Here is a 144,179-nt window from a genome sequence, read left to right as displayed (position 1 = left end):
ACAACATCCATGACAACTATTTGAGCACTTTCCGCACTTCAGATGCTTTGCTGGACATTCTCTCCCCTGGAGAAGCCAATGTCCCCAACTACGGCTGTGGATGGAAGGAGAACCTTCTGGCTCTTCTTGATGGAGCTACCAGGGAGATCTCCATCCAGATGTCAACATTAGGAGGCATCTACAAAGTCCCACAGGTTTGTGTGTGTTTTTCTCCATCTGGTAAAGTGAGGGGTGGGTGGTGGTGGGTGAGCAATAGATGCAATCATGTCTTTTCCATGATTGAAGCTGGCAATAGTAGCATTTTATCTATCTAAAAAGTGGAATAAAAAGGACTCTAGCAATTATAGGCGAAATAGACTAGCAGATATTGTGGCTGAAATGTATGCCTGGATCCTCTTAGTTAAACTTGAGAAAAATGCATTCATTGCAGAAGAAACAGAAGGTTTTAGGTATTTATTTTATTTATTATTAATCTAATTTATATGCCGCACCCTCTCCACCAAGGGACTCGGGGCGGCAGGTAGTGAATAGCTTTATAGATTTTATAAGAAATATTGCATGTCAATAATTTAATATTGGTAACAAATTTGTCTTGAAATATCTAATCTATATCAGCAAAGTAAAACACGGTTTTGCTGGCTTTCTAGATGTAAGTGCATTTGTCATAATTTACAGAGAAATATTATATAGGAAATTGATTGCCCTCAAAATGGAGCTCTACCTGTTGGCCCTGATCCAGGCTCTTTCTCCAGGTCCTTGTTTGAGAGAGAGGTTGGGGCTCAATGGAGCAATGAGAAGAAGGATTGATACTTACCAAGGAGGAAGGGAAGGATGCATATTTGAACCCTTGTTATTCTCTCTTCATATTGACAATTTACTTCAACTAATGAAGGATCCAAAAACACATCATAAATAAATGTCATTTCTTTCTTTGCCAAAAATTACTAAATTAGTGGACCAGTGAAATGCAGTGCACATAGTTTCCAGTATTTGGATTTTAGAAAGGCTTTGACAAAGTAAACCACCATCTACTTCTTGGTAAGCTAAAAATATGTGGGATAGACAGCATCACCTCCAGATGGACTCAGCCTGTGGTCCTCAGTGGAACTACATCTACATGAGGAAAACAAGCAGTGGGGGACCCCAAGGTTCCATTTTAGGCTTTTCTTGATGGAGCTGCCAAGGACATCTCCGTCCAGGCGTCAATGTTAGGAGGCACCTACAAAGTCCCACAGGTTTGTGTGTGTTTTTCTCCATCTGGAAAAGTGAGTGGTGGGTGATGGTGGGTGGTCCTCAATGGAACTACATCTACATGGAGGGAAACAAGCAGTGGGGGACCCCAAGGTTCTATTTTAGGCCCAGTACTCTTCAATATCTTCATCAATGGTTTGGATGAGGGATAGATGGGGAACTCATCAAATTTACAGATGACACTAAACTGACTGGAAGAGCCAACAGCCCAGAAGATAGGCTCAAGATCCAGATGGATCTAGATGGACTTGAACCCTGCCCTACCTAACAAAAGGAAATTCAGTATAGAGATTTGATTTGATTTGATTTGATTAAATTTATAAACTGCTCCCTCTCCCCGAAGGGACTCGGGGCGGTGTACAATCAAAAGTTAAATACCGTATACATATACATAGACATAGAGGAGGCATCCAAACCCATAAAAACGACTTACATAAAATCTGTACAATAATGATGAAATTAAAACAACATTAAAATCAACCCCAGAAATTTAAAATAACTGCCAGGAGGATTAAAGAATAAAACTACAATTGGGCCAGGCCCGCTAATTGGAACACGTGGGTCTTAAGTTTCTTGCGAAAGGAGCGGAGATCAGTGGTGGTTCTAATATCGGCGGGGAGGTCATTCCAGAGAGTTGGGCCCATCACAGAGAAGGCCCTACTCCTGGGCGCCGCCCGCTGGCATTGCTTAGTGGATGGCACCCAGAGGAGTCCCTCTCTGTGGGAGCGAATTGGTCGCAGGGATGTATGAGGTAGGATGCGATCCCGCAGGTAACTAAGTCCTGTGCCATGGAGCGCTTTGAAGATGGTAATCAACACCTTGAAATGCACCCGAAAAACCACAGGCAGCCAGTGCAGCTCGCGCAGGAGAGGTGTTATATGGGAGTACCTAGTTCTCCCCGTGATTGCCCACGCGGCCGCATTCTGGACCAGCTGTAGTCTTCGGGTGCATCTCAAGGGGAGCCCCATGTAAAGAGCGTTGCAGTAGTCCAGATGGGACGTCACCAGCGCATGAGTGACTGTGCGAAGGGCGTCCCGGTCCAATAGGGGATAAAATTGGCGCACCAGGCGAACCTGGTGGAACGCCCCCCTCGCCACGGCTGCCACATGGTCATCCATCGACAGCCGGGCATCTAGGAGGACGGCCAAGTTGCGCGCCCGCTCCACGGGGGCTAGTTGCTCGCCTCCAATGGCCAGCGATGGAGTCCACTGGTTGAACCGGGGCGGCGGTAGCCACAGCCACTCTTTCTTGGAGGGGTTGAGCTTGAGTCTGTTGCCTCCCATCCAGACCCGTACGGCTTCCAAGCACCGGGACATCACTTCGACGGCCTCGTTGGGGTGGTTCGGGGTGGAGATGTACAGCTGCGTATCATCAGCGTACAGATGGTAAAGTAAAGTAATACAATACTTTATTGGAAGGGACCTTGGAGGTCTTCTAGTCCAACTCCCTGCCTAGGCAGGAAACCCTATACCCATGATGGCGAACCTATGGCAAGCGTGCCACAAGTGGCACGCGGAGCCATTTGTCAGGGCACGTGAGGCGCTGCCCTGTCAGCTGGAGTTCACCTTTTCAAAAGCTCTATTTTGCATTCCCCTTCCCCAGGAGCCTGGGGAGGGCGAAAAGAGCCTCCCCGCCCCCCCGCGGAGGCTTCAGGGACCGTCCGGAGGCTTCCCTGACGCCTTTGGAGCACTTAAAACGACCCTCCGAGCAAACCTCTGGGTTGCTCAGAAGGTCGTTTTAAGCGTTCCGAAGGCTTCAGGGACCGTCCGGACGGCGGAGGGAGGTGGGACTCTATAGCCTTCCTGCCATGCGTCCCGCACAGGAATCCATCCCCTCGGGGCTTTGTGCGGGCGTCGCAAGGGTTAAGCCGAAAGGGAGGGGAAGGCGGAGGGGAAAAGCGAAGGGGGCTCTGTTGTCAAGGCGATGGCTCGGAGTGTTTCGGATCGTATCATTGCGCAGGCGGCGCGGGGGGTGGGTGGCGCAGACCAACCAAGCCCAGCCCAGCCTCCTCCTCCTTCTCCTCCTTTCCCCCTCCGGATCGAACGCGGCGCCGGTGCCCAGCAGGCAGTGAACGAGTCGGAACCTGCCGACCGGAGGAAGAAGGCGAGAGGCGGGTCCTGTGAACGATGGCGGCAGCGGCGGCGGCGGCGGCAATAGTCGCAACTCGGCAGCGGGCCACCCTGGCTGGGAGTCTAAGGAGGGAAAAGGCGGCAGGCAGCCGAACTCCAAGGACAAAGCTGCCCGCAGGGCTGAGCACGATGCGGCGCGGGGCCGCCCGAGGCCGGGATCGAGGTGGCTGTGCGGCCTGCCTGGCGTGGCACGGCTAGAGGAGGAGGAGGAGGCGGCGGCGAGGGTGGCGCGGCCGAGGCCCGACGGACTTTCCTTCGGCCAAGCCCGTCCTGGCGGCGGCGACGGCAGCGATGTGAAGGCCGGGCACTGGCAAGCGCGCCGAGGCTGGGTGGAGCAGCGTAAGGATGCGCGTTGCATTATGGGTGTGGCACACCCGCACACGACCCCCCCACGCTCCCCCCACTTGTGGCACGCGAGCCAAAAAAGGTTCGCCATCGCTGCCCTATACCGTTTCAGACAAATGGCTATCCAACATCATCTTAAAGATTTCCACAACTTCTGGAGGTAAGCTGTTCCACTGATTAATTGTTCTAACTGTCAGGAAATTTCTCCTTTGTTCTAAGTCTTAGAGGACAATCTCTTAAATGTGAGCCAACAATGGGCAGCAGCCAAAAAAAAGCCACTGCAATCCTAGGCTTTGGATTCTAGAAGGATAGAATCCAAATCACGAGAAGTATTGGTTCCACTTTATAATGCCTTGATAAAACCACCCTTGGAATAGTGCATGGATGGCGAACCCTTTTGGCACCAAGTGCTCTTATCAGGGATGCAATCTGGAAGAGGAGTTGACCAGTGTGCATGTTGGTCCATTCATGCGCATCAGGCAGCTCCTCTTCCAGTTCCTGGCACTGCCGCGCATGTAAAGGCCAGCTGATCGTTGTGCTCACATGCACACAAGAAACCCGGAAGAGCAACGAGCAAGGCCACGCGTGCCAGTCGACATGGCTTTGCATTTCACTTAGCCCAAGCTAAGAATCTGAAGCAGAGGGCACCATTTCCCTTCCTGGGGCCTCCATGCCTCCCATTTTTGGCCTCCCCAGCCCCCAGAAGCACTCTGCCGGCCAAAAGCTTTGGTCTTACTTTGCAGTTTCAGTTCGTGGGGCTTGCGAAGGGAAGGCCTGCACTCAGCCGGTGGGTGGGGACTGGCAAGTGGGTGGGGTGATTTGGGCAGGGCAGCCTCATGGTCCCATGTGGGCTGGATTAATGGCTTCAGTGGCCTGTATCCGGCCCGTGGGACATAGTTTGAGGACCCCTGGTCATCAGCAGAACCAACCCAATCACAGCCTCTGAGGAGTATCTTGGGGTGGACAAAAGGACTCCAGCTGCTGCCCCTCAGAGCTGGTTTGAGAATTTACACAATTTGTATTTTGTCTAAAATCAGAAAATATGGGTATTGGCATAAAATTTAATCTAGGCTACGGATTATCAGCTTTTATTTCTGCAGAAAGCAAAAGACTGGATGACCTTTTTGTCTCCCACCTTAACAGAGCAGGCAGAGAGAGAAAAACAGGCATGTGCCAAAACTTTTCCAAACATCTTATAGCTTGCACAGAACGTCATTGCTATAGAAACATAATTTGATATCATGCAAATTTCATGATTTTTGTCAGCGCTCTGAAAACCATAGAATGTAGAAGGGAAAAGAAATTCATTTTTTGGAGTATAACTCAGAGCTTTGTTAGGGAATACTGAACACACATTTTAAGGTACAAGAAAGGCTACTTGGCAGATTCCACATTTTACTTTTCACAAGACATTACTTTGCTAGGCTAAGCTTGAGAATTCGCCTAGAGGTTTTATCTATGTAGTTGGCATGTTAGGTTATAATGGAGCTTCTCTCAACATCAATTTAACAAAAGCTGAATTAGGTTACACTCTGTGTATGCTCTAATGCAGTGATGGCAAACCTTTTAGAGACTGAATGCCCAAACTGCAACCCAAAACCCACTTATTTATCTCGGAGTGCCAACATGGCAATTTAACCTGAATAATGAGGTTTTAGTTTAGAAAAACAACAACCCCAATAACAGCGCTTTCAATGATACAAACACCTTTTTATTGAAAGGTAAACATTTGCCTTTGGCATGCTTTTGATTAATGTGACTTTTGCTGTTGAATGCAAGCTGATAATTTTTCTAACCTTGACTCATACGTTGTAAGTTTGAGAACAACACGTGCAGCACTCAGGTCATCTGTTAGTCCAGGGGTGTCAAACTCAATTTCAATGAGGGTCGCATTGTGGTTGACTTCAGAGGACATGGTGGGCATGGCCAGCTCCCACTGCTGCTGTGCTCACTCTCCTTGGTTGCCCATGGTGTGTGCAGGAGGTCAAAGTATTGGATCACAGGGAGGCCCACTCCCTCTCCTTATGAGACCTAGCTTTGTAACCAAAGCATCCTCAATGATAGGATGGGAGACCACCCGGAGAGGTCAGGAGGATGGGACAAGGAGATGGTAAAAGGAAACAGGGCTGTTGGTGATCAAGTGCTAAGGCAGGATTTACTCACACCCTCACCCTCTCTCATTATAATCTCCTTCCTTCCCTTCTTTTTCCTTCCCTCTTCATTCTTTCCTCCCCTCTTTCCTTCTTTTTGCTTCCTTGCTCTCTTCTCCCCTTTCCGTCTTTTACTTGGTCTTTCCTGTCCCTTCTTGGATGTTCCAATGCAAAAGGGGAAACATTCCTTGCCTTGTGATCAAATGGCACTTTTGCTAGCAGTTTGTGGCCACTGAAAAGACTGAGGACAAACCAGGCTCAGTTTATTCCATGCTTGCATTTCATGGGGACAGACTACAGGACAGCAAAACTTTCAAAATGATGGCTCTGGTAGTTGATCAGAGCTCCTCTGTTTTTTATGTGCAACAGCTTTGGCATTTAAGAGCAGAGCTAAGTTAGTTGCTTTTCTATGAATACATAATGATCCTTGAATTATCTCTTCTGTAGGGCCCCTGCCATGGTCTAATTCAGACTGGAAATATAGCAAAGGAAACTATTTCCCCAATTGCTTTGTCCTTTTTCCCCCACTGGAAACAGCTGTTTGCAACCCACAAGGAAGGGATACTTTCCTAAGAGCTTAGAATTCAAGGATACCAATGTGCCCATGACTACCACCAGATGGATTCGTAACTGGCTGACCAACCCAACTCAATGTGTAGTCCTCAATGGAACTGCATCTACATGGAGGGAGGTATGCAGTGGAGTACCCCAAGGCTCTGTTTTGGGCCCAGTACTCTTCAACCTCTTCATCAATGATTTGGATGAGGGAATAAATGGGGAACTCATCAAATTTGCAGATGACACCAAGCTGGCAGGAATAGCCAACACTCCAGAAGATAGGCTAAAGATACAGAAGGATCTTGACAAACTTGAACATTGGGCACTATCTAATAAAATGAAATTCAATGGTGAAAAGAATAAGGTTCTACATTTAGGCAACAAAAACGAAATGCACAGGTACAGTATAGGTGGTACCTTGCTCAACAGTAGTAACTGTGAAAGGGATCTTGGAGTCCTAGTGGAGAACCATTTAAATATGAGCCAGTTGTGTGCAGCAGCTGCCAAAAAAGCCAACACAATTCTAGGCTGCATCAGCAGAGGGATAGAATCAAGATCACATGAAGTGTTAATACCACTTTATAATCCCTTGGTAAGGCCACACTTGGAATACTACATTCAGTTTTGGTCACCACGATGTAGAAAAGATGTGGAGACTCTAGAAAGAGTGCAGAGAAGAGCAACAAAGATGATTAGGGGACTGGAGACTAAAACATTTGAAGAACGGTTGCAGGAACTGGGTATGTCTAGTTTAATAGAAAAGGACTAGGGGTGACCTGATAGCAGTGTTCCAATATCTCAGGGGTTGCCACAAAAAAGAGGGAGACAAACTATTTTCCAAGGCACCTGAGGGTAGAACAAGAAGCAATGGGTGGAAACTAATCAAGGAGAGAAGCAACTTAGAACTGAGGAGAAACTTCCTGACAGTTAGAACAATTAATCAGTGGAACAGCTTGCCTCCAGAAGTTGTGAATGCCCCAACACTGGAAGTCTTTAAGAAGATGTTGGATAGCCATTTGTCTGAAATGGTATAGGGTTTCCTGCCTGGGCAGGGGGTTGGACTAGAAGACCTCCAAGGTCCCTTCCAACTCTGCTATTGTATAGTGATAGAAGAGACCCTCAAGGCCTCCCCAACCCACGAAGAAACCTCCTGCTTCTCCCTCCCTTCCTGCAACAAGGGCTCACTTACTTTCCAAACCTCTGTCTCCTCTCTTGTTTCTCGGCTTCTTTGCCTTTGAAGAAGGGAGAGGAGAGTTGGCTGGGAAATGCTTTTTGTGCCGAGAATGGACGCTCCTGGATGCTATAATATTGTGCAGATTCAGGCACCCATCTTCTTTTGCAGAGTCAGGGATCCATAAACTTTCATTCTCGGGGGTGGGTGGGTGGTTTAAAGTGGTTACCTGCAGGTCCCCTGCTCCTCCCCTCCCCACAACTACTTTCCACTTAGCTACTTAATGAGGCTTCTTTGTCTCAAGGAGCAGCAAATGGGGCCAGACAGAGACAGGCAATCCAAGTGTGTTTGGCAGAGAAAGCATACTTCAGCCAAGGCAGCCAAACTGCTGCCAATGGTGTGGGCGACAGCTGAGCATGCAAATGGGGCCAGACAGAGACAGGGAGGGTAAGAGAGTAATCTAAGTGTGTGTGTGTGTGTGTGTGTGTGTGTGTGTGTGTGTGTGTGTGTGTCAGAGAAAGCGTGCTTCAGCCAGGGCACCCAAACTGGTGTGGCCGACACCTGAGCAGGGAGGCAGGGTTTGTGTGTACTTTCATCCCCATTCAAGCAGGGCCTCTTATTTCCTCCCCAGCACAGTTGGGGCATGCAGGCTGCTGCCACCTAAGCACCATAATTGCCCCCTCCCTAGCCAGCCAGCCAGCCCCACCTGACCTGCTCCCTGCCGGCTCCTGCAAAGCCTCGCCATTCTCCTCCTCCTCTTCTTCTTCGTGGGGTCGTCCTCCTCCGTCCAAGTGGCAGTGGGCTCCACAGGACAGGTTTTTATTTCTGCCCTGGGACAGAAAACTCTGGTGGGCTGGAAGTGAGTGCGAATGGCCTGGCTCTCCAGTGCTTCCTGGGTCAGTTGGAGGCTTCCTTCAGCCTTCAAACAGTTGCAGGGCTTGTTTGGGGTTTTTTGCTTCCAGGTTGGTGCAGGAGGCTTTCCAGGGCCAAAATGGAAAGAAAAAAAAACCTGTGCTTTCTGCACCCCATTTTGGCCCTGGAAAGCCTCCTGCACCAACCTGGAAGCAAAAAATAAAAAATAAAACCCCTGCAACTGTTTGAAGGCTGAAGGAAGCCTCCAACTGAGTGAGAAAGCACTGGAGGCCCAAACCATTCACTTCCAGCCCAGAGGACTTTCCTGCACAATGTGAGCACACACGCACACGCACACACACTGTATACTCATGCATCCCTCGCCCTGGCCCTTGGCAATTGTAAAACCCACCTCTGTTAGCAACCCACATGGAGGGGATAATTTCCTAAGAGCTCACAATTCGGGAATAACGCGGGGGGGGGGGGGAACCCTGCGCTTTCCACGCCCCATTTTGGCCCTGGAAAGCCTCCTGCACCAACCTGGAAGCAACCTCCCCCCCCCCTCAAAAAAAAAAACCCTGCAACTGTGTAAAGGCTGAAGGAAGCCTCCAACTGAGCCAGGAGGGGGGGGGGTGGAGGCCATTCACACTAATTTCCAGCCCGCCAGAGTTTCCTGCACAATGTGAGCCCCCCCCCCCCCCACTGCATACTCACCCGTCCCCCACCCTGGCCCTCCACAAAGGCCCGAAAACCAGATGGCCGGCAGGAGATGAGCCTGCATGTGGATGCTAGTGGAGCTGGGCTGGGGTGGCTGGAGTGCCAAGAGAGAGGGCTCTGCAGGCCACAAGTTCCCCATCACGGCTCTAATCCTTTCAATTCCTTTTTCAGATCAGTTTTGCAAGAGCTTCAGAGGCTCTGAGTGATAAAAGTCAATTCCCCTTTTTCCACCACATTCTCCCCAAAGAAGGATTCCACTACCCAGCAATTGTCCAGCTGCTCCTCCACTTCAGATGGACCCTGATTGGCCTCTTTGCTTCAGACACACAGAATGGAGAGAATTTCATGAGGATTTTTATTCCTCTGCTTGTCAGGAATGGAATTTGTGTGGTTATATCACAACTGTTCTCAACAACTGGATATACTGCATACCTCAGGGATTCCCTCTCTAAGTGGAGACAAGTCAACGTCTTTGTTCACTTCATGGAATATGATTCCCTTTGGGACAGAATTCTTCCTTTCCATTTAACACTTATGCGTCTCCCAGGACCCATTGAGGGGAAAGTCTGGATCCTCACAAATTTTGCAGTATATCAAATAAACAAGCGCAGACTTCTCAAATACATCCATAGTATTTGGACCTTTGGTTATCTGGGAAAAGGAAGGCCAAAAGATTCTGCCTTTAAACCCTATTTCTCTGTGGAAGTAAAGTTTCAAGATCATTATTTTCATTGTTCGCTTTCAAAGAATGTCTTTTCTGTCAAAGGCCGCAGAAGATGCACCCAGAAAGCCCCACTGGAGACCCAGGAGAAAAGGGACAGAAAAAGGGTCCAAAATAGCTACAATCATTACAGTCTCATGAAGACTCTGGCCCAGGCCTTGAATGCTGCCTATTCCTCCAGATCGAGGAGGGGAAGGAAGGAGGGAGAGAAGATCTTGGGGTCTCCAAAGCTGCAGCCATGGCAGGTATGGGTGTCCCGATATGGATCCATTAATCTTAGATCCTTTGGAGGAGGAATCCAGAGGAGAAGGAGGGGAACCATCTCAACAGATCTGGCCAATTTAATTACTCAGGGAATTAATGCTTCCAAACAGTAGATACCATGGCATTTTTATATTTAGCACTGCTAATTGGAAAATGCTGTATTCTTTTTTAAATAATTTCCCCCATTTGTGGGTTTGTGATTAGCCTGGTGGAATTCCACCATTCTTCCGTCCCCATTGCACGTGGGTCTGTGTGCAGCTGGACAGGCAGCTAAGCCCCCCTATTCTCCTCCAATGAAAGGGAGCCTGGCGTGGATCTGGATGCTTTATTGGGAGAAGAGGGCAGGTGAAACTGAGGAGAGGCAAAGAGTGGGAATCAAATAGAAAGACGAGATAGGCAGCATTAACTAACAGCCAGCAAAGAAGCAGCTGGAACCTCTCCAGTGATGCTCCGTGTGAGGGATGGAGGCCGTCTCCAGATGACCAGGGGTCTCGGTCACAACAGCTGCTTCCGTCTTCTCCAAAGGCTGACAGAAAAGGGAGTCTGGTTTCAGACCTTATAGTGAGGCTTATCTGCCCCCGGCCCAGTGGCGTAGCGTGGGTTGTCAGCACCCGGGGCAACGCAAGTAATTTGCGCCACCTAAAGCGAGGGCGGTCCGACTGCAGCTGCCCCTGGGTCGGCATCAGTCAAGTGAGGCTCTCCATGCTGGCCTCCTGCCTTCCTCCCGAGGAGGAGCTCGAAGGGCAGCGGGAAAAGGCTCGACTGAAGGGAAGCAGGTGCCGCGGGGGTGGGAGGCGCACCGGGGGCTTCGGGAAGGCGCCGGCTTCCCGGGGCGCTCCAGGCGGAGCGGGAGGACGCGGTGGCATTGCAGCGGCGGGCAGACGGAGCGCAGCGCCGCTCTCCTTCTGCTCCCGCGGGGGCGGCGCAGCGGGTCCGTTGGGAGGTAGGCGGTGCGCAGGAGGGGCCTGGGCGGGCCGGGGCCGGGGAGCTTAGTTCGCGGGCCGAGCCAGGCGTGGAAAGAGACGGCCACAGTCCGGCAAAGGGCGGCGCAGGGCGAGTCAGGGCGCCCCCCCAGATGTTGTGCCCGGTGCGGCCGGCCCCCCCTGCACCCCCCACGCTAGGCCACTGCCCCGGCCACTAGGTGGGTCTAGAGCAACAACAGCACAACAGTTACTGTATTTTTCGGAATATAGGACGCACCTTTTTCCCTCAAAAAGAGGTTGAAAATCTGGGTGAGTCTTATAAATCGAATACAGCATTTTTTACCTCTCGAAGCCCCGCCCCCTTCACCAAAATGGCCGTGCATACCCTTATGGAGGCTTTCAGAGAGCTCCTGGGGGCTGGGGAGGGCAGTAATCAGCAAAAAATTGATGATTTTGCCCCCCCACCAATCCCCAGCACCATTCTATAAGCTTCCATAAGGCTATGCATGCAATATTTTTGGAAAAAAACAGTTGTTTTTTTTTTGAGAAAAACCTGGCATTTTTTGCTCATTTTTGCCCCCCCCCCCCAGCACTCTGCAAGCCCCCCCCCCCCAAGGCTATTCATGACTTTTTAAACGGGGGGGCATTTTTACAAAAACGGGCTGTTTTGGGGAGGTTTGCAGAGTGTAAAAACTTTTTTTCCCCCTCTTGGAAAGCTCTTTAACTGGTTGATGAGAATTACATTGATCAAGTGCTGTGCCAGCAGAAACAAAGTCTTAGGTGCTGCAGATTGTCAGCGATTTCCTTCTCCAACACATGGATAAATACACCTGGAAACATCTACCTACCTACCTACTCTCTCTTTCTCTCTACCTCCCTACTGTATTTCTCTCTCTATCTCTTTTTATTTCTCTCTATCCCTCTACCAACCTACACACTCTCTCTCTATCCCTACCTACCTACTGTATTTCTCTATCTCTATATCTCTCTCTATTTCTCTCTCTCTTTATCCCTTTATCTACCTCCCTACCTAACTACTCTCTCTCTCTCCCTCCCTACCTACCTACTGTATTTCTCCCTCTTTCTCTCCCTCTACCTACGTACCTACTTTTTAAAAAAGAAATTGCCTCTTCAAAACCTTGGTGGGTCTTATACTCTGCTGCATCTTATACTCCGAAAAATACGGTACATGTTGTGGCATGACAACCTTTATAAATTAGGAGGAGACCCTGAGACCATCTAGCCCAACCCCTTCTCTCTGCAGGAATCCCAATTCAAGCTTCTCTGACTGATGGCTGCTCAGTCTTTGCTCTCAGATGATCCATGAAGAGGAGACTGAACTTCTCTGCTTTACTGGCTCAGCTCTAAAACAGCTCATCCTTTTATCATATTTTTTCTCTCATTCAGTTAAAATCTCCCCTCTTGTAACTGAATTCACTTTTTCCATGTCTGACACTCTGGAATAAGAGTGAGCGGATCTTACACTCGTGTGTAACAGAAGTCAGTTATTGGAAGAGGGTTGTATCCAGTGTTGGGATTCAAATCTTTTTACTACTGGTTCTGTGGGCATGGCTTGGTGGTCTTGTGACTGGGTGGGCATGGCTTGGTGGTCATGTGATTGGGTGGGCGTGGCCAACTTGACATCACTCACGTCAAGGGATACCTTGCCTGGCCTCTCCTTGCGTCTACAAGATACAATTTCCCTGTCTATTTATTTACTACTAATGAACATCCAAAATATACAATTTAATCCTATGTATATATGCCATATGTGTACATACATATTACAAGGTATAGTGTGTGTATAGGCACACAAAAAGATACATTATCTACTTTGTACACTGCATGTGTATGTACACACAAAGAAACACACATACAGCTCTTCTAAAACTATACACATTCAACCTCACTTATTGCGCTTGGAAAAACACACCCAGAGTCCACTTTCTGCCACACATTTAACTATCACTTCTGCACATTAGAACATTACACGGGCCTTCAGATGTTCTTCCCTAGCCTGCACATGACTGTTAGAGCCAGGAGATGTCATGGATTGAGTAAAATGTGGCAAACCTCACTTAACAATGCTCTTGCTTAGCAACCAAAATGTTGGGCTCAATTGTCATAAGTCAAGGACTGTCTCTTCCTTCCTCTGCATGGCAGCCTTGTCCTAGTAAACTCCTTCCCTTTTCTGGCAATTTTCCTCTCTGTTTTAGGCACCAAAATAATCCAGAGGATATAAGGTCTCCAGCTGGAGCAGGGGGTTGGACTAGATGGCTTCCAAGGTCCCTTCTGACCCTACTAGAGCAGGGCTTGGACTAGAAAATGACCTCCAAGATCCCTTCCAGCCCTTTCAAAGATTGTTGTGCTGTTTGAAAGAGTCTCCTGAAGCCATGGTTTGTGTCCTTCCTTCCTCTCATTTTCTCTCTTTCCCTCCCTCCCTCCCTCCCTCCCTCCATGTATCTATTGACCCATCCATCCAACTATATCTCATTCACTTCCTCCTCCCTCCCTCTCTTTCTTTCCCTTCCTTCCATAACTCCCTGTTTGTTTCTCTCTCTCCTTTCCTTTCTTTTCCTTTTATTTCTTTTTCCTTTTCTTTCGTCTCTCTCTTTCTCTCTCTTTCTACCCCTTCCTTTCCTCCTTCCAAAGCTAGGAGATCCACCTGAAAAAAAAACTCCTTTGGATGAAACCGCCCATTTTACACACACACACATGCACACACACACACACACACACACACACACACACACTCTTTCAACCAGCTCTGTGCCTCGCCTCATTGTTTGATTTTAGTGGTGGGCCGGTGGCCGAAGTCCTTTCCAAGCGCCCGGCAGCATCGCTCACATCCCAGGGAAGCCCGGCTGATTAACTTACTGGGACGCGCTTCGATCGTTGCCTCTTTTGCGCAGGCAAGCTTCTCTCTCTGGAGCAGGCAGAGAAGGGGGACTTGCAGGGATAAGAGTGTGCGTGTGAGTGTGTGTGTGTGAGAGAGGGGGGGGAGAAAAAAGAAAAAGAGAGTGAGAGTGAGGAATCAGAAGCTTTTCAACCTTGTGAGCCGCCTGGGAGGAGGCGGAAATGGGGTGAGGGCCTGTCCCAGTTTCCTCTGGAACTTCCTCCCTCTTCCCCAAGTTTTTCTTTCCTCCCATCCATTCTCTTCCCCTCTCCTGAGAGCGAGGTGGCGGTGCTTTGCTTGGGAGTTTTCTGGGCTCTGGAAGGGGGAGCGGGGGGGGGGGGGTTGGGTTCCCCAGAACTTCTTTGGGAGAAGCGTCATTCTGAACTCTGCGTTGGGGGCATCTACGTGGGGTGTCCACTGAGGGGCTTTTAGCCAGAGGCGCCTCTGGCCAGGGGGGAAATTCGAGTGGCTCGGGTGAGCCAGGAGGGACGATTGAAATCTGTTGGCTGAGCTGGTCAATCCCCCCCCCCTGTTGGACCTGGCCGAACTTTCCAAGCAGCAACTGAGACTGTGCAGGGGGGGGAGGGGGGCAGGAGAAGAAGATCTGAAAGATCCCAATTCAGCAGCAAGAGGAGTTTCTGCAATGGGGTGGGGGAGGGGGTAGCCCCAGCTTCCAGAGGCCTTTTAGCCATAATTGCCATCAGAGCAGATGTTGGGGAGGGGGTCAAGGAGGAAAGGGGTCCCCTGACTCTCCCTCAGACCCCCAGGAAGGAAGGAAGGAAGGAAGGAAGGAAGGAAGGAAGGAAGGAAGGAAGGAAGGAAGGAAGGAAGGAAGGAAGGAAAGGGAAGGGGAGGGAAAGGAAATGGGAAAGAAGGAAAGGATGAAAAATGGAGGGAATGGGAAGGGAAGGAAAAAGGAAAAGAGAAAGGAAAGAGGGAAAAGGTGAAGAATGGCCGCTGCTGGAGTGTTTGGGAGCAGCCTGAGGAGGGCATTCAGGAGCAGGCCAAGACGAGCAGGAGACCTCGGCAAAGGCAGGCAAACAGGCTGGGCTGCGTGGCCACGTGGTTGAGGCAAGGGAGCCAAAGAGCAGCTGCAGCAATGACTCTAAGGCACCAGCCAAGGCCTGTGAGGCAAGTAGCGGTGGGGAGAGACGTGGCCAAGCAGAATTTTTACTACCAGTTCACCCAAACTGTGCCAAACCATCTGAATCCCACCACTGGCTGTATCTTCCCTTCTCCAACCAAGAGATTGTGTCAGTTGGAAAAGGGGCTCCCAGACTCCTCCTGATCTTCAGCTCTTCTCCTTGTGGTCTTTCCTCAAGGCTAAGAGCAGCTCCTTTGATCTCTTCCTTGGCTTCCTTGTCCTTCCCTGAAGTTCACGTAGATTGTGTGCAAATTCTCCTCCACGTGTGATGCTTGCAAGGGGACCTGGTCCTTGAGTTGGGCTCTCCCCAAACCAGCACGTTCACTTCCTGAGATTCTTATGGCTGCATTTGCCTTTTTTCCATGAACATCTCCTGGCTGACTCAGATTCTGTTTCCAGTTAACTACGATTTTGAGATCATTTTCACAAACATACATATCAAGTTTGGTATCCCTCATCTTTCTTCTAGTCCATCATTCATCTTCTTATATGAGACTCTATTGTTAGTCAAGTCCTAGTAGCTAAAAAGCAGATATTTTCCTACTGTGTGCTAATCATAAATATTGTTTTGGGAAACTTGATATTCCTTAATAAAATTTTATTTTATTCCAAAAGGTAAAATACAAGTTTTGGAAAACTTTTTAAATGAAGTTTCAAATAAGGCTCCTAAGTTGAAAGACTTTATATTCTTTAAATCACATCAAATTGGTTACTTTAAGATAGTACTAATGACCATATTAATGACAACATAGAAAAATTTATGACCAATGGCAAATTGTTATCCATCACATTCAGGTTTTATGGAAAGATTAAAAAGGGTTAAACATTATTTGAGTTTCATTTTGAAGACAGTTTTTATCCACTTTCATACCAACCCTCAGGTTTCCAATCACATCACAAAAAATGTTTCTGAGTCCTTTACTGAAATCCAGTTCTATCACCAGAGTTCCCATAATCTACGTAGGAAGTGTGATGATATGTGAGAATGACTTTTGGGATGAGGAGAAGAGAGGCTGCCTAGGGAAGGATCAGACAAGAGGGGAGAATCCTGCAGCTGCATAAAGGGAGAGAAAGAAACTCAGAAAGGATCCTCACTAACTTTTCAAGCTGAGAAAAGAGTTGGTGGGAGATTTGTTCTTTCAGATCTGCAAAATTTTGTTAATGTCACATCACAATTAATTAGAATTAGCACATCTGGAGATGTTTTCCATCAGGATGACCAGGGAGAAGATTAGCCTGACAGATTTCTTCTTGATCAACCCATGCTTTCTGGGAATCAACCTGTTGTTTTCAAAAGGTTTATGGATCATCTTTTTTTCTCTGTTCATTTTATTTGTCATCTGCTCTAGAATGTTCCCTATAATTGACCAACTGTGTCAATTATATTTTCTCTATATTTTGTCAGTATATGATTGGCATTTTTTTCTCAAACTTTTTCAAACTAATTAAGATAATGGCAGTATTTGCATCCTATTTAACCATATTTGGAGATTAGGCAATTGTAGAAGAAAGATTCAATGTGGGATAAGAAACAAAGTTTTCTGTTTTTCAAATTCCTGGATGTTCCCATTCTAGTTTCATCCCTTTCTGGAGAAGAATGAATTTTGGAATATTACTCACATTAAACTGTACTTGGACCAAAATGGAGAAATAACAGCAGATCTGTGCATTAGCAGCTTCTTGGTTCTTGGTGCCAAGAGAAAGACTTTGGCGTATTTTGAAAGACAGAAACTTTCTATCGAACAAGATGCTCTTTCAGAGCTAAAGTTGCTCAATAAGGTGGGAGAAATGTTGGTGTCCTTTCTCTGTTTCCCAAAGCCTGAGGTCCCATTTCAAGTGGGCAAAGCCTATAGTCTCCAGGGTGGTTGGCCTCCCATGCCAGTTGGTGTCATCTAATGGAAGTTCTACAACAGGCGGGACCTAAGTGGAGGGGCTTTGCCATGTTTTATGGAAATCTTTCAAGATCTTACTGGTCAGAGGTTTCTTTCTTCATCATATTAATTTCATAATAAAAATCTAATGGAATAAATGTTTCCTAAATCTTTTACAATAAATTTTATTCTCAGTTTTAATATGAATATATCATTATATGAATATCTTTTTTCAGTTCCATCTCTCCTGACTTTATTAGACTTTATTAGTAGAAAAGTACTTTATTGTAATGTTAAACGCCAAAAGCAAAAGGGAGGAACTACGTGAAGAATCTGCCAGTAGTTAGTTATACCTCCTGCATCTTCTTAGAAGAAGTCAAATATTTCATATTTACTTACATGAAGACCAGAGGCTATTTGGCTAATGTCAGTATCTATCTCTATTTTCATGAATGTTGACTACTAACACATTTTCTTTGGCATTCTTCATTTTTCTGCTCAGTCCCTGCCTCAATCCAACTGTGCGGAAAATTGTCATCCTGGATTTGTCAAGAGGACTCGAGAAGGAGAGCCAGTTTGCTGCTATGACTGCGTTCCTTGTCCGGAGGGGACCTTCTCCACTCAGGAAGGTGGGTCACACTGAGGAAAATGGGAGGCTTTGTGGAACTGGATCCATCTAAACATTTTCATGAAAGTGCAAGTTAAAAGACAGATTGAAGTTCACCAGTTTTTTTTTATTTTTAACCTGCACAATTTCTTATCTAAAAGGAAGTAAATCAAAAAGACTTTGAAGGAGGGGCTGGGAGGAGATGGGAGGAGGGGTTGGCAGACTGGACAAGCTTTACTAGCAACAGAGGAAACATCTCCCCTGCTGATGGATTCAGAGTCCAGACATCACAGGGTTCATTCCAAGTTCTCTGTCTGCCTCTTGCAGAGTTTATTCCTTTTATACAGTTTTCACAAGCAAAGCAAAGAGCTTATAGCAACAGCATCTTATTGGTGCATTCTCCTTGTCAATCTCTAAGAACATCCCAGCCAGGAAAGAGTCTTACATATCTAGATGATGTCTGGCACTGCTAATTAGGTGAGCTCATAGGAATCTGAGGTAACCAGCTACTGAGATCATGCCAGTGTGCTGCGCATGTCTCTACGTAACCTTTCCTCCCTTCCTACACCCTGCTTTTTAGTCTGGATATGTGCTGCTAAGTTCACCTTTCTAGGAAGATCTGAATTCTTTGAAACTTGGTGAATTGTTTTAGGTCCACCTTCTGAAAGACCTTGCAATTCACTGTATATTGGATTCTCCCCTTGAGGATCACTGAGAAGGTGTCACTGGTCCATAATGTGGTGTTGTGGATAGTTATGGGAGGGGGACTCATTACACAAATATTCTGCCTGTCATGTAGATCAATCAATCAGTAGAGAGCTGGAAGGGACCTTGGAGGTTTTCTAGTCATATCTCCTGCTCAAGCAGGAGACCCGATACCATTTCAGACAAGTGACTGTCCAGTCTCTCCTTAAAAACCTCCAATGTTGAAACACCCACAACCTCTGGAGGCCAGCTGTTCCACTGGTTAATTGTCCTCACTGTTAGGAAATTTCTCCTGAATTCCAGCTTACTTCCAGATGTTACAAGATACTGTAGATTTCTTCTAAGTCCAGTATATTAACTGCCATGTGGCAGGACACAAGATGTTTGCCTAAAAAGATTATATGATTCATTATTAACCTCTAATAATGTAGCTTCCTATGAGTTACATTACACATTACACCAGAAATAATTAACACTCTAGGACTTTCCTCACCTTCATATACCTAGCTACTTTTTAAAAAGATTACATCCTTCTTATGCTAGTTTTAACGAAAAATAAAAGGACAGGATTTTAAAGAAAATTGATTTTTGGTTTCTCAGATGCAAAAAAATGTACCAAGTGTCCAGATGATAAATATCCAAATGTGGACAGAGTCCAATGTATCCCCAAAGTTGTAACCTTCCTGACTTATGAAGAACATCTGGGCATCATCCTGGTCTCTTTTGCCCTATTCTTGTTCCTAACCACAGGCCTTGTTTTAATCATCTTCATTAAACACCGAGAAACGGCCATTGTCAAAGCCAACAACCGGGACCTCTCCTACATCCTCCTGGTCTCCCTCCTGCTTTGCTTCTTGTCTCCTTTTCTCTTCATTGGTCAACCAAGGAAAGCCACCTGCCTTCTCCGACAAACGGTTTTCAGCATCATCTTCTCAGTTGCTGTTTCTTCTCTCTTGGCCAAAACCATCACGGTGGTGCTGGCTTTCCTGGCCACAAAACCAGGAAACCAAGTGAAGAGATGGTTGGGAAAGAGCTTGGCCAACTCCATCATCCTTTCTTGTTCTGCTGTCCAAATTATCATCTGCTCCATCTGGCTGGGAGTTTCTCCCCCCTTCCCTGACTCTGACCTCCACTCCCAGCCTGGAGAGATCATCCTGCAATGCAACGAAGGGGCTGTTGTCATGTTCTACGTCACCCTCAGCTATATGGGCTTCCTGGCTGCCATCTGCTTCACGGTGGCTTTCCTGGCCAGGAATCTGCCTGGGGCCTTCAACGAAGCCAAGCTGATCACCTTCAGCATGCTGGTCTTCTGCAGTGTCTGGGTGACTTTTGTGCCCACCTACCTGAGCACCAAAGGGAAATACATGGTGGCTGTTCAGGTCTTCTCCATCCTGGCCTCCAGTGCTGGTCTGCTGGTCTGCATCTTCATCCCCAAGTGCTACATTATCCTTCTGAGGCCAGAGCTGAACACAAAGGAGCATCTCACAGCCAGAACAAATGTGTAAATGTGAGACTGAGGAATTTCAACTTTTAACATGTTCCACAGTCTAATCCAGTAATTCTCAATCTTTTTTTTGGCCATGCCCCACCTAAGCATCTTTAAAATCCTGACGCCCCTCCCCCGGTAACATATAATTCTTACTTTATTCAAAAAGTGAACCATACACATGCGGAGGAAGCCTAAAAGGTCATTAAATTGGTTTAAACAAGGTTCAAATTGCCCCCATTAAAAATCAAATTGCCCCCATGTGGAACATGGGCCCCACATTGGGAACCACTGGTCTGAACATAGACAATGGCCCAAACTGTTCTGCATGCATGAGTGGGTCAACTCTTTTTCTTGAAATAAATCAAGGGTGTGTTGAAGATTATGAGGAGACAATTTTTTGGGAGAAATGGGGGCATGTTGGCAAGATAGAAATATTGAAGGAATGTAAGGAGCAACGTTGATGCCCTCATTTCTCAGTACATTTTGCCCAAACTGCTTTAATTTACACAATAACTCTTTCTTGATGGTAGCAACAATACAATGGTAGGAAGGTAATTTGAACTCTCACTAATTATGAATATTCATGCTTACATCTATTAAATAAACTATGCACCTGTATGATTGTCATTTTCTCCTCCTTTCCTGGAACGTACAATTTGTGTGCATGCTTTTGTCTGTAAGGTTTCCTCTCACTATTTTATGGAGGGAAATTCCTCCAGTGGAGACTGAATAAATAAATCCACTGAGCTTGGATTATTGGGTTTTGGGGTCCTGCGTTTGATTCCACAGAAACTGGTGTCAGCAGTGGGATTCACAGTCTTAGATCTGCCACCAGGGACAGCAGATGGGAAACGCCTATAGGGGGTCTGTTGTGAGATTGATCCCATATCGCTTCCCCCTGCCCCATAAAGGCCCCATTGAGGAGCTTCTGGGAGGCCAAAGTCTGTGTCTCAGAGTCCATTGTGGCTGGGGAGGCTTGAAGAGGGTTTGTGGTCCCTTCCATCCCAATTCGCAGCCACTCTGGCCCTGCTGCGACCTCAGCTGAGCAACGGCTGGAAGTCTCCAGGAACCGAGGGGGGATTTGGCTTTGGGGACAGGATCAGTGTGACCTTTCCATGTGGAAGAACGGAGACTCACCCAGAGACTCTGCCCAAACCCCCCTTTATCCTATTGTCTGAAGGGAGGAATTCAGCTGATCCTAGGCAGGGAGGGCAGTGGATGATGGGGCTCAGGAAGACTCTGCTTGGGGAAGGAGCCTTTCCCAAAGAAACAGAGAAACCGGCTGTGTTCCAGGGCTGGGAGGGGGTCTGGGGTCCTCACTGGTGCCTCCACATGAAGTGAAAAAAGGGAGGGGTAAAATTGGAAGGGATGATTAAAAAAGACCCTCTACCTCCCTGGTGAGAAGAGAAATTCCTGGATCTGCACACGGCCAGGACAGATTCCATGCAAACAGAAGCAGGAAAGTTCATTTTTATTTTTGTTAGATTTTTCCTCACTGTTTTATTATTTTTTCAACTAACTAAAGGAGGTGAACATATCCAACTCTTCCTCTTCCTCCTCTTTTCCCCCACAACAATCACCCTGTGAGGTGGGCTTCTCTGAAAGAGAGGGTCTGTCCTGAGGTCAGCAAACAGGCTTTCAGGGCTAAGGCAGGACTTGAACACAGGTTCTCCTGCTTCCTAGCCTGATGCCTTATCTGTTGTGTACCAAGCTGTCCCAAGTGCCTCTGATTGGCCCAAACACGCCTGCCAGCCGGCGAGATAAATACTGTTCTTCTATTGGTCCCCCGTCTGACAGCTATCCGTATAAATAGCTGTCAGACGGGATTTGCGTTGCTCTGTCCTGTCAGAAATTATTTTTCAATAAACAGTTAACAGTTCGGCTGCCTCCTCATTTATTGTTGCCGCAGAACTTAAAACTGGCGACGAGGACGGGCGAAACTGACCCACAACTACTAAATCCTATGGCTACCGCTACGCTGTTTTCTCCATTTCGCACTGAGGCTGAATCATGGGAGGCGTTCATCGAACGTTTTGAATGCTTTCTTTTAGCCCATGATCTGACTAGCCTCTGGCTTGACAGGAAGAGGGGCATATTCCTCAACTACTGCGGCCCAGAGATGTTTGCCCCAGCACGGGCACTCTCTGCCCCTACTCCAGTCCACACTATGCCTTGGGACCTTCTGATGACAAAGCTCAAGACCCATTATGAGCCTGCTCCCTCACAGTTTGCACGGCGCCAATTTTTCCGCCGCTGTGTCCAAGCTGAGGGCCAGTCCATCAGTCACTATGTGGCTGCGCTCAGGGCTGCTGCTATCCCCTGCGAATTTGCTGACCTCAACGAGGCTCTCCTCGAACAATTTATTTATGGCCTCAGAGATGTCCATCTCCACCGGCGCATATTATCCCGCTCTGAGCTGACCCTAAAGATAGCTGTGGACGAAGCCCGTGCCTCTGAAATGGCGGACCAGTCCATGCCTGACTTCCGTCAGTTCCCTCAGCCTACAGCCCTGGGGGTTCCTACCTCTTCGGTCCACCACCAGCATGCCTCTGACTCTTTCAAATCAGAGTTGGACCTGGCCATCGACCGACTACAAACTCTGTCGCACAAGGACGGCCGAACCTGCCTCAGCTGCGGGGGTCGCCACCTGCGCTCCTCCTGCCGTTTCCGTTCCACTGTTTGCCGCAAATGCGGCAAAAAAGGGCACTTGGCATCCATCTGCCGTTCCAACTACACTGACCCCCGGCCGTCTACCCTGCCTCCTGCCTATTGACAGCCACCGGCGCCTCTACCTTCTCGGCGGCAAAATGGTCTTTCTCTGGGGGACGTCGATGAGTCCTGCCCTGAATGGGTCATCGACTCTGCATCTTCATCTATGGGGGGTCGTGGTAAGCTACACTTCTCCATCCTCCTTGAAGGCCGTCCCTGCTCTATGGACACCGGATCAGCGCGATCCATCATGTCCTGGGACACCTTGTCAGCTATTCTGCCCCACTTCCGCCTACATCAGCTGGCTCCCACCAACTGCCGCCTCAGGGACTATCAGGGAAACCCTATTCCTTTGCTGGGCTGCGCCACAGTCAATGTTACTTATGGCTCCTTCCAAGGGCGCCTGCCCCTTCTAGTTGTACAAAATCCCCATGCCTCTTTACTGGGCCTAGACAGGTGCCGGGCTCTGGGTCTCTCTATCTCAGGCATCTACTCCACCCACTGTTCCTCCTACCCCGGGGATGACCTATCCGGCCTCCTTTCCAAGTTCAAAGACCCTGTTCTCCCCCTCTCTAGGCTGTTACACAAGGACGCCAATCTCCTTAAATCTCAACCCTACAGTCGCCCCCATTCGCCTCAAGGCTAGACGTTTGCCTTTTGCCCTAAAGGCAAAGCTCCTTGCTCAGGGGGTTCTGCAGCCAGTAGATTTCTCCCCTTGGGAAACCCCTATCATGGTCCCTGTAAAGTCCGACGGATCCATTAGTATCTGCACGGACTTTAAATCGACCGTAAACAAGGCGCTGCAAGCCCACCCTTACCCGGTTCCCTTAGTACAACATGTCCTACACACCCTGGGCCATGGCAAGATTTTCGCCAAGTTAGACCTCGTGCAGGCGTACCAACAACTCCCTGTCGACAACTCCACCGCGGCTGCGCAGACCATTGTCACACACCACAGGGCTTTTAAATGCCGCAGGCTGCAATTTGGCATCAGTGTGGCCCCCAGAATTTTCCAAGGCCTAATGGAGCGGTTGCTCCATGGCATTCCTGGGGTCACCCCATATTTTTTTTAAAAATTTTATTTTATTTTTTCTTTGGAAAAGACAAAACAACACAAACAGAACAAGAGCAAGGAGGGGGGAAAAGAAAAAAAAAACACAATTTCATCAAGCATGTCGTTTGGTTACAAGTTTTTGTGCAACGGTTTTTACAATTAGGAATAAAGTCACTGATTATCCATTAAACATAGTTAAATATTTCATTGAGCATTGTGTGTTCAAGTTACCATTAATATTCTTTCATTTGTGACAACCGTTATTTCTTTACCTCCATAATTATCTACTAGGTAACAATAAGTCTTTATAAAATTATATCATCAATCTCAAAAAAATAAGGATAGAGATTAAGTCAAAAGAAAAATTTTCATTAATTCATATAAGACATTTCTACTTTCCATTAACCATAACATTTCCAATCATCCACAACTCCGAATGTACTTTTCCATTATTGTTTGTCAATCCATGTGGTCATTAAGTATTTCAGTCTCTATTTATATCCATTATTCATTACATCATCATTATTCCATTTTATATTATAAAATAGTCACCAGCTACAATCATACTTAACAATTTAAATCATCTCACTCTTATGTATTAAATACATTATTATTCTTATATTGTATAAGTAAGTAGTCTGTTTCATAGTAAAAGCTTAAGACATATAAAAAGAGAAAAAAGAAAGGAATCTTTTTTTTTCACAACATTAAGCATAGCTTTCTGTTATTATTACATATAAGATAAGATAGAGGGGAAAAAAGAAAATTCATTTCCAGGTTTTTTTATCCAACCATTGATAAAACAAATCCCATACATACTTTATAGAATTGCTCATCCTCTAGTTCTCTAATTTCAAATGTAAGTTTACTCATTTCAGCACAGTCCATTATTTTCCGAACAATTTCTTCCTCTGTTGGTACTTTCTCATTTTTCCAATTTTTAGCAAATACAATTCTAGCTGCTGTTAACACATTTATGATCAGATATTTCAAGTCCTTATTGTATATTTCTGGTATTATTCCCAATAAAAAAAAGTTCTGGTTTCAAGTCTATATGTTTATGTATCATTTTCTCCAACCACATGTGTATTTTAGTCCAGTATCTTTTAGCTTCAGGACAAGTCCACCACATGTGGTAGAATGTGCCCGGCGTATGTTGACATTTCCAGCATTTTTCAGACTTATTCTTCGACATTCTTGCTATTCTCGATGGGGATAAGTGCCACCTATAAAACATCTTATACAAATTCTCTTTATATGCAGTTGATATTGTCGTTTTATAATTTTGAGTCCACAGTTTTTGCCATTTTTCTAAGTCAATCCCATGTCCAAAGTTTTTTCCCCATGTTAACATAGTTCCTTTCACTTGTTCTTCATATAATTTCACCTCTAATAGATAATCATAAAAAATTTTAATTACTTTTTCATCATTACCTGTTAAGATTTTATCTAATTCAGTCATTTTATCATAAAAGCCCTCATTTTTTCGATCTTCATTGTACCTAGAATGTATTTGCACATATGAATACCAATTGAGTTCAATACCTTCTTCTTTCAATTCTTGTATAGATTTGAGTTCACCCTCTGTATTCAATAATTCAGCATATCTAACTGTTTCTTCCCTTTTATATACTATTGGATATGAAAAAGCTTCAATAGTTGATATCCAGACTGGAATTTTCAAGTAGTGCAACCTCTTGACCTTCTCCCAATTTGATAACAGAGCCTCTCTTATAAAATGCCTTCTGAAATAACCATGCGTTTTAGTTCCCTTATACCATAAATATGCGTGCCATCCCAACAACAGGTCATGACCCTCTAGATTCAAAAGCCTAGCATTTCTTAGCATTATCCATTCCTTAATCCACATCAAACTAGCTGCCTGGTAGTATAACTCCCAATCGGGTAGGCCCCACCCTCCCCTTGATTTGGCATCTTGTAACAATTTACGTTTTATTCTTGCTTTTTTCCCTTGCCATATGAATTTCAACACCATTTTATTTAATTCTTCAAAATAGCCTTTCCCCAACTTAATTGGAATAGTCTGGAACAAATATAACAGTCTAGGTAGGATATTCATTTTGATTGGTGCGATTCTACCAATCATTGATAATTGAAGATTCTCCCATTTCGCCAAATCTATTGCAATTTGTTGCTTTAATTTAAGATAATTATCTTCTTTGAGAGTGCTGCATTTGGCTGTTAGGTGAATCCCCAAATATTTAACTTTATTTGTAATTTGCATTTCCAAAATTTCCGCCAATTCTTCTTTTTGTTTTCGGGGTATATTTTTTGTCAAGATCTTTGTTTTGTCTTTATTTATTTTCAAACCTGCAACTTCTCCGTACGCCTCAATTTCTCCTATCAATTTAGGTGCAGATTGAAATGGCTCCTCAAGAATGAAGACTAAATCGTCAGCAAATGCTTGCAGCTTGTATTCTTCCTTTTTAATGGTCATTCCCTTTATTTCTTCCTCTTCTCTAATCTTTCTATTTAGTACTTGTTAAAACAAAAAGCAGTGGTGATAGTGGACAGCCTTGTCTCGTACCTCTTTTAATTTCGATTGGATCCGTCAGTTCTCCATTTATCATTATCTTGGCTGTTTGCTTGTGGTAAATCGTTTGTATGGCTTGAATAAAGTTCTTACCAAAGTTCATTTGTTCCATTTGTTGTATCATAAACATCCAATTCACATTATCGAAGGCTTTCTGCGCATCCAGAAACATCAAGGCCATTTGCTTCCCAGAGTGGACCTGATAATATTCCAAGGTATCCAGAATTGTCCTTATGTTGTCTCTAATTTGCCTCTTTGGTAAAAAGCCATTTTGGTCCGAGTGAATGAACCCATTGAAGTATTTTTTCAGTCTCTCCGCCAGTATAGAAGCAAATAGCTTATAATCTGAATTCAACAAAGAAATAGGTCTATAGTTCTTAATTTGCATATGGTCTGCCTCTTCTTTGGGTAGCAATGTAATATATGCCTCCAACCATGAATTAGGTATTTTGCTTTCAATCATTACTTCATTCATGACTTCTGGTAATGGAATGGCCAAAGATTTTTGTAGTGTTCTATAGAATTCCACAGGAAGGCCATCCGGTCCCGGGGCCTTCCCATTATTTTGTCTTTTAAGGGCCTCGGTTAATTCCATCATTGTTATTTTATCTTCTAGTATAGTTCTAGTATCACTTGGTATTTGGGGGAGTTTGGCATTTTGTAGATATTGTTTCACTTCTTCCTCTTTTATGTTCTCTTGTTCATACAACTTGGCATAGTAATCTTGTATAATTTTCTTTTTTTCCATATTTCCATAGTGCAATTGTCCTTGTTCATCTCTTAGTTGTAATATTTTCTTGGTCTCTCTTTCTTTTCTCAGTTTATATGCCAGCCATCTGCCTGGTTTATTTGCATTTTCAAAATAGTTCTGTTTAGCGCCTCTGATTTTTTGAGCCAAGTCCTCCTTTTCCAGTAGGTCCATTTTGTGTTTTATTGTGTCCATCTTTATTTTAATCTCTTTCTTTTGTGGAAATTTCTGTAGTTCTTTTTCCAGTGTGCTGTAATCTTTTTCTAGATCCTTAGACACTTGTCTTTTCTTTAAATTTCTCTTTCTTGCATAGTCTATTATCAAACCTCTAGAAAAGGCCTTCATTGTATGCCAGAGATTCTGTAAGGACGTGTCTTCTTTTTTGTTTTCTTTAAAGAAGAAAGTCAATTCTTTTTCCATTTTCCTTACAAATTATTTCTCTTTCAATATCATGTTATTTGGTGTCCATCTAGATCTTATTCTTTGTTGTCTCCAACCTATTGTCATTGGATTGTGATCCGCCCAGGTGTTTGACTCAATCTCCACGTCTAGTGCGCTGCTGGATATGTCCGTTGAGACCCAAATCATGTCAATTCTAGAGAGCGATGAGTGTCTATTTGAATAGAAGGTGTATTGTTTTTTAGTGGGGTTCCTTTTTCTCCAAACGACTTTTTGGTTTATTTCATCCATCATCCTGAAGAAGGACTTTGGGAGTGTTTTTCTATTTAGTTTTGTTGTTTTGTGGGTTTTATAGTCCAAGTTCTGGTCTACAATACCATTGAAGTCTCCCATCATACAAATATCAACCCATATTTTGACGACGTCCTGATCGCTGCCCAGGACCGATCAGGTCTCGCCAAAATGCTCCGAGCTGTCTTGCTGCGTTTCCGCGCAGCTGGCCTCTGCTTAAAGCCCTCCAAATGCCAACTGGGTGTTCCTGCCGTAGATTTCCTCGGCTACCTCATTGACCAACACGGCGTTCACCCTTCCCCCTCTAAGATGGACGTTATTTTCTCCGCTCCAACACCTACAAATAAAGTTGAGTTGCAGGCCTTCTTAGGCCTCCTCAACTTTTATTCCTCTTTTATACCGCATAAGGCCTCCCTCGCTGAGCCTCTCCATAGGCTGCTGGACAGCTCTGCTACTTGGGCCTGGACGAGCCGTGAAGCGCATGCGCTCGTGGCTGTCAAACACGCCTTGACAGTTCCCCCTGTCTTGGCTCAATATGATGAGAGCCTTCCCTTACTCCTAGCCTGTGACACCTCCCCTTTCGGCGTCGGGGCTGTCCTTAGCCATTCCTACCCTGACAGCTCGGAGGCCCCTATTGCCTTTTACTCCCACACCTTATCCAAGCCTGAGCGCAATTACAGCCAGCTGGATAAGGAGGTGCTGGCCGCCGTTGCGGGAGTAAAACGCTTCCACCACTACTTGTTCGGCCGTCCCTTCTCTCTTGTGACAGATCACAAGCCCCTCTTGGGAATCCTAGCTGGGGACCGCCCTACCCCTCCTATCCTATCGCCAAGGATGTCCAGATGGGCTGAGTTCCTGGCTGCCTATGCTTATTCCCTCATTCATAAGCCTTGGCACCATATAGGCCATGCAGATGCCTTGAGCCACTGCCCCCTGCCCATTCCTATTTCTGACCCCACCCCCACCGAATCTATCTGTCTCCTTGAGGACCTCTATCTGCCCATGTCCACTTTGGACATTGCTCGGTCCTCTCTCACCGACCTTATTCTCTCTTCTGTCCTGAACTATGTCCGCAAGGGCTGGCCCTCTTCCTCCTGGGAGCCTCACTTTCTCCCCTTCTACCGCCACTGCACAGAACTGTCTGCCCTGCAGGGCTGCCTTCTGTGGGGCCACCGGGTGGTCATCCCTGATTCTTTGTGCCATGCAGTGCTTGCCCACCTCCATGAGGGGCACCCTGGCATTGTACGCATGAAAAGCCTGGGCTGTAGTTATGTCTGGTGGCCCTCCATGGATGCGGACATCACTGCCTGGGTGCTACGCTGCATGCCTTGCCAATAAGTACGAGCAGCGCCTCCCGCCACCCCTTCCCGGGCCTGGGAACAGCCCAGGGCCCCTTGGAGTCGCCTCCATGTCGACTTCATGGGTCCTCTGGCTGGTACCACCTTCCTAATTGTTGTCGATGCTGTTCTAAATGGGTCGAGCTTGTCCCCATGACCAGCACCACTTCTGGGGCCACTATTCGTGTGCTGGACTCCCTCTTTACCACCCACGGCCTTCTGGACATCCTTCTCTCGGACAATGGCCCCCAGTTCACCTCCCAGGAGTTCCAGCACTTCCTAGTGGGGTTAGGCATCCGCCATGCCCCTGTTGCCCCATTTCACCCTGCAGGGAACAGCCTGTGCGTTCTGCCAAGGAATTCCTCGCCCGCATGGCCTCCCTGCCCTTGTCCGCCAGGGTTACCACCTTCCTCCGCTCGCAACACACCACGCCTTGCCCGGTTAATGGGAAAAGCCCTGCTGAGCTGTTAATGGGCCGGAGGCTCCAGACCACCCTCGACCGATTACATCCCCTCTACACCTCTTCCTCCCTTCCTCTCTCTCAACCCCCTAGGGCTTTTCTTGTGGAGGAGGGGTTTTTTGCAAGGAACTTTGCGGGTGACCCAAAGTGGGTACCCGGTAACATTGTTGAGATAATGGGGCCCTGTTCCTACAGGCTCCTCCTCGGCGATGGAAGACATTGGTGGCGGCATATAGATCAGCTGCGGCAGTGCGACAACGAAAGGCCTTTGGACAGCCCAGGCACTCCGAGGAAACCAGGCCCTACCAACGCTGCCTGCCGGCCAGACAATCCAAACAATTCTACCTCCGAGTCCGCACCTCCCGCCACGTTCTCGTCAGTGGCCTTACCTTCAAAAGCTGGTGCCATGCTCGGGGTGGGGCCTCCAGAGCTGATCTGCCCGCATGGCAGACTGGACACTCCTCCGTCGACAATGGCCACTCCTTTAGTAAGAAGGTCTCTGCGCGTGCGCAGGTGGCCCGGATATCTCTGAGACTACGCCTGCGCAGTCCAGGGGAAAGGGGTGTTGTGTACCAAGAGCATCCACCAGCAGGTGGCGCTGTCCCAAGCACCTCTGATTGGCCCAAACGCACCTGCCAACCGGTGGGAGAAATACTGTTCTTCTATTGGTTCCCCGTCTAACAGCTATCTGTATAAATTGCTGTCAGACGGGATTTGCGTTGCTCTGTCCTGTCAGAAATTAGAGCTTGGCCAACTCCATCATCCTTTCTTCTTCTGCTGTCCAAATTATCATCTGCTCCATCTGGCTGGGAGTTTCTCCCCCCTTCCCTGACTCTGACCTCCACTCCCAGCCTGGAGAGATCATCCTGCAATGCAACGAAGGGGCTGTTGTCATGTTCTACGTCACCCTCAGCTACATGGGCTTCCTGGCTGCCATCTGCTTCACGGTGGCTTTCCTGGCCAGGAATCTGCCTGGGGCCTTCAATGAAGCCAAGCTGATCACCTTCAGCATGCTGGTCTTCTGCAGCGTCTGGGTGACTTTTGTGCCCACCTACCTGAGCACCAAAGGGAAATACATGGTGGCTGTTCAGGTCTTCTCCATCCTGGCCTCCAGTGCTGGTCTGCTGGGCTGCATCTTCATCCCCAAGTGCTACATTATCCTTCTGAGGCCAGTTCTGAACACAAAGGAGCATCTTACTGCCAGAAGAAATGTGGAAATGTGAGAAAGAGGAATTTCAACTCCAAGCTATTTTCTGTACATGATCGGGGGCAACAATTTTTATTCAAATCAATAAAGATTATCTGGAATATCTCTCTGTAGATTTCTTGGAGGAATGAGAATGTGTTAACAAGGTAGAAATGAAAACTTAATGCACGGGCAACCTTTATGCCTTCATTTCTCAATACATTTTACCCAAACTGCTGTGGAAATACGGTTTTTTTTTATTTAGGCAATGTCTCTTTCTTGAGATGGTAACAGAGGGTGGGCATGAAAGTACCTTGATGCGTGCTAATTATGTATATTCATGCTTATATCCTCTACTAGATATGCATCTTGAGGGTTATCATTTTGTCCTCCTTTCCAGAAATGTTTAAACATGAGTGCATCCTTTTGTCTGTGGGATTTCCTCCCACTATTTTACAGAGGGAAATTCCTTCAGTTGACAATGAATAAATAATAATTGCAGTAAACCTTGAGTATTGTTTTTTTGGGGTCATGTGGTTGTTTCCACAGAAAGTGGTGTCAGGAGTGGGATTCACAATCTTCGATCCCACATCCCTTCCCATTGCCACTTAAAGGCACCATTGAGGAATATCTGTGAGACCACAGTCTGTGTCTAAGAGTCTATTGTGGCTGGCATGGTTTGTTGAATGTGTGTGGTCCCTTCCTTCCCAACTCTCAGCTGTCCTGGCCCTGCTCTGAGCCCAGCTGAGCAAGGGCCGTTGGTGTCCAGGAATCCCGGGGGGAATTTGCCTTTGGAGGGCTCAGTTTGACCTTTCTGTGTCAAAGAAGGGAGGCTGACCTGGAAACTCTGTTCAAACTCCTTTGTTCCTATTGTCTTAATGGAGGGATTCCCAAAGCTGATCCTAGGCAGGGAGGGAAGTGGGTGATGGTGTTCTGACTGGGGAAGGAATCTTTCCCAAAGAAATAGATAAACCCTCTGTGGCCCAGGCACCTCATTTATGTACTACATGAAGACTGCAGGGGCCCCTTGTAGCCCAAAAGGCATAACTTTGAATTGGAAACTGCCAAGGGGGCAGTTAAATGTGGTCTTCCATTCATCTCCCTCCCTGATACATATGCAGTAATACACCTCTCTCAAGTCTAGTTTGGTGAACACCTTGCCTTTAGCCAAGTGGTTCAACATATCCTTCATGAGGGGGATGGGGTAGATGTTTTTTACGCATATGGCTTTTATCCCCCGCAGATCAATGCAGAGAGGAACCCTGCCATCTTTCTTCTCTTTGAAGAGCACTGGAGCCGCTATTTCTGACTTAGCTGGTTCAATAAAGCCCCGCTTCAAATTGATGTCAATGTACTTCCTTAATTCTACCATCTCTTTGGGAGTCATGGAGTACATTTTCAGCTTTGGTAGGGTAGCCCCAGGTATGAACTCTATTGCGCAATAGGTGGGCCGATGAGGGGGGAGATAGTTGCAATCTTCCTCACTGAAAACCCCTGCCAAGTCCCAGTACTCTTTCGGCACTTGCTGGATTCCTGTGGATTTTGTGTCTGCTGCAGGGGCTGCAGGCACTGGGCGGTCTGCTTTATTGGGCTTCATAGTCCCTGGGTGGCCCTCTGGCTTCATGGGTGGTAGTGGCCCAAAGCTTATGATCAATTTCCGAATGCCGTCCTCCCACTTTATGGTAGGTGTCCATTTGTCTAGCCATGCAAGCCCCAAGATAATTGATTCATACATCTTTGGAGCTATGATGAATCTGAGGAGTTCATAGTGGCATCCTATCTGCAACTTTACCAAGTCAGTAATTAGTTTGGCTGGGGCCCATCCAATTAGTGTCCCATCCACCTGCTCAAACCGAATGGGATGGTCTAGGGGTCTTGTGCATATGCCTAGCTGCTCCACAATAGACATGGTGATTAAGAATTGGATGCAGCCAATTCCACTTCCGGTTTCTGTGGATGACGGACATGTTGTCTGCTGCTCGCCATCCTGATGGGCTCCCCCTGACTCGGGGGGGCACAGGGTGCCATGTAGGGGTGTCCTGCCAAGGGGGCGGCTTGCTGGAGCCACCTGGAGTGGCGGCCGCCGCAGGGGAGCTGCCAGCTTTGCCCTAGGCACCGGGAGGCATTTGGGGGGGGTGCATGCCACACGCGCCTTCGTCCTGAGGAGATCGGAAGAAAATGCTCTACGTGAAGGCAACAGCAGAAATGCGGTGAGGGGGGAGTTCCCCTGGGGTCTTTTTCTTGCTTCTTGAACAACTAAGTAAATAAGGATTAGCAGTCTTTCTAAGACTCTTTGATCTTGGTAAAGTGTTAAGATTGGAGAGGGGGGTTTTTCTCCCCCCCCCCTCTCGGAAAAGCGGCTTTATACGATCTCACTCTCGGAGGAGAGAGAGAGAACTGGGGAAAAACCCTTTTGATATTCACTTCTTTCAAGCAATGGGATAATGACTTCTTTGAACAATTGCGAAAGAAAGAAAGTGAGCTGACCTAATAAACTATGAACAGAAACTTTTTGAATGGTTGCTCTCCGATCCCTTGAGAGGGCTGAGCCAAAATGGCGTTTCTTCCCTCGTTTTTACTGCCGTTACAAATGAACTGTCGTCTTTGAAAAATCTTATGGGTTGGAATTACAAAACCCCAGTGAACCCTAGAGGAATCTCTTTGTACAATCTTCCTTGGATTGGGAAAAATTGACTACAACTGGAGGGGAGCTGTATTGAAAGACTAATATCCCACATTGGACTTTGCCTGCCTGTGGATCCCCGCTGACGGCGCACTTCTGCAGACACCATTTTTTCTGTCTAGACTTATAACTTTTCTCTGACTTCTGCAATGCCTGCGAAAAAGCCCCCCCTTCCTAAACCAGCCTCGGCTCCATCTTCTTCTGTCTCAAGTCCTGTTCCCCAACAAACACAACTATCTTCCTTCTTACAACCTAAAGCCTCCAAGGGGGAACAGCATTCTCAAGAAATGTTCCATCAAATGTTCCAGGCACTCTTAAAGGGACAGGACAAAATAAAAAAGCAGTTGGCGGACCTAAAGGAACAACTCAGAGAAAATCAACAACAGACTTTACAAAATAGTCAGAAAATAAATGCCCTAGAGGAGGGTGCTGTGGTGGTGGGAGAAGAGGTGAAGGCTTTACAAAAAAAAATCTTGGGTTTGAGAACTTCATGGAAAAAATTGAATTTGAAAGGATGTCTTTCTTTCTTAGATTTCAAAATATGCCTGAAATAGAGGGTGAAGATTTAAGGGAGATTATGATAACAATGCCAGCAGATTATTTTAAAAGAGATAAACAACAGTTAGGGTGGGATATTGATCTGACATATAGAATCAACTCAGCATATGCTAGAACACACAATGTTCCAAGGGAAGTTCATGTTAAATTTTTTAGAAAGACTACAAGAGATGAGATTCTAGGGGCTCAAAGGGGGGAACCTTTAAGATATAAGGACAAAGAAATAACCATTTTGAAACAGATACCAAAAAGAATAAGAGATAAGAGGAAGAAGTTCTTCTTTCTAACTAAAAAATTGTATGAAAAAAATATCTGGTTCAGATGGGTTGTTCCAGAAGGCTTGCTGATTTTCTGGGAGGGTGGTAGAGTGAGAATTAATACAGTGGTGGAGGCAGAAGCCTTCATGGAAAAACACAAGAACCTTCTAGACGGAACAAGAGACAGTGCACAAGATATGAAAGAAGGAGGGGCCATGGCTCAGCCAACAGACAGGGGAGAGAAGGCAGCAATGAGGCTCAGGTCACAGAAATGAATTAAAAGTACATTGCAATTGTTAATACAATGAAATGGTTAGAAGTGATATAAAGTATGATTGAAGATGTTAAAGAATTTGAAGTAAACTTAAACTGCTAATATGTATGTAATAATGATATTTTGATATATATAAAATAAGAGAGAGATGTAAGTTCCCGGGGAAACACCACCTTCCATATGATGTAGCTGTCAAAATTTTTCTCCACACTTATGTACCCTTTTCCCAAAAATACTTGTAAAAACCAATAAAACTTTTTTTTTTAAAGAATTGGGTGCAGCCGTTGTCCACAATTGCCTCAACTTCCCCTTCTGCCCCCGTCTCGGGCACCATGAGCTTGGCTTTGATGGCAAAGGGGCGGATGGGTGCGCTTACCATTGGGTCGTCATCCTCACCGCTTCCTTCATCTGGGCTTGACAAGGGCCTTTCGGCTGGGCCTCCATTGATCCCTGGGGAAAAGGTTGTGTGGTTGAGGCTTGTGTGGCAAATTTAGCGGCTTTTCTTTTCCCAGGCAGCTTCATTTGCCTCTCTGCTGGCTGAGGTTCCTGGAGGAGCTGTCCTTTCAGCACTTTCCCCTGTCTTGCTATTGGCAGGGAATCATCTTTGGAAGGGGGAGCCCTTTCCCCTTCGAGCTTCCCAAGCTTTTCCCCCTGCTGCTTTGTGAAGGGGGGCAGAGCCCCCATCCCTGACACTGGTTTTGTGCCGGCATGGGTGGGGGTGAGGAAAAGGGCAGCTCAGCTTCTGTTCCCAGATCTTCAGCTGCTGTTCTTAGGTCTTCTGTTGCTCCCTGTTGGGGCATTGCAACTGATTGAGGGTTCAGTCCCTGGGGTTGCCCCGGGCTAGTTATCTGAAATTGTGCCATCTGCTGAGGAGGGGCAGGCTTCCATTGGTATTGCCCCCATTCATGGCCCGGGAAGAAAGCCCACCTCAGTGGTGCTTGATTTGCAGGCTGCAGCCCAAACATCGGTGGCTGGCTAGGGGGAGAAATCCCCCAACTCCCTTGCTGCTGGATGGATTGACTTCCCCATCCTGGTTGAGGGCCTATCTGCTCCCCAGGGAGGAGGGGCAGTGCAGTTGGTCTTACTCCGGGGGTCCGTGGGAGGCTCTTTTCGCTCTCCCCAGGCTCCTATAAAGCCTCTGGAGCCTGGGGAGGGCAAAAACAGCATGTAAAAATGGGGGGTCACGCCTGTTGTGCGCGCATGCACACTGGGGGGTCGCGCATTGCATTATGGGTGCGGCATGCCTGCACATGACCCCCCCTGCACTCCCCCCACTTGTGGCACGCAAGCCAAAAAAAGGTTCGCCATCGCTGACCTAGGTGAATTCTCCAACATGCAAAACTGGAAATCCAGATGGGGAAGAAATGTCCAGATGAGTCATGAATTCATGGGATCCCTGCTTAGTTTATTCTCACCTCTGCTGAGGGTTTTTAAAGGCAAAGTTTACTCAATTAGCACCCCTTTTAAATGCCTTCATTTCTCTCTAGCAAGGAGGATCCAGAGTTGGAGAAGCTCTGCTTGAGAGAGTTTTTTTCTCAGGTTTAACACAGTTTTTCCAAAGAATCAGTGAGGTCTGTCTGCTTTAGGAGGGTTGTTACAAAAAAGATTATTGAGTGGGTGAATTGTTGTAAAAGCCCCTTTGTCTGTCTGATTTATTTTATTTAAGAAAAATGGTTTCCGTTGAGGTTTGGTGGCATTGAGAAGTCTGAGTTCAAGAGTTCTTTGAGTCTTCCTCTTGACTTTGGACTGACTCATAACTGCCAGGGAAAGGGGTTAATTGGAGGGGGGGGGGACTAGACTGGGATTGCTTCCTCTGGTGGGATTCAGGCGGTTCTCCCTGGTTCGCTAGAACCATTTGTTAATTTTATGCGCAATTCTGAGAACCGCCTGAATTGCCTCGGCCAGGCCCCTGCCCCCTGAGGGTTCCCCCCTCCCTCTGAGAAAACGGCCTGTCTGAAGATCCCGTGGACCACTTTGGCTCAGGCAGTGGAATTCCCCGCTGGTTCCCTCTGTCCGCCAAGCAAAAGAATCACAGAAATTCTGCAGAACCTAGAATGGGACTTCCCCGAATTTAGGAAAAAGGAAAAGAGGTCGACCAATGGGAATTCTTCCTTCTGTAGCATCATCGGTCTCCAGGCAGAGTCTCTCATGACCTAACCCAGTGCAGGAGAGCGTTCCAAACCCCAAAGGACTCTGCCCGGAGACCGATGACGCTCAAGCAGGGAGAATTCTCATTGGTGCTGACACTCATTCTGACTCCAGGGCCGCCAAAAGGATTATTTAGTGCTGGAACAAGACTAATATTCCCCCCCCCCCCCAATATCTTTATAAAACCTTAGTAAGGCCACACCTGGAATTCTGCATCCAGTTTTGGTCACCACACTATAAAAAGGATGTTGGGACTTTGGAAAAAGTGCAGAGAAGAGCAGCTAAGAGAATTAAAGGCCTGGAGACTAAAACATATGAAGAACGGTTGCAGGAATTGGGTACAGCCGCTCTAGAGAAAAGAAGGACTAGGGGAGACATGATAGCAGTATTCCAATATTCGAGGGGCTGCCATAGAGAGGAGGGGCTCACCCTCTTCTCCAAAGCACCTGAGGGCAGGACCAGAAGCAATGGATGGAAACTAATCAAGGAGAGAAGCAACTTAGAACTAAGGAAAAAAAATTCCTGACAGTTAGAACAATTAATCAGTGGAACAGCTTGCCACCAGGGTCTTCCATTACTGGAGGCTTTTAAGAAGCTTGAGCAGGAGGATGGACTAGAAGACCTCCAAGGTCTTAATCTCGTAAATTGTGGTCACATGACTACAGGAATACGGTTCAAGTGCCGAACACCCAAAATGTGGTCATGTCAGAACTTTGGAACAGAGTTGTAAGTAGTGGATGATCTGTCGTAAATTTGAATGGTCACTTACCGGTTGTAAGTTGAGGACTACCTGTATATCTACAAAAGAATTTCATTTCCCTACTTTAGAGAAAGGTTAGGAGTTTTGTGGCCTTCAAGGGTTTTGTGATAACGCTTCACATTGCCAGAGGCTTCTCTTAATGAACAACACTTAAACAAATTTCTCATACGAGGCAAGAAGACTTTTATTAATCCAGAACTGGTTTTGGGGTAAAGTATTTACGTTTTATTCTTCAATGATTATAGGCTTTGGGTCACTCAGGGCTACTTTGGTTCTAAGCCCATTATGCCCACGAAACGCCATCTCTCCGACACCTCAATGACCTTGTGGTTTTCCTTGTTGCTGCTTGTTAGGCAGGTCCACCAGTTGGAGAAGGAGATCATCCAGCCCGGTCAAATTCCTTTCCAGAGACGTCCGTCCTCTCTCGCCATTCTACTCTATGCAGGAAGGATTGTGGAAGCAAACGTCTGTAAAGGGATGGGAAGGAGAAGAACCCGTTGAGTCAGTCCCAGACAGGTAGGGAAGACGGCCAAGGCTTTTCCTAGCTCTTGTTGGTGGGATTTTAGCAGCAACTCACTCTGGTGGGGTTAGGAGGGTCCACAACCCATGGAGTTGCCATGAAGGGGAGGGGGGCAATCTATTTTCCAAACACCAGGGGGCAGGACAAGAAACAATGGATGGAAACAAATTAAGGAGAGAAGCAACCAGGAATTAAGGAGAAATGCCCTAACAGTGAGGACAATTAACCAGTGGAACAGTTTGCCACTAGAAATTGTGGCTGCTCCATCACTGGAGGTTTTAAAGAAGAGTTTGGACAAACATTTGTCTGGAATGATATAAGGTCTCCTGCTTGAGCAGGGGGTTGGACTAGAAGACCTCCAAGGTCCCTTCCAGCTCTATTCTGATTGATTGGAAAATATTCCCCTCTGGATTTCTGCAAATTAAAGGTTTAGGAATCGGTCAGTGGTCCTCAGCCTTGACTACTTTAAGATGTGTGGACTTCAACTCCCAGAATTCCCAAGCCACAAATCTTTAAGTGGTCAAGGCTGAGGAACACTGAAGTTGGTAATGCTGTTTTTAATTCCTTGCCAAAGAAAACACCTCCCGTTTCTATCACAGGAAGTTTTTTTTTATTGGACTTTTATATGATTATGGGGAGCTGAGAAACCTGATCATGCAGTAGAAAAAATGCTGATACAGGTAGTCCTCATTTAGTGACTGCTGTTGGTTGCAACAACACAGTGATTAAACAAAATATATTTAATGTATTCAGAGAGAGAGTTGGGGGAGGAAGAGGGAGAGTCCGAAAGAGAAGGAGGCTGCAAAGATCACTGGATGTTGCCACCTCATTTAGATAATTTTCTCTGGTACAGCCCCGTATGTCCAACTGTTTCTTTTTCCTCCCTCACAAGACAGAAAGCTGCTTAAACAAGCTCTTTTTTCTGAGCTGCTCTCCTCCCTGGATTGTGCATCTTTAAAAAGTTCTAACTGCAAGTCAACAAGCTCAGTTTTGTCACCTTAGTTGATTAGAAGCCTCCCATCAGCTGGCAGCTGCTGCCTGAAACTGACTGGATCTTAATCAGAGTCACTCTGAAGACTTTTGTCCTTTTAAATGCCTGCCTTGCTTGGGAAATGAATTTTTAATCACCTCATCTTTGTGAACAGTCACCATCTGAGGCCATTGATAAACGAGGACTACCTTTATAGAAGAGGATGGTTTTTAAGTTGCTGAAATCTTTTCAGATGCCTCAAACTTTAACTCCCAGGGCTATCAGGAATTCTGGGAGTTGAAGTCCAACACATCTGGAGGGCATCTGGTTAGAGAATAGAATGCTTTAGGGCTTCAGCACTGCTCAACATTACATTTGGCTGAGGATGAGTGCAATGAGATTTTTTACATTGTGTCTGATATTTCTTTTTCTCTTCATTTCCCCTTCCCTGCCTCTGATTCCCCCCTCCTATAAATACCCCAATTGCAGCAAATGCCAGGGCTTCCGCATCGCCCATTCCCACTGCAGGGCGTTCTACTACCCTCGCAGGGAGAAGGGTTATCATTCTCCTCCGGGCAATGCTGACTCATCCAAGTCCCAGTAAAACAGCCCATTCCTTTTACACAACAAATGTTGGGCCCGAAGCAGGTCCCTCTGTTCTCAGGGCCGCAGGCCATACACTAAAAGAGAAATGAAAACAAGACAGTTGACATATGGAGGTATCTCCGAAAAAAGCACTTCTTCTCTCCCCTGGTTTAGCTGACAAAGCGAGGAGAGCCTGTGGCTTAGAGGTTAATACATCTATGCAATATGTAAGTAGTGCAGGTTCGAATATGGCTAGCTGACGTGAGCTAAATAGCTTGAATGGATCTATCCTAGTCTCCCTTTATTTCTTTGACCATAAATATAAATTCAACCCAAAAATAGTTTCTCGTGAAAGCGACCGCCTGCAAAGGCTCCTGGGGCTGAAAGGCAAAAGCAGAAGCAGGATGCTCCCTCCCATCTTTGCCCTGATAGACCAGCCTCACCTATCTGGAGGCATAGGTTCATGCTAAGCTGCCATAGCTCCTTCCGACTGCTAGATCCCAAAACATTAAGGTAGACTGCTGCTGGACTTGAAGGTTCCCTAAACGGCCCACCTCAGGAGACCCATCTCCTGTGCAATTTTTCATTGCAGCTGATTGGGAGAGCAATGCACCATTTGAAGGTTTGGTCTAGTAGGGGTTAAGGCACCAGGCTGGAAAGCAAGAGACGGTGAGTTCAAATCCTGCCTCAGCTATGAAACCCACTGGGTGACTTTGGACCAATCATCAGGACCTCCTACCCAATCTTTTTTGAATTGAACTCAGTTCCCAGAGATTATCTCTTGTTTTCTTGGCAACAATGGGGAAATCATGCCGTTTCCTTCTAGGATTTTTTTTTTAAAAAAAACTTTTCTCATGTGACATGATGGCCCTGGGATTTCCTTGTGGTCTCTCATCCAAGTCTTAACCAGGTTCAATCTTGGTCAACCCTAACCCTCACCCTCCCAGCCTTATGAAATTCTGTGCCTCCTGCTTGTCCCTCCCAACTCTGTTATTCTCAACCAAGAAGCTTCTTCAGCTCAGCTCTTTTTTTCCCCAAGAAAGTCAGTTGCAGAACTGAAGCAGCCGCTTCCTGGATGGGTTGGACTGGAAGACCTCTGAGGTCCCTTTCGACTCTATTATTCCTCTGTTGCCTTTGCACGGGGGGAGGGGTTTGCGTTTCAGGCCAGAGGGGTGGCTCATGGACAGAGCCTGCTGGGAGTCAAATATTTGGTGACATACAGAGAAGGAAAGGACAAGGAGAAGGAAAAGAAGGCTATGGAATTCTTCCTTAAGGAAGAAAACTAAAAGGGCAAATGCAAATAACCTGGGATTCTCTGACTTACCAGTCCGATTTCTGCATGGGGCCAGGACCTCTTTCCTCGTGGGAAACATCTGTAGTAGTAGCAGCCTACAGAAAAGGCAGGAGAGAAACACCAAAAGGATCCTGGAAGGCATCGTGGGGAGGCTGGCAAGCAGGCGTTCCTGCTGCTGCCTTCCCTTCCTGCTGTTTGCATCGGATTCCTGGCTGCATCCCCTGCATCAATTGTTCTCTGCATCAATTGTTTGGAGCCCTGTAATGCTGTGTCTCCCACATTGTTACAGGTGGGGGGCTCTGCTCCCTCCCTCCACAGACCTCCCACCCGAAAGCCAGCCTCCCACCGACACCCGTCATTGAGCCATTCGGTGCCATGAACAGTGCTAGTGGGGGAACATAGAAGGCAAGGGACCAACCAGAGAAACCGAGCGGAGCTAATGGGGGTCAGGGAAGAGAGGAGACTAGTAGCAAAGCTAATGGGGATCAGGGAAGGCAAGGGACTAACTAGTGAGGAGAAATTGTTGGCCCAATCTGGGTCTTGGCTCGTGTCCCGACAAACACGATTAAGCAATCTGGGACAAGCAGATCATTTCATGAGGATTTACTGGGAACGTTCCGGTTCAGAAAGATTCTGTCCTACAAATAGGAAACCTGGAAGTCAAAAGTTACAATCTTTTGAGGAGGAGGAGCTACGCGTCGCAGCGTTACCGTGGCTTTTCTGGTTACTCCGGATTAGCCGCTGAATTCCGATCGTTTGGACGGACCGATGGGACCCAAGCCATCCCGGAGAGATGGTGGGAGGTAAGGGGAAATTCCAGGGGATCCAGAGACACTCGCAAAGCAGGAGAGAAAGAAGCATGCCGCTTTTTGGTGAGACTATTTGAAAAAGTTTTTTTTTTCTTTTTTTGTTTAAATTATACAGAGGACACCCTAAAATTGGAAACTTAAGGAAAACAGAATATAACTAGAGACTTAGCAGTGGGTTTGAATAGAGTTAATTGAAACCATTTGGGTTTTTTTCCCCCTTTTATTTACCGGAAGCCAGACTGGACTCTTGTTACAGCTGTTACAATTGTTGTTGAAGCCTTCTCTTTACTTTTAATTTTCTTTTTTTAGAAGTGATTTGATTAGAGCTATTTTTTTTCCTTATTATTTCACTTTATTCTTTTCAATGCCTGAAAGATTTTTCTTTTACTTAGTCTAACTTTCCTTTCTAACTAAAGGCAGCGCTTTAAGGGGCTAGGGACTGGATACATTTTAACACTGCCATCTAGTGGACTTTGAAACATTGTTACTAATTCCTACTGCTGGGACTATTTTGAGAAAAAACCTCCTACTCAAGGTCAAGACCCAATAAGAGACAAGAAGTACAGCTGTTTACTGCAGGCTGTTTCTTGTGGAGCTTTAAGGTCTGGAAACCTATCTTGGAAGATGAATGAAAACTCATAAGAGAAAATTGGAGTGACTTTGGAAACTATATCAAGTGTTTATACTATTCTGTTGGGGATGTGATGATTTTTCTTTTTTTCTGTTGGTGCGTGTGCTGTTTGTTACACTCTTAACTTTTTTTTTTTTTTTTTTTTTGAAGTCCTGAAGCCTGGAAGTGCTGAACAATTTTTTTTTGGTCTTCCTTTTTTTTTTCCTCTCCTTTTTGAAATATTAGAGATACAATTTTTCTTCCTCTCCTTCCTTCCCCTTCACCCACCCTTATCTTTTTATATAGATTGCTTTTTTTTGCCCTTTTCTTTCTTTTACCTCTTTTCCGTATTTCTCATCATATTCTCTATATTCTTTTCTCTCTATTTTAATCTTGACCTCTCTGCTTACTATTTTTATCTAATTGCTATACACTTTTTCTTCTCCTTTCCTCCTCTCTTTCTTTTCCTTTTTTAATCTTTTTTTCTAGAGTTTATTGCAATTGGATTGAACTACAAAACGAAGAAGAAGAAGAAGAGAAAATAAATTAGCAAGATGAGTAGAAAGCCAACACCAGTGGGCTCCACAACAACAACCCCTGCCTCCTCACCGGCAGGAGGACAAAGATCAATACAATCTATGATTCAACAGGAAAAAGAGAAGACCATATCATTAGATTCAATTATGCAATCAATACAGAAACTACAAACAAGCTCTGATGTAAAATTTGATACACTTATAAAGAAATTGGACAATGTGGAAATGAAGATGGAGACAATGGACCAATGAATTGGCAACATAGAAAAAAACAGATAAAGCAGAGGGAAAAATAGAAGATATACAACAGTGGGTCAAAAAACAAGAAGAATATATGCAAAAAATTGCTGAAAGAGAGGAGCAAAGAGAAAAGAGGGATGAAGAATTTGATTCTAGATTGAGTGAAGTGGAAACAGAAAGCAGTGCAATAATCGGATGGGAGATGGAGCGCTCTGAATACTTTCTAAGATTTCAAAATATAGTAGAAGAAAAGGGAGAAAATTTGCCACAAAGAATATCTGAAATCCTCATAGAAATATTAGAGATACCCGAAGAGAAGATACTGGATGGCATAGATGAGACATTTCGAGTAAATACAAGATATGCAACGAGAAACTCCCTCCCAAGGGAAGTCCACGTAAGATTTTCTAAAAAGCACTAAAACTACAAATCTTGCAAAACATAAGAGATAGAAAACTGGAATATAAAGGCAAGGAGATTGTAATTCTAAAGCAAATACCAAGAAGGGTGAGAGAGAAGAGAAGAAAGTACCAATTCTTGACTACAGTTTTACTTAAAATAGGAGTTAACTATAGATGGCTGATTCCGGAAGGCCTAATATTCTTATGGAAAGGGCAGAGATACAGAATTGATACAATTGAGAAAGCAGAAGCCTTCTAGGCAGAACATTTGAGAGGAAAGGCAGCGAAGCCTGGAAACGAAGAACCACCAGTGCAACTGCTAGATATACCTATAATTGAAACTGAGAAGATAGAGGGTGCTGTAGGTGGAATTGACATGGAAGAAGGTGCTGTTGGGGGTGTAGAGATTAGAGCACAACGGGAACCAAGATCAACTAGAGCTATAAATCCTATATATAAAACATAAGGATGGAAGGAATAAAATTACTTTCAATTAATATAAATGGACTTAATTTGCCAAATAAAAGAAAGAAAATATTTCATAAATTAGAAAAATTAAAATTAGACATAATTTGCCTACAAGAAGTACATATCCAGCAAAGAAATGGCCACCTATTAGTGCAACCAAAACTGGGAAAAATTTTTACTTTGTTAGCGGATGGTAAGAAAAGAGGAGTGACCCTTTATATTAAAGATAAAATTCCTGCGAAACAAATTTATACAGATGAAGATGGAAGAATTTTAATGGTGGAAATAATAGACAATGTTAGGAAAATACTTCTAATTGGAATTTACGCACTTAATGAAAAACAAGATGAATTTTATAAAAAAATCCATAAGAAAATTTCTGACTTAGACTATGCTGATATTTGTATGATGGGAGACTTTAATGGCATTGTAGACCAGAATATGGACTATAAAACCCATAAAACAGCAAAATTAAATAGAAAAACACTCCCAAAGTCCTTCAGGATGATGGATGAAATAAACCTAAAAGATGTTTGGAGAGAAAGGAACCCTACTAAAAAACAATACACCTTCTACTCAAACAGACATTTATCATTCTCTAGAATTGATATGACTTGGGCTTCAACGGACCTATCTAGCAGTGCACAAGAAGTGGAAATTGAGTCGAATACTTGGGCGGACCACAACCCAATGACAATAGGATGGAGACAACAAAGAACAAGATCGAGATGGACACTAAATAATATGATATTGAAAGAGAAAGAATTTGTAAAGAAAATGGAAAAAGAATTGACTTTCTTTTTTAAAGAAAACAAAAAAGAAGATACGTCCTTACAGAATCTCTGGGATACACTGAAGGCCTTTTCTAGAGGTTTGATAATAGACTACGCAAGAAAGAGAAATTTAAAGAAAAGACAAGTGTCTAAGGACCTAGAAAAAGACTATAGTATACTAGAAAAAGAATTACAGAAATCTCCACAAAGGAAAGAGATTAAAATTAAAATGGACACAATAAAACACAAAATGGACCTACTGGAAAAGGAGGACTTGGCTCAAAAAATCAGAGGCGCTAAACAGAACTACTTTGAAAATGCAAATAAACCAGGAAGATGGCTGGCATATAAACTGAGAAAAGAAAGAGAGACCAAGAAAATACAACAACTAAGAGATGAACAAGGACAATTGCACTATGGAAATATGGAAAAGAAGAAAATTATACAAGATTACTACGCTAAGTTGTATGAACAAGAGAATATAAAAGAGGAAGAAGTGAAACAATATTTACAAAATGCCAAACTCCCCCAAATACCAAGTGATACTAGAACTATATTAGAAGATAAAATAACAATGATGGAGTTAACTGAAGCCCTTAAAAGACAAAATAATGGGAAAGCCCCGGGACCGGATGGCCTTCCTGTGGAATTCTATAGAACACTAGAGAAATCCTTGGCCATTCCACTACTAGAAGTTATGAATGAAGTAATGATTGAAAGCAAAATACCTAACTCATGGCTGGAGACATATATTACATTGCTACCCAAAGAGGAGGCAGACCATACGCAAATTAAGAATTATAAACCTATCTCTTTGTTGAATTCAGACTACAAGTTATTTGCTTCTATATTGGCGGAGAGACTGAAAAAATATTTAAATGGGTTTATTCATCCGGACCAAAATGGCTTTTTACCAAAGAGGCAAATTAGAGATAATATAAGAATAATTTTGGATACTTTGGAATATTATGAGGCCCACTCTGAGAAGCAAATGGCTTTGATGTTCTTGGATGCGCAGAAAGCCTTTGATAATGTGAATTGGATATTTATGATACAACAAATGGAACAAATGAACTTTGGTACTGTGTTTCCCTGAAAATACAACATGTCCCGAAACTAAACCCTTGCCACATTTTTCGCGTGGGCAAAAATATAAGCCCACCCCCGAAAATAAACCCCCCCTCCGGCCAGGCAGAGCACCGCTCACTGACCTAACGTTATTCCGAAAGTGCCAAGTCCAGGAGCCGGGGGGGGGGAGCGCTCACGTTGCTTGCCGCCTTCAGGATACCAGGGAGTGGCGTTCTGCCAGGCCGAAGGGGAGAGTTGCCGGGCGGCTGCTCCCTTGTGAACTGGCTCCCGAAGAGCCGGGCACAGCCTCAGGGGCGAAGCAGCCATGAGGTAGCCATGCCCACGAGCAGCCGCCCGGCAAATCCCCTCTCCAGCCGGGAAGAGCGCCATTTACAGAGAGCGCCATTTACAGAGAGCATCATTTACTGGACAGAGAGTCTTCCGGACAGAGTCTTCCAGCAGCCGGCCCACCATAGAGAGCACTCCTAGAGCGGCCGATGCTGGAAGACTCGGCCCCGACTTTTGGAGTTTGGAAGTTATGCGCGGAGCGGGGCGGCAGCGGGCGGCGGCGGGCAGCAGCAGCCAGCGGCGATGGCCTGGGAGAGCTGTGCAAGGGCTTGGTGAGGCTGCAGGCGGAACAGGCGCTTGCGCAACCCCCTTCTCCAGCCGGGCAGAGCTCCATGCACTGACCTAGGGGGTATCCTGAATGTGCCAAGCCGCAGGAGCTGGGGGGCGGGCAGAGCACCACATGGATTGGCACCTTAGGGATTACCCCCTAGGTCAGTGAATGGCGCTCTTCCCGACTGGAGAGGGGATTTGCCGGGCGGCTGCTCGTGGGCATGGTTACCTCATGGCTGCTTCGCCCCTGAGGCTGTGCCCGGCTCTTCGGGAGCCAGTTCACAAGGGAGCAGCCGCCCGGCAGCCCCAAAACAATAAGCCCTCCCTGACAATAAGCCCAAGGGCATATTTCGTGGGGCAAAAGAAAATAAGCCCCTGTCATATTTTTGGTGAAACATGGTAAGAACTTTATTCAAGCCATACAAACGATATACCACAAGCAAAGATAATGATAAATGGAGAACTGACGGATCCCATTGAAATAAAAAGAGGTACGAGACAAGGCTGTCCACTATCACCACTACTTTTTGTTTTAACATTAGAAGTACTAAACAGAAAGATTAGAGAAGAGGAAGAAATAAAGGGAATGACTATCAAAAAGGAAGAATATAAGCTGCAAGCATTTGCAGATGATCTAGTCTTTATTCTTGAGGAGCCACTTCAATCTGCACCCAAATTGATAGAAAAAATTGAGGCGTATGGAGAAGTTGCAGGTTTGAAAATAAATAAAGACAAAACAGAGATTTTGACAAAAAATATACCCTCAAAACAAAAAGAAGAATTGGCGGAAATTTTGGAAATGCAAATTAGAAATAAATTTAAATATTTGGGGATTTACCTAACAGCCAGATGCAGCACCCTTAAAGAAGATAATTATCTTAGATTGAAGCAACAAATTGCAATAGATCTGGCAAAATGGGAGAATCTTCAATTATCAATGATTGGGAGAATCTCAACAATCAAAATGAATATTCTACCTAGAATTCTATATTTGTTCCAGACTATTCCAATTAAGTTGGGGAAAGACTACTTTGAAGATGTAAATAAAATGATGTTGAAATTCATATGGCAGGGGGAAAAAGTAAGAATAAAATGTAAATTGTTACAAGATGCTAAATCAAGAGGAGAGTGGGGCCTACCTGACTGGGAGTTATATTACCAGGCAGCCAGCCTGATGTGGATCAAGGAATGGATAATGCTAAGAAATGCTAGGCTTTTGAATCTAGAGGGTCACGACCTGTTGTTGGGATGGCACGCATATTTATGGTATAAGGGAACTAAAACACATGGTTATTTTAGAAGGCATTTTATAAGAGAGGCTCTGTTATCAAATTGGGAGAAGGTTAAGAGGTTGCACTACTTGAAAATTCCAGTCTGGATATCAACCATTGAAGCTTTTTCATATTCAATAATATATAAAAGGGAAGAAACAGTTAGATATGCTGAATTATTGAATACTGAGGGTGAACTTAAATCTATACAAGAATTGAAAGAAGAAGGTATTGAAGTCAATTGGTATTCATATGTGCAAATACATTCTAGATACAATGAAGATCGAAAAAATGAGGGCTTTTATGATAAAATGACTGAATTAGATAAAATCTTAACAGGTAACGACGAAAAAGTAATTCAAAAATTTTATGCCTATTTATTAGAGGTGAAATTATATGAAGAACAATTAAAGTAACTATGTTAGCTTGGGGAAAAAACTTTGGGCATGGGATTGATTTAGAAAAATGGCAAAAACTGTGGACTCAAAACTATAAAATGACAATGTCAACTGCATATAAAAAGAATTTGTATAAGATGTTTTATAAGTGGCACTTATCCCCATCGAGAATAGCAAGAATGTCTAAGAATAAATCCGAAAAATGCTGGAAATGTCAACATATGCCGGGCACATTCTACCACATGTGGTGGACTTGTTCTGAAGCTAAAAGATACTGGACTAAAATACACATGTGGTTGGAGAAAATGATACATAAATATATAGACTTAAAACCAGAACTCTTTTTATTGGGAATAATACCAGAAATATACAATAAGGACCTGAAATATTTATTATAAATGTGTTAACAGCTGCTAAAATTGTATTTGCCAAAAACTGGAAAAATGAGAAATTACCAACAGAGGAAGAAACTATTCGGAAAATAATGGACTGTGCTGAAATGAGTAAACTTACATTTGAAATTAGAGAACTAGAGGATGAGCAATTTTATAAAGTATGGGATTTGTTTTACCAATGGCTGGATTAAAAAACCTGGAAATGAAACTGTTTTTTTTTTCTCTATTTTATCTTATATGTAATAATAGAAAGCTATATTTAATGTTGTGAATGCTTTTTTTTCTTTTTTATATGCTAATTTTTCACTATGAAATAGATTACTTACTTATACGATATATGAAGAATAATTATGTACTTAATGTATAAGAGTGGGATGATTTAAATCGTTAGGTATAATTGTAGGTAGTGACTATTTTATAATCTAAAATGGATTAATGATGATGTAATGAACAATGGATATATATATATATATATATATATATATATATATATATATATATATATATATATATATATATATATATATATATATATATATATATATATATATATATATATATAAATTGAAACACTTAATGACTACATGGATTGATAATTAATAATGGAAAATTATATTTGGAGTTGTGGATGATTGAAAATTTTACGGTTAACTGAATGTAGAAATGTGTAATATGAATTAATGGGAATTTTTTGATTTAATCCTTATTCTTATTTCTTAGAGATTGGTGATATTATAATTCTATAAAGACTTATTGTTACTTAATAGATAATTACGGATGTAAGGAAAGAAGGGCTGCCACAAATGAAAGAATACTAATGGCAATTTGAACACACAATGCTCAATGAAATATTTAGTTATGTCTAATGGATAACCAGTGACTTTATTCTTAATTGTAAAAACTGCTGCACAAAAACTTGTAACCAAACGACATGTTTGATGAAATTGTTTTTCCTATTTTTTCCTCCTTGCTCTTGTTCTGTATGTGTTGTTTTGTCCTTTTTAAAGAAAAATAAATTAAAAAATTAAAAAAAAGTTACAATCTTTTCTAGTTTAACTCGTCAAAGGAAAGTACAAAGGTCACAACCTCTTAAACCAACCACCCACAAAAAAACCTAGCCCAGGTTAAAACTAACCACGTTTGGTTGCTGTGTGAATGCAACTGCTTGTTCTTTGACTTAATTAGGCCTGGTTGGGTGCACAGCTTCCCTCCAGTTAAAACCCTGAGGATTGATTGTGGAATGCCACAAGAGTTAAGTGGAAAATTGGATACGAAACAGCTCCCATTAAACGTATTGCAAGATGTGTCATATTATATATACTTTCTAGTTAATGTGTCTTCCTAGTTGGTAGAAAGTGGGGAACAATATATTGGCTTACAAGGCCGCGTCTAAAGCGGAGCTCCTAGTGGCATAGAGATGCTTGGAGTGAATTTTGACTTTGAGTGACTTGTAGTCAAAAGAAGGACTGGGGGTGACATGACAGCCGCCTTCCAATATCTGAGGGTCTGCCACGGACAAAAGGAGGGGTCCACCTATTATCCACAGCACCTAAAGGCAGGACAAGAAGCAACAGATGGAAAGTAAACAAGGAGAAAAACAATCTAGAACTAAGGAGAAATTTCCCAACACGAAGAACAATTACTCAGTGGAACTACCTGCCACCAGAAGTTGTGGGGGCTCCATTACTGGAGGTTTTTAAGAAGAGATTGGACAACTATATGTCTGAAATGTTAGATGCTTTCCTGCCTGAGCAGGAGGTTGGACTAGAAGACCTCCAAGGTCCCTTCCAACTCTGTTATTCTGTTCTTTGGGGTCCCTTCGTTTGTGTCAGAAGAACCCAGGGGAGCTAATGGGATCGGGGAAGGCAGGGTACCAGCTAGGAGAAACTGAGCAGAGCTCATGGGGGGACATAGAAGGAGGGGTGGGATTCAGCCGGTTCAGACAGATTCAGGGGAACCTGATGTTAATTTTAATCTCCTTCACGGAACCAGCAATTGCAAGGACTGGCTGACCCCGCCCTCCCCTTCCAGGAGTCTCCACGCGGCCTGTTTTGGATGCAAAATAAGTATGGGGCACGGAGGCTCTGGGAGTGTGAAAAGTGGGCCTACCAGAAGTCCAGAAACAGGCCCATTTCCGGCCTCCAGAGGGCCTCTGGGGCCTGGGTGAGGTCTGGGGGAAGCCATTTTCACCTCCTGGAGGCCCGAGGAAAGCCTCCGGAGCCTAGGGAGGGTGAAAACACGCCCCCCCCTCTGGCCGTGGGGCAGGAAACCAAGTAGGCCACGCCCCGATGGCCACGCCCATCTAGCAACTGGGCAGCCAATTGGATGCTGAAATTTTTCAATCCCACCCCTGCATAGAAGGGACCAGCCAGAGAAGCTGAGAGGAGCTAATGGGGGTCAGGGAAGAGAGGGGGGTTGTAGCAAAGCTAATGGGGATCAGGGAAGGCAAGGGACTAACTAGTGAGGAGAAATTGTTGGCCCAATCTGGGTCTCGGCTCCTGCCCCGGCAAGCACGATTAAGCAATCTGGGACAAGCAGATCATTCCATGAGGATTTACTGGGAACGTTCTGGTTGAAAAGGATTCTGTCCTACAAAGAGGGAACCTGGAAGTCAAAAGTTACAATTTGTTGTAGTTTAACTCATCAAAGGAAAGTAGAAAGGAAAGTTTGCCTGGATAGGACAGAACATCCTGCCCCCTTTACACAGAAAGTCAGTTATATAAGCTAAACAGAATAACCGAATAGCAGAACAATAGCCTTGGAAGGGACCTTGGAGGTCGTCTAGTCCAACCCCCTGCTCAAGCAGAGAACCCTCCACCATTTCAGAATAGTGGCTCTCCAATCTCTTCTTAAAGACATCAACAACCTCTGGTGTCATTTCACTGCTTAATTCTTCTAACTGTCTGGAAATTCTTCCTTAGTTCTAGGTTGCTTCTCTCCTTGATTAGTTCCCACCCTTTGCTTCTTTTTCCTGCCTTCTGGTGCTTTGGAGAATAGGTGGACCCCCCTCTTCTTTGGGGCAGCCATCAAATGTTGGAAGACCGTTTATCAGACCCCCCCTTAGTCCTTCTTTTCACTGGACCAGACATACCCAATTCCTGCAACTGTTCTTAGTATGTCTCCATCCCCCTAATCCTCTTTGTTGCTCTTCTCTGCCCTCTTTCTAGAGTCTCAACATCTTTTTTTCTTTATGGCGACCAAAACTGGATGCAGGATTCCAAGTGGGTTCCTACCAAGGCCTTATAGAGCGGTATTAACACCTCTTGTGACCTTGAGCCTCTGTTAATGCAGCCTAGGACTGTGTGGGCTTTTTTGGCAGTTGCAGCACACGGTTGGCCCAAGTGTCATTTGTTGATTCAGGATTTAGGACGTGAATGAAAAAAAAGAAGAAGTCATAAGGTTACTTAAGAGTCCACAAAGAGAGAGACCACATGCTAACTAAGATGGAAGGAATTCTTTGCATAGAAGAGAAGAAACTATGGGCATCCCATTATCTAAGCATAGTCCTCCTTGGCAAGGAAAAACAGCTTATCTTACAGGTAGGGAATCTTATAATGTATCAATAGTACAGGTGGTCCCCGACTTACGACACTTCATTTAGTGACCAATCAAAGTTACAATGGCACTGAGGAAAAAGTGACTAATGACATGATCGAAATTCGGACACTTGGCAACTGATTCATATTTATGACGGTCACAGCGTCCCGGGCTAAGATGATCGATCCCCTTTTGCGACCTTCTGGCAAGCAAAGTCAATGTGGAAGCCAGATTCTCTTAACAACCATAGTATTCACTTAACAACTGCAATGATTCACTTAACAACTGCGGCAAGAAAGGTCGTAAATGGGGCAGAACCCGCTTAACAAACGTCTTGGTTAGTTACATAAATTTTGGGCTCAATTGTGGTTGTAAGTCCACAATTATTTACCTGAACACACCGTTGATTCTAAGGATATTTAGCCTGAAATGTGTGCAATTAAATTTTGTATATCTCGTCCGATCTTTCTTTGGCTCTTCGTCTCCCCATTCCCACTCCTGGTTTGTCCTCCCCAAATACCGTCATTGCATCATTGCAGTGTCACCTAGCAACAGAAATTTTGGGCTCAATTGCGATCGTTAGTGGAGGACTACAGGTTTTCCCTTATTTCTTTTAATCCCTTGTGGATTTTCTAATCAAAATGTGACTTGAGTCTGCCAAACAATAATCTAATAATCCCATTTCTGAGAGGAAAAGCTTTCTAGGTCCCAGCCTCAAAGTTATTGCCATCCTTTCAACATTGCCTTGGCAAGAGAGAAAAATAAGGCCAATCAAGACCCAAAGAAACCCTGGGCTACTTAGCAAGAGCAACAGGATCAGGACCCCCATGTGGTGGGCACTACAAAGCCCCCCGAATCCAAGAGAGCTGACGGAGGGGGCAGGAGGCCAGCCGAGGGGAATCGCCCACCCCTTGCTAGAGGCTCAGCTCCCCTGCAGCCATCCAGCAACCGCTCAGTTAGGGCATCCTAAGGGTGGGAGGTCTGTGTGGGGAGGAGGCCAGCCCCCCTGCCACACCTCTAGCAAGGACGGAGGGGAGGGTCACAGGGCTCTGCACCATTGACCCAAACAACACAAATAGGCAGGAATCAGGTGGGAAGAAGCGAGGAGGCAGGACGGCCGGAGCACCTGTTTTGCCAGACTTCCTAAGATGCCTGCCGGGATCCCTGCGGTGTCTCCCTTTTGTCTCCTCCCCTTGTCTTCATCTGCTCCATCCAGAATAGCCCCAAAGGAGGGAAAGGGGCCCTGCCAGAGCCACCTGTCAGAGGGGTAAGGCAGAGCATCCCAGGTGTTTCTATTTACCCTTCCAGTCTTCTTCCTTAAGGAAGAATTCCATAGCCTTCCCTTCCCTCTCCTTGTCCTTTCCTTGTCTCTGTGTTACCAAACCTTTCCTTCCCAGCAGGGTGGGAGCTCTGTCCATGAGGCACACCTGTGGCCTGAAAGGTAATCTTCCTCTCCCCAATGCAGAGGTGGAAGATCAGTAAGAGAGTTGGAAGGGACCTCAGAGGTCTTCTAGTCCAACCCCCTTGCTCAAACAGGAGACCCTGCATCATTTCAGACAGGTGGCTGTCCAATCTCCTCTTGAAAGCCTCCAGTGATGGAGCACCCTCAATTTCTGGTGGCAAGCTGTTCCACTGGTTAATTGTCCTCACTGTCAGGAAATTTCTCCTTAATTCTAGGTTGCTTCTCTCCTTGATTAGTTTCCACCCATTGCTTCTAGTCTTGCCTACTTTGGAAAGTAAGTTGACCCCCCTTTCTTTGTGACAGCCCCTCAAATACTGGAAGACCTCTATCATGTCACGCCAGGGCCTTCTCTAGACGAGCCATACCCAATCCCTGCAACCGTTCTTCACATGTTTTAGGCATATGTCATTTAGCCATTTGGCCACGTCATGCGTGCAAATTCATTGGAAAAGTCAGTGATGCTAGGAATGGTTAGTGGAAGAAGCTGAAGAGGGAGCAAAGAACAGGTTGGCTTGATAGCATCAATCTGACCCAACAGTCGGAGCTTCTCAGGGCACCATGGAAAGCAATGGCCTACAGGTGTTGGACACGACTGAACAGGAGTTCTCTGAACAAGAACTCAAAATAATCTCTCCTCCTGCAGATGTGATCAAAGTTGACACAGTGGGAGCACAGAATCCTTTAGCCACAATTTCCACCGGTGTAATTTCCTGGATGAAAGCTTTCTAGCTGTCAGACGGCTTCAAGGTGGAATTCAAAGGTTTCCAGAATAGAATAGAATAGAATAGAGCTGGAGGGGACCTTGGAGGTCTTCTAGTCCAACCCCCTGCTCAAGCAGGAGAACCTATACCATCTCAAGACAAGTGACTGTCCAGTCTCTTCTCAGAAACCTCCAGTGATGGAGCAGCCCCATCTTCCGGTGGCCAGCTGTTCCACTGGTTAATTGTCCTCACTGTCAGGAGGTTTCCATTTAATTCTAGGTTGTTTTTCCTCTTTGTTTAGTTTCCATCCGTTGTTTCTTGTCCTGCCCTCTGGTGCTTTGGAGAATAATTTGACCTCCCTCTTCTTTTGTGGCAGCCCCTCAAATACTGGAATACGGCTATCATGTCACCCAAATCCCTCCTTTCTTTAGACTAGCCAGGCCCAGAAAAGAGTATTTTTTAAAAAAGCATGTGTCAGTCTCTGTTTCGCTATTCGCTTTCGGCTGCCATTGAAACAGGGAGGGGGGGCATGGTATTTGGGAGGGGAATATTTGGTACAGGAGAGATTGTTAAAGAGGGAGTTTTTTTTTTATAACAAAGTTTTATTGGTCTTTTTTTGGTATTTTACAAAGGAAAAAGGTAGGGGAAAAGTTACAAATTTTGGCAACTGCAATGTGCGGTAGGTGCGCCCCCCTCCATACTCATAGTATACATTTGCACATAATTCATTATTAAGTAGTAACATATAGTCAGCATATAAATTCAGTTAATAATTTCTATCAGTTTATGTCAGGTGGATTTTCTTACTCATTTTTGTGATCTGAGCTTTCTCGGTATTGCCCCATCTCCCCCCGCCGACAGTGGTCCAGCCCCTCCCGTGTCTTGTGTATCTGATGAGGAGTCATCTGGTTTTTCTAGGAGTAGTTTGTTTTTTTCCATAAAGGCCTGCACCTCTATGGGTGTATTAATTCTAACTCTTGTCTCCTCCCAAAATATCAGCATACCTTCAGGCATCAACCATCTAAACCACACCCCTTCTGGTATAACTTATTTGCTAATTGCGAATAGCATTTTCTTTTTTCCCTCACTTTCTTGGGGATCTGTTTCAGAATGGTTATCTCCTTATCTTTGTATGTCAGGGCTTACCCCCTTTGTGCACTCAGAATTTCATCTCTTGTACTTTTTCTAAGGAGTTTAATGTGTACCTCCCTGGAAACGTTGTGTGTTCTAGCGTAGGCTGAGTTCACTCTATAAACCAGGTCAATTTCCCACCCCATCTGTTGTTTCTCTTTCTGGATGTATTCAGCCAAAATGTTTGTCATGATGTCCCTTATGTTTTCATCATCTGCCTCCATCACATTTTGAAATCTAAAATAAAAAGACATTCTCTCAAACTCTATTTTCATCTGCTGGGTGTCAAGTTAATAATAATAATAATAATAAATATTTATTTCTTAGCCGCACCCTCTCCCGAAGGACTCGGGGCGGCGTACAACAAAACATAGGAAATAAATATATCGACATACATATAACAAAACATATACTAAGACATATACACGACATATACAAGGAGGAGGTGAACTGATAGATAAAAACAAGTAAAAACACAATGTTTAAAAACCCCTAAATAAATTGAATGCAATTAAAATACCCCAAATAAAAAAAAACCCGTCAGGAGCGATATAGTTGGATCAAAGTTGAGCCAGGCCAGCAACTTGAAAAAGGTGGGTCTTGAGCTTTACACGAAAGGAGCGGAGGTCAGAGGTATTCCTAATATCCGGAGGGAGGTCATACCACAGGGCTGGGCCCGCCACAGAGAAGGCTCTACTCCTAGGCGCCGCCCCTCGACACTGTCTGGTGGACGGCACCTGGAGGAGGCCCTCTCTGTGCGAGCGGATTGGTCGCAGGGATGTATGGGGCAGAATACGATCCCGCAAGTAACTAGGTCCTGAGCCATGGAGCGCTTTAAAGATTGTTATCAAAACCTTGAAACGCACCCGATAGACCACAGGAAGCCAGTGCAGCTCGCGCAGGAACGGTGTCACATGGGAGTACCTAGTACTCCCCATAATTACCCGCGCGGCTGCGTTCTGGACCAACTGTAGCCTCCGGGTGCATTTCAAGGGAAGCCCCATGTAGAGAGCGTTACAGTAGTCCAAGCGAGACGTCACCAGCGCATGAGTGACTGTGCGTAAGGCGTCCCGGTCCAGTAGGGGGCGCAATTGGCGCACCAGGCGAACCTGGTGGAACGCCCCCCTTGCCACGGCTGTCACATGGTCATCCATGGACAGCCGGGCATCCAGGAGGACGCCCAAATTGCGCACCCGCTCCATGGGGGCAAGTTGAATGCCCCCGATGGCCAATGATGGAATTAATTGGCTGAACCGGGGAGCCGGTACCCACAGCCACTCCGTCTTGGAGGGGTTGAGTTTGAGTCGGTTGTCATCCATCCAGATCCGTACGGCTTCCACACACCGGGACATCACTTCGATGGCCTCGTTGGGGTGGTTCGGGGTGGAAAAGTACAGCTGAGTATCATCAGCGTACAGATGGTATCCCACCCCGAAACCACGGATGAGCTCACCCAGCGGCTTCATATATGTGTTGAACAGGAGTGGCGAGAGGACCGACCCCTGTGGCACCCCACAAGTAAGGGGGCGTAGGGTCGACCTCTCCTCCCCTGCCAATACACGCTGCGTCCGGCCAGAAAGGTAGGAGTCGAACCACTGCAAAACGGTGCCCCGGACCCCCAACCCCTCCAGCCGGCGCAGCAGGATACCATGGTCGATGGTATCAAAAGCCGCCGAGAGGTCTAATAGGACCAGGATAGAGGAACAACCTCTATCTCTGGCCCTCCAGAGATCATCCACCAACGCGACCAAGGCCGTCTCCGTGCTGTGACCGGGGCGGAAGCCGGACTGGCGCGGGTCTAGATAATCATTTTCCTCCAGATGCCGTGGAAACTGGTAGGCCACCACACTCTCTACAACCTTCGCCAAAAAGGGAAGGTTGGAGACAGGACGATAATTGGCCAGCTCCAAAGGATCCAGGGAAGGCTTCTTGAGCAAGGGTCTCACCACCGCCTCTTTCAAGGCGGCCGGGAGAGATCCCCCCGCTCAGCGAAGCGTTCACTAGGTCCAGGAGCCAGTCTCGTGTAACCTCCCAGGATGCCAGTACAAGCCAGGAGGGGCACGGGTCCAATAAACATGTGGTGGGTTGCAGTCGTCCACGCATTCTGTCCAAATCCTCGATGGCAACCAAGTCAAACTCCTCCCAGGTCGATTCCTCAAGACTCGCCACCTCCTGTAACCTTGTTCTTTGTTTCCCTTCTGCATGCCCTCCATCCCCTCCCTCATCTCAGCCGCCCCACCCTCCAAAAGGTCCAATCTCTGTGAGTTCTTATTAATTTTGGCCTGGTTCTCTTTAATTTCTTCTTTCATCTCCTTCAATTGTTTCTTTATTTCCTCTTGTCCCTGTAGAAGTTGCTGGAACATTTGTTGAAGCTCCATCTCCGTAGATTTAGGTTGCATCAAAGCTGTTATCGTTGATTGTGTACTAGGACTGGAGGTTGCAGATGTCGGGGCAGAGGCAGCAAAGCCAGGCTTTCCAGGAGGTGGTTTTTTAGGTGCCATTATTTGTAGAATAAAAAGTTCAGTCAGTATAAAGAATGGTCAGTCAGAAAGGCAGGACAGCCAGGAGAGTCCAGGAGACAGAAGGTCCAGGCAGAAGAGAATTTTTTCCATTGGCCCTGGCAGTAGAGCAAAATTTTTCACTCCAGGGAGTTCAAAAGACAGCAATCAACAAGAGATTTATCTGAGTAGCACGGAGACAAAGACCGGAAGCCTGAAGTTTTAAAGGTGGAGTCAGATTTCACATTTCATAAAGACAACGGAAGTGTGCCATCTTGCCCTGCCAGCTTCGGGTTTAGAGGCAACAAATAAAGTTTTCAAAGTTCAGAGTTCCCAAAGTTTCCAGATCATCATTGTTTTAAGGTTTAAATCCGAAAATTCACTTAGTAGGGGCGTGACATCATTGGTTGGCTCTCCCCCTCCTCCTTCCCCTGGGGCTAAGAGCGAAATCGTTTCCAGCCGCCTGTCCGAGGGAGGGGGGGAAATCCCCCTCCCTCCAGTCGCGCCTCTCCAAGTCAAGCCGAAAGTAAAATTTAAACAGCTGACTGATTCTTGTTAAAGTTGTTAAAGGGAATGGAGGAAGTTCACGCCTCACCGCACCGCAGCCGCATCCTTCTGTTCTCTTTTTCTCCGATCAGCCTCACAGCGAAGACGCCAGAGCGTCTCCCCTTCGTGCTCCCCAGTGCCTGGAGCGAGGCGGGAGGCCCCCCGCCAGCCGCCGGCGATCCAGGGATCCCCCGCAGGGATCCCCCGCAGGGATCCCCCGCCCCTCTAAGGGGCGTCCTGTGCCCCCCAAGGAGTGGGAAGCCCACCGGGGATGCGCGGGACGAGCAAGGCTTGCCCGTCGCTGTCAGCCGCCGGAACCGGATGTGTTAAAGAGGGAGTTTTGTTCTCACCATCTACTGTGCATGCTGATGCCTGGTGTTCAGAGTTGGTCAAGGCCAACTGTCCTGCATATCAATCTGATGATGCTTCTTGGAGATGCAACCCACATGACACCTGAGGGATTTGCAGATTGGGCAATGGGATGGGGGTTGTCGGGGGGAGGGGGTGGGACAAATATTGATATGTATGATTCTGCGCCCTTCTGCCTCAGACCTTGCCTTACTTTGCTGCTATCTTTCCATAACCAGTAAAAGTACTTTTAATTCTGAAAAATGGAGCTAAGTGTTTTCTTTCTTGGTTGCTTGACTCTTGGCAAGGCTGACAAGATGCGACCCAATCGGTGATGCCCTTGTCTAAGTTGGGCCACCAGGCATAACTGCGGGCAAGTGCCTTCATCCGCATGATGCCTGGCTGGCCTAGAGGAAGAGCTGCCAAAACTGGCCCCCAACAGCCTCTGGGGCACCACCACACGACTCCCCCAGAGTAGGCAGCCCCCTTGAGCGGACAACTCACGTTGCTGGGTGTGGAACGGAAGGGACTCTGTGCTGACTGGCCCCTTCGGCCACCCCCTCCACCCCCAATTGAGCTCTTGGGCGATGACATGGTCCTTGGCGGAGTGTGCAGAAATCTCCGATGCCAAAATAGGACCAGATGGCAGGGCTTCCATTAATAAAACAGATGATGCTGGAACCGGATCCCCCACAACCATCATCACAACCTGAAAAAGGTCCTCATAGTTACGGCCGTCGCAACATTCTCACAGTCCCATGATCAACCTTTGGGCCTTTGGCAGCCAGCGTGTATTTGCCAGGGTTGCCGTCTTTCGGTCGTGTGGCCTCCATTGGCCACTTTCCCAGCCGGCTCCCAGTCGATGGGAGAAGCCGGTTTCCCTTAAGGATCTCGGGGTTCCTTCCGCAACTGCAGTGGTTTCTTTACTATCTGGGGCACAAGAGGTCGGAAAAATTGGCTGTGACTCACTGAAGGACAGTCCTTTGGATGGAATGGTCTGGGGTCTCCTGCTTGAGCAGCGGATTGGGCTAGATGACCTCCAAGGTCCCTTCCAGCTCTATTCCAATTGAATCTTAAGGGCAGGAGCCTCATTGTCAAAAACTGCCCGGAGGACAACAGCTCATCCTCGACTTACAGTGATTTGTTTAGTGACTGAAGTTAGAACAACACTGAGAAAAATGACTCAGGACCAATTTTCACACCTACGACTGCTGCAGCACCTCCTGGTCACGTGATCAAAACGTAGGCACTTGGGAACTGGCATGTATTTATGACAGTTGCCGTACCTTAGGGCCATGGGATCACCATAAGATTTGCTTAACGATCGCTTGATTTACTTAACGACTGCACTCAATTGCTTAGCAACAGTGGCAGAAAGGTTGTAAAATGAGACAGAACTTACTTAGCAACAGAAATTGTGGTCATAAGTGGAGGACTACCTTTATTGCCTCATAGTCCATTCTAATTTATATTCAGAGACGTTCAGGATCTCATAATTAGAACTTCCCTTTTCTTCTACCTTCTGCTCGCTTCCTGGGAGCCGGGAGCAAAGTCCTTCTGAAGGGCTTATTTCTGGGGCTTCTGGGGCTGGAAGCAGCCTGAGACGACTGAGGGAAACCCACCAGATCAGGCCTCCAAGGGTTGCACTGCTGGGCTTCCCACATTGGAGAGAGAGAGAGAGACCCTCTTTCTTTCCTCTGATGGAGTTTGAGACACAGCCGATCTCCTGCTTGCAACTATTCACCTGGTGCAGCTACAAGGAGCCCCATCTCCTCAGGATGCGGTCTGACTCTCCTGTGGGGTTTCTCCACCCACATCTTCTGGACTCCATGTCAGGGGAAAAACACCCTGTTGGAGATCAATGGACCGTGGCTGATTCCCTTCCGCATATCTTTTGAGATATTTAGAAAAGAAATAGTCTTTAAGAAAATATTCTAATTAATAAACAAACTTTAATAATAAAATAATAAAAGTAAATGAAAACAGAAGTAACTAATTGGTTACATTTTGATAATGAAAGCTACGTTTGCCAAAGTTGGCTGCCGAACAAAGAAGAGAGGAATTTGGAATGTGTAACGCGTGCGCAATAAATCACTTTCAGATAAGAACCCTTTTTTGTTTTATGACCTGCGCAATAAAGCTTTCTTAGTTTAACTCTTGAGTGTCAGTTTAGGCAGTTCAGGCCTAGCAAACTTTTTAACATCGTGACACCCCTTCTTTTGCTAGTCTGGGCTGACATCATCAAATCATCAATTAAGGCACATCTTTCGCAGATACTCGTGTTGATTTGCGGCAAGTGGTTTGTTAAGCATGTCTGCGATCTGATCATGTGTAGAAACATATTGCAATTTAACAAAACCTTGCTTAACTAATTGCTTTGTGTTTTGATAACGAATGTCAATGTGTCTGGACCTAGAACCTGTAAAATGTGACTCAGAAATATAAACAACAGATACATTATCTTCCATCACGGTGATTGGTCGAATCGGACGTGTCCAGATATCTGTGATCAAAGCATCAAACCACGTTAAAGAATTACAAGCATCTGAAACACAAGCATATTCAGCTTCAGTAGATGAACATGAAACAAAACTCTGTTTTCTCACTTGCCAGTAAACAGGACAACCATTTAGGAACATCATGTAACCAGAAGTGCTTTTGCGTGACTTCTTGTCGCTCGCCCAGTCGGAATCGGCAAAACAAATCAACTTTGGTTGATCAGTGTGTGTTGGTTCTAGCAATAACTTCATGTGCTTAGTGTGTTTTAGGTATTTCAACAACTTCTTAATGCATGACCAATGAAATTGTGTTGCCTTACCTACGTGTCGTGATAAAAGATTAACACTAAGTGCGATGTCAGGTCTGGTCCAACTACTAATGTATAATAGTGAACCAATGACTGAACGATAAAGTGTTTGATCCTCGAACTCAGGACTTGGTTCATGTGTTAAGTTGTGAAAATCTGTTTGCATGGGTGTCTTTGTTGTGCTAGCATCTTTCATGTTGCAATGATGTAGAATGTGGTCAATTTTCTCCTCTTGTGAAAGACTAAACCCCTTCTGTGTCTTTTCAATTTGAACACCTAAATAAGTGCTAATGTGTCCTAAAGATTTTAGTGTGAAGTATCTCTGCAAACTTTTAGCAAAAATCTCACTCATTTTCTTATTTGGACCAATATAAACAATATCATCAACATAAACAAGAATTATCTCATATGCATTGTTAGATCTTTTTGTGAACACGCATTCATCAGTTTCGGACTTAATAAAGCCCATTGAATTTAGTTTGTCAGTAAGACATAAATACCACATTAAACCTGACTGTTTCAGACCATAAAGACTTTTGTTCAGGAACCAGGTATCCCCTTCTTGCTTTCGGAATCCTGGAGGGCTTCTCACGTAGATCTCTTCATCTAGGTCTGCATGTAGATAAGCTGTGTCCACATCAAATTGGAAAACTTCTAAACCAAGAATAGTTGCAGTGGTTAAAGCAATTTTTACACTTTCAGTTCTGACTGTTGGTGAGTAAGTGTTTGTGTAGTCCTCAGGATAACGTTGAGCGAAACCCTGAGCTACCAGTCTGGCTTTGTATAAAGACTCACCATTTGGTTTCTTCTTGATTCTGTAGACCCATCGGGTGCCAATGACTTTCTTGTTTGCTGGAGGTTTTGCAGGTGTGAATACATTAAGTTTCTTCAAACTGTCCATTTCATCCTGCATTGCATCATACCACTTGTCTTGTTCTGAATCAGGAAGCTGTTTGATTTGTGTGAATGTCTCTGGAGGAAGAGTAACGTTGCAAATCAAAGGTAATGGTGATTTTGTCAGTTGCCATGAATAACGTTGTGGAGGGATTCCTTTTGTGGCCCTCTTGGAGCGTCTAGGAACAACAGACCAGTCTTCTTCTTCTTCATCATCATCATCCTCGTCCTCACGTTCGTCGCTAGCATCAGCATCCGCGGCTTGAGAAGACGGAACATCAGGTTGTGAAGAACTGGTAGAAGGAATATCTGCCTGCGAATTGTCATCAGGCTGCGTGGCATCTGGAACACCATCTCTAGGAAAATAAACTTCAGGATCATTGGAATGAATCCTGGACCAGTCAATGTCTTCCTCAAAATTAGCAGATTGTGAAATGACAATCACATGTTTAGTATCAATGAATTTGTACCATTTTGAATTATCATCAATACCCATAAATCTTAGTCTCTTTGGTCCTTGAGTTATAGGAGTGTTCACCATAGCATATGAACCCAAAATATGGAGGTTCTTGAGATTAGGCTTGTAGCCATACAGCATGTAGAAAGGAGTTTGATTGATTACACTGCTCCAAGTACGGTTGACAATGTAATTTGCATATTTGATTGCTTCACCCCAGTATGCGTTACTGAGATTGGCATCTTCTAGAAGACAACGCATCATGGTTTGTAGAACCCCTTGTCTTCTTTCTACGACTCCGTTATGAGCCGGTGTATATGGAGCAGATGTCTGATGAAGAATTCCATTCTTACGCATCCAGTCCTGGAAACGCTGAGACATGAATTCTGCACCACGGTCACTCTGGATTCTGGCGATGCGAACTTGGTATTGTGTAGAAACAAACGCTGCAAAGTCTTTAAAGATCTGAAAGGTCTCAGATTTCTCTCTCATAGGATATACAAAACCATATCTAGAATGATTATCTACAATTGTTAAAAAATACTTTCTGCCACCAAGGGTTGGTGGGAAAGGACCCACTATGTCAGTGTGTACCAAATCAAAAATGCGTGTTGACCGGCGTGTAGCGTGTTTTGGAACTGGAGCCGCCTTGGATTTATCCTTTTTGCAAACGGCACAATCCAAAAACACCTTACACCCCTTTAGATCTAAACCTTTTGCGAACTCCGGCATCTTTCTAAGAACACGGAAACTGGCATGCCCCAATCTTCTGTGCCACTTGTGAATACACCTGGAATGCAAAGGTTTACCAGTTAGTGAATTCTCAACATTAACAGTTTCATGAGGACCCTCAGGCTTGCTCTGAGCAATCTGTTTCTGTTTTCTTTGTTTGTTGGCTTTAGGAGCCTTTGGCACAGTAACGCTTTCTCTCTCTGGGACAACTCTCTCTGGGTCTGCGTTGTGCCTTTTTGGAGTTTGCATACTTGCCTGTGCTTGCCCTTTAGGCTTTGGCTTTAAGTAATAAACACCACCAATCAGCATGGTTTCAGCAACAATATCACCATCTTTAACTAAGTAACTTGCTTTTTCGAGGTGGTGAACCTGGAACTTTAACTCTCTAGACAAGTGACTTTGACTAAGCAAATTACTGGTTGCTGAAGGTATGTAATAAACATCAGGGATGTGTGTATCGAGCTCTTCAATGTAAACAGTTCCTTTTCCCATAACCTTGCAAGTGTGGTTGGTGAAGGAATACAGTTCTCGATACTCGGGCTCTGGTTCGCCCATCTCTGTGAAAAGTTCCCTTCTGTGGGTAACGTGCACAGCTGCTCCACTATCTAAAGTCCACAAAAGACGTCTGTCGAACTTTGGATCAGGTTGTGGAACGTTGGTTATGGCCAGTGTTGCAAGCGGAGCTTGTGGATCACACCTTGGACCACGACGACCTTGTCTTCCGCCTCTATCTCTGCCTCTGGAATCTGTTCCTCTGGGTTGGTACGTGACGGGAGCTGGAACTCGTTGGGGACAATCCCGGGTGTCATGTCCCACACGGTTGCAGGTGTAGCATTTTGGCATCCTTGGAGCGTAGCCTCTTCCTCGGAAGGGACGTCTGGCTGGAGCCTTTGACGCTGGAGGTCGTTGCAGATGTGGGGTAGCTAACCTGATAGCTTCGTCTTCCACTAAAAGTCTGCAAACGTGGTTAACTGTGCGTTGAGCAATAGGCACGTAGTTAATCTTTGCAACAGCATCTTTCCATTCATAATTCAATGAGTTAATGATGATGCTAATCATTTGGATATCATCGATTACATGGCCATTTTGTCTCAATTCACTTCTCATTCTTTTCAGTTTGGTCAAATGTCCACCAATTCGTTCACCAGGTTTCAACTTCGAACCATGGAACTCAGACATGAGCAAACATGAAGATTCAATTGAAACGGGCCTGTAGCAATCTTCCAAAATAGCCCATATTTCTTGGGCAGTTGCATCAGGTGGAAAGATACCTTGGATCTCAATTTCCATTGACATGAGTAAAGTCGTGATTGCTCTGTTTTCGAGGTCTCTTATTGCAGGCGTCCACGGTGGAGGAGGAGGATTAAAAATCATGGAATGTGTGCCTTCTCTTCGAAGCAAGAGCGCAATTTCACTGACCCAGGCTTTATAATTCTCTCCTGACTCCTTTAATTTGGACTCACCAGTCAAGGGGGTGACTGTGAATACCTGCTGAGGAACAATTTGTTGCTCTGGTTGCAAAGCTGGTTGTTGAACCAGGGGATGCTGGGGTTGCATCATTGGCCTTTGCGTGGCAACATCAAATTGGCTTCCTCGAATTCGCCTTTGGCTTTGCCTTTTTCCATCTAGGGAGAATTCTGCACCGCCAGGGGGTGTTGAAGACTTAACCTTTGGAGACAAAGTTTTGGCTTCTAAAGGACTCATAGCTAATTCTTTAAAACTCATCACCTTTTGCTGTAATGATTTTTCTCCGCCAGCAGATGGCAGTGCAGCTTCACTTCTTGGCTGCAGCCCTCTATACATGGCCGGAAGTTCAATGGGCTCAAAGGGACCACGTGACCTCGGTGACGTGTACATGTCTCTTTGTTCTAATTGACCAGTGAACTCTGTGGGGTGTGTCTTAGGCTGTTGTTTTGAAGAAGACAAGATGGCGTCCTCAGACATTTTGGGAGTGGGGGAGCTTCTTCTACTTCGCCTTATCTCCTCAAAACACACTCTCGCCTCCCTAACATATCTTTCTAAACGTTCTATTTGATCAAGATAGCTTTGCATTTCTTGCTCATCTGGGGAGGTTTCATAAACTTTGCTTTCTGCGTGGGAGGATTTTTCCTCTGCCGGCAGTTGCCGTTTAGACTTTTGCCGTTCATTAATTGTATCTTGATAATGAGGGACATTTACTGACCTCAGTCCGTAGATCTTGCCTTCTGTAACTCCTTCCCCCATTTCTGGCTCGGCACCTTGTTGCTCCTGGAATACGTTTTGATCTTGCTTCTCTGTGTCCGAGGGAGCCTCTTTGTCAGAGGAAGCTGATTCATCTGTGTTCGCCCCATCTTTCTTTTTCTTTCTCTTCTTCGACATGGCTAATTAGGCTTAGTCGGTTATCTTAAGATAGCGCGAAGAGAAAATACAGCCATAAATTGTAGTCATCTCAGCTTGTATCATCAAAAGCCAAAAACTCTGCTACCAAGTTGTCAGGGGAAAAACACCCTGTTGGAGATCGATGGACCGTGGCTGATTCCCTTCCGCATATCTTTTGAGATATTTAGAAAAGAAATAGTCTTTAAGAAAATATTCTAATTTATAAACAAACTTTAATAATAAAATAATAAAAGTAAATGAAAACAGAAGTAACTAATTGGTTACATTTTGATAATGAAAGCTACGTTTGCCAAAGTTGGCTGCCGAACAAAGAAGAGAGGAATTTGGAATGTGTAACGCGTGCGCAATAAATCACTTTCAGATAAGAACCCTTTTTTGTTTTATGACCTGCGCAATAAAGCTTTCTTAGTTTAACTCTTGAGTGTCAGTTTAGGCAGTTCAGGCCTAGCAAACTTTTTAACATCGTGACACTCCAGTCTCAACCTGGCCTATGCATTGGGGAAAAGAACCAGATGTTTCTGCTGTCCTTATAACCCAAAAAACAGGATGGAGACAGGATGGTGGATCTCATGGAAAAGCCTCTTTCACAGGACAGGAGCAGCTATGGAAAAGGTGAGTTAAGTAGGCCTCCTTGGATGAGAACATCTAAGTAAGAGGACCTGGTGGCCCCCACCTTCTCTGGCTTGGTGGGATGGCCAATGGTTCTCATGGAGATTGTCAAATAACATGGTAGTTGGAGCTTGGCTCCCATAGAATCTATCTTACCACTTTTCCTATTCATTCTCTCACACATACACTTTTAGTGCTGTCCATAGGAATCATTTTTTTTTAAAAAAAACGTTTTTTTAAAAGGTGTCAAATTCATTGGCAGTTGGTGAACAACAAATTCCTCTGAATGACTTTCAGAGTTCTCTTTAGCAAGATTTATTGAGGTGAAAAGGAAGGCAGTTATAAGAATTAAAATGCTTCAACAATTTCCCATTTGGAAACATGTAAATATGTTATTTGACTCCTGCATACTATCTAAGTGGAAATAATTCAGGTATTCGTTCAAATAAATGGACATTATATCATTCTAAAATATCATGGTGTTTTTTCTCATGTTTTTACATTTGTTCTGGCTGTGAGATGCTCCTTTGTGTTCAGCTCTGGCCTCAGAAGGATAATGTAGCACTTGGGGATGAAGATGCAGCCCAGCAGACCAGCACTGGAGGCCAGGATGGAGAAGACCTGAACAGCCACCATGTATTTCCCTTTGGTGCTCAGGTAGGTGGGCACAAAAGTCACCCAGACACTGCAGAAGACCAGCATGCTGAAGGTGATCAGCTTGGCTTCGTTGAAGGCCCCAGGCAGATTCCTGGCCAGGAAAGCCATCGTGAAGCAGATGGCAGCCAGGAAGCCCATGTAGCTGAGGGTGATGTAGAACATGACAACAGCCCCTTCGTTGCATTGCAAGATGATCTCTCCAGGCTGGGAGTGGAGGTCAGAGTCAGGGAAAGGTGGAAAAACTCCCAGCCAGATGGAGCAGATGATAATTTGGACTGCAGAAGAAGAAAGGATGATGGAGTTGGCCAAACTCTTCCCCAACCATCTCTTCACTCGGTTTCCTGGTTTTGTGGCCAGGAAAGCCAGCACCACCGTGATGGTTTTGGCCAAGAGAGAAGAAACAGCAACTGAGAAGATGATGCTGAAAACCATTTGTCGGAGAAGGCAGGTGGCTTTCCTTGGTTGACCAATGAAGAGAGAAGAAGGCAAGAAGCAAAGCAGGAGGGAGACCAGGAGGATGTAGGAGAGGTCCCGGTTGTTGGCTTTGACAATGGGAGTTTCTCGGTATTTAGTGAAGATGATTAAAACAAGGCCTGTAGTTAGGAACAAGAGCAGGGCAAAAGAGACCAGGATGATGCCCAGATGTTCTTCATAAGACAGGAAAGTTATAACTTTGGGGATACATTGGATTCTGTCCTCATTTGGATATTTGTCATCCGGACACTTGGTACATTTTCCTGCATCTGAGAAAAAAAAACATATTCCCTTACAATTCCCTCCTTTTACCTTTCAGGAAATACCTTATTTGGACAACAAGTGATACCAGGAGATATTGTCTAGGACACATTTATTAGTACCACTAGTGAGAGACGGTAAGAAGTATAAGACTTTTTTAAAAAATCATTTTTTGTTTAATCGTCTATGAAAGTGAGAGAAGAATTAGGACCCAAATAATTTCCTGTGTGATGTTCAGAACCAAACTTCATTATTTGATGTATGTATTGAATCAGTTCCACTTCCTTTCCTCCAGTCTCACCCACCTTCCTGAGTGGAGAAGGTCCCCTCCGGACAAGGAACGCAGTCGTAGCAGCAAACTGGCTCTCCTTCTCGAGCCCTCTTGACAAATCCAGGATGACAACTTTCCACACATTTGGACTGAGGCAGAGACTGAGCAGAAAAACAAGGAATGCCAAAGAAAAGATGTTAGGACTCTTTGTCCATGGAAAATGGAGGTAGAAATGGATGGAGGCAAGTAGCCTCTGGTCTTCACTGAGGTAAATATGAAACCTCTGACTACTTCTAAACAGATGCAGGAGGTATAACAACTGGCAGATTCTTCATTTAGTTCCTTCCTTTTCCTTTTGGAATTTAACATTGCAATAAGGTACTTTTCTACTTAATAGTCTAGAGGGATGGAATTGATTTTTTTTAAGTATAATGATATATTCATATTAAAACTGAGAATAAAGTTTATTATAAACATTTTTGGAAACTTTTATTCCATTAGATTTTTTAAAGGTAGAATAAAACTGTAATGAAGAAAGAAACCTCTAAGCAGTACGATCTTGAAAGATTTCCATAAAACATGGCAAAGCCCCTCCACTTAGGTCCCATCTGTTGAAGAACTTCCATTAGATGATACCAACTGGCATGGAAGGCCAACCACCCTGGAGACTCTAGGCTTTGCCCACTCAAAATGGGACCTCAGGCTTTGGAAAACAGAGAAAAGACACCAAAATTTATCCCACCTTATTGAGCAACTTTAGCCGTGAAAGAGCATTTTGTCTGATAGAAAGTCTCTGTTTTCGAAAAAGCGCCAGTCTCTCTTCCTTGACATCCTCCTTGGGGAGAACCAAATAGCCCGAAATGCTCAGATCTGCTTTTATCTCTCCATTTTGGTCCAAGTACAGTTTCCAGTTAGAAATATTCCAAAATTCATTCTTCTCCAGAAAGGGATGAAACTAGAATGGGAACATCCAGGAATTTGAAAAGCAGAAAACTTTGTTTCTTATCGCACATTGAATCTTTCTTCTACAATTGTCTCATCTCCAAATATGGTTAAATAGGGTAAAAATACTGCCATAATCTTCATAAGTGAATGAAAAAGTTTGAGAAAAATTTATCAAACTATAGAGAAAATATAATAGACACAATTGGTCAATTATAGGGAACATTTTAGAGCAGATAACAAGATGGAAAAAAGATTATTCATAAACTCTTTGAAAACAACAGATTGATTCCCAGAAATCAAGGGTTGATCAAGAAGAAATCTGTCAGGCTAATCTTCTCCCTTGTAATCCTGATGGAAAACACCTCCAGATCAGAGGTGGGTTCCTACCTGTTTGGACCAGTTTGGCTGAAACGGTAGTAACCTGGTGGCCTGGGTGACTGGAACCAGCAGCAACCCAGGCTGGCCACACCCCTGAACCGGTTATCACGGCCATATTGTTTTTGGCTTCTGCGCATGCGCAGAGCAACCGGCAGTAGCGGTAGCCAGAACCCACCCCTGGCTCGATCCCACTTAGGAGCCTCAGTTTACTCGTGAGCCCCATTGGCCTTTGTCCCTGCCTCTCCTGGCCAATGTGGCTCACGAGTAAACTGCAGCTAGGATCTGCCACGTGTTGCATGCCCAAAAACGGCATGGAGGCATGGGCGAAAGCTGGGAAAGGGGTGCAACATACTGGGTGGGACCTCGCCAGCCCTGCTGTTGCAGTAGCTGCCTGGGTGAGCCACTCCCCGCCTCCCCAGACCAGGCCCTCAGCTCGTGCCAGACTGAGGCCGCAGCCGCCACCTGCTCCTTTGTCCATCCAGCCGGCGGGAGCCACAGCAGTGCCGGTCACGGCTGAGAGCTTTCTTTGCCAGCTGGCAGCCGAAAAGTTCTCCCTCTTAAAAGCCTCCAGTGATGGAGCATTAGGATCCAACAACACTTTAACCAACCAACCAACCAACCAACCAGGGCTTAGTTTGGAAACAGAAGAAGAAAGAACCGGTGAGTGTCTGTGCCCAGGCGTGGGGGGTGTTAGGGGGGAGGCTGGAGGGTGAGCCGGAAGGTAGGAGGTCTCTGAGCAAGTGCTGGACAAGAAGGCAGTGGATGACCTCGCTTTCCAGTCGCCGGTGAGTGGCTGCATCCAGCGGGGGGAATCAGAGGGTGCAGCTGAGCAAGCGCTGGGCAAGCAGGCAGGAGGGAGACCTCGGAGGCTCATTGTCAACCCAGCTTTGCGCCCAGTTGGCTCCGGTTGCATAACCATCGGTTGGCTTCACGGTCGGACACGGGGAGTTGGGGGAAGCCGCTTGGCAGGAGCGGTTTGGCTCAGTTGTTCACCGGGCGGCAAAGCGGACCGACTCACAAAGGATGAAGGGGATCTTCGGTGGAGCTGGTCAAGGGAGCAACCCCTGGCTTATTGAGTCTTATTGAGTTGATGGGCCTTGCCTTGGGGTGAGGGGTGGGCCCAAATTGCACCCCACTGCAGGTGTCTCTCAGCCGTTGTGTCCAGGGAAAAACCTTGCACAGTAAAGAAAACCTTCTCGTGAGGGTGAGGTAATTAACAATTTCTCGAACTCTTGGGAAGTTTTTCTTTACTGTGCAAGGTTTTTCCCTGCACACAATGGCTGAGAGACGCTCACAATGAGATACAATTTGGGGGTGGTGGGTGGGGGAGGGGATGGGCTGGGCCAGGCCACGAGATGCACATCTTACTGGAGACTGGCAGCTCCGGATCTTGTGGTTTGGGTTAGGGTTCATTGTTTGCTTTTAGCGGCAGGCCGATCGCCAAAGTCCTTTCCAAGGGTGCTGTGGGGATCCCCCCCAAAAAAATCACCAGGTTGCTTCTGGAGGGGGCAGGCAGATGGGCAGCATTCCCCCCTCCCTGGGCGCCTGCAGCCTCGGAGCCTGCAGCAACTCCCGGCCCTTGCACAGCAAAGGCAATTGACAACTTCTCACTCCCAGAAGATTTTCTTTAGTGTGAAAGGGCCCAGAGTTGCTCCAAGGCTGCAGGCACCCAGGGAGGGGGGGATGGGGGGGATGCTGTCCGTCTTCCCTCTCCCAAAACAACTCGGAGGTTTTCAGCTCCTCTGCAGAGGCATTTTTTTAAAGAACCCCCCCCCCCCCCCAAACCACAAGATCCGGAGCTGCCAGGTTACATCGCCGTCCTCCCTTACATCAAAGGCACCACAGATAAAATCAGCAAAATTCTCCACAAGCACAATATCAGGACAGCCTTCACCACTGACCAAAAAATAGCCAACATCTTAAGAAACCCCAAAGACAAAATCCAGCTAGAAAACCAAGGAGTCTACAAAATACCATGCAAAATCTGCCCAGCAATATACATAGGACAAACAAACAGGAGGATAAATGCACGCATCACAGAACACAAGAATGCAGTAAGAAAAAAAGAAAAAACTTCCTCCCTTTTCCAGCACCTTGAAGCTACAGGACATGAAATCAACTTTGAAGAAGCCAGGTTAATCTCCAAAACAGAACACCTCCACAAGAGAATAATTATGGAAGCCATCGAAATAGAGAAACACCCCCACAACATGAATAAATGTGATGATACCTCCCGCCTACCAAACATCTGGAAACCAGCCCTAGCCAACAAACGAACACCACCCACCACCCAAGCCGTTACAATACAAAACAACAATGCACACACAGCTTGCACCAATCAGCACCAATCTACCAATCATGATACAACCACACAACCAATCATTCCACTTACTGAAACAAAGCCAGCACCCCATCCCCTCCCACCAAGACTTACAGAAAGACGGCAGCTCCAATCACATTTTAAGCCCATGCTTGAAGATGGCAGGTGAGATACTGCCGAAACGTTGCAAAGACAATCTCAACCTTACACGGGAAAAGACCCGAAAACAACAAAACCAGCATATATATATAGTAATATATATAGTAATGCTAGTAATGTAGCTCTCTATGAAGATTCTACACATTACACAGGAAATAATTAACATCCTAGGACTTCCCTCAACTTCAAATATATATATATATATATATATATATATATATATATATATATATGTGTTTGTGTTACAACCCCTGGTATGACCTAATATGGGAGGGAGCTCACTCCTCCCTCTTTCTGTCCTTTCGGCTCATCACAGAAAACCATCCAGGCAGAAACCCATATTTTTATTTTTAATGTTGCCTTTTTATATTTGTGTTGTATTTGTGCTGATAAAATAAAGGGAGACTAGTATAGATCCATTTCGAGCTATTTAGCTCTCATCAGCTAGCCATACCCTTACCAGGTTCGAATCCCAGTAAGGGTATGGCTAGCTGATGAGAGCTAAATAGCTCGAAATGGATCTATACTAGTCTCCCTTTATTTTATCAGCACAAATACAACACATATATATATATATATATATATATATATATATATATATATATATGTATATGTATATGTATATGTATATGTATATGTATATGTATATGTATATGTATATGTATATGTATATGTATATGTATATGTATATGTATATGTATATGTATATGTATATGTATATGTATATGTATATGTATATGTATATGTATATGTATATGTATATGTATTTGAAGTTGAGGGAAGTCCTAGGATTTTAATTATTTCCTGTGTAATGTGTAGAATCTTCATAGAGAGCTACATTACTAGAAATTAGTAATGAATCATATAATCTTTTTAGGCAAACATCCTGAGTCCTGCCACATGGCAGTTAATATACTGGACTTGGAGGATACCTACAGTATCTTGTAACACTTAAAAACAAGCTTGAATTAAGGAGAAACTTCCTAATAGTAAGAAAAATTAACCAGTGGAACAGCTGGCCTCCAGAGGTTTTGGGTTCTTCAACACTGAATGTTTTAAAGAAGAGACTGGACAGTCACTTGTCTGAAATGGTATAGGTTCTCCTGCTTGAGCAGGGGTAGAAGATCTCCAAGGTCCCTTCCAGCTCTACTCTGATTGATTGATCTACATGACTGGCAGAATATTTGTGTAATGAGTCCCCCCCACAACTATCCACAGCACCACATTATGGACCACTGATTCAGAAGGTGGACTTAAAACAATTCATCAAGTTTCAAAGAACTCAGGTGTTCCTAGAAAGGTGAATTTAGCACACAAGTCCAAACTAAAAAGCAGAAGAGATATTTTCTTAAATAGTAGTATAGCTTGCTCAGTCTTCCACCTCTTCCCCCCAACTCTTCCCAGCCCCTCCTTCAAAAATATTTTTTGATTTACTTCTTTTTAAATAATAAATTGTGCAGGTTAAAAAAAAATGGTGAACTTCAATCTGTCTTTTAACTTGCACTTTCATGAAAATGTTCTGGATGGATCCACTTCCACAAAGCCTCCCATTTTCCTCAGTGTGACCCACCTTCCTGAGTGGAGAAGGTCCCTTCCGGACAAGGAACGCAGTCATAGCAGCAAACTGGCTCTCCTTCTCGAGCCCTCTTGACAAATCCAGGATGACAACTTTCCACACATTTGGACTGAGGCAGGGACTGAGCAGAAGAACAAGGAATGCCAAAGAAATGGTGCTAGGACTCTCCGTCCATGGAAAATGGAGGGAGAAATGGATGGAGACAAGTAGCCTCTGGTCTTCACTGAGGTAAATATGAAATCTCTGACTACTTCTAAACAGAGGCAGGAGGGATAACAAATGGAAAATTCTTCATTTACTTCCTCCCTTTTGCTTTTGCCATTTAACATTACAATAAAGGACTTTTCTACTTTAAACTTTATTAGCGGATTGAATTGGGGAAAAAATTAAGTATGATGATATATGTAAAAGATTTAGGAAACTTTTATTCCATTAGGTTTTTTAATACAAAATAAAACTGATGAAGAAAGAAACCTCTGACTAGTAAGATCTTGAAAGGTTTCCATAAAACATGGCAAAGCCTCTCCACTAAGGTCCCATCTGTTGAAGAACTTCCATTAGATGATACCAACTGGCATGGAAGGCCAACCACCCTGGAGACTATGGGCTTTGCCCACTTGAAATGGGACCCCAGGCTTTGGGAAACAGAGAAAAGACACCAAAATTTCTCTCACCTTATTGAGCAACTTTAGCTGTGAAAGAGCATTTTGTTTGATAGAAAGTCTCTGTCTTTTAAAATACGCCAGACTCTCTCTCCTGGGATGCTCGTTGGGGAGAACCAAGAAGCGGTGAATGCCAACATCTGCTGTTATCTCTCCATTTTGGTCCAAGTACATTTTTATATCAGAAATATTCCAAAATTCATTCTTCTCCAGAAAGGGATGAAACTAGAATGGGAACATCCAGGAATTTGAAAAGCAGAAAACTTTGTTTCTTATCCCACATTGAATCTTTCTTCTACAATTGTCCAATCTCCAAATACGGTTAAATAGGGTACAAATACTGCCAATATCTTCATAAGTGAATGAAAAAGTTTGAGAAAAATTTGTCAATCATTTAGTGACAAAATATAAAGAAAATATAATCCACACAGTTAGTCAATTATAGGGAACATTCAATAAAGAACAGAGAAAAAAAAGATGATCCATAAACTCTTTGAAAACAACAGGTTGATTCCCTGAAAGCATGGGTTGATCAAGAAGAAATCTTTCAGGCTAATCTTCTCCCCTGTAATCCTGATGGAAAACACCTCCAGATGTGCTAATTCTGCTTTATTGTAATGTGACTTTAACAAAAAATTTAAAATCTGAAAGAACAAATCTCCCACCAACACTTTTCTCAGCTTGAAAAGTTAGGGAGGATCCTTTCTGAGTTTCTTTCTCTCCCATTATGCAGCTGCAGGATTCTCCCCTCTTATCTGATCCTTCCCTAGGCAGCCTCTCTTCTCCTCATCCCAAAAGTCATTCTCACATATCATTACACTTTCTAAATGGATTATGGGAACTCTGGTGATAGAACTGGATTTCAATAAAGGACTCACAAAGAATTTTGTGAATTTTGTGGAAAGTTGAGGGGTGGTATGATAACTAAATGGATAAAAACTGTCTTCAAAATGTTACTCAAATAATTTTTAACAATTTTCAATTTTTCCTATGAAACCTGAAGGTGATGGATTATAATTTGCCATTGGTCATCAAGTTTTCTGTTATTAATATGGTAATTAATAGGATCTTAGACTAAGCTAATTTGATGTGATTTAAAGAATATAAAGTCTTTCAACTTAGAAGCTTTATTTGAAACTTTATTTTAAAGTTCATTTAAAAAGTTTGATAAAATAACAATGGTTTTAAATCAACTTAAAGGCAATAATCAGAAGCAAGCAACAATTGTTGAATAGGATGGATTGGATGGATGGACTGGAATTTAATTTGCTGCTGGCATCCCTGAAGGAGGAGTCTGGTTTGAAGGCAGGCTGCTTGGAGATGGCTGGAGAGGCCATGGACCCTGAAGACTCAAAGTGGACAGAACGGATGACTGATGAAATGGATTCTTTCAAGAAGATTGAGGGAGATTGGGGAATGAACTTGTCATATTTAACTGGAAAACAAGTCTTAACAGCCGTTGTTTTTCCATTTACAGGAGGTCCTATGACTTTGGGGAATGAAAAGCAGTTGTTGGGAAAGATCCTAATTAAAATTTTAAGGAAATGTATTATTATTAAGAATCAACCAAAGATGTTTAACCCTGGACAGATTCTGGATGGATCAGAGGTAATGATTGTGGTGGTCTGTAGTACATAAGAAGCCCCTATAAATATTCTGTGAGTTAAATACAACAGCAGATAACACAGAAGTTTGAAGTTTTGAAATTTAACTTTATTGTTGGATTGCCGGTAACTAGGTTTTTTATATACAGCAGATAGATGACAAGTCAAGTAGTTGCAAATAGATGTGTAATTTATAATGGTGGGCCTGTTTCGCAAGGGGGAGAAACTATTATAGCTGTATTGTGTTCAACTGGGGGGACAATATGCATGTTTTTTGTCTGTTTTTAATGCAAATTAAAAAAATGTGTTGTCTACTTTTGTATTGTCATTGTAATAGTTTTATTTTACCTTTTTGAATAGAAATTTTTATAAGAGGAATATCAAGTTTCGAGAAACAATATTTATGATTAGCACACAGAGAAGGGTGCATAAGAAAAAAGCAGTAGAAAAATATCTGATTTTTAGCAACTAGGACTTGACTAACAATAGAGTTTCATATAAGAACATGAATGATGGACTGGAAAAAAGATGAGGGATTCCAAACTTGATATGTATGTTTGTGAAAATGATCTCAAAATCGTAGTTAACTGGAAACAGAATCTGAGTCAGCCGGGAGATGTTCATGGGAAGAAGGCAAATGCAGCCATAAGAATCTCAGGAAGTGAATGTTCTGGTTAGGGGAGATTCCAACTCAAGGACCAGGTCCCCTTGCAGGCACCAAGCTTGGAGTAGAATTTGTACAAAATCTACGTGAACTTCACGGAAAGGTTGAAAAGCTTCTGATTCCTCACTCTCACTCTCTTTTTCTTTTTTCTTTCCCCGCCTCCCCCCTCTCTCACACACACATACACACACACACACACACACACACACACACTTATCCCTGCAAGTCCCCCTTCTCTGCCTGCTCCAGAGAGAGAAGCTTGCCTGCGCAGAAGAGGCACGGATCGAAGCGCGTCCCAGTAAGTTAATAAGCAGGGCTTTCCTGGGATGCGAGCAATGCTGCCGGGTGCTTGGAAAGGACTTCGGCCACCGGCCCACCACTAAAATCAAACAATGAGGCGAGGCGCAAAGCTGGTTGGAAGAGTGTGTGCGTGCGTGCGTGCGTGCATGTGTTTTTTTTTTGTGTGTGTGTGTAAAATGGGCGGTTTCATCCAAAGGAGTTTTTGTTTCAGGTGGATCTCCTAGGTTTGGAAGGAGGAAAGGAAGGGGTAGAAAGGGAGAGTAAGAGAGAGGCGAAAGAAAAGGAAAAAGAAAGGAAAGGAAAAGAAAGGAAAAGAGAGAGAGAGAGAAAGAGGGAGTTATGGAAAGAAGGGAAAGAAAGAAAGAGATGGAGGGAGGAGGAAGTGAATGAGATATAGTTGGATGGATGGGTCAATAGATACATGGAGGGAGGGAGGGAGGGAAAGAGAGAAAATGAGAGGATGGAAGGACACAAACCATGGCTTCAGAAGACTCTTTCAAACAGCACAATGTTTGAAAGGGCTGGAAGGGATCCTCGAGGTCATTTTCTAGTCCAACCCCTGCTCTAGTAGGGTCAGAAAGGACCTTGGAAGCCATCTAGTCCAACCCCTGCTCCAGCAGGAGACCTCATATCCTCTGGATTATTTTGGTGCCTCTAACAGAGAGGAAAATTGCCAGAAAAGGGAAGGAGTTTACTAGGACAAGGCTGCCATGCAGAGGAAGGCAGAGACAGTCCTTGACTTATGACAATTGAGCCCAACATTTTGGTTGCTAAGCAAGAGCATTGTTAAGTGAGTTTTGCCACATTTTACTCAATCCATGACATCTCCTGGCTCTAAGAGTCATGTGCAGGCTAGGGAAGAACATCTGAAGGCCTGTGTAATGTTCTAATGTGCAGAAGTGATAGTTAAATGTGTGCCAGAAAGTGAACTCTGGGTGTGTTTTTCCAAACGCAATAAGTGAGGTTGAATGTGTATAGTTTTAGAAGAGCTGTGTGTGTGTGTGTGTGTGTGTGTACATACACATACAGTGTATAAAGTAGATAATGTATCTTTTTGTGTGCCTATACACACACTATACCTAGTAATATGTATGTACATATATGGCATATATACAGTACATAGGATTAAATTGTGTATTTTGGATGTTCATTAGTACTAAATAAATAGACAGGGAAATTGTATCTCCTTGAAATTGTATCTGGTTGATGCAAGGAGAGGCCAGGCAAGGTACCCCTTAACGTGAGTGATGTCAAGTTGGCTACACCCACCCAATCACATGACCACCAAGCCACACCCACCCAGTCCCATGACCACCAAGCCATACCCACCCAGTCACAAGACCACCAAGCCATGCCCACAGAACCAGTAGTAAAAAGATTTGAATCCCACTACTGGATACAACCCTCTTCCACTAACTGACTCCTGTTACACACAAGTGTAAGATCCGCTCACTCTTATTCCAGAGTGTCAGACATGGAAAAAGTGAATTCAGTTACAAGAGAGAAGATTTTAACTGAATGAGAGAAAAAAAAATGTGATAAAAGGATGAGCTGATTTAGAGCTGAGCCAGTAAATCAGAGAAGTTCAGTCTCCTCTTCATCGTCTGAGAGCAAAGACTGAGCAGCCTTTAGTCAGAGAAGCTTGAACTGGGATTCCTGCAGAGAGGAAGGGATTGGGCTAGATGGTCTCAGGGTCTCCTCCTAATTTATAAAGGTTGTCATGCCACAACATGTACCGTATTTTTCGGAGTATAAGATGCACCGGAGTATAAGATGCACCAAGGTTTTGAAGAGGCATTTTTTAAAAAAAAGTAGGTAGGTAGGTAGAGGGAGAGAAAGAGGGAGAAATACAGTAGGTAGGTAGGGAGAGAGAGAGAGAGGTGGGGAGGTAGATAAAGGGATAGAGAGAGAGAGAAATAGAGAGAGATATAGAGTTAGAGAAATACAGTAGGTAGGTAGGGATAGAGAGATAGTAGGTAGGGAGGTAGAAAAAAGGGATAGAGAGAGAGAGAAATAGAGAGAGAGAAATACAGTAGGTAGGTAGGGAGAGAGAGAGTAGGGAGGTAGGGAGGTAGATAAAGGGATAGAGAGAGAGAAATAGAGAGAGATATAGAGATAGAGAAATACAGTAGGTAGGTAGGGATAGAGAGGGAGAAATAAAAAAAAAGAGAGAGAAATACGGTAAGTAGGTAGGGAGAGAGAGAGAGTAGGTAGGTAGGGAGGTAGATAAAGGGATATATAGAGAGAGAAATAGAGAGAGATATAGAGATAGAGAAATACAGTAGGTAGGTAAGGAGAGAGAAACTAGGGAGGTAGGGAGGTAGATAAAGGGATAGAGAGAGAGAGAAAAATGAAGAGAGATATAGAGATAGAGAAATACAGTAGGTAGGTAGGGATAGAGAGAGGGGGGGTAGGTAGATAGAGGAATAGAGAGAGAGAAGTAAAAAGAGATAGAGACATACAGTAGGTAGGTAGGGAGAGAGAGAGTAGGGAGGTAGGGAGGTAGATAAAGGGATAGAGAGAGAGAAATAGAGAGAGATATAGAGATAGAGAAATACAGTAGGTAGGTAGGGATAGAGAGGGAGAAATAAAAAAAGAGAGAGAGAAATACGGTAAGTAGGTAGGGAGAGAGAGAGAGTAGGTAGGTAGGGAGGTAGATAAAGGGATATATAGAGAGAGAAATAGAGAGAGATATAGAGATAGAGAAATACAGTAGGTAGGTAAGGAGAGAGAAACTAGGGAGGTAGGGAGGTAGATAAAGGGATAGAGAGAGAGAGAAAAATGAAGAGAGATATAGAGATAGAGAAATACAGTAGGTAGGTAGGGATAGAGAGAGGGGGGGTAGGTAGATAGAGGAATAGAGAGAGAGAAGTAAAAAGAGATAGAGACATACAGTAGGTAGGTAGGGAGAGAGAGAGTAGGGAGGTAGGGAGGTAGATAAAGGGATAGAGAGAGAGAAATAGAGAGAGATATAGAGATAGAGGAATACCGTAAGTAGGTAGAGGGATAGAGAGAGAGAAATAAAAAGAGAAAGAGAGAGAAATACAGTAGGGAGGGAGAGAGAGAGAGAGTAGGTAGGTAGGTAGGTAGGTAGATGTTTCCAGATGTATTTATCCATGTGCTGGAAAAGGAAATCGCTGACAATCTGCAGCACCTAAGACTTTGTTTCTGCTGGCACAGCACTTGATCAATCTAATTCTCATCAGTTAAAGAGCTTTCCAAAAGGGAGGAAAAAGGTTTTTGCATTCTGCAAACCTCCCCAAAACAGCCCGTTTTTGTGAAAACGCCCCCCCTCTTTAACAAAGTCATGAATAGCCTTGGGGGGGCTTGCAGAGTGCTCGGGGGGGGGCAAAATGAGTAATAAATGGTGCGTTTTTCGCAAAAAAGTTCTTTGTTTAAAAAAAATGCATGCATAGCCTTATGGAGGCTTATAGAGTGCTGCTGGGGGCTGTGGGGGGGCAAAGTGTCCATTTTTTGCTCATTACTGCCCTCCCCAGCCCCCAGGAGCTCTCTGAAAGCCTCCATAAGGGTATGCAAGGCCATTTTGGTGAAGGGGGCGGGGCTTCGGAAGGCAAGAAATGCTGTATTCGATGTATAAAACGCACCCAGATTTTCAGCCTCTTTTTTGAGGGAAAAAGGTGCGGCTTATATTCTGAAAAATACGGTAACTGTTGTGCTGTTGTTGCTCTAGCCCCACCTGGTGGCCGGGGGCAAATAAGCCTAACTATAAGGTCTGAAGCCAGACTCCATTTTCTGTCAGCCTTTGGAGAAGACGGAAGCAGCCATTGTGACCGAGACCCCTGGTCAACTGGAGACGGCCTCCCTCCCTCACACGGAGCATCGCTGGGGAGGTTCCAGCTGCTTCTTTGTTGGCTGTTAGTTAATGCTGCCTATCTTGTCTTTCTATTTGATTTCCACTCTTTGCATCTCCTCAGTTTCACCTGCCCTCTTCTCCCAATAAAGCATCCAGATCCACGCTAGGCTCCCTTTCATTGGAGGAGAATAGGGGGGCTTAGCTGCCTGTCCAGCTGCACACAGACCCACCTGCAATGGGGACGGAAGAAAGGTGGAATTCCACCAGGCTCATCACAAACCCACAAATACGGGAATTCATTTTGAAAAGAATACAGCATTTTCCAATTAGCAGTGCTAAATATCAAAATGCCATGGTATCTACTCTTTGGAACCATTAATTCCCTGAGAAATTAAATTGGCCAGATCTGTTAAGATGGTTCCCCTCCTTCTCCTCTGGATTCCTTCTCCAAAGAATCTAAGATTAATGGATCCATATCGGGACCCCCATACCTGCCATGGCTGCAGCCTTGGAGACCCCAAGATCTTTTCATCCTCCTTCCTTCCCCTCCTCGATCTGGAGGAATATGCAGCATTCAGGGCCTGGGCCAGAGTCTTCATGATACCGTAATAGTGGTAGTGATTTTGGATCCTTCCTCTGTCCCATTTCTCCTGGGTCTCCAGTGGGGCTTTCTGGGTGCATCTTCTACGGCCTTTGACAGAAAAGACATTTTTTGAAAGAGAACAATGAAAATAATGATCTTGAAACTTTTCTTCCACAAATAAAAAGGGTTTAAAGGCAGAATCATTTGGCCTTCCTTTTCCCAGATAACCAAAGTGCCAAAGACTATGGATGTATTTGAGAAGTCTGTGCTTGTATATTTTATATGCTTTAAAACTTGTGAGGATCCAGACTTTCCCCTCAATGGGTCCTGGGAGACGCATAAGTGTTAAATGGAAAGGAAGAATTCTGTCCCAAATGGAATCATATTCTATGAAGTGAACAAAGACGTTGACTTGTCTCCACTTAGAAAAGCCCAGTCTAACACAATACCAATGAAGAAGAAAAACAACAGCTCCCAAAAGAAACCAGCATGGCTGCATAAACAACTATCTGACAAACTGAAAGACAAAAAAAGTAAGTATAAAAAGTGGAAGGAGGGGGACATAACTAAGGCAGAATATCAGCAAATAGCCCGAGCCTGTAAAGATGAAGTGAGGAAAGCTAAGGCTCACAATGAAGAAAGGCTTGCCACAAAAGTAAAAATTAACAAAAAAAGCTTCTTCCAACATGTTAAAAACAAGAAAAAAGTTAAGGAAACAATTGGTCCATTGCTAGGAGAAAGTGGCAAGAAGGTGACAAGCAACAGGGAGAAAGCAGAACTATTTAACTCATGTTTTGCATCTGTCTTTACACAAAGGGATAAAACAGACCAACCTATCAAAAGCAGCACCACAAAATTAGGAACACAAATTGAAATAGGGAAGAAAATGGTAAGTGAGCACCTGTCTACCCTAGATGAGTTCAAATCACCAGGACCGGATGGATTACACCCCAGAGTTCTGAAGGAACTAGCAGACGAGATCTCAGAACCACTGAATTATATCTTTCAGAGATCCTGGAACACCGGGGAACTACCAGAGGACTGGAAAAGAGCTGATGTGGTTCCCATCTTCAAAAAAGGGAAAAAATTAGATCCAGGAAACTACAGACCTATCAGCCTAACCTCAATACCAGGAAAGATTCTGGAAAAAATAATCAAGCAACGAATTTGCGAACACCTAGAAGCAAACAAAGTAATAGCCAAAAGCCAACATGGATTTGTCAAAAACAGATCATGCCAGACTAATCTTATTGCATTCTTTGATAATGTGACAAAATTAGTGGACCAGAGGAATGCCGTTGATATAGTTTACTTGGACTTCAGTAAGGCTTTTGATAAGGTAGACCATAACCTACTACTAGATAAAGTAGAAGAATGTGGGTTAGACAGCCTCACCACCAGATGGATTGGTAACTGGCTGACCAACCGCACTCAACGTGTAGTTCTCAATGGAACTGCATCTACATGGAGGGAAGTATGCAGTGGAGTACCCCAAGGCTCTGTTTTAGGCCCAGTACTCTTCAACATCTTCATCAATGATTTGGATGAAGGGATAAATGGGGAACTCATCAAATTTGCAGATGATACCAAGCTGGCAGGAATAGCCAACACTCCAGAAGATAGGCTTAAGATACAGAAGGATCTTGACAAACTTGAACATTGGGCACTATCTAATAAAATGAAATTCAATGGTGAAAAGAGTAAGGTTCTACATTTAGGCAACAAAAACGGAATGCACAGGTACAGTATAGGTGATACCTTACTCAGTAGTAGTAACTGTGAAAGGGATCTTGGAGTCCTAGTGGACAACCATTTAAATATGAGCCAGCAGTGTGCAGCAGCTGCCAAAAAAGCCAACACAGTTCTAGGCTGCATCAACAGAGGGATAGAATCAAGATCACGTGAAGTGTTAATACCACTTTATAATGCCTTGGTAAGGCCACACTTGGAATACTGCATTCAGTTCTGGTCGCCACGATGTAAAAAAGATGTGGAGACTCTAGAAAGAGTGCAGAGAAGAGCAACAAAGATGATTAGGGGACTGGAGACTAAAACATATGAAGAACGGTTGCAGGAACTGGGTATGTTTAGCTTAAGAGAAAGAAGGACTAGGGGAGACATGATAGCATTATTCCAATATCTCAGAGGTTGCCACAAAGAAGAGGGAGTCAAACTATTCTCCAAAGCACCTGAGGGTAGAACAAGAAGCAATGGGTGGAAACTAATCAAGGAGAGAAGCAACTTAGAACTGAGGAGAAATTTCCTGACAGTGAGAACAATTAATCAGTGGAACAGCTTGCCTCCAGAAGTTGTGAATGCCCCAACACTGGAAGTCTTTAAGAAGATGATGGATAGCTATTTGTCTGAAACGGTATAGGGTTTCCTGCCTAGGCAGGGGGTTGGACTAGAAGACCTCCAAGGTCCCTTCCAACTCTACTATTGTATTGTATTGTATTGTATTGTATTGTAGAAAGGGAATCCCTGAGATATGCAGTATATCCAGTTGTTGAGAACAGTTGTGATATAACCACACAAATTCCATTCCTGACAAGCACAGGAGGGAAAATCCTCATGAAATTCTCTCCCTTTTCTGTGTCTGAAGCAAAGAGGCCAATCAGGGTCCATCTGAAGTGGAGGAGCAGCTGGACAATTGCTGGGTACTGAAATCCTTCTTTGGGGACCATCTGGTGGAAAAAGGGGAATCAACTTTTATCACTCAGAGCCTCTGGAGCTGTTAAATAATTGATCTGAAACAGGAATTGAAAGGTTTAGAGCCCTGATGGGGAACCTGTGGCATGCAGAGCATCGTCTCCCGGCATGCAAGCCGCCCCAGCCCAGCTCCACTAGCATCCACATGCAGGCGCTCTTCCTGCCGGCCAGCTGGTTTTCGGGCCTTTATGGAGGGTCAGGGCGGGGGACCCGTGAGTATGCAGGGGGGGGGCTCACATTGCGCAGCAAACTTCGGCGGGCTGGAAGGGAGTGTGGATGCTCCCCCCCAGTGCTTCCTGGCTCAGTTGGAGGCTTCCTTCAGTCTTCAAACAGTTTCAGGTTTTTTTTTTTGGGGGGGGGGGTTGCTTCCAGGTTGGTGCAGGAGGCTTTCCAGGGCCAAAATGGGGAGTGGAAAGCAGAGGGTTTTTTTCCCCCGTTGTTCCCGAATTGTGAGCTCTTAGGAAAGTAAGAGCCAGGAAAGTAAATTGCCAAGGGCCAGGGCCAGAGATGCATGAGTATGCAGTGTGTGTGTGTGTGCTCTCACGTTGTGCAGGAAACTCTGCTGGGCTGGAAGTGAATGGTCTGGGCCTCCAGTGCTTTCTCGCTCAGTTGGAGGCTTCCTTCAGCCTTCAAACAGTTGCAGGGGGTTTATTTTTTATTTTTTGCTCCCAGGTTGGTGCAGGAGGCTTTGCAGGGCCAAAATGGAGTGCAGAAAGCACAGGGTCTCCCCCCCCCTCCATTTTGGCCCTGGAAAGCCTCTGCACCAACCTGGAAGCAAAAAACCCCAAACAAGCCCTGCAATTATCTGAAGGCTGAAGGAAGCCTCCAACTTATCTGGTTGATTATCTGGAACCGCGCCAGTCCGGCTTCAGGCCGGGCCATAGCACGGAGATGGCTTTGGTCGCGTTGGTAGATGATCTCTGGAGGGCCAGAAATGGGGGTTGTTCCTCCATCTTGGTCCTATTAGACCTCTCGGCGGCTTTTGATACCATCGGCCATGGTATCCTATTGCATCGACTGGAGGGGTTGGGGGTGAGGGGCACCGTTCTGCGGTGGTTCTCCTCCTACCTCTCTGGCTGAGCGCAATTTGTGTTAGCAGGGGGGCAGAGGTCGACCTTGAGGCCACTCACTTGTGGGGTGCCGCAGGGGTCGGTCCTCTCGCCTCTCCTGTTCAACACATATATGAAGCCGCTGGGCGAGATCATTCGTGGGTTCGGGGTAGATTACCATCTGTACGCAGATGACACCCAGCTGTACATTTCTATCCCGAACCACCCCAACGATGCCATCGAAGTGATGTCCCGGTGTCTGGGAGCCGTACGGATCTGGATGGGAAGTAACAGACTCAAGCTCAACCCATCCAAGACGGAGTGGCTGTGGCTACCGGCATCCTGGTTCAACCAGTTCAACCAGTTGATCAAATCACTGGCTATTGGGGTCGAACATCTGGCCCCCGTGGATTGGGTGCGCAAGTTGGGCATCCTCCTAGATACCCGGCTGTCAATGGACGACCATGTGACAGCCGTGGCAAGGGGGGCGTTCCACCAGGTCCGCCTGGTGCGCCAACTGCGTCCCCTATTGGACCAGGCTGCCCTCCGCACAGTCACCCATGCGCTTTTGACATCCCGGCTGGACTACTGTAACGCTCTCTACATGGGGCTCCCCTTGAGATGTACCCGAAGGCTGCAGCTTGTCCAGAATGCGGCCGCGCGGGCAGTTCTGGGAGCCACTAGGTAATCCCATGTAACACCTCTCCTGCGCGGGCTGCATTGGCTTCCTGTGGCCTTCGGGGTGCGTTTCAAGGTGCTGATTATCATCTTTAAAGCGCTCCATGGCACAGGACCTAGGTATTTGCGGGATCGCATCCTGCCCCATACATCCCTTCGGCCGATTCGCTCACACAGAGAGGGACTTCTCCGGGTGCCGTCCACTAGGCTATGCCAGCGGGCGACGCCCAGGGGAAGGGCCTTCTCTGTGATGGGCCCGACCCTCTGGAATGACCTTCCCCCTGATATCAGAACAACTACAGATCTCCGCTCCTTCCGCAAGAAGCTAAAAACTCACCTGTTCAATTTAGCCGGCCTGGCCTAATTCCAACTTCCCACCCCATGCCTGTATTTTTAAATTCGAGGGGTTGGTTTTAGGTCGTGTTTTAATTTTTAAGTAACTTGTACAGGGCTCTAGGTTTAATCTGGTTTTAAGAGTATTTATTATGTATTTGGTTTTTAATGTGGTTCCTGTACACCACCCCGAGTCCCCTCGGGGAGAGGTGGCGGTCTATAAATCAAATAAACTTAAACTTAACTTAAACTCAACTGACCCAGGAAGCCCTGGAGAGCCAGGCCATTCACGCTCACTTTCAGCCCACCAGAGTTTTCTGCCCCAGGGTAGAAATGAAAACCTGTCCTGTGGAGCCCACTGCCACTTGGGCGGAGGAGGAGGACAACACGAAGAAGAAGAGGAGGAGGAGAATGGCGAGGCTTTGCAGGAGCTGGCAGGGAGCAGGTCAGGTGGGGCTGGCTGGCTGGCTGGGGAGGGGGCAATCATGGTGCTTAGGTGGCAGCAACCTTCATGCCCTGACTGTGCTGGGGAGGAAATAAGAGGCCCTGCTTGAATGGGGATGAAAGTACACACACACACACCCTGCCTCCCTGCTCAGGTGTCGGCCACACCAGATTGGGTGCCCTGGCTGAAGTATGCTTTCTCTGCCGAACACAGTTGGATTGCCTCTCTCTGTCTGGCCCCATTTGCTGCTCCTTGAGACAAAGAAGCCTCATTAAGTAGCTAAGTGGAAAGTAGTTGTGGGGAGGGGAGAAGCAGGAGACCTGCAGGTAACCACTTTTGCCTCTCCCCCCCACCCACCCAGAATGAAAGTTTCTGGATCCCTGACTCTGCAAAAGAAGATGGGTGCCTGAATCTGCACAATATTATAGCACCCAGGAGCATCCATTCTCGGCACAAAAAGCATTTCCCAGCCAACTCTCTTCTCCCTTCTTCAAAGGCAATGAAGCCGAGAAACAAGAGAGGAGACAGAGATTTGGAAAGTAAGTGAGTCCTTGTTGCAGGAAGGGAGGGAAAAGCAGGAGGCATCTTAGTGGGTTGGGGAGGCCTTGAGGGTCTCTTCTATCACTAGGACCCCCATGGCCTTCCCCACCCTGAGATACAATACAATAGCAGAGTTGGAAGGGACATTGGAGATCTTCTAGTCCAACCCCCTGCTCAGGCAGGAAACCCTATACCGTTTCAGACAAATGGCTATCCAACATCTTCTTAAAGACTTCCAGTGTTGGGGCATTCACAACTTCTGGAGGCAAGCTGTTCCACTGATTAATTGTTCTCACTGTCAGGAAGTTTCTCCTCAGTTCTAAGTTGCTTCTCTCCTTGATTAGTTTCCACCCATTGCTTCTTGTTCTACCCTCGGGTGCATTGGAAAATAGTTTGATTCCCTCTTCTTTGTGGCAACCCCTGAGGTATGGGAACACTGCTATCATGTCTCCCCTCGTCCTTCTTTCTATTAAACTAGACATACCCAGTTCCTGCAACCGTTCTTCATATGTTTTAGTCTCCAGTCCCCTAATCATCTTTGTTGCTCTTCTCTGCACTCTTTCTAGAGTCTCCACATCTTTTTTACATCATGGCGACCAAAACTGAATGCATTATTCCAAGTGTGGCCTTACCAAGGCATTATAAAGTGGTATTAACACTTCACGTGATCTTGATTCTATCCCTCTGTTGATGCAGCCTAGAACAGTGTTGGCTTTTTTGGCAGCTGCTGCACACTGCTGGCTCATATTTAAATGGTTGTCCACTAGGACTCCAAGATCCCTTTCACAGTTATTAGTTATTATTCAGAGAAAAGACGTTAATCATGTATGAGTTGTTTTTCTAAACTAAAACCTCATTACTCAGATTAGATTGCCGTGTTGGGACTCCGAGATAAATAAGTGGGTATTGGGTTGCAGTTTGGGCATTCGGTCTCTAAAAGGTTTGCCATCACTGCATTAGAGCATACACAGAGTGTAACCTAATTCAGCTTTTGTTAAATTGCTGTTGAGAGAAGCTCAATTATAACCTAACGTGCCAACTACATAGATAAAACGTCTAGGCAAATTGCCAAGCTTAGCCTAGCAAAGTAACATCTTGTGAAAAGTAAAATGTGGATTCTGCCACAGTAGCCTTGCTTGTACCTTAAAATGTGTGTTCAGCATTCCCTAACAAAGCTATGAGTTATACTCCCAAAAATGGATTTCTTTTCCCTTCTGCAGTCTATGGTTTTCAGAGCGCTGACAAAAATCATGAAATTTGCGTGATATCAAATGATGTTTCTATAGCAATGACGTTCTGTGCAAGGTATAAGATGTTTGGAAAAGTTTTTGGCGTGCACCTGTTTTTCTCTCTCTGCCTACTCTTTTAAGGTGTGAGACAAAAAGGTCATCCAGTCTTTTGCTTTCTGCAGAAATAAAAGGTGATAATCCATAGCTTCGTCTTCAGAGTTTCACTGGACTTATCAGATTCTGAGCTGCATTCAAAAACCTTACACAATGAGGAATGCTGTGTTATATTTGGGGTCAAATCAAGTCCAAACCATTATATTTTAATAAATGCAATCTTGTTCTCATGGAGGCATTAGAATAATTTGTTAATTAGACATTGTTTAAAATATTAAAGACAGAATATTAGCAAGATTGTATTATAAAAGTGGAAAATAATAAATAAATTAAAAAACTATAAACAATGTAAGTCATATTACTGTATCTCACCACTAAAATTTATTGCAATTAGATTAACATGTGCAAATGCCAACTGAAGTATTCTATTCCAATAAATGGCCTACTATAATTTTGAGGATTGCTGCATATTTTAATGCTTCTAAAGCCCAGATTCTTTGTGGAGGAATCTTTTTAGCTTCTTCTCCAGTTGTACAAGAAACAGGGAGACCTCAGTTCCTCATACAATTTGTCAGTAGTAGAATCCAAGATTGGTCTTTAATTGAAATTTTGTCTGTTCTAACAGCCACAATTTTCAGAGTGTGTTAGTTTCCATAGATTAAATTTAATGCCAATACCCATATTTTCTGATTTTAGACAAAATCAGAAAATATGGGTAAATTTCCAAATCAGCTCTGAGGGGCAGCAGCTGGAGTCCTTTTGTCCACCCCAAGATACTCCTCAGAGGCTGTGGTTGGGTTGGTTCTTTCTGGCAGTGGCGTAGTGTGGGGGGTGCAGGGGGGCCCGGCCGCACCGGGCACAACATCTGGGGGGGGCGCTCGCACTCGCAGCTCTCTGCCCCTGCCTGGCTCACTCACTCTCTCTCACTGCAGTGCTGGCTGTGCGAATCCGATCCGAGCCGCCGGTGCCCGGGTCGCCGCCCACTGTGGAGGGGGGGTGCCAGGCGTGCGGTGCGGTGCGGAGAGAGAGCAAGGGACAATCTGGGGGAGGGACAGTGTTGATGTAAGCCAGTGGGTCTAGCAACCTTTAATTTATTTATTTATTTTGCTGAAAGAGTAAGGCAATAGGCATGAAGGTGAATAAACATTATGTTAAGAGTAAAGAAATGGTTATACAATGAAGGGGTGCTTAAAGTGCAGCAAGGCAAGAAAGTGATTTTCTTTTTTTTCTTTTTTTAGAATTTTAGCAGAATACTACACCTATATCATGCCATACAAAAAAGAATCTGGTGCACAAGGCAGGAAAAGCATTGGCTTTATTTTGTCATGAAAAACGTGATAGTCTAGTGTCAAAGGCAACTGAGAAAGCTCTGCAGGTATGCAAAACCTATTGCATACCTACAGAGAGAAGAGTTGGAAGACGCAACAAGATGGATGGTGAGAACAGTTGTGATGCTGGCTTGACCTTAATACAGGAAACAAGCAGAGAACAACTGGAAGCAATTGATCAGCTTCAGGCAGAAATTAAAAAACGTACTACGCAGATGAATACGCTTCACCAGCGATTTGCTTTTTTGCAAATCCAAACATTGTTGGATCCTGGAAAAGATGATTTTATTAAGAAACAAATTCAGCACATGTGTGCTCAGTACACAGAATTGAATGCTGCATCTATGCTCACTGAAATAACTCGACTTCGGCACCACATTATCTTGTATAAGGAGGTCAATCCTGATGAGCAGGTTGCAAACTGGTCAGCTTTAGATTTGCTTCGCTGGGTGTATAAGTGGAAGCTGCAAGAAAGTTTAACTAACTTTGTTGTCACATTAAGAATCTTTCTTACTATCACTGTTTCTACAGCAAGTTGTGAAAGAAGTTTCTCAAAACTTAAACTAATTAAAACATATCAGAGATCTACAATGAGCCAAGAAAGACTGAGTAATCTAGCAATACTGTCCATTGAGAGAGACTTTAATGTAGATTTCAATTCCGTTGTTGAAAAATTTGCGCTAATTAAAAGCAGGCGAATTTAAATTAATCTGTATATACAGATTGATATCTTGCACTTCTTGTTAGATATTTACATAAACCGCTGTAGTCTCCACTCAGGTCCGCCACTAGGGCGGGAACAAGGGGATGTTCTGATTGGACGGGAGGTCTGCCAGCTCCCCATAAAAGGGGAGCTGCATGACCCCGTATTCAGCTGGATCACTACTACCTGACTAATAAAGAGCTGTTATGCCACTATCGTCTGGAGTCTGTCCTCTCGTTGCCCGAATCTAACTCTGGCGACGAGGGTGGGATCGAGAGGCAGATAGGATGAAGATCTACTAGCAAGAATCCACGGATTCGATCCAGCCCTGGATTTCGGCGGAAATTCCGGCAGCCATCTCAGCGCTGCAAATTCAAATGCAAGACAAGATGGCAATGCACACTCCACCAACCCCGTACAACCCAGTAGCCGAACATTGGGAATCCTACATGCTGAGATTCGAGTGCTTCCTCGAGGCAAACAATCTCATGGGAGTACCGGACTCCCGGAAAAAGAATATGTTCCTGAGCTACTGCGGTCGAGAGGTCTTCGAAATGGCCAGGGATCTATCGGAGCCAACCCCCATCCAGGCGGTAACATGGACGGCGCTACAACAAACGCTGCAGACGCATTTCACGCCAAAACCTTCCCGCCACGTTCGCCGCCACGAATTCAACATGAGGAATCAGAAGGTGGACGAATCCATCAACCAGTACGTTGCAGCGCTCCAAAAAGCAGCTACGCACTGCGAATTCAGGGATCTGGATGAACACATCCTTGCACGCCTCATATGCGGACTTGGATTGCAGAAACGGTTGTTGGCCAAACCCAACTTAAACCTGCAAATCGCACTGGATGAGGCGAGAGCTTCGGAATCAGCAGACAGATCTACAGAAACGCTGCAACGCGGGTACAACGCACCCCAATCCGGAACCAGGCAGACCCGGGTGCATCACGAGGCCACCGACCAGGAGACCGAGGACAGCGAGTGCGAAGACAGCCATCGCATGCGCACCAGCCACTCAAACCCGGCGTGAAAATTCAAATCCCTCTTGCCGCCCTGTGCAAGCTGCGGAGGGAGCCATCCCCGGTCTACCTGCCATTTTAGAGGCGTCGTTTGCCAGCGTTGCGACAAGATCGGACACATTGCAAGGGTGTGTCGGAGCGAAGTCCCTGCTACAACATGGCAACCGCCATCGTATCGCTGACAGAAGCCCACCCCAGGGGCTTGGCGAAGAAACAAAGGGCGCCCAGAGAGAGAATCAAGGGAGTCAGCAGAGAGAGAGTATGCCCAGAGAGCAGAGAGAGAGTATTCCCAGAGAGAACCACTAAGAACCTATCTCACAACAATAGGACAGGTCCGCACAAAGCGACCTAAAAAGCTGAAACTCACTGTCCTCCTGGAGGACTCCCCTTGCGAGCTGGAAGTCGACACGGGTTAATCACTGACGATCATCTCGTGGTCAGCAATGAAAAAGGCGATTCCAAGCCTAAAGAAGCGCCAACTACGAACACCAGACATCCTGCTTCGAGACTACCAGGGGAACAGGGTCCCCATCGTGGGTCAAGGCACATTCAGAGTCCAGTTCAAAGTCATCACAGCCCAGCTGCCCGTGACCGTAGCCAGCGCGCCACTGCAAAGCCTCCTGGGACTGGATTGGTTCGAAGCCCTGGGGCTGGAAGTTACCGGAATCAACGCCATGGGCAACAGCAGCACTGAAGGAATTTTTAAGGAGTTCGAGGATGTGTTCAGCCCCGGCCTGGGTAAGTATGTGGGCAAACCAATCTCATTTAATTTGGATCCAAATGTGGCGCCTATCAGGCTCAAACCTAGGAGAGTGCCTTTTGCACTCCGTCCAAAAATAGATAAGGAAATCGATAAGCTGGTAGAGCAAGGAATCCTCGAACCAGTGGATCACGCTCGCTGGGAAACCCCAATCGTGACCCCCGTTAAGCCAGACGGGTCAGTCCGCATCTGCGCGGACTATAAATGTACAATTAATGTTGCCCTACAACAAAGTGCATATCCTGTGCCCGTAGTACAGCACCTATTGCACTCATTGGGGCCAGGAATTTTTTTTTTGCAAAACTAGACATGGCACAGGCTTATCAGCAGCTGCCAGTGGATAGCGCCACGGCGGAGGCCCAAAGTATAGTGACGCACAGGGGTGCCTTTAAATGCAACCGTTTACAATTCGGCGTAAGCATCGCTCCGGGATTGTTCCAAAGCATCATGGAACGGCTTTTGCAGGGCATACCAGGCGTCGTCCCGTATTTCGACGACATCTTGGTATCAGCTGCAAATGAGGAGCAATTATTAAAGCGTGTTAGGACTGTTTTGGCCAGAATTCGAGAAAAGGGTCTCCGCCTGAAAAAGGAAAAATGCCAAATTAACGTGCTCGGCGTAGAATTCCTGGGTTACAGGATCGATGGACTGGGAATACACCCAACATCGAGAAAAATTAAAGCAATTCAGGATGCCCCCACACCACGAAATCAGACCGAGTTGCAGGCCTTCCTCGGACTTCTTAACTTCTGCAGCGTCTTTCTCAGACAGAAAGCTACCGTCGCTGAGCCGTTGCACCGACTTCTAGCAAAGAATGCAAAATGGACCTGGGGACGTTCCGAGATGGCCGCTTTCGCCGCAGTCAAGCGCCTGCTGACGGCCGACTCTCTGCTAATCCAGTACAGCCAAACTGTACCGCTGGTATTGACCTGCGATGCCTCACCTTTCAGCGTCGGCGCAGTACTCAGCCACAGAATGCCAAACGGAAACGAAGCCCCCATCGCCTTCTACTCAAGAACATTGGCTTTGGCAGAACGCAACTACAGCCAACTGGACAGGGAAGCGTTAGCCGCTGTGGCTGGAGTCAAGCGATTCCACGAATATCTCTACGGCCGCGATTTTGAACTTATAACGGACCACAAACCATTGCTGGGTCTACTGGCAGGAAACCCTCCCACACCGGTCTCCCTCTCCCCGCGCATGACCAGGTGGACTGTTTTCCTGGCTGCGTATTCCTACAAACTGGTACACCGACCGGGTTCTACATTGGGGCATGCAGACGCGCTCAGCCGCTGCCCGTTACCGGAACTGTTGGCCGACCCCACTCCAGAAATACCGGTCCTTTTGATTGACTGTTTGGACACAGGGCCAGTATCTTCTATGGACGTTGCTAGGTTTTCTGCTAAGGACAACGTAATCAGACAAGTACAAACTTGGGTATGGAGGGGGTGGCCCAAAGGGAGTGTGGGACCCGAATTCAAACTGTTTTGGTCTAAGCGTGATGAACTATCGGTTTTGAAAGGGAGAAATGTATTAGAAGCTTTGCATGTAGGGCATCCTGGGATCGTAAGGATGAAAGCATTGGCTAGGAGCTACGTGTGGTGGCCTAACATGGACAAGGAGATAGAGGAATGGGTAGCCACTTGCAATCTGTGCCAGGAGTCCAGGCCAGCCCCCCCTGAAGCGCCCGCTACAGAGTGGGACAAACCGCAAGCACCCTGGTCGCGAATACACATAGATTTCGCAGGACCAGTTCAAGGACAAACGTTTTTAATAGTTGTGGACGCATACTCCAAATGGTTAGAAGTAGTCCTGATGACCTCAACCATGGCAGAGGCGGTCATCAAGGTTCTACGGCGACTTTTCACCACGCATGGCCTGCCCGACCTCCTGGTATCCGACAATGGGCCCCAGTTCACAGCCATGAAATTCGAATCCTATTTAGCGAGTCAAGGAATTCGGCATGCCCTCGTCGCGCCATTCCATCCAGCATCGAATGGTCAGGCGGAAAGAATGGTGCGCTCTGCAAAAGAGGCCCTCGCTAGGATGGGCCCGGGTGAGTGGCAAACACAAATCGATCACTACCTGTTAATCCAACACATTACCCCTAGCGCCACGACGGGGAGGAGTCCCGCTGAACTCATGGGTCGCCGGCTAAGGTCTCACCTAGACCGACTACACCCAAACTACTCTGCCACATCGCCCCCAGACTCCACAAGCAAAATTCGGAACTTTAGCATAGGGGATTCCGTATACGCCCACAACTATGCAGGGGGGACACTGTGGATTCCAGCAAAGGTAATAGGCATCACCGGACCTCGTTCCTACTTGTTAGAATTGCAAGACAGTAGGAACTGGAAAAGACACATCGAACAACTCCGAGGCCGCCTGACACACTCCGACCTACGATCATCGAACGAGGAATTCATACCATCGGGAGGATTGCTGACACAACAACCCGACAGGCACATCGCAAATGACTACGGCACAGCAGAGCCAGGTGTGGAACCTGAGACCGACGAAAGAATGGAGCAGTCCCCGAGCGAAGGGAATCTGCAATCCCCAGCCAGGACAGTGGAACAAAAAGGACACTCCGATCCTGCGCCCGTTCCGGCACAACCAGAACTACGCAGGTCCATCCAAACGAGGCAGAAACCCGCATACTTACAGGACTTTGTCACTAACCTGAACACTCCATCTAAGAGGGGAGGAGTGTTAGATATTTACATAAACCACTGTAGTCTCCACTCAGGTCCACCACTAGGGCGGGAACAAGGGGATGTTCTGATTGGACGGGAGGTCTGCCAGCTCCCCATAAAAGGGGAGCTGCACGACCCCATATTCAGCTGGATCACTACTACCTGACTAATAAAGAGCTGTTATGTCACTATCGTCTGGAGTCTGTCCTCTTGTTGCCCGAATCTAACACTTCTATTAAAGAATTACAATTAGAGGTACAGGATTGAGGAAGTTGGCTCCATCTAGCCCAGCCTTGGATTATCTCCAGGGTATGGTTCCATTTTGATGTTTAGTTTTTGTTCTTGATATTTTTTGTCGTTTACGATGGTTGTGAGACGACATATAATAGCATGGCCCATGCTAGGTTACTACATTTGTAGATTTGTATTCATAGACCTGCTGAAAATGTGGAGAATGTGTAATGCATGTTCGCACTCAATAAAGTGTTTGAAAATAAACTTGTATTTAGATGCAAGAAGAGAGGTCGACCCTACGCCCCCTTACTTGTGGGGTGCCACAGGGGTCGGTCCTCTCGCCACTCCTGTTCAACACATATATGAAGCCGCTGGGTGAGATCATCCGTGGCTTCGGGGTGGGATACCATCTGTACGCTGATGATACTCAGCTGTACTTTTCCACCCCGAACCACCCCAACGAGGCCATCGAAGTGATGTCCCGGTGTGTGGAAGCCGTACGGATCTGGATGGATGACAACCGACTCAAACTCAACCCTTCCAAGACGGAGTGGCTGTGGGTACCAGCCCCCCGGTTCAGCCAATTAATTCCATCATTGGCCATTGGGGGCATTCATCTTGCCCCCGTGGAGCGGGCGCGCAATTTGGGCGTCCTCCTGGATGCCCGGCTGTCCATGGATGACCATGTGACAGCCGTGGCAAGGGGGGCGTTCCACCAGGTTCGCCTGGTGCGCCAATTGCGCCCCCTACTGGACCGGGATGCCTTACGCACAGTCACTCATGCGCTGGTGACGTCTCGCTTGGACTACTGTAACGCTCTCTACATGGGGCTTCCCTTGAAATGCACCCGGAGGCTACAGTTGGTCCAGAACGCAGCCGCGCGGGTAATTATGGGGAGTACTAGGTACTCCCATGTGACACCGTTCCTGCGCGAGCTGCACTGGCTTCCTGTGGTCTATCGGGTGCGTTTCAAGGTTTTGATAACTATCTTTAAAGCGCTCCATGGCTTAGGACCTAGTTACTTGCGGGATCGTATTCTGCCCCATACATCCCTGCGACCAATTCGCTCGCACAGAGAGGGGCTCCTCCAGGTGCCGTCCGCTAGACAATGTCGTGGGGCGGCGCCTAGGAGTAGAGCCTTCTCTGTGGCGGGCCCAGCCCTGTGGAATGACCTCCCTCCGGATATTAGGAATACCTCTGACCTCCGCTCCTTCCGTATTAAGCTTAAGACCCACCTATTCCAAGCAGCTGGCCTGGCTCAACTTTGATCTAACCATATCGCTCCTGACGGGTTTTTAACTGGGTATTTTAATTATATTTAATTTTTAGGGGTTTTAAATACTGTATTTTAATTGTTTTTTATCAGCTGACCTCCTCCTTGTGTATGTTTTAGTGTATGTCTTTGTTATATGTTTGTTTTGTTCACATATTTATTTCGTATGTTTCATTGTACGCCGCCCCGAGTCCTTCGGGAGAGGGTGCGGCTAAGAAATAAATATATTATTATTATTATTATTTTACTTTAATTACATCAGTATTTTCATAACAAACAATACATGTGCTTAGGGGGTAAGGGTTTCTTTAACTAATCTAGTGGAAGAAACTCGAGTGCTAAAATCCACGGGTTAGGGGGCGTAAATTACTTGCCTTGCCCTGGGTGCTGACAACCCACGCTACGCCATTGCTTTCTGGTGGTTTCTCTCTGAAGCCCCAAACATCAGATAGATGTAAGAACAGGGGGGAAACCTTGGCCTCAGATACTTCAATAATTGGGGCTGAGGAAGCTGGAGAGCTATGAGGTTTTCATTTAAGCACCACTTTCACTCATGTCTTTGATCTAACTGAGCTCCTTTGATGATGAGGGAGACAAGATTCAGTCTCAGAAAAAACAACCCCAGTTAAGGAAAGGTTTTATTTGCTCTATTGGCTGACCATCTATGGCTAGGATGTCATTTCCCAAAGACCATAACTTTTGAACTTGATTTATTAATTATTAGATAATTATTATGAGAAAAGAACCCAAGTCTTCCTCACAGGGTATGTAATCCAATGTGTAAGTATGATAATATCACAGTGTAAATCAGCAGGTTCCAATAGGTATTTAGCATGCTAAACATATGTACCCATAACAGAACTTATAACAAAATAAAAGGGTTGGAAAGGACCTTTGAGGTCTTCTAGTCCAACCCTCTGCTCAAGAAAGAGACCCTATACCAGGGGTCCTCAAACTACGGCCCACAGGCCAGATATAGCCCACTGAAGCCATTAATCAAGCCCACGGGGGACCACGAGGCTGCCCCGCCAGAATCAACCCACCCAACCTCCAGTCCCCACCCACCAGTTGAGCGCAGGCCTTACCTTCGCAAGCCCCAAGGACTGAAGCTGCAAAGTAAGACCAAAGTTTTTGGCTGGCACAGTACTTCTGGGGACTGGGGAAGCCAAAAACGGGATGTACAGAGGCCCCAGGAGGGGAAAATGGTGCTTCTGCCTCAGCTTCTTAGCTCGGGCTAAGTGGAACGCAGAGCCATGTCACCTGCCACGCGCAGCCTTGCCCGTTGCTCTTCTGGGTTTCTGGTGTGCATGTGTATGCAACAATCAGCTGGCCTCTGTGTGTACAGTAGTGCCAGGAACTGAAAGAGCTGGTCTTCCGGTTTCCACCAGCCAGCTGATCGTCATGTGGGTGCGTGCCAGAAACCGGAAGAGGAGCTGCCTGGTGTGCATGTGCGCACCAGCATGCACATTGGGCAATTCTTCTTCCAAACTCTGTGGGCATTTCATTCTCAGCTTCCCAGAGACTTGATGGGACAAAATGGCACCCTCTGCTTCAGCTTCTTAGCTCGGACTAAGTGGAACGCAAAGCCATGTCACCTGGCACGTGCGGCCTTGCACGTTGCTCTTCTGGGTTTCTTGTGCACATGAGCATGTAACGATCATCTGGCCTTTGTGCGCACAGTAGTGCCAGGAACTGGAAGAGCTGGCTTCCAGTTTCCGTGAGCACATGCACACCAGCCAGCTGATTGTCATGTGGGCACATGCCAGAAACCAGAAGAGGAGCTGCCTGGTGCACAAGTACGCACTGGCATGTACACTGGGCAATTCCTCTTCCAGATTGCGTCCCTGACAAGAGCACTTGGTGCTGAAAAGTTTCTCCATCCATGCACTACTCCAAGGGTGGTTTTTCCATGACATTATAAAGCGGTACCAATACTTCACATGATTTGGATTCTCTCCTTCTGTTGATGCAGCCTAGGATTCCAATGGCTTTTTTTGGCTGCTACCACACATTGTTGGCTCAGATTTGAGAGATTGTCCACTAAGATTCCAAGATCCCTTTCACAGTTCCTGCTATTGAGCCAGGTTTCACCTAATCTGTACCTGTACATTTGGTTTTTCTAGCCTCAGTGTAAGACTTTACTTTTCTCTACACTGAATTTCATTTTGTTAGATAGGCCCAGGGTTCAAGTCTATCTAGATCCATCTGGATCTTGAGCCCATCTTCTGGGATGTTGGCTATTCCTGCCAGTTTAGTGTCATCTGTAAATGTTATGACTTCCCCATCTATCCCTCATCCAAACCCTTCATGAAGATGTTGAAGAGTACCGGGCCCAAAATGGAACATTGGGATTCCCCACTGCTTGTTTCCCTCCATGTAGATGTAGTTCAGTTGAGGACCACAGGCTGAGTCCATCTGGCGCTGATGCTGTCTATCCCACATATTTTTAGCTTACCAAGAAGTAGATGGTGGTTTACTTTGTCAAAGCCTTTTTAAATCCAAGTATACTACATGCACTGCATTTCTCTTGTCCGCTAATTTAATAATTTTTGTCAAGAAATGAAATAACATTTATTTATGATCTGTTTTTGGATCCTTCATAAGTTCTGGTAAGTCATTCCTATCTATACTGAATAACAAGGGTTCAAATATGCATCTTTCCCCTCCCCCTTGGTAAGCGTAGATCCTTCTTCTCATGGCTCCATTGAGCCCAAACCTCTCTCTCAAAGAAGGGCTTGGATCAGGGCAACAGTCTGAGCTCCATTTTGAGGGCAATCCATTGTCTCCTTATTTCTCTGTTTATTGAGTCAAATGCTGCACTAACATCTAGAAAGCATGCAAACCTTGTTTTTCCTCACTAACATAGATTAGATATTTCAAGACAAATTTGTTGCTAATATTAGATAATAATCTATGCATTATTTCTTATAAAATCTATATAGCATTTGTTAGAGTTTTGGCAGTGTGACTAGTAGTATGTGATAAACCCAGGAACAATAACACAGCACACAGGGCCTTAAGACAATTAACAGTGGTTTATCTACAAACTATATACAGACATATACAAGCAGGAGATAAATTCCCTTTCCATTCACTACAGACACAAGGAGAGAACTGAATACAGGCTGAGAGAGAGAAACACCCTCTAATGACCACGTATATATAGACTCCTCTTAAAACAGTAAATGACTTGTGTGGACCCCACCAGAGTCTTAAAGAGGAGATACCACAGCTGCAATGAATCAGCCTCATTGCATCAGCCACATTGCATTAGCTTACTGATTACAGCTTACAACTTTACATCAGCTGGTAGCTATTAAATCCTCCGTAACTTGACACATTTAACTCTACCTAAAACCTTCTGGTTCTTCTGCAAGGAATGCATTTTTCTCAAGTTTAACTAAGAGGATCATGGCAGAAATTATAGCCACAATATCTGCTATTCCATTTGGCCTATAATTGCTAGAGTCCTTTTTATTCCACATTTTAGATTGATAAAATGCTACTATTGCCAACTTCAATGTGACTGGATAGGAAAGGCATTATTTATATGTGGAAATGAAGGTGCCAATAGAGGCTCCAACAATCAGGGATATATTTTGATCATTTAAATAGTTGGTAGAATGTCTTAACCAGGGAATGTATTACTTGCACTTCAGGCCTTTTATGATTAATCTCAACATGAACATAAAGGGATAAAATATTCACATTTTTGCTAATATGGAGAAATGCAGCTCTTGAATTCCATGCAGAAGACATGATTGCATCTATTGCTCACCCACCACCCCTCACCACGCCCTTTACAAGATGGAGAAAAACACACACAAACCTGTGGGACTTTGTAGGTGCCTCCTAATGTTGACAGCTGGATGGAGATCTCCCTGTGAGCTCCATCAAGAAGAGCCAGAAGGTTCTCCTTCCTTCCACAGCCGTAGTTGGGGACATTGGCTTCTCCAGTGGAGAGAATGTCCAGCAAGGCATCTGAAGTACGGAAAGTGCTCCAATAGTTGACATGGATGTTGTAGCCCAGTGTGAGATTGTGCAGGAGCTGGGAATTCTTGTTAGCCATTTGAATGGTGAAAATATACTGTAGGCCGTTTAAAAAATTACCAGCACCCCTATTGTAAAAAAAAAGTTATTACAATCAACAGCAACAACAAATACTTTAAAAGAATATATATAATCCTCCAGAAGCCTACTGAGCTGTAAGCCAACATTGATCCAAAACCAATGATCAGTTATACAAATATGGAATTTGGCTGAGGTTGGCAACTACAACTGGTTCAACCACTACTTTAAATAAAAATTATTATTCAAGTGATAAATTAAAGATTGAAGTGAGAGAGGAAAATAATCTGCAGCCCTTTCAGCTTTTTTTCAGACCCCTTTTTGAATCTCTTTCACAAAATCAGACAAAAGAGAGAAGCCATGGAAATCAAAATCATTCAGGAAATTAGACATATCCCCCAATATAGGAATAAATGAAAAATTAAAAAAAAAGAAAAGAAGGGGAGTGTTAGAATGAATGGAGTGCAATTCCATCACCCTGAATAACTTACAAATCACGGAAAACAAACTGAAGAGAAGGAGCCACATTGAAAAGCAACTTTATATTCACTCTTTCCACTCCACTGATGACTATACCGATGAGATGGTCTCCTGGGCTGTAAAAGCTCTGTGGTCGTTTTCCATCCTGGTGCTCCAAACTCTGTGGGCATTTCATTCTCAGCTTCCCAGAGACTTGATGGGACAAAAGCAGCATCAGAAGCAGAAGCAGGAGGTCCATAATTCATGGGGCAAATCAATCAATCCCTTTCCTGTTTCCAAAAGAAGAATTAGAAGAATTCAAAGGACTCTCACAAGGTGGAATATGATCCAGTTGCTTTCCTGATTGAAACACAGAGAAGCACTCAGCTTCACCTGGAAAAGAGAGAGACGGACATTCAAGAGCACAGACCCTGCCTGTCCCTAAACTCCATATTTCTCTGCCCAAAGTCTCCCCTGGAGGATTCGGCCAAAGAGCAGAGCTGAAACTTTTATCATAATTCTCCCTCTCAGGAGGGATCCCTGGATAATTCAACTCATTCTTGGACTCAAAGGCTGTTTGGCAATTTTCTGGAGGGAAATGGAAAGGAAATAATCACCATGTGATTCGTAATAACAGGGGCAGAGATTGAATTAAATCGATCATCTAGAATTGGGAGGTTTGGGGTCTCCAGGCTTGAAACTGGCCCCAGAGGGAATACAGGGCACCTGTGACTGAAGATAAAAAGAAATGTGACATTTGTTGGCATTGTGATTAAAGAGAAAAATCCCAGAGGCCAGTTAATACCAGAGTATGTCACAGATCTGAAGTAGCTGCCTGCTGAGTTGGAAGAATTTTTTTGTACTTTATTTTGAAAGCTAATGCTCAAGGGCATGGCACAAAGGGCCCAGGATGGCCAGGAAGGAGGAGGGGATCTGGGGCATTCCTGGGAAGACACTAACCTGGTTTATGGGTCCCAGGGTTGAATGTTGGGGGGATGCAGCCCCTGGGGTTTCTCCAGCCTCGCTTGGGCTCCCTGTCTCTCCAGGAGAGGCTCTTGTGGGGGAGAAGCCATGCAGGGCTGGGTCTTCCAAGGGGGATCAGGATTTGTCCTGGAGAAAAAGGCCTCACCCAGGAGTTGACCCTCCATGACTCTGAGGAAGATGGGGGTCCCCTGTGACCCCTTCAGATCCCCCAGGCCCCCCAGCTGAAGAGACCCTCTTCATTGTAGCCTTTCCTGGGGAGGGGGCTTAAGCCCCCCTCCCTCTGTAATTCTGGGAGGTTTTGCTTCTTTCTCATCCCCTCCAAAGCTCTGAATTTTGCCCTGTATTTGACACACAAACACACACACACACCTTTTAGGAAATCCTGCTCAGATGAAGCCCAGAATCAGAAGGAGAGAAGAGAGAGAGAAAATGAAGGAACATTTAAAAGATATATTTAAAAAATGAAAGAAAAATTAAAGTCTTTGAGAGAACAAGAAGAGAAAGCATAAACTAAAAACAGATTAAAAGATCAAACTCTGTAGCAAAAAGAATTCAGCTTTATAAAGACTGACTCTTGAGATACATATTGCGATTAAAACAAAAGAATTATCAATGTCGGCCTCAAACGACTATTTTGGAAACGTGAGGTGTATCTGCAGTTTCTCCGCATGTTCCTGGCTTGTTGCTGAGGCTGCTAATCAACCCAGAGATATAAAACAACAGCCTAAAAAGGAGGAACCTAACCAGGGATTAGCCAAACAAACTAGGATTCATCCACAAAATCGTCTCCAGTTTATTAAGCAATTGCGAATTAGCTAAATTTTGGTTCAGGGCTTTAATTCCTGACAGAAGGGAAGAATGTCGACCAGTAATTTTCAAATTTGGAACTTGAAGATGATTGGACTTTAATTCCCAGAATCTCCTGGCCAGCATAGAGGCCAGTGAATCCTGGGAGATGAAGTCCATGCATTGTTGGGTGGGGAATTCTGGGGATTGAAGTCCATTCATCTTAAAGTTTGATAAACACTGATGTAGGCCAAAAAAACCCTCACATGTTACCTCCATTTTGGAAAACAACAAACACAACTGAAGAGACCACCAGTCATTGGCCGGCTTGCATAATGCGGAAACCATGATTTGTTAGGGCCATCAGAAGTGAAACATGCCACAATTAATTGGAGTGACATATAACTCTAAGATCCTGATGTTGGTTTGAAAGCCATCCTGGTTAGTTCTGAGAAGCCAACATTGAGCAAAGCATGGGATGCTCTGTGACCCTTCCTGACCCTTCAGACTTGGGCAGAATCACAAAACCTTCCCAGATTCCAGATGCTAAGAACCTCACTGGGCCAGGAATGACATCGTACCTTTCCAGGACCATCTCCTTCGCTCTTTCTATCTGGTTGTAACCACTGAGGCTAAGAACAACCTTCTCTAAAGCTCCATCTTTGGCATCTGCTAATTGTCTCTGCTGACTGAATAGCTGTGGCTGAGGATTATGGGAGCTGGAGTCCATGCATTTGGAAGGTGCACATGGGAAGGCTGCTGGTGGCTGTTCAGGCAGGACAGACATCCATAAATAGGACTTGGAAAAAGACTCTTTAAAGCAAGCAGCGTCCATCATTTCTCCCAACGCTTGGCAGGAGAGAGAGCTGAAGCCATTTGGCTTCATAAACACCCAGCCTTTCTGCTGTGGTCAGAATCCCCAGTATCCTGAGGCCTGGCCTAACTGGGAATTCTGGAAACCAGCATCCAAAAACATATGTGAGGCTCCAAGCAGGAGAAAGAGCCTCAAAGTCCCCAGTGGATCCTCTGAAGACACATGGACAGATCTCTGCAAGTCTCTATCAAGCTTTGTCCAGACATTGTGGGAAATCTCTGACTCCCTCCATTCACAAAGGTTCATTTCTGTCTCTCTCCCATTATCCCAGCTCTATTGCCTGAATGCCAATCCTGGAATCGATTCACACAATGTGCTAAACAATGTATTACTTTTTAAATTTCCTTTTAATGGAGGAAAAGATTTTCTGGATACCAGCAGACTCCAACCTCAAGGAGGGCCCATTTCTTCCTGCGGGGATCAAGCTGAACACCAGGTTCAATTCAGGCACATCTCATGGCCCCAGAGCTCTGCACCATCCCCCAGAATACACAACTCTCACTGGGTCAGAGACAGAGACAGTGTGTGTGTGTGTGCGTTGGCCACTGGGAGAGACCCGTTCTGGGGTGGGAGAGATGGGGGTGTGTGGAAGCTCCTTCTGGTGCTGAGGATAACGTGGAAAAACTGCAGGGCTTCTTCCCCCCCCCCCCCCGACTGAGTGATGGAATTGAGAGCCACAGACCGGGACATTCATAGCCATGAACTGGGAAGGGGGGGAGGGCTCCAAAGGAGTTTGAGCAGGTCAGAAGATCCCAATAGTGATGGGGAGAGAGGAAAATACGGAGAGAGTTGAGAAACGGGCCTCTTACAGAGACTGAGTCGCAGAGATCTTGTTCCTGTGGCACCGTCAAGACTCTCGGACTCAAACTCAAGTCCTGGGTGGCAGGTTCTGAAGTCCCTGGACCATTGATGAATGCCAGACCAGTCTGCAATAAAGCTCCCTTCCTCCAGGACTTCATGGTGGAGGAAACGGCTGCTCTGGCTGCATCACTGAGACTTGGCTGGGACTGGAGTGAGCGATTCTTCTCACGGAGCTCTGCACGGATGGTTTCTGGGTTTGGCACCAGCTGAGACTCCAGGAGAGGAGAGGGGAGGGGAGGGGGGATGCTTGGGGGGCATGCAGGGCCCTTGTCCCACAGATGGCCAGATGAGAGAGGCTGTTTCTTCAGTTGGGCACCAGGAGGGGTCAGTGAGGGCTGCTGTTCTTGCACCAGACTCCCTGCCTGACCTCCGGGGCTCTGGGGCTGGGTGGGTGGTGGAGTCCCCTGGGCTTATGGTGCTGGGGGGCTCCAGACAGCCATCCCCAGGTGGGAGGTCAGAGGCAGCTCAGGAGTTTAGGCCCCAAAGCAGCCCTGGGCCCAAATCATCCAGGACCAACTCCTAGCAATGGTAAAAGGAGTCTTTAACTTACAACTGTTTCTCTATTGACCACTGGAAGTTATAATGGCACTGAGAAAATTGATTCATAACCATTTTTTTTCTCTTATGACCATTGCAGCATCCCCATGGTCACATGATCAAAAGTCTTGATGCTTGGCAACTGGCATGTACTTATGATGGTTGCAGAGTCCCTGGGTAATGTGATCCCCTTTTCTGACCTTGTGACAAGCGAAGTCAGTGGGGAAGGAAGATGCCTCTGAATGACTTTCAAGATTTATTGAGCTGAAAGGGAAGGGAGTTACAAGAATTACATTCATTCAACCATTTCCCATTTCCAAACATGTTGATATGATTTTCTTTGACTCCTGCATACTATTTAAGTGGAAATAATTAATGTCTTCTTTCAAAGAAAAGGAAATTTTACAATTATTTCAATATTATGGTGTTATGTCTCATGTTTTTACATTTATTCTGGCTGTGAGATGCTCCTTTGTATTCAGGTCTGGCCTCAGAAGGATAATGTAGCACTTGGGGATGAAGATGCAGCCCAGCAGACCAGCACTGGAGGCCAGGATGAGAAGACCTGAACAGCCACCATGTATTTCCCTTTGGTGCTCAGGTAGGTGGGCACAAAAGTCACCCAGACACTGCAGAAGACCAGCATGCTGAAGGTGATCAGCTTGGCTTCGTTGAAGGCCCCAGGCAGATTCCTGGCCAGGAAAGCCACCGTGAAGCAGATGGCAGCCAGGAAGCCCATGTAGCTGAGGGTAATGTAGAACATGACAACAGCCCCTTCGTTGCATTGCAGGATGATCTCTCCAAGCTGGGAGTGGCGGTCAGAGTCAGGGAAGGGGGGAGAAACTCCCAGCCAGATGGAGCAGATGATAATTTGGACTGCAGAAGAAGAAAGGATGATGGAGTTGGCCAAGCTCTTCCCCAACCATCTCTTCACCCGGTTTCCTGGTTTTGTGGCCAGGAAAGCCAGCACCACCGTGATGGTTTTGGCCAAGAGAGAAGAAATGGCAACTGAGAAGATGATGCTGAAAACCGTTTGTCGTAGAAGGCAGGTGGCTTTCCTTGGTTGACCAATGAAGAGAGAAGAAGACAAAAAGCAAAGCAGGAGGGAGACCAGGAGGATGTAGGAGAGGTCCCGGTTGTTGGCTTTGACAAGGGGAGTTTCTCTGTATTTAATGAAGATGATTAAAACAAGGCCTGTAGTTAGGAAGAAGAGTAGGGCAAAAGAGACCAGGATGATGCCCAGATGTTCTTTATAAGACAGAAAGGCTATAACTTTGGGGATACATTGGACTTTGGCCTCATTTGGATATTTATCATCTGGACACTTGGTGCATTTTTCTGCATCTGAGAAACCAAAAATAAAATTTCTTTAATATTTCGTTCCTTTTATTTTTCATTAAAAATGGCATAAGAAGGATGTAATTTTTAAAAAAATAGCTAGGTATGTGAAGGTGAGGAAAGTCCTAGGGTGCTAATTATTTCTGGTGTAATGTGTAATTTAATTCATAGGAAGCTACATTATTACAGGTTAATAATGAATCATATAATCTTTTTATACAAATAATTAGAGTCCTGCCACATGGCAATTAATATACTGGACTTAGAGGATACCTATAGTATCTTGTAACATCAGGAAGCTATATGGAATTCAGGAGAAATTTCTTAATAGTGACAACAAATAACCAGTGGAACAGCTGGCCTCCAGAAGTAGTGGGTGCTTCAACATTGGATGTCTTTAAGAAGAGACTGGACAGTCACTTGTCTGGAATGGTATCGGGTTTCCTACTTGAGCAGGGAGTAGCACTAGAAGACCTCCAAGGTCCTTTCCAGCTCTACTCTGATTGATTGATTGATGATTGATCTACATGAGTGGCAGAATATTTGTGCAATACGTTGCCCCCATAACTATCCACAGCACCCCATTATGGACCAGTGACACCTTCTCAGTGATCCTCAAGGGGAGGATCCAATATACAGTGAATTGCAAGGTCTTTCAGAAGGTGGACCTAAAACAATTCATCAAGTTTCAAAGAACTCAGATCTTCCTAGAAAGGTGAACTTAGCAGCACAAGTCGAAACTAAAAATCAGGAGAGATATTTCCTATGCTGTTAGTAAAGCTTGACCAATCTGCCATCACTTCCTCCCATCTCTTCCCAGCCCCTCCTTCAAAGTCTTTTTGATTTATTTCTTTTTAGATACGAAATTGTATAGGTTAAGAGTAAAAAAAAACACCTGGTGAACTTCAATGTGTCTTTTAACTTGCACTTTCATGGAAATCATCTGGGTGGATCCAGTTCCACAAAGCCTCCCATTTTCCTAAGTGTGACCCACCTTCCTGAGTGGAGAAGGTCCCCTCTGGACAAGGAATGCAGTCGTAGCAGCAAACTGGCTCTCCTTCTCGAGCCCTCTTGACAAATCCAGGATGACAATTTTCCACACATTTGGACTGAGGCAGGGACTGAGCAGAAAAACAAGGAATGCCAAAGAAAAGATATTAGGACTCTCCATCCATGGAAAATGGAGGGAGAAATGGATGGAGACAAGTAGCCTCAGGTCTTCACTGAGGTAAATATGAAATCTCTGACTACTTCTGAACAGATGCAGGAGGTAGAACAACTGGCAGATTCTTCATTTAGTTCCTTCCTTTTCCTTTTGGCATTTAACATTATAATAAAGGACTTTATAAAGTCTGGAGGGATGTAATTGAAAAAAAGATTTACATATGATGATATATTCATATTAAAATTAAGAATAAAGTTTACTGTAAAAGATTTAGGAAACATTTACTCCATTAGATTTTTTGATATAGAATAAAATTGTGATGAAGAAACAAACCTCTGACCAATAAGATCTTGAAAGGTTTCCATAAAACATGGCAAAGCCCCTCCACTTAGGTCCCGTCTGTTAAAGGACTTCCATTAGATGACACCAACTGGCATGGAAGGCCAACCACTCTGGAGACTATAGGCTTTGCCTCCTTGAAATGGGACCTCAGGCTTTGGGAAACAGAGAAAAGACACCAAAATTTATCTCACCTTATTGAGCAACTTCAGCTGTGAAAGAGCACCTTGTTTGATAGAAAGTCTCTGTCTTTTAAAATACGCCAGAGTCTCAAACCTGGCACCCTCCTTAGGGAGAACCAAGAAGCCCAAAATGAACAGATCTGCTGTTATCTCTCCATTTTGGTCCAAGTACAGTTTTCTCTGAGAAATATTCCAAAATTCATTCTTCTCCAGAAAGGGATGAAACTAGAATGGGAACATCCAGGAATTTGAAAAGCAGGAAACTGTTTCTTATCCCACATTGAATCTTTCTTCTACAATTATCTAATCTCCAAATATGGTTAAATACGATATAAATACTGCCATTATCTTTATAAGTGAATGAAAAAGTTTGAGAAAAATTTGCCAATCATATACTGACAAAATATAGAGAAAATATAATTGATGCAGTTGGTCAATTATAGGAGAACATTCTAGAGCAGAGGACAAATAAAATGAACAGAGAAAAAAAAAGATGATCCATAAACTCTTTGAAAACAACAGGTTGATTCCCAGAAAGCATGGGTTGATCAAGAAGAAAGTTGTCAAGCTAATCTTCTCCCTGGTTATTCTGATGGAAAATACCTCCAGATGTGTTAATTCTACTTGATTGTAATGCGACATTAACAAAATTTGGAAAATCTGAAAGAATAAATCTCCCACCAACACTTTTCTCAGCCTGAAAAGTTAGCCAGGATCACTCTCACATATCATTACACTTCCTAAATTGATGATGGGAACTCTGGTGATAGAACTGGATTTCAATATAGGACCCACATACAATTGTGTGATAGGATTATAAACTTGAGGGATGGGTGGTATGATAACTAAGTGGATAAAAACTGTCTTCAAATTGATACTCAAATAATTTTTAACCTTTTAAAATCTTTCCTATGAAACCTGAAGATGATAGATAACAATTTACCATTGGTCATCAATTTTTCTATGTTGTCATTAACATGGTCATTAATAGGATCTTAGAGTAAGCTAATTTGATGTGATTTAAAGAATATAAAGTCTTTCAAGTTACAAGCTTTATTTTAAACTTCATTTTAAAAGTTTGATAAAATAACAATGGTTTTAAATCAACTTAAAGGCAAAAATCAGAAGCAAGCAACAATTGTTGAATAGGATGGATTGGATGGATGGACTGGAACTTAACTTGCTGCTGGCATCCCTGAAGGAGGAGTCTGGTTTGAAGGGAGGCTGCTTGGAGATGGCTGGAGAGGCCATGGACCCTGAAGACTCAAAGTGGACAGAATGGATGACTGATGAAATGGATTCTTTCAAGAAGATTGAGGGAGATTGGGGAATGGACTTCTCATATTTAACTGGAAAACAAGTCTTAAGAGTCATCGTGTTTCCATTTACAGGAGGTCCTTTGACTTTGGGGAATGGAAAGCAGTTGTTGGGAAAGATCCTAATTACAATTTTAAGGAAAGGTATTATTATTAAGAATCAAACAAAGATGTTTAACCCTGGACAGATTCTGAATGGATCAGAAGTCATGATTGTGGTGGTCTGTAGTAGATAAGAAGCCCCTGTAAATTTTCTGTGAGTTGAATACAATAGCAGATAACAGTTTTGAAGTTTTGAAATTTAACTTTATTGTTGGATTTCCTGTTAACTATATTTTTATATACAGCAGATAGATGGCAAGTCAAGTAATTTCAAATACATGTGTAGTTTATAATTGTGGGCCTATTTTGCAAAGGGGAGAAACTATTATTGCTGTTTTGTATTCAACTGGGGGGACAATATGCATGTCTTTGTCTGTTAAAATGCACACTTTTTAAAAAAAATCTGTCTCATTTTGTTTTGTCTAATATTAAAAACTATTTTAATAAATAGTTTTATTTCCCAAAACTTGTATTTTACCGTTTCAAATAAAATAAAATATAATAAGAGGAATATCAAGTTTCCAGAAACAATATTTATGATTAGCACACAGAGAAGGGTGCATAAGTAAAAAGCAGTAGAAAAATATCTGATTTTTAACTATGGTACTGGGACTTGACTAACAATATAGTCTCATATAAAACCATTAATGAATCTCAGGAAGTGAACATTTTGGTTTTGCAGGGCTGAGAGGCAAAGGGGAATGATGAACAGGCTCTCCAAGGCTACCCACCCCTTGGCGTTTTTGCAACCAAAGTTTCCCCCCAAACAGAGGACCCTTCCCTTGCCCAAATACTGCAGGGCAGATGCAGATAGGCCCATAACTGGGCAGTGTGTGGGTGGAGAGGCTGCAGCAGATCTGCTGTGAACGGAGGGAGAGAAAAAAGTGGGGATTCTCTCTGCTGCAGCACTTAACCTTGAATGCTTGAATGGCAGTCCCCTCCATTCCTTTCCCCCTCCATTCACAGCAGAGCTGCTGCTCCCTTTATGCCCCTCCCGGCACCCTCCCTCCAGGGGGTTGAAGCACCTGGAAGGGATAGGCAGGCGGCCGCAGCTCCCTTCCAATTAGGCTCCCAGACCCTTCCCTTTGCTACGGAGGGAGGAAGGAAAGTTCAGCCAGGTCCAATGGGGGTGGAGGGGGTTTGACCAGCTGAGCCAACAGATTTCAATCGTCCCTCCTGGCTTGCCCGAGATGCTCCAATTTGTTCCCTGGCCAGAGGCACCTCCGGCTAAACACCCCTCAGGAAACACCCCATGCACACGCCCCCCAACGCGGTCTGCCGGGGCGACCATCGGAAAAAACATGCAGGCTTCAGAGCAACGCTTCTCCCAAAGAGGTTCTGGGGAGTCCAACCCCACCCCTCGCTGCCCCTTTTAGAGCCAGAAAACTCCCAGGCAAAGCAGCCGCGCCTCGCTGTCAGGAGTACAGGGGGGGAGGGGGGGAGAATGAATGGAACAAAAGGAAAACTGGGGGGGAAGAAGAAGAAGGGAGATCCAGAGGAAACGGGGAGAGGGTCTCTATCGCCCCTCCCAGGTGGCCCACAATGTTGAACAGCTTCTGATTCCTCTCTCTCTCTCCCTCTCCCATTCTTTCTCTTTCTTTCTTTCTCTCATTTTTTCTCTTTCTTTCTCTCTCTCATTTTTTCTCTTTCTTTCTCTCTCTCATTCTTTCTCTTTCTCATTCTCTCTCTCATTCTTTCTCTTTCTTTCTCTCTCTCATTCTCTCTCATTCTTTCTCTTTCTCTCTCTCTCTTTCTCTCATTTTTTCTTTCTTTCTTTCTCTCTCTCATTCTCTCTCTTTCTCTCTCATTCTTTCTCTCTTCTCTCCCTCTTTCCACCCATTCCAACGCGCGGTGTAAACAAGCCGCCCGCCCTTCCAGCTCCCCACAAGTTCCCTCTCCTCTGGCTGCTCCAGAGAGAGAAGATTGCTTGCGCGGAAGAGGCACTGATCCAGGTGCACCGCCAGCATTGTGCCTGCACCCCAGGAAGTTAATTAGCCGGGTTTTCCTGGGCTGCAAGCGATGCTGCCAGGCACTTGGAAAGGACTTCAACGACTGGTCCACCACTAAAAGCAAACAATGGGGCGAAGCACAGAGCTGGTTGGAAGAGTGTGTGTGCTTGTATGTGTGTGTGTGTGTGCATGAGTGCACGCATGTGTGCGTGTGTAATTGCCGGTTTCATCCAAAGGAGTTTTTGTTTCAGGTGGGTCTCCTAGATTTGGAAGGAGGAAAGGAAGGGAGAGAGAGAGAGAGAGAGAGAGAAGGAGAGAAAGAGAGAGAGAGAAGGGACAGGCAAGGAAAAAAAGAAAAAAGAAAGGAAAGGGAAAAAAAGAAAAGGGGAGAGGAAAAGAAGGAGGGATGGAAGGTAGGAAGGGAAAGAAAGAGAGGGAGGGAGGAGAAAGTGAATGAGATATAGTTGGACTGATGGATTGATGGATGGATAGATACATGGAGGGAGGGAGGGAGGGAAAGAGAAAAAATGAGAAGAAGGACACTAACCATGGCTTCAGAAGACTCTTTCAAACAGCACAACATTTGAAAGGGCTGGAAGGGATCTTGGAGGTCTTTTTCTAGTCCACCCTTGCTCTAGTAGGGTCAGAAGAGACCTTGGAGGCCATCTAGTCCAATCCCCTGCTCCAGCAGATCGTCTGGATTATTTTGGTGCCTCTAACAGTCACGTGCAGGCTAGGGAAGAACATCTGAAGGCCTGTGTAATGTTCTAATGGGCAGAAGTTAAAGTTAAATGTGTGGCAGAAAGTGGACTCTGGGTGTGTTTTTCCAAAGTGAGGTTGAATATGTTTAGTTTTAGAAGAACTGTGTGTGTGTGTACATACAGTATATATAGTAGATAATGTATCTTTTTGTGTGCCTATACACACACTATACCTTTATGTATGTACACATATGGCATATATACATAGGATTAAATTGTGTTTTTTGGATGTTCAGAAGTAATAAATAAATAGACAGGGAAATTGTATCTTGTATTAAATAAATAAATAAATAATGATTTAGCGGAGCAAGATGCCGTGAACAGCCTTTAACTCTGAGCAACCCAAGAAGGAAACATTTGCAAGTATCTTAAGTTTTAAGTTTGAAAAATTTTGTTAAAGAACGGTATTGCGGAACTTGAAAGGCGCGGGCTTATTACAAAGGATTCAGAACAAAGGATTCAAAATGGCATTAATTTACAGCTGAAAACCTAAAGAAAATGAAAGTTAACTGATTGCTGACAGCTGGGGGTGGAAAAGGAGTAAAGGTGGAACGGCTGAAATTTATTATTTATTTATTTATTTATTTATTTGAACTTGTTAGTCGCCCCCTCTCCCCACAGGGACTCGGGGCGACGTACAGAAGCAACAATCAAAACAGTATCATATAGAGGAGGTAAAAATAAATAAATAAATTACAATGCTTTTAAAAAGTCAAAACCCCAATAACAGTAAAAATTTAAAAACTAAAATTAACAGTTAAAAAATGCCCAAGAGGTGGAGAAGCTGTAGATTTATGCCAGGCCGGCTAGTCGAAACAGGTGGGTCTTCAGTTTCATACGGAAGGAACGGAGGTCAGTTGTTGTCCTAATGTCTGGGGGGAGGTCATTCCAAAGGGTAGGGCCCACCACAGAGAAGGCCCTACTCCTGGGCACCGCCCTCTGACACTCTCTGGAGGACGGCACCCGGAGGAGTCCCTCTCTATGTGAGCGAATGGGTCACAGGGATGTATGGGGCAGGACACGATCCCGCAGATAACTAGGCCCTGTGCCATGGAGCGCTTTGAAGATGGTGACTAACACCTTGAAGTGCACACGGTAGACCACAGGAAGCCAGTGCAGCTCGCGCAGGAGAGGTGTTATATGGGAGAACCTCGATCTCCCCATAATTACCCACGCGGCTGCATTCTGGACCAACTGCAGTCTCCGGGTGCACCTCAAGGGGAGCCCCATGTAGAGAGCATTACAGTAGTCCAGGCGAGACATCACCAGCGCGTGAGTGACTGTGCGCAAGGCCTCCCGGTCCAAAAGGGGTCGCAATTGGCGCACCTGGTGGAACGCCCCCCTCGCCACGGCTGCCACATGATCTTCCATAGCCAGCCAGGCATCTAGGAGGACGCCCAAATTGCGCGCCCGTTCCACCAGGGCTAATTGCTCATCCCCGATGGCCAGCGATGGAATGTGCTGGTTGAACCGGGAAGCCGGGAGCCACAGCCACTCTGTCTTGGAGGGGTTGAGCTTCAGCCTGTTGTCACCCATCCAGACCCGTATGGCTTCCAGACACCGGGACATCACTTCGACGGCCTCGTTGGGGTGGTTTGGGGTGGAAATATACAGCTGAGTGTCATCAGCGTACAGATGGTATCCCACCCCAAAACCACGGATGATCTCGCCCAGCGGCTTCATATATGTGTTGAACAGGAGAGGTGAGAGGACCGACCCCTGTGGGACCCCACAAGTAAGGGGCCTCGGGGTTGACCTCTGCTCCCCTGCCAACACGCATTGCGTCCGGCCAGAGAGGTAGGAGCGGAACCACCGCAACACGGTGCCTCCTACCCCCAACCCCTCCAGACAGTGCAATAGGATACCATGGTCGATGGTATCGAAAGCAGCCGAGAGGTCTAATAGGACAAAGATAGAGGAGCAACCCCTATCCTTTGCCCTCCAAAGATCATCCACCAACGCGACCAAGGCCGTCTCCGTGCTGTGGCCGGGTCGGAAGCCGGACTGGCGCGGGTCTAGATAATCAGATTCCTCCAGGTGACGCGGGAACTGCTGAGCCACCACACTCTCAACAACCTTCGCTAAAAAAGGAAGGTTGGAGACAGGACGATAATTTGCTAGCTCCTTTGGGTCCAGAGAAGGCTTCTTGAGCAGGGGTCTCACCACCGCCTCTTTCAAGGTGGCTGGTAAAAGGCCCTCACTCAACGAAGCGTTCACCAGTCCCAGTAGCCAGCCTCGTGAACCCTCCCAGGAAGCCAGTACAAGCCAGGAGGGACACGGGTCCAGTAAACATGTGGTGGCTCGCAGTCGCCCGCGCAACCTGTCCAAATCTTCGGTGACAACAGGGTCAAACTCCTCCCAGCGTGGTCTCTCAAGACTAGCCTCGGACGCCCCCCCTGGAGCACTGGAGTGAGTCCATCCCCTCCGGATCTGATCAATTTTATCCTGCAGGTATTCCCCAAATTCCTCTGCCCTGCCCTGCAATGGGGGATCCCGCTGCCCCTGTGACAGAAGGGAGCGGGTCACCCGAAACAGGGCAGCAGGGCAGTTCTCTGCGGACGCTATAAGGTTGGCACAATACCGACGTTTGGCCACTCTTATTGCCACAAGATAGGTCCTTAAGTAGGCTCTTACCTGTGTTCAGTCGGATTTGGAGCGGGAGGATCTCCACTTGCTCTCTAGGCGTCTCCTGTGGCGTTTCATCGCCCTTAGCTCCCCGTTGAACCAGGGGGCCCGGGTCGATCGTTGCCATCGGAGAGGCCGCAAAGGCGCAACCCGGTCCAAGGCACCGGCGGCCGCATTGTTCCACGCGGCTACCAGGTCCTCTGCCCGGGAGCGGGACAGGTCTGCAGGGGGTGGCCCAAGCTCCGCCTGGAACCTAACTGGTTCCATCAGACGCCTGGGGCGGAACCATCTGGGACAATCAGGTTCCGCCTCCCCGCGGCGGGGAGTAGCGCCAGGGAAGTCCAGCTGGAGAAGTGAGTGATCTGACCATGACAGGGGCGTGATGACTAAATTCCCACTTCCCAGATCACTCGTCCACTGGTCGGAGACAAACACAAGATCCAGTGTGTGGCCTCTCTCGTGTGTGGGGTCCCGAACTACTTGAGTCAGATCCATGGCTGTCATGGAAGCCATGAATTCCCGGGCTACCTCGGATGCTTCTCCCGTCGACGGCAGATTGAAATCCCCCATCACTAATAGCTTGGGGGTTTCAACCGCCATCTCCGCGATCCACTCGAGGAGTCCGGGCAGGGCCGTTGATGTATGGCGGGGAGCCAGGTATACTATCAACAGGCCCAACTGTCTCCCTGGGCCCCATTTCACGCCTAGAGACTCACACCCAGATATCTGCGACACAGTGAATTCTCTCGGTGCCAAATCTTCCCGGATAATTATCGCTACCCCACCGCCCCTACCCTGGGCCCGTGGCTGGTGGAATACACGGTAACCTGGAGGGCACATTTCCCGAAGGGCAACCCCCCCTCCGGGCCCAACCAGGTTTCCGTTATTCCTGCGAGGTCCGGCTCCCCCTCTGTGATCAAGTCACTGATGAGGGGGGCCTTGTTAACCACGGACCTCGCATTACATAACATCAGCCTAAGGCCCAGGCTCTGCCGATCCTGTCCACCTAGACTGCGGGGGTTGGTACAAGCGACTGGGCGTGTCCAGCGGCCCCGGTCTCCCAACCAACTATACGTTCTTCTAGTGTCCTCGCGCCCGCCCCTCCCTACGACCGTCGCTATTGGAATTCCCCTTGTAGGAATGCTGTTTTCACCCACCTCCCCCACTCCGCTCCCCTCCATCCTGACCCCACCTGTTGACCTGGCTGTATCCACATCCCAAGGCTGAATAACCCTCCCCCCCTCCCTGGAACCCCTTAAAACCTTTAAAAAACATTTTGCTAAAAAAACCCTAATCCCCCGCTTCCTCCACCTCTCTGGGTTAATGAACCCTTCATCGAGGTGGGCCCTCACCAGGGCAGGGGGGCAAGCCTGCGAGAGGGGGGAGCCTCGCAGTCGTAGAATGTCAGACCTTGAATAAATTAAGATGTTGATCAGTCCATGACTATGGCTATGGCAGGGTTTTCTTTGTAGCAGGTCCAAGATGTAAATAGATGTAAATAGAAAAGTAGAGTACTTAAAAGGCAAGTGAGAGGAGAGAGGAAGCAAACATTGCCAATCCACAATAGTCTACAATCCACCATCGAGGCCCAGAGGCAATTCTTAAGTTCTTAAGGTATACAGAAATCGCAACTCAGTGGGGGCGGGGGGGGGCGGGGGGGGTAGGTGAAGTGCCAAGGCCAGTTTCCCGGCCTGTTGATCTTCTGGAGGTCGCCCATAGCCTCCGGCGACCTCCCTGGCTTCCTTCTTCGGTCCCGCGGCTCCTCTCCGACCCCACCGGCCTCCTAACCAGGCAGCTCACCACGCCAGAGAAATAGGCCTCCTAACCAGGCAGCTCACCACTCACTTGTGGGGTGCCACAGGGGTCGGTCCTCTCGCCTCTCCTGTTCAACGCATATGTGAAGCCGCTGGGTGAGATCATCCGTGGTTTTGGGGTTGAGTACCATCTCTACGCTGATGATACTCAGCTGTATATTTCAACCCCAAACCACCCCAACGAGGCTGTCGAAGTGATGTCCCGGTGTTTGGAGGCCGTCGGGGTCTGGATGGGGGACAACAGACTCAAACTCAACCCCTCCAAGACCGAGTGGCTGTGGTTGCCGGCACCTCGGTTCAGCCAGCTGACTCCATCGCTGGCCATAGGGGGCGAACAGTTGTCCCCTGTGGACCGGGCGCGCAATTTGGGTGTCCTCCTTGATGCCCGGCTGTCAATGGAGGACCATGTGGCAGCCGTGGCAAGGGGGGCATTCCACCAGGTTCGCCTGGTGCGCCAATTGCGCCCCCTACTGGACCGGAGTGCCTTGCGCACGGTCACTCATGCGCTGGTGACGTCTCGCCTGGACTACTGCAATGCCCTCTACATGGGGCTTCCCTTGGGACGCGTCCGGAGACTGCAGCTAGTTCAGAACGCAGCCGCGCGGGTTATTATGGGAAGTACCCGTTACTCCCACGTAACACCTCTCCTGCGCGAGCTGCACTGGCTACCTGTAGCCTTTCGGGTGCGTTTCAAGGTATTGATCACCATCTTTAAAGCGCTCCATGGCGGAGGACCTAGTTATCTGCAGGATCGCATCCTACCACACACGTCCCTGCGACCTATCCGCTCACACAGGGAGGGGCTCCTCCTGGTGCCGTCTGCTAGGCAATGCCAGCGGGCGACACCTAGGAGTAGATCCTTCTCTGTGATGGGCCCAACCCTCTGGAATGACCTCCCCCCAGACATTCGAACTACCACCGACCTCCGTTCCTTCCGGCAAAAGTTAAAGACCCACCTATTTCAATCAGCTGGCCTGGCACTTTCTTAGTTTTACCTCCCGGGATTTATTTATTTTAATTGGGTTTGGGGTTTTATAGGCTTTTAACGTATTATATTTATTATTCTATTACAGTCTCACAACCTCCTTCACCTATGTATTTAATTTAATTGTTTATGTATGTATTTTACAATGTATTTTAGTGACTGTACACCGCCCCGAGTCCTCTCCGGGAGAGGGGGCGGTCTATAAGTGTGAATAATAAATAAATAAATAATAAATAAATAAATAAAATAGAAGAAAAATATGGCGCTCGATGTTCCAGCGCCATCTACGCCGCTGCCGCCGCCGTCACCACCACCGGTCGGGCCCGAACGCCGCCCCCAAACATCAAGATGTAGCTCCTACCGTTCTCCTCCCACATCGTTCTTCTCACCGACTCGCTCTCCTCACGGAATCGCTCCTCCGCTCCTCCACTGTCCCGTGGCCCTGGCAGCCACGCAGACCTCCTCCACCGTTCTTACCGTTATTCCGCTGCTGCGGCCCTGCCTCTGGGTGCGTTCTCGCCTCTTAGCCACCGTCCTCCATCTCCCGTCCACCTGGCTGTCTGGTCCCCCCGGGACCAAGCTGTTCTCAACGAAAGCCAGGGTTGCCACTTAACAATTCTAGACCCCCAGAGTGACAGGCGGGGGCCGAAAACGCCCGCTATCCCTGCCAGGGAGCCCCATTGTTCACGGAGCTCTGGGAAGGTCCGCCATTGCCCCCGGAAGCTCCTCCTCCTTTTTCTACAGGCTCGATCCATGCAAATAACTATTAACAACTCTAAAGCTAGTTCATATAACCTGATCTACTTGGAAGAGCATTTTGTGAGAAAGTTGGGAAGAAGTGTTTTCTTCTTTTTTGTTAAGAATGGCAACGGAACAAGGGGCGGCTCCCCCAGGCGCTACAATAAACCTCCAGGATTTGAAGGACTTTATAGGTAAAGAAATTAAAGAGGTTAAACAAATGGTCCAGGACACCATAAAAAGGTGTGACCAGCTTGATAAAAACATGCAAGCTATAGCCACGGGGCTGTCAGAAGTTGTTCTTAAGGTGGATAGTAAGGTGGAACAACTGGTTTTGGATTTGGAAATCAAAATGAAAGAAACGGATCTGAAATTTGTGGAAATGGAGGGGAATATGCAAAGGATGGATAATGAGATTATTATGATACAATTTAGATCTATGGAGTACAATATCAGATTGAGGGGTTTAAGAGAAAACCCTAGAGAGGACTTAAGAAAAGTTTGTGCCGATGCTTTGGCCACATTATTAAAAGTGGATGATCCCCGTGAGATTTCTGCTAAGATTGATAAAATTTACAGAGTAAATTCACATATAGCATTACAAAGGCAATTACCAAGAGATGTTGTGATATACTTTACTGAGAGAAATTTTAGAAATGACATCTTGCAGAAGTCTTTTTACTCTTCTCTTCAAATAGATGGGAACATGATTGGTGTTTTCAAGGAGCTACCACCAGCGATGTTAAAGTTCAGAAGGGATTTTGGATTTTTGGTAGCGGAGCTGAAGGAAAGAGAGACACAATATAGGTGGGATGCTCCAATGGGTGTTATATTCAGATATGAAGGGGTGAGGTACCGTTTGAATACTATAGACCAGTGATGGCGAACATTTTTTGGCTCGTGTGCCACAAGTGGGGGGAGCGCAGGGGGGTCGAGTGTGGGCGTGCCGCACCCATAATGCAATGCGCGACCCCCCCAGTGCGCATGCACGCAAAATGCGCGACCCCCCCATTTTTACATGTTTTTTTTGCCGTCCCCATGCTCCAGGGGCTTTATAGGAGCCTGGGGAGGGCGAAAAGAGCCTCCCCCGACTCCCCGGAGGCCCTCCGGAGGCTTCAGGGACTGTCCAGAGGCTTCCCTGAAGCCTTCGGAGTGCTTAAAACCACCCTCCGAGCAAACCGGAAGTGACTTCCGGGTTGCTTGGAGGGTCGTTTTAAGCCTCCGAAGGCATCAGGGAAGCCTCGGACGGTCCCTGAAGCCTTCGGAATGCTTAAAACCACCCTCCGAGCAAACCGGAAGTGACTTCCGGGTTGCTCGGAGGGTCGTTTTAAGCACTCCGAAGGCATCAGGGAAGACTCGGACGGTCCCTGAAGCCTTCGGAACGCTTGAAACAACCCTCTGAGCAACCCAAAAGTCACTTCCGGTTTGCTTGGAGGGTGGTTTTAAGCGTTCCGAAGGCTTCAGGGACGATCCCTGAAGCCTCCAGGGGGGCGGGGAGGCTCTTTTCACCCTCCCCAGGCTCCTATAAAGCCTCTGAAGCCTGGGGAAGGCGAAAAATAGCTTTTAAAAAGGTGAACTCAGCTGGCCAGCGCGCGCATGCCCGCTGGCCAGCTGACAGGGTAGCGTCTCACGTGCCCTGACAAATGGCTCCACGTGCCACTTGTGGCACGTGTGCCATAGGTTCGCCATCACGGCTATAGACAAAGCAAGAGACTTTTATTATGGAATACTGAAGGCAAGTGCAACACCCCCACGTACATCTACACCAACACCAGCATATTTGGATGTCTTAGAGCAGAGGCTGTTTGAGAAAGAGACAGAAGAACAAATAAAGCAGACGCAAAAAGAGAAGGAAGCTCAGGGTGCTGTAGGTGGATCACAAGCGGACCCTTCTGGATTTCTTTTAAGTTCTTTCTTGGAGGAACCATCCAAGACCCTCATTGAAATGCCATTACTTAAGCCAGTGGAACAATGTGTTACTAGATCTACGACTAGACAAATGCAAGAATCTCAGAAGCAGGGGAAGTCCCAGGTACAATGTGCCAAGAAGGAAGTTAAGAAGCAAATTGGAGCCATGGGAGGAGCAGGGCCGAAGATTAGTCTTTTGGAGAGAGATCTTCAGAAAATGCTCTCAACGCTTCAGATCAGGCCAAAAAATGTTTAAATTATTATCTTGGAATGTGAATGGATTGAATTCTCCACAAAAAAGGAAAAATATTTTATTATTTGAAGCAATTTAATAATGATGTTGTTTGCCTTCAAGAGACTCATATTAGGTTGCAAGACCAGAAGTATTTAGTGAATTCAAAATTGGGAACATCTTATGCTGCCTCTAATTTGGTAAAGAAAAATGGAGTGGTGATATATATAAATAAAAGATTTTCAATTAAAGTTATAGAGGCGGATGACAGTGATAGATATATAGCAATTGAACTTGATACAGATTTTGGTCCTATTTTGGTGGTAGGAATATATGCACCTAATCAACAACAAGAAAGCTTTTATAAGATGCTTCATTTAAAAATTTTGGATTGGAATTTTAAGAGTATTTTAATTATGGGAGATTGGAACGGAGTGATTTCTCCAAGGATAGATAAGAGAACAATGACTAAATTTACTACCAAATTACCAAAGGTTTTTTTTTATTTACAAGACGACTTGAAACTAAAAGATGTTTGGAGGATACAACATCCAAATGAGATGGACTTTTCTTTCTACTCAGATAGACATAAATCCTTTTCAAGGATTGACTTTTTTTTGCTAACACCGGATTTACTTCCTAAAGCTAAGAAAACCAAGATACTCTCCAGGACACTTACTGACCATAGCCCGGTGTGGTTAGAAATTGAGTTAGGGAAGAGGCCAAGAAGGTCTTGGAGTGTAAACGAAAATTTATTTAGATATGAAAAAAATGTTGATGAACTTAAAAAACACATGAAGGAATTTTTTAGTTTTAATATGAATAAGGGTACTCCCATTGAAACAATTTGGGATGCAAGTAAAGCTTATATGCGCGGGGTCCTGATACATATGAATTTTAAACATAAACAAAACAGACAGAAAAGGAGAATGGAACTGGAAGATGAAATAAAAAAGAAGGAACAGTTACTTATAGTAAGCCCAAAAGATCAGGCACTTCAGATGGCGATAAAGCTGTTGAAAGATCAATTTCAAATGCTTATATCAGAACAAACAGCAACCAACTTACAATTTGCCAAACATAACACCTTTGCTAATGCTAACAAACCTGGTAGGTGGTTGGCTTATACCTTGAGAAAGAACACAAATGACAGAATTATTGATAGAATCGAGTATGGAGGGAAAACGGTATATCAACAAGACTTGATTAAAAAATCATTTGTGGACTATTATGCTAAGTTATATGTACAGGACAATATACAGAACAAGTCAGTATATAACTTTTTGGAAGGAAAAAGGGTTACTAAAATATCCGTGCTTCAAAAGGCAAATTTGGAACGTCTGATAACTGCTGATGAGATTATTTTAGCTATAAACCAACTTAAACTAGCCAAGGCTCCAGGGACTGATGGTTTGACTACAATGTACTATAAAACTTTACAATTGGAAATGATTGAATATCTTAATAATAATAATAATAATAATAAATTTGAATTTATTAGCCGCTCCCTTTCCAGACAGGACTCGGGGCGGCGTACAATAAAACATATAAAACATAAAACATATGTACAAACACATAGACATACACATATACAAAGACATACATGCACGGAGGAGGTAACAAATTACATCACATTTAGATAGTTAAAAATCACCATTAAAATACCCCATTAGTAATAACACAATTTAAAAATTTAAAAAATTTAAAAGGACTGTCAGGAGGAATAAGAAAAAATTTACAGTTGAGCCAGGCCAGATAATTGAAAGAGGTGGGTCTTCAGCTGTACACGGAAGGAGCGGAGATCGGAAATAATCCTGATGTCACGGGGGAGGTCATTCCACAGGGCTGGGCCCATCACAGAGAAGGCTCTGCTCCTGGGTGTCGCCCCCCGACACTGTTTAGCGGACGGCACCCGAAGAAGTCCCTCTCTGTGTGAGCGGATTGGTCGTAGGGATGTATGGGGCAGGATGCGATCCTGCATGTAACTAGGTCCTGTGCCATGAAGCGCTTTAAAGATCATAATCAAAACCTTGAAACGCACTCGGTAGACTACAGGAAGCCAGTGCAGCTCGCGCAGGAGAGGTGTTACAGGGGAGTATCTAGTCCTCCCCATAATCACCCGCGTGGCCGCGTTCTGGACCAACTGCAGTCTCCGAGTGCATCTCAGGGGAAGCCCCATGTAGAGAGCATTGCAGTAGTCCAGGCGAGACGTCACTAGCGCATGGGTGACTGTGCGTAGGGCATCCCGGTCCAATATGGGGCGCAATTGGCACATCAGGCGAACCTGATGGAACGCCCCCCTTGCCACGGCTGTTACATGGTCATCCATGGACAGCCGGGCATCCAGGAGGACGCCCAAATTGCGCACCCGTTCCATGGGGGCCAGTTGCTCGCCCCCAATGGCCAGAGATGGAAGCAACTGGTTGAACCGGGAGGCCGGAAGCCACAGCCACTCCGTCTTGGAAGGGTTGAGTTTTAGTCGGTTGCCATCCATCCAGACCCGTACGGCCTCCAAACACCGGGACATCATTTCAACGGCCTCGTTGGGGTGGTTCGGGGTGGAAATGTATAGCTGAGTATCATCAGCATACAGATGATATCCCACCCCAAAACCACGGATGATCTCGCCCAGCGGTTTCATGTATGTGTTGAACAGGAGAGGTGAGAGCACCGACCCCTGTGGCACCCCACATGTGAGGGGGCTCCGGGTCGATCTCTGCTCCCCTGCCAACACACGTTGCGTCCGGCAAGAGAGGTAGGAGCCAAACCACCATAAAACGGTGCCCCTGACTCCCAGCCCCTCTAGCCGGTGCAACAGGATACCATGGTCGATGGTATCGAACGCCGCCGAGAGATCTAATAGGACCAGGATAGAGGAACAACCCCTATCTCTGGCCCTCCAGAGATCATCAACCAACGCGACCAAGGCCGTCTCCATGCTGTGCCCGGGTCGGAAGCCGGACTGGCGCGGGTCTAGATAATCATTCTCCTCCAGGTGACATGGGAACTGTTGTGCCACCACACTCTCTACAACCTTCGCTAAAAAAGGAAGGTTGGAGACTGGACGATAATTGACTAGATCCGTTGGGTCCAGGGAAGGCTTCTTGAGCAGGGGCCTCACAACCGCCTCTTTCAAGGCGGCCGGCAGAAACACCTCACCCAACGAAGCGTTCACTAGGCCCAGGAGCCAGTCGCGCGTAACCTCCCAGGATGCCAGTACAAGCCAGGAGGGACACGGGTCCAATAAACATGTGGTAGGTCGCAGACGTCCACGCAACCTGTCCAAATCCTCGATGGCAACCGAGTCAAACTCCTCCCAGGGCGGTCCCTCAAGACTCGCTTCGGGCGTCTCAACTGGACCACTGAAAGGGGCCCATCCCATCCGGATTTGAGCGACTTTGTCCTGTAGATATTTCCCAAACTCCTCTGCTCTGCCCTGTAAAGGGGCTTCCCGCGGTCTCTCAAACAAGAGGGAGCGAGTCACCCGAAACAGGGCGGCAGGGCGGTTATCTGCGGACGCAATAAGAGCGGCGCAATGTTGACGTTTGGCCGCTCTTAATGCCACAAGGTACGTCCTCAAATAGGCTCGTGCCTGTGCTCGGTCAAATTCGGAACGGGAGGATCTCCAATGACTCTCTAGGCGTCTCTTGTGGCGTTTCATCACCCTTAGCTCCTCGGTAAACCAAGGGGCCAGGGTGGTTCGTCGCCGCAGGAGAGGCCGCAAAGGCGCCACCCGGTCTAGGGCCCTGGTAGTCGCACTATTCCATGCGTCTACCAGGTCCTCCACTCGGGGCGGGTCAGGTCCACAGGAGGTGGCCCAAGCTCCGTCTGGAACCTATCTGGTTCCATCAGGCGCTTGGGGCGGAACCATCTAATACCTTCCGGTTCCGCCTCCCCGCAACGGGGGGTAGCACCGGGGAAGTCAAGCCGGAGACGTGAGTGATCTGACCATGACAGGGGAATAATAGTTGGATCCCCTATTCCCAGATCACTCGTCCACTGGCCAGAGACAAAGACAAGGTCCAGCGTGTGGCCTCCCTCGTGAGTAGGGCCGTGAATTAATTGGGTCAGGTCCATGGCTGTCATGGAAGCCATGAACTCCCGAACCCCCTCAGACGCTTCTCCCATCGACGGCAGATTAAAATCCCCCATCACTAAAAGTTTGGGGGTCTCAACCGCCACCGATGAGATCAGCTCGAGGAGTTCAGGCAGGGCCGCTGATGTATAGCGAGGAGCCAGGTATACTATCAGCAGGCCCAACTGCCTCCCTGGGCCCCATCTCACGACAAGGGACTCACACCCGGATGTCTGTGGCACAGTGAACTCTCTCGGCTCCAAGTCTTCCCGGATAATCACTTCTACCCCACCGCCCCTTCCCTGGGCCTGAGGCTGGTGAAATGCTCGATAACCTGGCGGGCACATTTCCACGAGGGGTAAGCCTCCCTCGTGGCCCAACCAGGTCTCAGTTATTCCTGCGAGGTCCGGCTCCCCCTCCAAAATTAGATCGTGGATGAGGGGGGCCTTATTGACAACGGACCTCGCGTTGCATAACAGCAGTCTCAGGCCTTGGGTCTGTAGATCCTGACCACCTAGTATGCAGGGGTTGGTACAAACGACCGGGTATGACCAAAAACCCCGGTCTCCCAACCGACTACGCGCTCTTGATCTGTCCTCGCACCTGCCCCTCCCCACGACCGTTGGTATCAAAGAGCCCTGCACAGGAATGCTATCTTCCCTCTCCTCCCCCACTCCGCTCCCTCCTCCTTCGACCACACCTAGATGCCTGGCTCTCCCATCCCTCCTGACCTGTTCCCCCCCCATCCCTGGAACCCCTTACAATTTTTAAAAAGCAATTAATTAAAAAACCCCTCAATGTGCGCTTCCTCCACCTCTCTGGGTTAATGAACCCGTCCTCAAGGTGGGCCCTCGAAAGGGCAGGAGGCCATAACTGCGAGAGGGGGGACTCTCGTAGCTGTAGCAGGTCTAGCCTCGTGTATAACATATTGGACAGGGCCAAGTTCATCAAGTGGGAGCTGTCGATGTTAATATGCATCAGCAGCCGCAATTCCCACTAAGGGGATAGTCCTGGCAAGGGGATAGTCCAGGCAAGGGGATAGGCTGATGAAGATAGTCCACATCTGGATGGAAATGATGGGCTGATGGAAATAAAATAGCCAGCTGGTGGATAAAAGACTGCAGCTAAGAGGTAGTTCGTAATAGGCGGTAGGTCGTAATAGGCGGTAGGGCGGATAGCCCATAATAAGTAGGTGGTAAATGAGGGGGGGGGTAGTAGTGAGCACAGCAAAGCACTGGGTCTGACCTTCTGCATGGGCCTCTGATGTTCCAAAGCCTCCGTTCCATGGCCTGCCATAGTTGTAAATAGTCCTCCGTCCATTTGGCCACCCATAGTCGTTGTTATTGGGCCCGGGAGGGCTGCATAGGCCGCCCTGCGGCCTCCCTGCAGCCCTTCCACCGATCTTTCCACTCTCTACTTCCTCCGGCGCCTCAGGCCTCACTCTCCTTCCCTTCTTCCCTTCGGCGCCTCGGGTCTTTCGGGCCTCCCTCGGGCCTCACACTCCTTCCCACGGCCCTCTCGCCGGTCTAGAATCACAATCGCCGGCCAGTTTGGAGCTCAGCGTCCCCTAGATCGTAATTCGGGCCGCTCGGCTCTCCTGGGTTGCCACCATCTTTCTGAATGTCTCCAGCCAAAATCCGACCAGTCAAACAGACCACCGCCGCCGTCCTCCAACCTCCTCCAGCCTTCTCCGCCCCCTCCGCTCAGGTCTTTACCGCATCGCTGCTCCACTGGCGCTGGCGTTCCGCTGCTCTGCCGCTCCGACTCAAAAAACGCCAGCCGCCATGCCGGCTTAAAAACGCCAGCCGCCATGCCGCGCCGACTGGCGCGCTATCCTCCTCCTGCCCGGCTACCCGGCTGACCTGACGGGCCAGCTTGGAGCCGGGCAGGGTGCCAGAATATTCGGCGCCAGAAATCCCCGACCCTCGAGGTGGAAATGAGGGTCGGCAGCATCCCGCCCGTCAAAGAGCCCTCCGCATTTAGCGGAGCTCAGAGGCAGTCCTCCATTCCCTCCGGAAGCTCCTCCTCCTTCATCTTACAGAACTATTTTGCAACATACAGCAAGGAGGTAAAATACCTTTCTCATGGAAAGCGGTTTTTATATCATTGATACCCAAAGACAAAGATGGCCCTAAGAAACCAGAGGATTACAGACCGATATCTCTTCTGAACACAGATTATAAAATATTTGCTAAAGTACTAGCCAACAGATTGATGCCAGTTATCCAAGAGGTTATTCATCATGATCAAGCAGGATTTATTGAAGGCAGACACATGAAGGAGAATGTAAGGCAACTCATAGACTTAATTGACTATCTTGATAAGAATAAGCAGATCTCTGCAGTGCTGGTTTTCTTGGATGCGGAGAAGGCCTTTGATCGAGTGAACTGGAACTTTCTAACCAAGACTTTGGAAAATATGGATATGGGACCACGATTTCGGCAGGCGATTGGAGCAATTTATCAGCAACAAAATGCACAACTTATTATTAACAGAAATCTGTCAACAACCTTCGAGATACAAAAAGGTACAAGACAAAGGTTGCCCATTATCTCCATTGCTATTTATTTTAACCTTGGAAGTCTTGTTGAATACAATTTGGGACTCAAACTCCTTAAATGGCATAGCTATTAGGCAAAAGGAATACAGAACTAGAGCATTTGCCGACAATCTGGTTGTTACCCTTTCACATCCTCTGAATTCAATAATCCAGATGAAAAACATCATAGCAGAATTTGGCATGGTGTCTGGGTTTAGACCAAATCAAAATAAAATGAAAATGATGGTTAAAAACATGACAGAGACTCAAAGAAAGAGACTTGTAAGTTTGGCAGGTTTCGAAATAGTTTCCAAGGTCAAATATTTAGGAATACAAATTGCAGAATCAAATACAAAACTTTTCTTAAATAATTATGAAGTGTTGTGGCAAAAGATACAGAAAGACCTTCAAGTATGGAAAAAGCTACAACTATCTTTGCTTGGAAGAATTTCAGCAATTAAAATGAACATTCTACCTAGACTCATTTTTTTATTTCAGATGATACCGGTGCTTAAATCAGATAAAATTTTGTCAGAATGGCAAGCAACATTAAATAAATTTGTTTGGAAGGAGAAAAAACCGAGAGTAAAGATGAAGATTATGATACTCGTGAAAGAGGTGGCCTCAGACTTCCAAACCTCCGATTGTATTATGAAGCTGCGGTATTGACGCATGTAGCAGATTGGTTTGGGAAAACAAAAATGGAACTACTGAATATAGAAGGTCATGACCTTGCTCTGGGATGGCATGCATATCTTTTTTATGAAGATAGGGTGGATAAAGTGTTTAACAATCATGTTCTCCGAAGTGCCTTGATGAGAATATGGAAGAAGCACCGGCCTAATTGGGATTATAAAATACCGCTTTGGTTGGATCTTGCAGACACCATGTGGATTACGAATACTAAGTCACTCGGGGGGGGGGGGGTTATACAAAGACGTGCTTATTGCTGATGGGGACGAATGGAAGTTAAAAACTTTGGAACAACTGTTGGAAGAAGGAATTACTTTAAATTGGTTACATTACATACAGCTACAGAAGAGATGGAAAGAAGATTGCAGGGTCGGCTTTATGGATAAAGAAGTGGAACTGATTAAGCAGATAAAAGAGACTGGCTCGAAACAGGTTAAAAGAATATATAATGTACTGTTAGAAAGAGATTCAGAAAGTGAACTGGTTAAGGATTCTATGATTAAATGGGCTCAGAATTTTGGTGAAGTGGTCATGTTGGAAACGTCTGAAAAAATATGGGTTCAGAATGTTAAATTTACACAGTCACAGAATTTAAGGGAGAACTTTTATAAAATGTTTTACAGATGGTATTTAGATCCTAAAAAATTATCATGCATGTACCCAAATGTTCAACCAAAATGCTGGAGATGCGGGTGCCTAGATGCTACTTTTTTTCATGTATGGTGGACTTGCAATAAGGTTAAAGCTTTTTGGATAAAAATATGGTGGGTTATGCAAAATGTATTTAAGAAAAGGATACAATTTACTCCGCAAATGTTTTTACTGGGTATAATTAAGGATTTTACTAAAGGGGAAACAAAATTGGTTTTATATATGGTTACAGCAGCTAGGTTGTTGATTGCGCAACACTGGAAAAAAGATTTTTTACCGACAATCAATGGATTCAGAAAGTGGCGGGGTTTGCCGAAATGACAAAAATTTCAGCTTTCTTAAAAGGTCAGAAGCAGGAGAATTATACACAGGAATGGGTAAAATGGATTGATTACATACAGAATAAACATCAGACTAGGAAGTACTATGTAGCCTTTAGTTAAGAATGTTTAGATTGACAGATGATCAGAGTAAATAATATATGGGATGCTTGGAATTGTTAGAGTGGTGTATAGCGGAAGTCAGGGGGGTGGGTTTGATTGGGAGGTGGGGGAGGGTTAGGGTGGAGGGTGGGGAAATATATATGTATAATTAATTAATTAATTAGATATTGTTACTTTAAGAGAAACCTATATTATGATTTATATATGTTTAATTAATCTAGAAGATGGGGTTAATGGGCTATTGTTACTTTAAGAGAAACTTATATTATGATTGTTGGGAGGTGAGGGGGTACAATATTTGAATGAGAAAGACGGGGGGAGGGGAGGGGGTACAGTATTTATATGTGATCTACATTATATGTTGGGGGGGGGTAAAAGGGGGAAAATTTCTTTGTATAAAACTTTTTCAATTAAAAAAAAAAAGATCTGCTCACTCTTATTCCAGAGTGTCAGACATGGAAAAAAGTGAATTCAGTTACAAGAGAGGAGATTTTAGCTGAATGAGAGGAAAAAAATATGATAAAAGGATGAGCTGTTTTAGAGCTGAGCCAGTAAAGCAGAGAAGTTCAGTCTCCTCTTCATGGATCGTCTGAGAGAAAAGACTGAGCAGCCATCAGTCAGAGAAGATTGAACTGGGATTCCTGCAGAGAGGAGGGGTTGGGCTAGATGGTCTCAGGGTCTCCTCCTAATTTATAAAGGTTGTCATGCCACAACATGTAACTGTTGTGCTGTTGTTGCTCTAGCCCCACCTAGTGCCCGGGGGCAGATAAGCCTAACTATAAGGTCTGAAGCCAGACTCCATTTTCTGTCGGCCTTTGGAGAAGACGGAAGCAGCCGTTGTGACCGAGACCCCTGGTCATCCGGAGACGGCCTCCGTCCCTCACACGGAGCATCTCTGGAGAGGTTCCAGCTGCTTCTTTGCTGGCTGTTATTTAATTCTGCCTATCTCGTCTTTCTATTTGATTTCCACTCTTTACATCTCCTCAGTTTCACCTGCCCTCTTCTCCCAATAAAGCATCCAGATCCACGCCAGGCTCCCTTTCATGGGAGGAGAATAGGGGGGCTTAGCTGCCTCTCCAGCTGCACACAGACCCACCTGCAATGGGGACGGAAGAAAGGTGGAATTCTACCAGGCTAATCACAAACCTACAAACACAGGAATTTATTTTAAAAAGAACACAGCATTTTCCAATTAGCAGTGCTAAATATAAAAATGCCATGGTATCTACTCTTTGGAACCATTAATTCCCTGAGTAATTAAATTGGCCAAACCTGTTGAGATAGTTCCCCTCCTTCTCCTCTGGATTCCTTCTCCAAAGGATCTAAGATTAATGGATCCATATCGGGACCCCCTTACCTGCCATGGCTGCAGCCTTGGAGACCCCAACATATTTTCTCCCTCCTTCCTTCCCCTCCTCGATCTGGAGGAATATGCGGCATTCAAGGCCTGGACCAGAGTCTTCATGAGACTGTAATGTTGATAGCCGTTTTGGATCCCTCTTCTGTTCCATTTCCTTTGTGCCTCCAATGGAGCTTTCTGGGTGCATCTTCTGCGTCCTTTGACAGAAAAGACATTCTTTGAAAGAGAACAGTGGAAATAATAGTCTTGAAACTTTTTTTCCACAAAGTAATAGGGTTTAAATGCAGAATCTTTTGGCCTTTCATTTGCCAGAAAACCAAAGTTCCAAATACTATGGATGTATTTGAAAAGTCTGCGATTGTTTATTTCATACCCTTCAAAATTTGAGAGGACCCAGATTTTCCCTTCAATGGGTCCTGGCAAACGCAGAAGTGTTAAATGGAAAGGAAGAATTCTGTCCCAAATGGAATCAAATTCCATGAAGTGAACAAAGACGTTGACTTGTGTCCACTTAGAGAGGGAATCCCTGAGATATACTGTATGTCCAGTCTTTGAGAACAGTTGTGATATAACCACACAAATTCCACTCTGGACAAGCACAGGAGTAAAAATCCTCATGAAAGTCTCTCCATTCTCTGTGTCTGAAGCAAAGAGGCCAATCAGGGTCCATCTGAAGTGGAGGAGCAGCTGGACAATTGCTGGGTACTGAATTCCTTCTTTAGGATTCATCTGGTGGAAAAAGGGGAATTTGCTTTTATCACTCAGAGCCTCTGAAGCGCTTACATAATTGATCTGAAAAAGCAATTGAAAGGATTAGAGCCATGATGGGGAACCTATGGCACACAGAGCCCTCTCTCCCGGCACACCAGCAACCCCAGCCCAGCTCCACTAGCATCCACATGCGGGTGCACTTCCTGCTGGCCAGCTGGTTGTCAGGCCTATGCCAAGGTGTGAATATGCAGTGTGGGGCGCTTGCATTGCATAGGAAACTCCAGTGGACACATACACACACCCGTGCTTCCTTGCTCAGTTGGAGGCTTCCTTTAGCCTTAAACAGTTGTAGGGGCTTTTTGGCTTCCAGGTTGGTGCAGGAGGCTTTCCAGGGCCAAAATGGGGGGAAAAACACTGCACTTTCCGTGCCCCATTTCCAACCTCGGTGGGACCACGAGGCTGCCCCTCCCAAATCACCCCGCCCACCTGCTGGCCCCCATCCACCAGCTGAGTGCAGGCCTTACCTTCGCAAGCCTCACGGACTGAATTGGCAAAGTAAGACCAAAATTTTTGGCCAGCAGAGTGCTTCTGGGGGCCAGGGAGGCCACAAACGGGATGTACGGAGGCCTCAGGAGGGGAAAATGGCACCCTCTGCTTCAGCTTCTTAGCTCGGACTAAGTGGAACGCAAAGCCATGTCACCTGGCACGTGCGGCCTTGCACGTTGCTCTTCTGGGTTTCTTGTGCACATGTGCATGTAACGATCATCTGGCCTTTGTGCGCACAGTAGTGCCAGGAACTGGAAGAGCTGGCTTCCAGTTTCCATGAGCACATGCACACCAGCCAGCTGATTGTCATGTGGGCGCATGCCAGAAACCAGAAGAGGAGCTGCCTGGTGCACAAGTACGCACTGGCATGTACACTGGGCAATTCCTCTTCCAGATTGCGTCCCTGACAAGAGCACTTGGTGCTGAAAAGTTTCTCCATCCATGCACTATTCCAAGGGTGGTTTTTCCATGACATTATAAAGCGGCACCAATACTTCACGTGATTTGGATTCTCTCCTTCTGTTGATGCAGCCTAGGATTCCAATGGCTTTTTTTGGCTGCTACCACACATTGTTGGCTCACATTTGAGAGATTGTCCACTAAGAATCCAAAATCCCTCTCACAGTTCCTGCTATTGAGCCAGGTTTCACCTAATCTGTACCTGTACATTTGGTTTTTCTAGCCTCAGTGTAAGACTTTACTTTTCTCTACATTGAATTTCCTTTTGTTAGATAGGCCCAGGGTTCAAGTCTATCTAGATCCATCTGGATCTTGAGCCTATCTTCTGGGGTATTGGCTATTCCTGCCAGTTTAGTGTCATCTGTAAATGTGATGAGTTCATGAAGATGGTGAAGAATACTGGGCCTAAAATGGAACCTTGGGGTCCCCCACTGCTTGTTTCCCTCCATGCAGATGTAGTTCCATTGAGGCTGAGTCCATCTCGGGATAATGCTGTCTATCCCACATATTTTTAGCTTACCAAGAAATAGATGGTAGCTTACTTTGTCAAAGCCTTTGTAAAATCCAAGTACTGTATACTATGTGCACTGCATTTCACTGGTCCACTAATTTAGCCATTTTTATCAAAGAATGAAATAATGTTTACTTATGATCTGTTTATGTATCTTTTATTGGTTGAAGTAAGTTGTCAATATCTGGACTGAATAACAAGGGTTCAAATAGGCATCCTTCCCTTCCTCCTTGATAAGTATCAATCCTTCTTCTCATTGCTCCATTGAGCCCTCTTAAACAAGGACCTGGAGAAAGAGCTTGGATCTGGGCCAACAGGCTGAGCTCCATTTTGAGGACAATCAATTTCCTACATGATATGTCTCTGTTAATTATGACAAATGCACTAACATCTAGAAAGCCAGCAAACCGTGTTTTACTTCGCTGATATAGATGAGATATTGCAAGACAAATTTGTTACTAATATTAGATTATTAACATGCAATATTTATTATAAAATCTATACAGCTGTTCACTACCTAAAACCTTCTGATTCTTCTGCAAGGAATGCATTTTTCTCAAGTTTAACTAAGAGGATCCAGGCATACATTTCAGCCACAATATCTGCTAGTCTATTTGGTCTATAATTGCTAGAATCCTTTTTATTCCACTTTATAGATAGATAAAATGCTACTTTTGCCAACTTCAATCCGACTGGATATTATTTATATGTGGAAATGAAGATGCCAATAGAGGCCCCAACAATCAGGGATATATTTTGATCAGTTAAAGAGTTGGTAGAATGTCTTCTCCGGGGAATGAATTGCCTGCATTTCAGACCTTTTATGATTAATCTCAACATGAACATAATGGGGTAAAATATGGTCATTTTTGTTAATATGGAGAAAAGCAGCTCTTGAATTCCATGGAGAAGACATGATTGCATCTATTGCTCACCCACCATCACCCACCCCTCACTTTACCAGATGGAGAAAAACACACACAGACCTGTGGGAGTTTGTAGGTGTCTCCTAAAGTTGACATCTGGATGGAGATCTCCCTTCTAGCTCCATCAATAAGAGCCAGAAGGTTCTCCTTCTTTCCACAGCTGTAGTTGGGGACATTGGCTTCTCCAGTGGAGAGAATGTCCAGCAATGCATCTGAAGTGCGGAAAGTGCTCAAACGGTTGTCATGGAGGTTATAACCAAGTGTGAGATTGTGCAGGAACTGGGAATTCTTGTTCACCGTTTGAATGTTGAAAATGAATCCTAAGCTATATAAAAAATCATCATAACTCCTATTGTAAAAAAAAGTTATAATTAACAGCAACAACAAATACTTTTGTCATATATAATATATATAATCCTTCACAAGCCTACTAAGCCTTAAGCCAACATTGATCCAAAAACAATGATCAGTTACACAAATATGGAAATTGGCTGAGATACGGAAACTACAACTGATTCCACCCATACTTTAAATAAAATTCATTATTCAAGTGATGAATTAAGGATTGAATTGAGAGAGGAAAATAATCTGCAGCCCTTTCAGCTTTTTTTCAGACCCCTTTTGGAGTCTCTTTCACAAAATCAGACAAAAGAGAGAGCCATGGAAATCAAAATCATTCAGGAAATTAGACATATCCCCCAATGTAGGAATAAATGAAAAATAAAAAACAGAAAAGATGGAGATTGTTAGAATGGAGGGGGTGCAACTCTATCACCCTGAATCACTTACGGATCACGGAAAACAAACTGAAGAGAAGGAGCCATATTGAAAAGCAACTTTATATGCAATTTTTCCTCTCCACTGATGACTATACCGATGAGATGGTCTCCTGGGCTGTAAAAGCTCTGTGGTTGTTTTCCATCCTGGTGCTCCAAACTCTGCGGGCATTTCATTCTCAGCTTCCCAGAGACTAGATGGGATAAAAGCAGCATCAGAAGCAGAAGCAGGAGGTCCATCATTCATAGTTTGAATCAATCAATCCCTTTTCTGTTTCTAAATAAGAATTAGAAGAATTCAAAGGACTCTCACAAGGTGGAACATCCAGTTGCTTTTTCTCAACACAGAGAAACACTCAGCTTCACCTGGAAAGGAGAGAGACGTACATTCAAGAGCACAGACCTTGCTTGTCCCAAAACTCCATATTTCTCTGCCCAAAGTCTCCCCTGGAAGATTCGGCCAAAGAGCAGAGCTGAAACTTTTATCATTATTCTCCCTCTCAGGAGGGATCCCTGGATAATTCAACCAGTTCTTGGACTCAAAGGTTGTTGGGAAATTCTCTTCAGGGAAATGAAAGGGAAATTATCCCCATGTGGCTCATAATAACAGGGGCAGAGATCGAATTAAATTGGTCATTTAGAATTCAGAGGTTTGGGGTCTCCATGCTTGGCCCCAGAGGGAGTACACGGCGCCTGTGGCTGAAGAAAAAATAAATCTGAGATTTGTTGGCATAAAGACAAAACCAGGGGGTGGGGCAGTTAATGCCATAGTATGACACAGATCTGAAATAGCTGCCTGTTGAGTTGGAACTAAAAACTGTTTTATTTTGAAAGCTAATCCTCAAGGGCATCATCACAAAAGGACTGATACATCCAATCTCTAAAAACAAAATCAACTTTAGTGAAAAAGTACTTATCAGAAGTTTGCAAAGTTAAAAACAACAACATAGAGACAGAAACAAAGAGAGAAGTTAGAAAAAAAAACAAATGAAAAGAGATGATGAAATCAGGGCTGCCTCTCACCCCATGGAAGGAAGGAAGGGAGGAAGGGGAGGGACAGAGAGAGAGAGACAGAGAGAGAGAGAAAGAGAGAGAGAGAGAGAGAAAGGTATGAAAAGAGATGGAGAAATCAAGGCTGCCTCTCACCCCATTAAAGGAAGGGAGGGAGGGGAGGGAGAGAAGGGGAGCTCAGGACCTTGCAGATGGAAAAGCTGATCTGCAAAATCCAATTTCCATCTTCAGAGAGCCAGAAATGCAGAAACCCATATCCCATGTTCCCCTACCATCCTTTCCCATGCACAGGCCAGGCAAGGGGGCTCTTGCAGGGATGCCACAGAGGAGTCTGCCCAGCTGAGTGGGGAGACCCTCTTGGGAGAAGGAAGCTGGGGAGCCTTGTGTTGGGGAAGGGAAGCAGATCTGCAAAATCCCCCTCCAGGTTCCATCATCTGAGTCCTGGGAAGCGGGGAGACCATATCCCATGTTGCTCAGCCACCTCTTTCCATGCACGGGGCACCCAGGGGAAAGCAAAGCCCAGACACGCAGAGAAGGACCAGGATGGCCAAGAAGGAGGAAGAGATCTGGGGCATTCCTGGGAAGAGGCTAACCTGGTTTATGGGTCCCAGGGTTGAAGGTTGGGGGGACACAGCCCCCGGGGTTTCTCCAGCCCCGCTTGGGCTCTGTGTCTTTCCAGGAGAGGCTCCTGTGGGGGAGAAGCCATGCAGGGCTGGGTCTTCCAAGGGGGATCCAGGTGGAAAAGGTGGGTGGCCTCACCCTGGAGGGGACCCTCCATGACTCTGAGGAAGATGGGGGTCTCTGTGGCCCCTCCAGAGTGGTCTGAAGATATTACTTCCATTCTGAAAACAATGAACACGATTTTGTGTAATGCACAAACCATGGTTTTTTTACGCCAGATAACCTTAAAACCCTGATCCTGGTTTGGGAGCCACCCTGGTTGGTTCTGAGGCTGCCCTAAGCCAACCCTGAGCAAAGCCTGGGAGGCCCTGCGAATTCAGCCCCTTCCTGGCCCTTCAGAGTCGGGCAAAGTCACAAAACCTTCCCAGATTCTGAGGCTCTCAGGCCCAAAACCTCCCTGGACCAGGAATGGCTGGCAGGACCTTCCAGGAGAGCCTCCTTGGCTGGTTCTCTCCTGCTGTAACCACTGAGCCCACTGGCTCCTCCTCTGAACCTCCATTTTTGGCCTCTGCTAACGGCGTAGCTGTGGCTGAAGGACTTGGAAAAAGCCTCTTGAAAGTAGCAGCCTCCATTGTTCCTCCCAATGCCTGGCAGGAGAGAGGGGGGGAGGGAGGGAGGGGGGGTGCCAACAGGTACAGAAATGCCTGGAAACCCCTGGAGGCCCTTCAGGTGAGCTGTGAAGTTGGCCCATTCGAATGACTCCACAGGGCCCAGGAAAGAGGCTTCCTTCCCATTGCAGGTTAAGGAGACGAGACGCTTCCATGGCGGTTAATGGAGTTTGGCTCCCTCGGCTGAATTCTGCAGGGCACCCAGAAGCCTCCAACCCCTTGGGGGGGACCTTCACGTGTCCCCCCTGAAAGGGCTCTGCCGTGGAGTCCTGCAAAGGGGGCTGAGGGGCCCCTCCAGGGCTTGGCTTGGCTGAGGAGGGCCAGATCCCATCCGGATCCCCCCAAAGGCACTGAAAGCCCAGTTAGCCCCCCTATAAGGAGCCCCAGAAACTCTGCTCCAGCCTCGGCCTCTTCCTCTGGGCAGGACCAGCCTCTGGGTCAGCTTCACAACCCCTGACACACCTGGGGGAACAATGCCCACCCTCTGGGTCCCCAGCAACCCAGCCACAGACGGGGGATCCTGGCAACAGATACGGCTCCCCCTCCCCATTTCTTTTACCTCTCCCCTGGGCTCCCTGGGGCAGAGCCCCTCCCCTCCACTGCAAGGCCAGAGGGACCCTCTCCATGGGGTGCCCCACTTCCCAGATCAGGAGGAAGAAGCCCCCGGCAGCAGAGGCCCAGGCTGACCTCATTTCCCTCACTGGACCCCACCAGCCCCACCTGGCCTGCAGGTTCCCAGGGCTCACCTGGGAGCCCCACCTGTCCCCACCTGTGACATCAGAGCTCCTCTCCCTCCCAGACAATCCCAAGGAGGGCCCCTCCCTCAGCAGTGAGCTTTCCGACAGCCCCTGAGCTGCCCAGAGCAGATGGGGTGGGTGGGGGGCTCCCCCTGCCTCCCTCTCCCCCATCCCCCCTCCCTCCCTGCCCTCACTAGGGAGGGGGAGGATCTCCTGCAGACTCCTCTGTCCCTGAAGGACCCCTGCATGCCCCCTCCTCACAGCACAGCCTCCTGCAAAACTCCCTCCAAATTCAGCCCATTGGAGGCCACTTGACCGGCAAGGAGGAAGCCAGGCGCAGGGAGGCCATCTGGGTGTGAAGGTGGTCAGGAAGCCCCCAGGTGAAGCTGACCCAGAGATCTCACCAAGGCTGTTCAGAAGAGGTTGCCATTGCCTCTTTCCCAGGGCTCTGAGAGAGTGGCTGGCCCAGAGTCTCCTAGCTGGCTTAGTGCCCAGGACAGGATTGGAACTCAGGGTCCCCTGGGATTTCACAACCACCACACCCGACTGACTCTGCTGAGATCCACACAACCCACTGAACCCGGTCACTTCACCAATGGCCGCATTCCCATGTGCCACTTTTAACCATGGTTTGTTTCCTGAGGTTGAACCTGTTGGCCGAGGAGTCAGTGGATTATGGGAACTCCGAAGTGGATCAATTCATTGGAGAGAAGCTGAATAATAGGATACACAGGCAGTCCTCGACTTACAACAGTTCATTTAGTGACTGTTCAAAGTTACAACAGCACTGAAAAATGTGACTTATGACCGTTTTTCACAGTTACGACCTTTGCAGCCTCCCCAGGGTCACGTGGTCAGAATTCAGATGTTTGGCCACTGATTCATGTTTATGGCCGTTATGGCTGTGTCCCAAGGTCATGTGATCCCCTTTTACGACCTTCTGACAAGCAAAGTCAATGGGGAAGCCAGATTCACTTAACAACCGGGTTATTAATTTAAGAACTGCAGTGATTCACTTGACCATGGCAAGAAAAGTCACAAAATGGGGCAAAACTCACTTAACAAATGTCTCACTTAACAGAAATATTGGGTTCAATTGTGGCCGTAAGTTGAGGACTATCTGTATTGGGGACACTTTTCTGCTTGCAAGGACCACGTTCACACAACATACTTGACCAGGCTGGGATCTTTGCAGCCCCCCTGAGACAAATCAGAGGTCCATGTGGAGCCTCCTCAAAGCCTGTAAGAAACTCTGGATGACCACAGCCTCCCCTCCTCCTCCTCTCCTCTGGGGTCTCCCCTGGGACAAACTCAGACATTGGGGTGGGCTCATTCCTGGCCGAGAAGGGGCTTCCTCCTCTCTGGGCAGAAGCCGGCTTTGGTAAGGCACGGCTGTGAACCCCCTGGAGGAGAACAGAGTCTAATCCCACATCAACCTGGCATTAAGAAGCCACAGCTTGAACCCAGAGCCACCCAGGATCTGGTCTCCAGGCCCTGAGAGCAGAATCTGAAGGACGTTGAGTGGGAGAACTTCCAAGCGGTGGACCTGGGATATGGGCCATGCTCTGTTCTTCCCTGTCAAGATGGACCTTCCTGTCCCTTTGGTTCCCCCCTTTCACTCAGCCCCCCAGTTCCCCCTTCTAGGCCAAGAAGTCCATATTAATGTTTCCCACCCCCAGTGAAGAGACACAATCCCTGAACAATGGATCCAAATAAACCAGGAACAAAGGAGTTTTCAATAGGACTTTCAAACCCTTTGGAGGTTTTTGGATATAGAAAGTCTCAGCCTCAGAGATGGGAAGGTCAAAGGGAAGGTCACCCCCCCCCCCAGGTACATCCCCACAACAGAGGAAGCCCCACCAGATCTCCAAAAATCATTAGAAATCAGGTTGCACCAACCACCACACTGTGGGCATCTCGGCCATCTTTGTAGAGCTTCCCTGTGATAAGATGGGTGGCCAATAAATGCAATGATTGGATGGATGGATGGATGGATGGATGGATGGATGGATGGATGGATGGATGGATGGATGGATGGATGGATGGATAGGTGGATGGATGGATGGATGGATGGATGGATGGATGGATGGATGGATGGATGGCAGATAGATAGATCTCAGCTGTAGACCTTATAGTCCATTCTTTATTTTAAAAAACTAAAAAAGGTCAAAATATAGAATCTTGGTGTATTATATGAACATGGAAAGACAACACAGAAATGACAAGGAAGAAAAAAAAATTAAAAGCTTCCAACCAGTCTATAATGTTCTCCCTATTTACCCAACAATATAGTCCACAAGTTGTCCCTTTCTGGCTTCTTAATGAGCTCTTATCCAAAAATGAATTTTGCTAGAAAACAAATGAAATTTCACTTCAGGCACAAGCAATTTTAAAATGAGCTGCAATTTAAGATTTATATATGAAATTCTGATATTTAAAAAAAATTCCAACCAGGGGTTACTCTTAACATTGGGCAGAGTTCAAGGGCATTGATGGCCTCCTTGTCATTAGAAGACAGGCAACACTAGAGTTCAATGGCATTAACTTAGAGTGGCACCAAACTCCATAGCTCTGGGTGACCTTCCCCAGCAATCTCTGGAGACCAGAGACCATGTTGAAGGACAGCAGAAGTCAATTCCCTGAACTGTCTTCTCCAGCATCACTTTCTGGATGTGTCCTGACAGGAAGGGCACAACCACAACGGAGCAGTGTCCCCAGGGCTGTGTCTGTAATTTTTCACTATAATTTGCTTTTCTCCTGCCTCTCCTCTGCACACGGAGCCCAGAAAAGGTTCAGGATCCCAAGGGGAGAAGTTGCTTCTCACTGTAATTATGATCGTCTGGAACTTTGGGACCTATGATGTTATTTCTCCAGTTTTTGACATTGATGTAAAAATCAGACTGAAGCCACATGCAAAGGATCTTGTGTCAGAAACAGATGAATTCCTTGGGTCAAGTTCCCAGGGAAGAGGTGTTGGGGCAGGCAGAGGCTGCTCTTGATTGTATCTTTCTCTCCTGTCCAGATGAAACTGAGTGGTTCTCTGTCTATATCAGGAAAGCCATGGGGGCACTTCTGAGAAACAGGAAGTGGATTGATTCACCCCATGAATGATGGACCTCCTGCTTCTGCTGCTGCTGCTGCTGCTGCTGCTGCTGCTGCTGCTGCTGCTGCTGCTGCTGCTGCTGCTGCTCAGCTCTGGGAAGCTGAGAAGGAAATGCCCACTGAGTTTCAAGCACCAGGATGGAAAACGACCACAGAGTTTTTACAGGCCAGGAGACCATCTCATTGGTATAGTCATCACTGGAAAGGAAATATTGCATACAAAGTTGCTTTTCAATATGGCTCCTTCTGTTCAATTGGTTTTCCATGATTTGTAAGTCATTCAGGGTGATTCCTATATTGGGGGATATGTCTAATTTCCTGAATGATTTTGGTTTCCATGGCTTCTCTGTTTTGTCTGATTTTGTGAAAGAGACTCAAATCCAGAAATGAGTCTGAAAAAAAGATGAAAGGGCTGCAGATTATTTTCCTCTCTCTGTTCAATCCTCAATTTGTCACTTGAATAATGAATTTTATTTAAAGTAGTGGTTGAAGCAATTGTAGTTGCCGTACCTCAGCCAATCCCTATATTTGTGTAACTGATCATTGATTTTGGATCAATGTTGGCTTAAGACTCCGGAGGCTTCTGGAGGATTATATATTTTTAAAAAGTATTTGTTGTTGCTGTTGATTATAATAGTATTTTTTTACAATAGGGATGTTTATGGTTTTTCATATGGCTTACGATTCATTTTTGCCATTCAAGTGGTCAACAAGAATTCCCAGTTCCTGCACAATCTCTCACTTGGCTACAACATCCATGACAACTATTTGAACACTCTCCTCACTTCAGATGCCTTGCTGGACATACTCTCCTTGGGAGAAACCAATGTTCCCAACTATGGCTGTGGAAGGCAGGAGAAACTTCTGGCTCTTCTTGATGGAGCAAAAAGGGAAATCTCCATCCAGATGTCAACGTTAGTAGGAAGCTATAAAGTCCCACAGGTTTGCATGTTTTTTTTCTCCATCTGGTAAAGTGAGGGGTGGGTGGTGGTGGGTGAGCAATAGATGCAATCATGTCTTCACCATGGAATTCACGAGCTGCTTTTCTCCATATTAGCAAAATTGTAAATATTTTATCCCATTATATTCACATTGATATTAATCATAAAAGGCCTGAAATGCAAGCAATAAAGTCCCTGCAGAAGACATTCTACCAACTATTTAATTGATCAAAAAATATCCCTGGTTTTTGGGGCCTCTATTGGTATCCATTTCCACATATAAATAATGCTTACCGTATCGATTGAAGTTGGCTATAGTAGCATTTTATCTATATAAAAAGTGGAATAAAAAGGACTCTAGTAATTATAGACCATGTCTATAATTATAGACTAGCAGATATTGTAGCTAAATTTTATGCCATGATCCTCTTAGTTAAACTTGAGAAAAATGCATTCCTTGCAGAAGAACCAGAAGGTTTTAGGTACAGTGAAAAGCTATATAGATTTTATAAGAAATAATACATAAGTTAATCTAATATTAGCAACAAATTTGTCTTGAAATATTTAATTTATATCAGTGAGGTAAAACAAGGTTTGCAGGCTTTCTAGAGGTTAGTGTGGCATTTGACTCAATAAACTGAGAAACATTTAGTAGGAAATTGATTGCCTTTAAAATGGAGCTCAGCCTGTTGGCCTGATCCAAGCCCTTGTTTGAGAGAGAGGTTTGGGCTCAATGGAGCCATGAGAAGAAGGATCGATGCTTACCAAGGAAGAAGGGAAAGGTGCACCCTTGTTATTCCGTCTAGATATGAATGACTTACTAGGAGTAATGAAGGATAGTAGAAGGACAGATAATAAATAAATGTTATTTCATTCTTTGACAAAAAGTACTAAATTAGTGGACAAGAGAAATTCAGTGCATGTAGTATACTTGGATTTCAGAAAGTGTTTGACAAATTAACTACAACCTTGGTCTCCATAAGCTAAAGATATGTGGGATAGACAGCATCACCCCCAGATGGACTCATCCTGTGGTCCTCAATGGAACTACGTCTACATGGAGGGAAACAAGCAGTGGGGGACCCCAAGGTTCCATTTTAGGCCCAGTACTCTTCAACATCTTCATCAATGATTTGGATGAAGAATAGATTGGGAACTCATCAAATTTGCAGACAACAATGAGGTGGCAGGAAAAGAAGATAGGTTCAACAACCAGATGGATCTAGATAGACTTGAACCCTGGGCCTATCTAACAAAATGTAATTCAAAATGGAGAAATGTAAGGTTTTACACTTAGGTTAGAAAAACCAAATGTACACTTACAGATTAGGTGAAACTTGGCTCAATAGCAGTAACTGTGACAGGGATCTTGGAGTCTTTGTGGACAATCCCTTAAATATGAGCCAACAGTGAGTGGCAGCCGCCAAAAAAAGCCATTGCAATCCTAGGCTGCATCAACAGAAGGATAGAATCAAGATCATGTGAAATAGTGACCTGAGGTGGCACAGTTGTTAGAGTGCAGTACAGTGACGTGCGGTGAGGTTTATGGCTGGCGAGGCTGGTGATGTCATCAGGAAGGCGGGGGATGGGACCACGTGTGCTGGAGGCTGAGGCTGCCTCAGCCTCCAGCACACATGATCCCATTCCCCGCCTTCCTGAGCGCGCTCCGCCGGCTCGCGCTCCGCAGTCCCCAACAGCAGCTGCTTTTCAGTGCTTTTCTGAGCGTCTGGCGTTTAGGACATCCAGCTATCTACCTAAACGCCAGACGCACAGAAAAACACTGAAAAGCACTTTGCCTCCAAGCCACTTCATCTTGATGACGTTGCCGCAGCTGCTGGGCACGGCCGGATGGAGGTAGCCAGAGCGATGCCGAGGCAGTCCGGGCGGACAAAAGAGTGAGTGAGCGAGCGATGGAGGATCAGGCAGCCTGATCCTCGGTCGCTCGCCCGCCGGACTGCCTCGGCGCCACTCTGGCTACCTCCGTCCGTCCGCGCCCAGGAGCTGCGGCGACATCATCAAGACGAAGTCCAGCGGAGGCAGAAATGTTGTCGGCGCTCCCGGACTTTGTCTTGATGACGAAGCCACGAAAGCAACTGGGGAATGACAAGAACCTTCCTGCCTTTGCTGGACTTCGTGCACTCCTTGCAACTGCAATATATGTCCAGAAGCGACTTTTGTGGCTAATGGGGTTTGGGCTTCCAGCCCAACAGCCCCTGCCACTTCTGGATGTCTATTGCAGTCGCAAGGAGCGCGCAAAGTACAGCGGAGGCAGGAAGGTTATTGGATCTTCCGAGAACCCTCCTGCCTCTGCCGGTTGCCTAGCTGGCACCGCCCCACGCGCGCATCTCCTCCTCCTCCCTCCTCTTCCTCTTCACTCCCCAAAGGCTCTTCTCCTTACCGGAGCTTAGCGGGAGCCGTGTAAAAGGGATGGGAGGAAATATATATTATTATTATATATTATATAATATTTCTTGATGAGAGGTGAGGCTCTGTTTCCCCTGCCTCCCCTGATCGCAGGTCCCTGGTGCAGTACTAAAGGCTAATTCAGCTGACTGCTAGCTGCAGTTTGGCAATTCAAATCCCACCAGGCTCAAGGTTGACTCAACCTTCCATCCTCCCGAGGTCGGTAAAATGAAGACCCAGATTGTTGGGGGCAATATGCTGACTCTGTAAACCGCTTAGAGAGGGCTGTAAAAGCACTATGGTATATAAGTCTAAGTGCTATGCTATTGCTATTGGTATGGCTTTATAATGCCTTGGTAAGACCACATTTGAAACAGTACATCCAGATTTAGTCACCATATTATAAAAAAAGATGTAGACACTCTGGAAATAGTATAGAAAAGAAGAACTAAAATGATTAAGGGCCTAGAGATTAAAACAGATGAGGAACAGATGCAGGAATTGAGTATTTCTAGACTAGTGAGAAGGACTAAGGGTGACATCATAGCAGGGTATCAATATTTGAGGTGCTGCTACAAAGAAGAGGGTGGTCAACCTATTTTCCAAAGTACTAGAAAGCAAGACAAGAAACTAATCAAGGAGAGAAATAATCTATAACTAGGGAGAAATTTCCTAACAGTGAAGAATGGAACGTCTTGCCTTCAGATGTTTTGGGTGCTCCATAACTAGAGGCTTTTAAGGAGAGATTGGACAGCCACTTGTCTGGAATAGAATAGGGGGTTGGACTAGAAGACCTCCAAGGTCCCTTCCAACCCTTTTATTTTGGTATATATTCTGTTATAGGTACACATGTTTAGCATGCTAAATTCCTATTGGAACATGCTGATTTATACTGATAATGTGATTTATCATACTTTGGATTATATAC

At 45.8% G+C, this 144,179-nt stretch overlaps 1 protein-coding gene across 1 annotated transcript; it reads right to left on the bottom strand.

Moving 5' to 3' along the window:
* Nucleotides 1-40,606: 40,606 nt before the first annotated feature.
* Nucleotides 40,607-100,841, bottom strand: LOC309392709 (vomeronasal type-2 receptor 26-like; the record flags this gene model as incomplete). Its single annotated transcript, XM_081954137.1, has 4 exons — nt 40,607-40,675; nt 83,485-83,619; nt 99,885-100,173; nt 100,615-100,841. The coding sequence occupies 4 exons, from the start codon at nt 100,839-100,841 to the stop codon at nt 40,607-40,609; spliced, it is 720 nt and encodes a 239-aa protein (XP_081810263.1).
* Nucleotides 100,842-144,179: the final 43,338 nt, after the last annotated feature.

The sequence above is a fragment of the Natrix helvetica genome (assembly GCF_964273705.1).
Source record: "Natrix helvetica genome assembly, chromosome: 5".
Taxonomy (NCBI): Eukaryota; Metazoa; Chordata; class Lepidosauria; order Squamata; family Natricidae; genus Natrix; species Natrix helvetica.
This window is presented reverse-complemented; position numbering and strand designations above follow the sequence as displayed.